Source organism: Esox lucius, chromosome 2, assembly GCF_011004845.1.
Source record: "Esox lucius isolate fEsoLuc1 chromosome 2, fEsoLuc1.pri, whole genome shotgun sequence".
NCBI classification, from domain to species: domain Eukaryota; kingdom Metazoa; phylum Chordata; class Actinopteri; order Esociformes; family Esocidae; genus Esox; species Esox lucius.
Window position 1 is genome coordinate 15,862,250 of NC_047570.1, and position 144,179 is coordinate 16,006,428.

General features: G+C 41.7%; 3 protein-coding genes and 3 non-coding genes across 7 annotated transcripts; all 6 read left to right on the forward strand.

Annotated features, from left to right (window-relative positions):
* Nucleotides 1-6,141: 6,141 nt before the first annotated feature.
* On the forward strand, nt 6,142-9,042 carry gcshb (glycine cleavage system protein H (aminomethyl carrier), b). Its single transcript, XM_010903870.5, has 5 exons — nt 6,142-6,352; nt 7,856-7,935; nt 8,095-8,158; nt 8,264-8,395; nt 8,568-9,042. Exons 1-5 carry the CDS (start codon nt 6,202-6,204, stop codon nt 8,660-8,662), a joined length of 522 nt encoding a protein of 173 aa, XP_010902172.1. The 5' UTR covers nt 6,142-6,201; the 3' UTR covers nt 8,663-9,042.
* Nucleotides 9,043-12,746: 3,704 nt separating this feature from the next.
* Nucleotides 12,747-16,878, forward strand: rpl13 (ribosomal protein L13). The gene is made up of 6 exons (XM_010903871.4): nt 12,747-12,844; nt 13,303-13,420; nt 14,225-14,366; nt 14,635-14,808; nt 16,339-16,395; nt 16,660-16,878. The coding sequence occupies exons 2-6, from the start codon at nt 13,317-13,319 to the stop codon at nt 16,816-16,818; spliced, it is 636 nt and encodes a 211-aa protein (XP_010902173.1). The 5' UTR covers nt 12,747-12,844; nt 13,303-13,316; the 3' UTR covers nt 16,819-16,878.
* On the forward strand, nt 14,472-14,549 carry LOC114829550. The gene has a single exon (XR_003777462.1). It is a non-coding gene; the product is annotated as a small nucleolar RNA MBII-202 (small nucleolar RNA).
* On the forward strand, nt 14,985-15,064 carry LOC114829551. Its single transcript, XR_003777463.2, has one exon. It is a non-coding gene; the product is annotated as a small nucleolar RNA MBII-202 (small nucleolar RNA).
* LOC114829549 lies at nt 16,465-16,545 on the forward strand. Its single transcript, XR_003777461.1, has one exon. It is a non-coding gene; the product is annotated as a small nucleolar RNA MBII-202 (small nucleolar RNA).
* A 9,645-nt stretch (nt 16,879-26,523) lies between the features above and the next one.
* On the forward strand, nt 26,524-82,359 carry cpne7 (copine VII). 2 transcript variants are annotated; one of them, XM_020052318.3, is made up of 17 exons: nt 26,524-26,624; nt 28,159-28,749; nt 45,164-45,346; nt 46,769-46,843; nt 48,138-48,209; nt 55,891-55,965; nt 65,733-65,816; nt 65,917-66,006; nt 68,711-68,809; nt 68,937-69,023; nt 69,716-69,775; nt 70,410-70,543; nt 75,495-75,549; nt 77,854-77,905; nt 78,295-78,428; nt 79,976-80,212; nt 80,855-82,359. In XM_020052318.3, the coding sequence occupies exons 2-17, from the start codon at nt 28,576-28,578 to the stop codon at nt 80,999-81,001; spliced, it is 1,758 nt and encodes a 585-aa protein (XP_019907877.2). In that variant the 5' UTR covers nt 26,524-26,624; nt 28,159-28,575; the 3' UTR covers nt 81,002-82,359. The 2 variants fall into 2 exon arrangements, with proteins under 2 accessions (XP_019907877.2, XP_010902178.2); XM_010903876.4 differs by lacking the exon at nt 48,138-48,209.
* Nucleotides 82,360-144,179: the final 61,820 nt, after the last annotated feature.

The following is a 144,179-nucleotide window of genomic DNA, read 5'->3' on the forward strand; positions in this document are numbered from 1 at the left end:
TCCTCTCCGAGACGCCACAACCTTGCCACAAAACTCAGAGAGCTGAGTAAGGATATCAGGGATAAAATTGTAGACCTGCACAAGGCTGGGATGGGCTACAGGACAATAGGCAAGCAGCTTAGTGAGAAGGCAACAACTGTTGGCACAATTATTAGAAAATGGAAGAAGTTCAAGATGACGGTCAATCTCCCTCGGTCTGGGGGTCCATGCAAGATCACACCTCGTGGGCCTCAATGATCATGAGGAAGGTGAGGGATCAGCCCAGAACTACACAGCAGGACCTGGTCAATGACCTAAAGAGAACTGGGACCACAGTCTTAAAGAAAACCATTAGTAACACACTACGCCATCATGTATTAAAATCCTACAGCGCACGCATGGTCCCCCTTCTCAAGCCAGCGCATGTCCAGGCCCGTCTGAAGTTTGCCAATGACCATCTGGATGATCCAGAGGAGGAATGGGAGAAGGTCATGTGGTCTGATGAGACAAAAATAGAGCTTTTTGTTCTAAACTCCACTCGCCGTGTTTGGAGGAAGAAGAAGGATGAGTACAACCCCAAGAACACCATCCCAACCGTGAAGCATGGAGGTGGAAACATAATTCTTTGGGGATGCTTTTCTGCAAAGGGGACAGGATGACTGCACTGTATTGAGGGGAGGATGGATGGGGCCATGTATCGTGAGATCTTGGCCAACAACCTCCTTCCCTCAGTAAGAGCATTGAAGATGGGTCGTGGCTGGGTCTTCCAGCATGACAACGACCCGAAACACACAGCCAGGGCAACTAAGGAGTGGCCCGTAAGAAGCATCTTAAGGTCCTGGAGTGGCCTAGCCAGTCTCCAGACCTGAACCCAATAGAAAATCTTTGGAGGGAGCTGAAAGACCGTATTGCCCAGCGACAGACATGAAACCTGAAGGATCTGGAGAAGGTCTGTATGGAGGAGTGGGCCAAAATCCCTGCTGCAGTGTATGCAAACCTGATCAAGAACTACAGGAAATGTATGATCTCTGTAATTGCAAACAAAGGATTCTATACCAAATATTAAGTTCTGCTTTTCTGATGTATCAAATACTTATGTCATGCAATAAAATGCAAATTAATTACTTAAAAATCATACAATGTGATTTTCTGGATTTTTGTTTTTGATTCTGTCACTCACAATTGAAGAGTACCTATGATAGAAATTACAGACTTCTACATGCTTTTTAAGTAGGAAACACTGCCGATTTAGCAGGTTATCAAATACTTGTTCTCCCCACTGTATTGTCAGTGGCATTTTTATATGTAAAAAAATGGTGGGGCACAAACCATTTCAAAATATAGGATACATACCAGTAAAGCTACAAAACTCCCTCTTGCTACTGATGTTTATTTAACACATCAACAAACAGCATGGCTCCACAAAACACTTTTAAGGATAGAGAGACTTGCTTCGACCAGGTGTTGTAGTACACATACTGGAGAGAGAGAGAAAGAGAGAGAGAAAGACCTTGTGTAATTGCTCTCTTTCTCAAACACATGTAAAATTACCACTGTCACATTTAAAAACCTTAATTAGGAATGCAACCAAGCTCAGAACCAATGTGCCTACAGGGCCCAGGGCCATACGCGAACAGCAATGAGCTCAACACCACTGAAGGCCACAATTAATGAAGGCCGGAATGACAACTTTTTAGAGATACAGATCCATTCAATGACAACAACCTTAATAGATAAGCATGGACACACTGACTCGTCACCATCTAAATCAAACGATCCAGCACAAAAATATGAACAATATCATCCAGCACCACAAAGGCAGGATGATAAAATATGCTTTCACTCTCCAAGGCTGAGGGCTCACTTGTAGAGAAAAGTAGCACGGCGGTTCTTCCTCTGGGCAAAATTTTAAAGACTTTGGGAATGAAGTCATGTAGCTGTTGAATCAGCTGGCTTTCAATGGACAACATGGCAAATGCGTTGAGTCGCGGTTGTCCCATGGTACTGCGAGTGAGGGTTTTTACCCTCTTCAAGGTGGAAAAGTTCCTCTCTGACTCAGATGTCATCATAGGTGTTGTTATGACAAATTTCAGCAGAGTGACGGTCTCAGCAAAAGCCTCCTCTAGGTTGTTCTCATGGATGGATCTTAACAGAGACAGGGCCGTCTTACCAGTGTGAAGCTTAGTGTGGCGTTAAAGAGTGGTCAGCTCAGACTTCAACTTTTCCTCATTTCCTAGAGGCCATAGTTTCACCGCACAATCAAGCTCAAATGTAGGGAATGACAGGACAAATTGTGGGAAGAGCGAGCTGTCAACCAGCTTGGCATCGATCAGGTGGTAACTTTGTGAAAACCACTGCTTCACCTGGGAGATGACTGTGTCACATGCCTCCTTCATCACCGGTGCTGTGTTGGTTACTCGTCGGCCTGGCTCATCTGTTCCATCGTGAACGGTAGCAGCCCATTCATCAGTTTGCTTCCGCATATTCTGGACATTCTCGGACCCAGAGTTTTTTTGACAGACTGTATGCCTCACTTATGGTGGCCTCATCCCATCCTCGTTGTGTGCGTATGTCCTCCATACACCAGAGCAGTGCAGCGCGATTTTCCCAAAATGCATTGACAGTTCTACTGTCAATTCCATTGGAATGCGTCTCTGTGTTGCCTCAGCAAGTGCTGCAACACGTTTTGGAGCTCCAGAGAAAAAGGTGGCAAAAGTTCTGCAAAAAACACCTTCAGGATGCTCATCCTTGCTGAACAAAGTTGCTGCTGGGCATGTGGGTATGTCTCTTTCATTAGCGTCTGTACCCCTCAGACATTTCCACTCATTACAGCCGCACCATCATGTCTGAGCGATCAGCTTTTCTCCCAGCTTCAGTGGTTCCAGCACACCCTTGATGCTATTAGAGAGGCCAAATTCAGTTTTATCTTTGACTCCAAAAACCTCTCTGTCACTGTATTGTCAGGCAACATGTATCGCAACACAACCACCATTTGTGATTTACAGGAGACATCAGTTGTCTCATCTGCCTGTATGGCAACAAATAATTTCTCGTCCACTCCTTGAACACTTCATACATACAGTACAACAGTTTGTTTTGTACAGTGCTAGATGTCCCTTTGAAGATGGGCTGAGCGTCATAGTGCCTCTGAAGTCTTGAATCGCCCTCACACAGTCTCGAAAATGCATCTGAATATTCCAGGATTCAGGGGGTCATGATTCGACAAAGAACGTACCTGTTTCCCTCCACCTGTTTGTTATGCTGCTCAATGGAGCGCCTGTATGCAATTTCAACTTGGGCTGCGACATTTACCCTTCCAAGCAAGCCCAATTTCACAGCATTGTCCAGATGACTCCCGCTTCTCTCATGTTTTGCAGTCCTCTCAGAAAGATGTTTCAAATCTTTGTAACCCGTTCTCGACGAAGTACCATCTCCACCAAAAAGCAGACATGGAAAACATAAGAGTTCCTTCTTTTGTATGCTAACCGTTAGCCACTTTTTCTACAAAAAACACTCCATGTTAAACCCGCGGTTACTTTTACCAGCAGTTTGAGTGATGACAATATCCCGTGGCTGATGGGCAACAAGTCGCTTTACTTCAAGTTTCTCCTCCAAATTAAGGGTTTCAAGTTGGTGCACTGTATGAAATCCACTTTATTCATTTTCTCAAGTTATCTGAAGTTTGTGAAGCTTACAAGCTAGCTAAGACAATCTACCCTCCTCTTCTTGTCGACTAATGTTGGCGCCAGACAGACAGACAGCCAATTAGGTCTGAAATACGAAATGATGCTTCAGTGGGGCTACTGGCTGTCAGCCCCACTTGGCCTCAAATTTGTGTGATCTACATTGATTCTGAGCATGCGTATTCATATTTTCACACGTAAAATGTACATTGCATTGTGAGAGAGGGGCTAGCCCCAGATTCAAACTTAGCCTATGGCCTACTACTGCGATCTTGAATCGGAAGAACGCAGTCTGCATGGAAAAAGTGTATTGCTAAAATCATTAAATGGATTTTCGCGTCCGATCTTTTTTAAAATGTATTTGTTCAAACATGTTTTTTCCACGTTTGCTTCTTCTTACGATTACAATTTCTTCCCAACTTCGTTGGAGTCATGTTTTCTCAAAACCGAGTATTGAGCCTCTATTGGCGTGGAGGCGGGGCTTTATCTGGGCATTGAATTCTCGCACCCGATTAGCCATGAAAAACACCATTATAAGGTGGAAATCATAGCCTTTCCATGCACTGTTTTCCCAATGCAACATGTGGAGAGAATTTTAAGAATTGTATAAACTAAGCTAATAAACTGTTATTCCCAGGTTGCCTCAATGTCACTGTTGCCATGGTCACAGGCACAGATTTCTAGGACAAAGTAGAAGATGTTTACAAAGAAGCAATAAAATTTTGTCAACATCGCTTTTTAACTGGAGCAGTTAAATGAGCGATCTTGACCTGAATTTCCATATTTGAGTGACCACAGTTTAGCCTTATAGCTCAATGGTTACACATTTAGGGGTTTGTTCTATTCAGAAGTTAATTGACAGAACATTAAAAGAGAAATGAGGAATATACAGTATCCCCCTCATTCAAGGGCTTTGGTTACATTTTATTTTTATTAAATTTTTTACTATTGTAGAATAATATGACCAAGTTATCCCAATAATATATATATTCTTCCCTGATGCCATGGGCATATTCCAGGACAACAATTCCAGGATCCATCGGGCTCAAATTATGCGAGAATGGTTCAGGGAGCATGAGGTATCATTTTCACACATTAATTGGCCAAAACAGAGTCCTTACTTTAGCCCCATTGAAAGTCTTTGGAATGTGCTGCAGAAGACTTCATGGAGTGGTTCGACTCTCCCTTCGTCAATACAAGATCTCAAAAATGAATGCATTAAATGTTGTGATGTTGCATAAGGTTGTCGAAACAATGCCACAGCAAATGGGCGCTGTAATCAAAGCTAAATACGGTCCAACAAAATATTGCAACTTGTGCAACTTTTTTTGGGACAGGCAGTGTAACTACACTGCTCAAAAAACATAAGGGAATACGTAACCATCACAGTATAACACCAAGTCAAACCTCTGAGATATCAATCTGTCCAGTTAGGAAGCATAAGCGATTGTGAATCCATGTCACCTGTAAAATGAAATGCAAATGAAAGTTACAACAGCTGCACTGGAAAGGCAACAACAAGACAACCTCCAAAAAAGGGAACTGTTTCGTCTAGAGACAGATGTTGCCTGCAACATCATCCAGCATGACCGGTTTGGCAGTGGGTCAGTGATGGTCTGAGGAGGCATATCCTTGGAGGGTCGCTCAGACCTCCACGTGTTAGCCAATGGTACCTTGACTGCTGTTTGGTACCGGGATTGAAATCCTCAGACCCATCGTCAGACCCGGATTATCCAAAAATATAAAAATATATAACAAATGTTAGCTGTTGAATGCATATAGGGGAAACACTGTATATGGCAACAAATCTTGTCAACATTACTATACACATGTCCACCCTGTTAGGTTGGTGTCCACCCTGTTAGGTTGGTGTCCACCCTGTTAGGTTGGTGTCCACCCTGTTAGGTTGGTGTAAATTAGATGCCCTTATCATTGTATTCATAATAGATGACAATTGACCGTACATGAAAAACTAAATGGAATAAGTATTTGTCCAAACATAGACAAAATATAACATTATTTGTACCAGGGACGCAAAAAGCACATTGACCCGACAACATTCTGAAAATGTTTTGCAACAGAACAAAACGATTTTCTTAATAAAAAAACATCCAAATTCTCTTCAACGTACGTAAAACCTACGTAAAATTATGTTCGGTAGGCCCAGTTGTTCACTTATGTATCCATTATAATGTGCAACTGGAAGAAACCTCGACTTCCCTTGAGATTAACGAACTGTTCCACTGGACCACTGTTCTACAGTGGTCCAGTGGAATTCCTGGTTTCAATCAGAATCTGGGGCACTGTTAAGAAAGTGCCGTCCAACTAACCGCTGGATTAGATTGTACGGTAGGTTTCTTTAATTGCTAATAATTTGCTGTAAATTGTAAAATTACATTAAATTTTATTGCTGCAGAATATGAAGTGCATATAGACTTTCACTCACGAATGTTTTTGTATTTCGGGAGCGCGCAAAGGCTGATGCGCGCTCCTCAGTCAAGTGCCTCTGTGTGTAATCATTTCGGCCGACACTGTGAAGATGGCGATGAGGGTAGCGCTCCGATGCATTACTGCAAACTTTTCCACAATACTGCTTCAGATTTCTCGACCTGTACAGATACCCGCTCATCGGCTGTTATGGAAGGCTAACACCGAACGGACACTGAGCACGGCCTCGCGACTTAACACAGGTAACAATTTGTTAGAATGTTGACACAACTTGGCATTCTTTCAGGATAGATGTACGATTTTCTGAATCCACATTCCAGACCCTTAGGGTGAATCTCGCGCTGTTTTGGGAACTTTCCCACGGTGAATTTCTACACGTCAGCTTGAGAGAGAGTAAACTGCGATTTTTTTTTTTTTTTTCTGATCGGCATGTCCAATTTTCCTCGTAGTTTAGAATCATGCCCTTATACGATTAAGTTTGGTAGATCTGAAAAATAAAAAGTATAAAAAATTACTTTTTATTTTACGTCCGGAACGCTGTTCAAACGTAAACTGCACTCTCCAGATATTCCCAGACGGAAATCAAACTGTTTTTATTTATGGAATGTATGGAATTCCGATTATTTGACCAACTCAACACGATTGAATGACAATAGTTTGGTTTAACCCAACCTGCAATGTATAGCTTCCCAGAAACCGTAAAGCATGGCATTGTTTGACAGGGGTAAACTTTTACTGGGGCTAGCAAATTCATGTTCACCAAATTAGGCTACTGTGCACCGGTCACAGGTCTCATGCCCAAAGTAATTACTGCTGTCACGCTGGAGCAGGGACGCTAGACAGTTATATTTATCATTTTAACTTTAGTTCAGCATCTTGCAAATGTATGTATTTTGTAATATGTGATGGCGTTACGGTCAAAAAAATATAATCTCAAGTATGGTTATGTATGTTTGTGGTCAGCTTCTCCCCCGGAGTCCCCCTGACAATCTAGCCATGCCTCAGCATCTTGCACAGTTCACAATCTGGTTCAAACCTGTATTTTTCTGCATGATCGGCTGCAACTGTTGATGCATTTCATTCCTCCCAGGGTGTATCAGCAATGTGACAAACCACATTTAAATGTGTATTTTTTTGTTGTTGCATAAGTTTGTTTTTATCAATAGGAAATACAATTAGAATATTTTCAAATGTTTTCTGTCAGTGTCAAAATTAAATGAACAGCCCACATAGCAGATAGGACTAAATGTTTTATTTTAATCAGTTTCAACCTATTAATTTGAGTGCTCCCTCCCACCACCATAATGTAACAGACAGAACCGTACTATAAATGTTTAGCAATAGAACGTTTGGTACATTGTATCAACAAGTCACATCTTGTTTGACTTAACAAGGTGGAGCGTAGGACAGTGAATTGCACAGATTTTTCTCACAAGTAGTACACTTTGCCAACTACAGTTTTTCAAATTAGGATTGCAGTGTTGCACAATACTTTTCTCTGGTCCATAGTACATTAAAGTGTCCTTTGGACAGTCAATTACGAGGACAATGTGTGGTTAAAACAGTATTTTGTTTGGTTAAAACCACATACTACTCTTTGTAGTTTGGTGACCCTTCAGTGACGATGTAGTCAAGGAACAAAGGAAACTTCAAATTCTTAAGTTTTTTCAAGAACTGCCTTTAGTCAATGAAGTAATTCAGTGTTAATGCTTCACCTTATCTAATGTGCATGTCTGTCTTTACAGCTCTCAAATTCACAGACAAGCATGAGTGGGTACAAGTAGAGGGTGGAGTTGGCACAGTTGGCATTAGCAATTTTGCTCAGGTAGGCAGTTTTCTTTATAAACACTTCTATTGTTTGTTTTTTTGTCCTGGATTTATTTATTGAAAACTGACATTTATTGGTCTAGTTATTGCTTGTTTTGAGCGGTTTTCGAAATTGGTACATATCTAATAAGTGTGTTAATTTGTGTCCCTCTTGTAGGAAGCATTGGGTGATGTGGTATACTGTGGACTTCCTGAGGTAGGGCAAAAACTTGAACAAATGGGTGAGTTTTTCAGTTATGATTTTTTTTAGCCAGCAAATTACTACTACGACCATATGCTTTGTTAATTGATCAGACATTCATGCATGTCTTTTTGTTGTGTTACAGAGGAGTTTGGTGCTTTGGAAAGTGTAAAGGCTGCTAGTGAGCTATACTCTCCTCTGACTGGAGAGGTAACTGAAATCAACACAAAGCTGGCAGACAACCCTGGACTGGTAAATAAATCCTGCTACGAGGAGGGTGAGTATCTTACACATGCCAGATGTCAAGTTGCATGATAAATCAGCCCAATGTTATAACCATTGTATTTATAATTATTTTTCTGTAATTTCTTGGTTTATATCCATAGAACTCATACAAGACCATCTCTTGACAATGTTACAATTAATTTACTATTTTCTTTGTCTTGCAGGCTGGCTAATAAAGATGACCATTGACAACCCTGTAGAGGTTGATGGCCTGATGGATGAAGACCGCTATGAAACATTTATCAAATCACTTGAGTAGACTGCTTTACTCTTGATGTTCTTTTTTTTTTATTGTTCACGTTAATCATGATTACAGGTTTTTCCACTAATCATGTCTGGGTTGGCTGTTAAATCTCAGCTCAAATGAGCTAATATAACAGCCATATTTATTTTGACTGTATTGATGGTGATTTATTTAATCACCATGATACTCAAAATATTATGCTTTCAAAGTAACAATGATCAGCTGGGTGTTTACTGCTGTTAAAATTAGAGCACCTGAAGGGCTGCTGACATATCCTGTTGGCACATTGTTAAGGGCTTATTTGAGGCTTTGTTTAGACTGAAAATAATACCCAAGTGGCAACTGATTGGAAAGTGATGGTATATAAGCTACAATAAACTCAATACAATACTCAATTTTTTTTCATTATTTTATGATGGAAATATTTTTCAGTTATGTTAACCTGCTTTGCATTAACTTCTTCAAGTCCAACACTTAAGGTTTACAAGCTATCTATCTTAAAAGAAATAAATAAATTAGAAGATGTCATGGGTATGTTAAATAACTAATTTGTAACACGTTATTTGGTTTCTCACAATCACAAAGTAGGTTAAAACTTAACCTTGGCTGTCTGCTTGGCAGCTCCAAAGACTACAGTTGCAAAGATTTAAATAAAAATAAATAGGTTAAAGGCTCCTTCACATAGAGTTGATCAGGCTGTTAACTGTGGCCTATTAAATATTGTCTCCAGTGTATGTGTGTTATTGGAACTGGAATATGCTGCTGTACAATGATCTGGAGCATTCCAAACGTGTAGTGGGTGGCATGTATGAAGGCAATGGAAGAGCTGTGACATTTTCTGCCTCAAGCAATACTTTACAGATATTTGCACTGTTCATTGGGTAGGATTCTGCATTCAAATTGATAAAATGCAATTGTGTTTTCTGTAGCTTAGGCTACTCAGTTCATTACGTTGACATGATCCAACTGCTAGCCCACATGACATGGGCAGCTCTCTGCCATCATCCTAGTGTGATTTATTGGTTAAAAATGATTTCTCCAGAGTACCAGTGGCAATCGAAGGCAAGCTTTTGCCCACTGAAGTCAGTTACTGAAACATTGAGCACATTTACTAGCTTCTATGACACAATGTTTGTCTGGCAGGAATTCTTCTGTTATCTGACAACAGCTCTGGTGGACATTCCTGCACAGTGCCAATTGCAATACTTAAAACATCTGTATCATTGTAGGGGTACATTTGTCAATAAGTTATAGGTGTAAACAGTGTAGATAATATCAATTAAATATAGAAATCATAGCCTACATAATGTGCTATTAAGCTGAATAAAAACCTTCTTAAAGTTAAATGCTTTTGAAACATTTAACACATAACATATTTGAAGGTGCAGCCTGTGTCAAAACATTGAAGTATACTCATTTAGTGCAGTGGCGTTTGCTATGTTTGTGCCGTTGCCATAGCTGGTTAGGCACACTTTCTCAACCCTTGAAGGTTATTTTCTCCCATATTTAGTATGTTTGTAGGCATGTTAAGCCCAAGAGAATCCTACAGATGCCTAAAGAAACCTTTTTCAAGTCATGTGATTCATTTTTGGATATCTGGAATGGGAAACCAATAAATCAGGGTTGTTTACTGAGTCCTTAAATTATTGGAGCCAAAATTGAATTTTTTTTATTAGCTGTTCACCAGAGCAATCTAATGATACATCTTGATCAGTTAATATATAAATTATACAAACTATTGGTACACCAGCATTTAATCCTTTGTGCACCCTCCCCATACAAAGATAATAGCACTGAGTCTTCTATAATGTTAGAAGAGGTGGAGACCACATAGCAAGGGATCTGCAACCATACAGTTTTAACTTCCTGGCAGGCAAACATTTTTTCTTCTGAACTCTCCTAGTTTTTGTGTTAAATGTCATGTGTTAAATGTCAATATTGACTTTAGGCCATAATCACTAATTTCTCCATCAATGCAGTGAAGGTCAGAGAACACAAAATAAATCAGACAAAAGGTTGTTGTCATAATTAAGGCAGTCACTGTAAAAAATAGAAACATTCCCATCTCTACTAATTGGGCAATAATTATGAGGATTAAACCAACTGGAACTGTGATAAACCTCTCTGGAATATGACACAAGTGTATTTTCCCCCTAACATCAGTGAAGAGAATGCTCAAGAGGTAGAACAATTCTTAATGGAGAAAATCTAAAAAAATATATATATATCTTGGGGACATAATATCTCCAAAACCTAAATTAGATGGCTTCTCCATACCAACAAGCTATTTGGATTTAGACATATATGTCAGGACATGGTGTTTGCTTAACATAGTGAAACATTTATTGAATCCAAAAACCTAAGGTGATGAATATGTGATGTTGTGGAGCTGTTGTGGTTCCAAAAACCCTAGGAACCTGGTTAGGATAAATGACATTGTCATTTCAGCTCAAAATGTTTGACGGCTGTGCTGTGTGAAATTCAAGTCAGCTGGGAACAGCTCTTTGAGGTACCAATCTTTTCTGGTTTATTGGTTGCTCAATGGCTGCTATGTTGTAATATCAGGCTGCATTTAAATCTGTTTTGTTGGGGGATCTAGTTGGACCTGCATCAGTCAGTAGGAAACACTTGTGTTTTTTGTGTTCATTTTTGGTGCAGTTTTGAGAGAGATAAAACTACAGAGGCTCAAGACCCTTCAAAGTAATATAAATATGGAAGGATGTATTTAAAGAGTAAATAATATTATCAAATCCTGGGAAAGATGGGCTGATCAGTTGATATTTGAGGGCTGGAGTTGAGATTAGCTATTGACACCATATTGTACCATTGAACGATAGATGGTTAGGATCAATACTTAAATGTTGTGGTCTAAAGTTTTTTTTCTCCCAATTATGGAAGTTGGGATGGGATGAGTGGGAAAGTGTGTTTTTACACCTGTTTGAGTTTTCTTGGGAAAGAAATCTAAAGAAATGAATTAAAGACTGATTAGAAAATGTTGTTGTTTTGTTGTACCGCAAAATGAAACACACACACAGACACTCTCTGTTTGATTACACATTACCTTATACACTTAGGTTATGATTGCTATCTGGTGCATATAAGGGGGTTAGAAGAGCACTGCTGTAACACATGCTGAAGACACAGAGCATGTCTTGTTGCTGTATTTGGAAGTTGGTATGCCTTGACTTTTGCCCTTAGGATAGGGGGTGAGGTGCAGAGGAGGGTTGATATCAATGATTAATGGGAATAGTGTTCAGATAATCAGGGCCGCAAAAAAACTAAGCATATCTTTGACCTGATTATAAAGGGGCATAGGGCTTTGCAACTTTGATAGCAGAACAGAATGCTGCAGTTGGCAAGAAAGGATCATTTGGAATGATCCCTTGAGCGTAGGTGCTGCTGTTGGTATAATTATTGTCAATACAGCAATAAGAGTGGGCAATCGGGTTTGTAGGCTCTTCTACATAAATAATACACTGAAGCAGGTCTACAGTTGAAATTGTTGGTCTTTTAGTGTGGGGCAGTAGTGACACCTTCTGGAAAGTATTCAGACTCCACTTTTATATGTATATATGGGACTTGATTAAGGTGTAAATTGCATGTTTTGCAATATTCTATTTACTAAAAACAAAAAAAATTAAGAAAAAGCTTTGTCGGTGGTTTTGAATGGTTTTTTATTCTGAATGCCTTCCGGACATGGTGACATATTATCTAGGATAGAAATGTAGAATTTTTATACAATAATTAAGTTTTAATGGCAACGTGTTTTATTCACTTTATTTATTTTTTATGACCACGAAAAATATTAGAACTATTGTAAGACATTAACTGCATATATCTATGCTTTATTTATGCTCATACAGTAACACTTCTACATATGGCCCTTTAACTACAAACATGCACCACGTCTTTATAATAACTTACGCATATTAATTCCTGACTAAACCTCTTTAATCGTTTACTTTTCATGAATGTAAATACAACACATTTTACATTTTGCTGTAATGTATGCATATGTGATTGTTAAAAATTCCTGAAGAAAAAAATTATACAAACTCGTCGTAACACGTGAAGAATCTGTAGCACATCCGGTTGATAATCCCTTAGTCTTTACTATGATTGGCTACCATCTATATATCCCACAATTCACTGCTATTGGACTTCCTTTTTCCTTTCGGCCATTTTCCGCCCAAGACGGTATGTGAAAATAAGCTTACTGTCTTTAAGAGTAAATCGTTTGTAATCCTCTAGTTTATCATATTTTTTTTCACTTGTCTTTATATATTGTTCAAGTGTCTGATGTCGTCTTTCCGAAAATATGATTATTGATGCGGAGTGTATTCAGAAAGGCTGGTTAATTGGTATTGTTTAATAGTGATGGCCTACATGGGTTTGCAAGCGCATGCATCTGTTTTGTCAGGGATCTTTAGTGTTGTCACTTAAACTGCTATTGAGTTGTATATGAGGGAATATGAACTCCGTAACGGAGTAGTTTCTGCTTAAATGTCTCTGTCCGTTTTGTGTTTAAGAACACATATCTGCCCTAAGGTTAGCCTTGACTAGAAGCAGCCACTGTGTTCTGGCCGGTGAGTTAGCTCTCCACTGGATGGATAAACGTTGTGGACTCATTCAACTACGTTTGTCAAATTTCTCAGGAAAGTAGGCAACCATGGCACCCAGCCGGAATGGCATGCTTTTGAACCCCCACTTCCACAAAGACTGGCAGAAGAGGGTGCGCACCTGGTTCAATCAGCCCGCAAGGAAGACCCGCAGGTATGAATTTATTGGTTATTTTGGTTCAGAAAACAATGTAATGAGTACTTTTGGTGTTTCTGACGTCTACGGTATTTGCATTGTGGAAACCTGTTTGCATGTCGAAATGGCACTGTATACAACGTAGTTGGCTACTAGTGAGGTGTGAATGATGGCTGAGTTCAGTTGTTGGTCTTACTTTAACCTTACTCATAGCTGGACCCTTTATAGCTATTCGTTTTACCTAGCTTACTCAAAGCACTAGCCTCATGTTTGTGATTAAGCATATTGCTTAGTGGATGTTTTTTTTAAATATGGCTTTTTAAAGTTAAGTGTCTAAATGTTTATAGTGTTGTGCACTGCATTTCAGAACACTTGTGCATCCTCCCTGTTAGCATGCTAGATTATAGGGAATGATCATTTATAGACATATGTTAATGAACTTTTCAAAGGTGTAACCTCTTGCCAAGGAAAATGAATTACTGTTTCCAAAATGTGTGGCTTATTTGTATTTGGAATGAGTTTGTCACAGCATCTATTCACATTATGGGGATGGATATTTCTGAGCATTAACCATGGACATCTACCTCAGGACTATACAACTTACCTTACGAGGGCCAGAGCCTGTTTTCTGTTGTACCTCATTAAACCACTGACGGGTGCATGGAATTAACCTTGAGATTAGAAAGTTGCAATGGAAAAATGGGGTGGAACTGGCTTTCGGGGCTAGAGTTAAATACCCCTGGTCTAGTGGTAGTCAACCTCTTGTATTAACTGCTCATCAACCTCTTATATTAACTGCCCCCCTTTATTTATTTTTTATAGACGAAAGGCCCGTCAGATCAAGGCTCGCCGGATTGCTCCACGTCCTGTGGCTGGACCCCTTAGGCCTCAAGTCAGGTGTCCCACTATCCGGTACCACACCAAAGTGCGTGCTGGACGTGGTTTCACCCTGGAGGAGCTCAAGGTATGTAGTGTTAACAACTAACATTCTAATATTGTCAGGTAGACCTAGTTTTAGGTCATTCATAACGAATCAGTGAAGGGAAAATTACCTTGTATAGCAGTCAAGTGATGACAAATCTCCGGAATCTCTGTACTTCCTTGATGAATCTTTTTGAACCTATTAGCTGATGACTGCTAGATTAATGTATGCTGTGCCAAGGCGTTTCTGGCATACTATAGGCCTCAATAGTCCGGATTTTGTGGTCTCATTGTTGCTCTGCCTTTTCCAGGCTGCCGGCATCCACAAGAAGACAGCCCGGACCATTGGCATCTCTGTTGACCCCCGTCGTCGTAACAGGTCATCAGAGTCCCTGCATGCCAACGTACAGCGTCTGAAAGAGTACCGCTCCAAACTCATCATCTTCCCCAGGAAGGCTTCTGTACCCAAGAAGGGAGACAGCACTGTAAGTGTTAATATGGACACATGATGATGTTGTCCTCGCTCAACATGTTTCAGAACATGGCTAGATTTATGGGTTGTATAACTATATGCGCAGGGGTTAAGCAGTTGCAGGGTTTTTGCTGATACTTGAGGCAATGCGTGATAAACACCAATGTGTTGTGGAAAACGGCGGTCAATTTCAGACATTCTCCAGAGTCTCTGTACTGTTTTGTTGAATATTGTTGAACCTGTATCTGATGACTGCTGTTCAATTCTGCAGGTAAGTAGAAATGGCTTGTTGGAAAGTGTGGAGATGTTTTGATTTGCCTTTGGGAAGTAACATTCCCTGCAGAGTAAAATTGCTCTGCATTGAATTTACTGGTGGATTTAACTCAATTTACATTGGACCTGTGGAAGTGTTGCCAGGCAGGTGCTCTGTCACACTTGTATTTACATATGGTCTGTAAAGGTTTTGGGTGTTGACCCTTATTTTTATGGAAACTTTGATTAAGACATCTGTGCTCTAGTCTGCCCACTCATCACTCCAGGCCCTCACCTAACCAGGCTTGAGCGAGGCAGAAAACACTTATTTACGGTCTTAATTCCTGTGGACCAGTCACAAAATATTTAGCCTGCCATATAGTCCACAAGCAGGAATAGGCAGCTGTAGAAACTTTGTCATGACAAATTGTCTGTGTTATTCCGCTTTTTGTACAATTCTACTTAAAGGGCCAACATGTCTGATTCCAATTATCTACTTGCAGTTGCAATCAGGATTTATTACAGGACTTCTATAGACAAGTACCATCCAGATGTAGAACTACATTTAAAATTGGAGTACACTGCTACAATTCAGCTTTATTTATTAAAGATATCTCCCGTTGATGTCACTGAAAGACATGATCATGATCATTTCCCAAAGCTCATCTGTGGTTAGATTGGTGTGAGCAATATCCCTCTAATTTCCTCATTGCTTTTAATTGAATTTCTGTTTGAGAAAACAAGCACTGGATAGTATAGGGAATCTTTGAGATCAGTGTGATACTGTTAACCAATTCAATAAAATGTAATTATGCAACTTTTAAAGCTGTTCCGCCAAAATAAAATGGATTTGATATTTCACGTTGACCCAGAACATCCTATTTAGTTCATTTACATTTGTAATTAAAATTAGCAAATGCTAAACCAGGAGAAATGCTTGTGAAAATCAAAGAATCTGTGCAGACAGATGCCCTTTATTTTAGTATCCCTTACTTGAGCAGATACAGACAATGCAGTTTCTTGTAGGGTTGACCGGGGGTTTCAAGGGAAACTACGATCTGCCTGAATAATAGCAACAAATTGCCTGTTTTAAAATTGCTCACATCCCTATACACAGGGTGGAGTATGGGCCATAGTGTGAAGTATCGTGAATGAGATTTATCTACTCAGTTGTAATTTCAGGTTCAGTTTATGCATGCATCAAAGGAAATGTTTGGAATGTCTTCATACAGTATACCTGCATATTATAAATGTTAATTCTTTCATGCAATAAATTTTTTTTTTTCTCCAGGAGGAGGAACTGAAGATGGCCACACAACTTTCTGGTGGCGTCATGCCCATTAAGAATGTACGTATTCCCCAAAAACTACTTATGTAGGATAAGTAGTTTTTGCTCCTAGAGCTTTCAACAGTCAAGTGATGACAAATTCTCCGGAATCTCTGTACTACTTTGATGATTTCATTTGAACCTATTATCTGATGACTGCCAGATCTTATTCCCCTGTAAATGAAGGAGCTGCAATTCAGTAATAACAAAATGCATGGTCTGAAATGCCTTAACCCTAAAGATCTTTCCATGAACTATGTATTTTCCCTGCTCCCACTGCTGCAGGTGCACAAAAAGGAGAAGGCCAGGGTGATCTCTGAGGATGAGAAGAACTTCAAAGCCTTTGCCAGCCTGCGTATGGCCCGTGCCAATGCTCGTCTGTTTGGCATTCGTGCCAAGAGGGCAAAGGAAGCAGAAGCAGAGAGTATTGAGAAGAAGAAATAAACAGTTCATTTTTCTGGACCTTGCAAAATAAACAAAAAACAAATGTCTGTTTGCTTTCAAGTGCTTTGTTTTTGGTGTTGAATTATTTTTGCACTCACCCAAAAGCTACACTGAAGAAATGTCTGGTGTTGCGGGTTGAAATAAGACAGCTGCTATACTAGGTTTGAGTGAAATGCGATTGCAGTATAAAAGCTTCACAAACAGGAGGTTCAATTCCCAATGGGTGACATGTGCGTTGAGTTTTGTGAATGGGAAGGCGACTAGTCTTTTGGGGGGGTGGCACAGGCATGTGCTCAGGTAAGACTCAACCTGTGCAGAGCACATACCCCTTAGCTATCTAGTGACCTTTGCAGGGTTGCTGGTAGAATAGCAATACATTTGCTAAAATTTCTTTACGCAGTCACCGAATGCATTTAAATGTTAATTTACAGTTTAATGAAAGCCTGGATCCGTGGGGGTGGCAAAGCCAGGCATTGCCTCCCCAGATAAAATCTGCTCCCAGTTTTGTTTCCCCTAAACACTGCAAATAGTATATGAACTCGATATCCCCCTATTGATAAATTGCCCCCTCGGTCATTTCATCCTGGCGACCGAAGGATGTGCATTTAAGCACAAAAGAACCCTTGATATTTAAGCAATAAGGCATTTCATATAGGAAAAGGTGTCTTAATACGGTCTTACACAACCGGTTTCAGGCCATCAGGATTTAAAACTCTGGTTTATTTAAGCAATAAAGCACAATGGGGGTGTGGTATATAACCAACATACCATGGCTAAGCGCTGTTCTTGGGCACAACACATTGAGTGCCTGTACACCGCATAGTTGTGGTTTACTAGCAACAGACAAAATCAGAGCAGTAAAATGTAATGTGAAGTCATACTCGTGGTATTGGGTCTCTTATAAACTTCGAAACCTCAATATTGATTGATGTGGTATATGAGACCATATACAGCGAGTATGACATAGCAATTCTTACTGCTCTATTAGCCTTGGTAACCGATTTATCAAATATATAAGGCATCAATAGGGTTTGTTGCATTTTGCCAAGCAAAATGTTTCCAGGAACTCCGCGTTGGATCCTGGCTAAGAACAGCTCTTAGACGTAATAAATTCAACATCTACAACTCCACCTCATGCCTTATTTCTTACAGAGATCATGCCAATTAGTTTTCAGCATTTTTACCCAATAGTTTTCTGGATTTTATAGTCCTAAATTGAGTTTTCACGTGACGTCAGGGCATATAGGAACGCCCACTTGGCGGGCAAAACAAACACGCCTTCCGTCGCAAGATAGTTGCAGTTCCATTAGATGCGATAACCGCATATATTGTATTTGCAATCATATCAACGTGTAATCATTGTAATGAATGACATTCTCTGTTCTCGTCTGCACCGACGCTACCAACTCCAATGGCTTAGCTAACGTTAGTGAGGCTATAGCTAAACCTCTCGTTAAACATGTACGGGGTATTTCAAAAGGCAGTATTAGTGAAAACCTACAGTTGGTTGACTCAGAGTTGATGGAAACTGTGTTTACGGTTTCAAAGAGCCAGTTCTGAGTTTCTCTGAGTCAGTTACTACGGCAACATTCTCTGTGAAGCTAACCTGCTCGCTAGCAGGTTTTATCTAACTAACCTTGAATTTGTCCTACTCTTTCAGTAAAACCTGCCATCTGAATGTGTCAGACTGTGCGTGTCCTTTTCTCGAAGAGCCAGTAGAAGCACAAATACTCCGCAGAAAATGTCACTTACTACATAAATATATGTTGCATATAGCCACTGAAAGGTGTTTAATTAGGTAGGTGAGGCTAAACATAATCACAATTGCTTGTACTGATATTATACTTTTCCTGTTTGAAGTATGTTTTTTATTTAATCTTTAGTTTCTGCCAAGTACGTTTTGTGCCTGTTGCGTTGCACCTGCATAAACAGACCTCGGCAGTGAAAACTGCCCAAAACAACTATACAGGTGCTGGTCATAAAATTAGAATATCAGCAAAAAGTTGAAACTTGTATATTATATTCATTCATTACACAGAGACTGATATATTTCAAATGTATATATTTTTTAATTGTGATGATTATAACTGACAACTAATGAAAATCCCAAATTCAGTATCTCCAAAAATTTGAATATTACTTAAGACCAATACAAAAAAATGGTTTTTAGAAATGTTGGCCAACTGAAAAGTATGAACATGTACAGCACTGAATACTTAGTTGGGGCTCCTTTTGCCTGAATTACTGCAGCAATGCGGCGTGGCATGGAGTCGATCAGTCTGTGGCACTGCTCAGGTGTTATGAGAGCCCAGGTTGCCTTCAGCTCTTCTGCATTGTTGGGTCTGGCGTATCGCATCTTCCTCTTCCCAATACCCCATAGATTTTCTATAGGGTTAAAGTCAGGCTAGTTTGCTCGCCAAATAAGAACAGGGGTACCATGGTCCTTAAACCAGGTACTGGTAGTTTTGGCACTGTGTGCAGGTGCCAAGTCCTGTTGGAAAATGAAATCTGCATCTCCATAAAGTTGGTCAGCAACAGGAAGCATGAAGTGCTCTAAAACGTCCTGGTAGATGGCATCATAATACGCACAAAACCGAGCAACAAAATCTGAATTTGTCTTTTTGCATTAAATCATTACTTTATCCCATAAAGGATTTTAGGTACACTACAATTCAGATAAGGTATGTGTTTTGTTCAGGCTTACCCCAGCTCAGCATTTTAAAGTAAATATTGTCAGGGCAAGGTTGCGCGTGTCAACTTATTTGTGTCAATTTGCTCTACAAAAAGATATTAATACAGTCACATTGTCCATAGCTACACATTGTCCTTATGTAAGCTTACATAAAACATCTTATTGGAAGTTGATCAAAAAAAATACCCATGGAGGAAATTAATTGTGTAATAACACATTTAAATGTTGCCGCTAGGTTGTATGGGGATTATGACTCATAGTATTTCAATCAATGACCTTTTGATCTGAGAGGGCCACATTTATTGCCTCCACCCAGAAGGGAATTACCTGCTAATGTTTCCTGGTTGACATTTGGTGATTTCTACTGAACCACCCATAAACAATTCTTGAGTAGACTTTCAAGGATTTTTACTCCAGTTTGGTAGGGGCTTATGATTTTAATAGGATAGTGTCTCACAGCATTCTCCAACCCACAATCTAACTAGTTCCCTAGTGGCCCTTTTCCACTGCATGGTACCGGCTCAACTCTACTCGCCTCGACTCTATTCGCTTTGGGAGCTTGAAGTGGGTTAATTTCAGTGCAAGTGCATAGGACCAGGCTCGTAATTTAAGCAGTCATATTTTCCCTAAAACTCCTTTGGGTTTGGACCTAAGCATTGGCGTTGAAATCAACTCGTTATCCCTGTGAGAGACCTGCAAAGACGTGCCATTTTTTTAGCCTATTCACTCTGACAAAATTACGTTGTTTTCCCTCCTCAAGGTTTTTCTGCAGGCTAACTGGCATACATTGCACTGGTCAAAGAAGCAATATCAAGTCAAACAGAAACAGCCTACCAAGCTTTCTACCCATTTGTGCAGTCTGCATTATAAGATAAAAGTTATTCTTATACTTTTTCATTGTTTTTCAAAAAGGGTCTGTGACCATGTCATCCAGATTTAGCTTACTTTTGATTTGCCACTTTACGTTCAAAGCTTGTCAATTTAAAAGAAAATGTATAGTTCATTTAATAGTTTTTCTGTTCACTCCAAGGTTTACGTTAGTTGGCAAATGCCGTTTTTTCACCATTATCAGGTCTATTTGTACAATATCCTTCATTGTTGATCCTGTGTGTGTCGTGTTGGAGGTGGAGTCACGGTGGTTTTCCTGTAATGTCATTATGGGCAGGTATCGGGTACTCCTATTTGACAATGGCATCAATGATTTGCTAGCTTTATTTTCTATGTCACAACTGATTTTGAATTTGTCACATTAGCTTATATTAAAATGTGCTACCAAAACATGAAATGTTACGTATTTGCTGAAACTTATCATATGATACGAACGCTACTAAAACCTATCACGTTGCAAATTTAATTTGAAATTAGGGTTAAGGTTAGGCATCATAATACTTGGGTTAAAATAAGGTTTGAGGTTACAAAAAGGACAAATTGAACCACGTGGTTCGTAAAGCTTTATGTAATGCCACGTGGGGTAGCATAGCAGATGTCATTTATTTCAAAGGAGGCATTCCTTAACGGTTGATGGCAATCTAATCAGTGGACACATTAGATATGTAAAATAGCACAACTAAGACGTATATAATGTCAACATTATTAACATATTTAATGTTTTAGACTTTGGTTATTTGAGCTTGTGTTGGACTACATCACTGAATAGACAGTGGTAAGCCCCTCCCACCTCTCTGAATTCCTGTCTACTGCATTGGCTATATGAAATGTGCATGCCACCATGAATGGAGTGAACATTTGTCCGTATTAAAAGGGACAATATTAACAGATCTAAATAGGATCAGCTTTTGTGAGGTTACAGGAAATGCGGAGGGTGAGGTAACTGTTGAATAACTCTTTAGCCATCTTATGGCTTGGGGTAGAAGCTTTTCACAATTCGATAGGTTCTAGACTTAATATTCAAGTCCCACCTGCCGCACAGTAACAGGTTAATCAGGATGGCTTGGGTGGTTGGGGTCTTTGACAATATTTCCAGTCTTCTGTGACCAGATTTCAGATTTTTCCACTGTTTCCTGAGCCTCATCTTATTTCAATCCCAGTTTTCTGAATTTGTTCCACTAATGTGGGTTCTAATTAATAACATTATAGTTTTCAATATTAATAAGTCATAAAGACAAACCTTTTTCTTCATAGACTCAACACAGATTTGCAGTGTTGTTTCCTTCCCTAATCACTTACTAGTGGCCCGTCAGGACGTCCAAGATCCATTTACAGAGGGGAAAAGGAAGTGTTTCGATCCAGGGTCCCAAGCTATGTGTTGAGCTTGGAGTGTATTCGTTGAATGCTGAGCTCTAGTCAATGAATAGCATTGCCAAATAGGAATTCATCTTATGGGTGGGTGAGAGCAGTGAGGAGGGCAATAACAATTGTCATCTGTGGATGAGTCTGAGAGTTTATTTGAGTGCAGGATATCCAGGCTGATGGTGTTGATGTGATCCATGATCATTATGGAAGATTCTAGAATCAATATTAGTCTGTATTATAAATCTATACACATTTGGAGTTAGCCGAAACACCTACATGTAAGTCAAGGTGTCTAAGAATATCCTACAAAAGAGGAACTGCTGAGTTGAGGATTACATATGAGGTTACACAAACTGCTTACCACTGCCTACACAAATTCCATTTTTATTTTATTCTCAGTTCCATGTTTTAACTGAATGGCAGATATTGGTATATTTATCTTTCTCAATAGTTTTTTCTTTATGTTATAAACCCAGAACTTAAGTGTAGCACAATTGATCAGCTTCCTTTGATGTTTTAGGTCAGTACGTGTTAAGTCAAAGTCACCATTTATGTTTATGTCTGTCCAAAATAATTCAATATATTTACGAGAAGGCATTTCAACTTCAGCAAGGCATGTCTCTTAGGCATGTGCCTAAGAGCTAGAATGATGAAATCAGCTAGATGCCTCCAGATGAATAAAGGACTCCAGAGAGAGAGGAAGAGAGAGAGGTCTTTATTGTTGGCACAGTAGAAGCAGATGGTTGTGGTTCAGAGCCACTTTATAATGGAGCTCAGGTGTGTGACCTAGAGCACTGTTAGTTCCTACTTTTTGAATTCCTGTAGCGTGACCATAGAGATACCAGAGCTAAGAACAGCAAGCCACACTAGATCTAAGATAAAAGATAGGGGAAACGTTTAAAAAAGAATAATGTAGGCCATGTGGTATCAAAACCCAGTTTATTCTGGTAATCATGTCAGTTAAAGGATAAGTTGGTAAGTTCTTACCCTGTTGTTCACAAGGGGAATAGCAGAAACATATAGCAGAAACTGTATTTTCAACACTAGATATAGCTTTAGCAGTGCACTAAAGAATAACTATATTTGTGTGTCTAGGGTAGTGGTACAGCTTCTTATGTTTAGCCAAGGAGCCAGGGACATATATTAAGGGGAAGAAAGGGAGTCATGACCCACCCAATATTACAGACAGGTCAACTTGACCACCCCAAAAATAAAAAAAATCCCAGGAACCATTTACCCTGACTCCCCCTCTATGAAACATAACATTTCTCCCTTGCTAGGAGCTAACAAGATGACAGCTTACTAGCTTGGCATGTTAGCCAACCACATACAACATGTGGCTCGGAATACCCATTTTATTGCCTGGAATATAACTATAAACGAGCAAACCATTTTTGTAAACTTTGCCCAGACTATTGCGGCGGAGGACGGAGATACATTATGGGTAGCTAACATGTTGCTATTGCGGCGGTGGACAGAGATACATTATGGGTAGCTAATTACTATTAGTATTACTACATAACAAGTTTGCTATTTATTAGCCTGTGTGTTCCTCTATTGCGTGAAACCCATCGCTATGTTTGAGTTCTCTCCAGTCCCCAAATTTCTTTGAGACTGGTAACGCAAAAAGACTGTACTAATACAAACAACATAATTTGCTGAAATAAGTAGATCAGTTGAGCACCATCAGAGGGCCACAGGCAATTGAAATAGTACTGTTAAGTTACTATTTCAAGTAACTTAACGGGGAAAAATATAAAAGATTCCACACTGCACTTCCTGGTTGAACAATGAGCATAATAACAATCAGAACGGCATTGGATGTGCTTAGGTGGACACATCTCGACTCCACCTAAGTTACAGTCCCAAGTTCTCTGGAAAATGCTGGAATGAGCCAGGACCTTAATCTGGCCCCTAAATGTTGACATTCCACCCAGTTGACAGCATTAAAATAGTGGATACCTTACATGCAGATGTCCATGTTAAAACATATTTTCTCAGTTAAGTGCTCTAAACATTTCAATGAAAGATGCAGAAAGCCTTTTAGCAGAGGATGTCTACTTCAGCAGTGCTTGTTGGCGAGATCATGATGAGAACAAACAATTCAGTAAAGCGAGTAATGAAAAAAACGTAAAACGTTTAGAGTGTATTTCTCTCTGCTTAATTTTGATTGGCCTCCTTGTTTGCTGCCAATAGCTTTTTACGTAGGCACTGTTTCCCTTTAGAGAACTTGTTGACTGGCCACCACTAGTGGAAGGACTCAATAAATTAAGCAAAGCATCCACTGAAATAAAAGATTAGGTTAAAAAATCTAAGCAACAGAGCCACAAAAGCAGAACGGCACAAATTATGTTTTTTCCTTTTTTAACAGAACACTTGGAGAGAAATCACTAATTGAGACATTTCCACTGCTTCCCAAAATAAGTTATCCCTTGAAAGCTTGGGAGTAGGCACCTTCATTTGTTCACACAGCCTATTGTCATCCATGTATGTGCTGTAGGTGGGACCCCAACCAGATATTATTGGTATAGCCGCTTTGAGTGGAAAATATATGACTATGCACTTGGCATATGAAAAGCTATCAAGTCATACACTATTATCTTTCACTAGTTTTAGAGAGTTCACAGCAATTATATAGGTCTTGTGGGTGGGCAGATAAAGGCTTCATAGGAATAATACAGAGAGAGTAAAATATATGTGTAGGTTTCTGATTTGAAAACCTACTCAACATTTGTGTTGTAAATATTGTAAAGTATATTGTAGATGTGGTAAAGTATGTGTTTTGTAAGCTATAGGTCTGAGCAACTATTTTATATAATGTTGTTACGACCAGAATGCAGTTCCAAAAATGTCTAAATAATATTATTCAAGCAACCAAAGAAATATCTTCCCTGGAAAGGGAATTGCTAATAACATTCTTAACTGTTATACTCAGGCCTTCTAAACTCGCTACACTACATAGTGAGCTACCCCGAACTCAACCCAACTCACAGCACCAGTAAGACATCAATGACATCCAACATAAAAAAAACAACTGTTAACAGCAAGACATCAAACCGACATAAATATCTTGCTGTTAACAGTTTAGCTTCCTCATCTGTCAGCTTCCATTGCCCCACACTAGGCGTGCCACAGGGATCTGCTTGGCAACACATGGCTGTTCTCCTTGAATACTCACCAACCGTTATGAGCTATACAAGAGGTATGAATTGGTTATCTCTATTTGTTACATTTCTAGCTAGCAGTTAATAGGGTTTATTGTGGCTCACATATTCTTGCAAAGTGAAAGTGCAACCACAGCCAAGAACAACTATACAGCAGGTCTTTGTCAGCAATGCCAAGTGTTTTATTGGCACTACAAAATGGATTAACATATGGGGCATCTACAGCAATAAAAAATAAATTTCCACTAAAGAAAGTTGGCCTATTCAGGGAATGGAGACACCCTAGGGAAGACCAGGGCTGGCTGGGACACTTTTCACTTTTTGTCAGTTTCTCAGTGTTATTGTTTATAGAGTATTCAAAATCTGAGTAATAGTACATCTCTCCTTTTATAAACTGGTGTAGTTAATGTATATAAATCAAACTGCAAATGCATGGTGTTGCTTTAAATACACGGAGTGAATGTTGACAATTTACCCAATGGTCTGAATGTAATAGTGCTTAGGGTGAATTGTTACAGACTGAAAAAGAACATAAACCTTGAGACAATGAGAGGAACACTGCCATGTTTGACAGAAGTAATAATAAACATAAATATTTTTTTTATTATTATTTTACCCTCTGCTAAATGGTCTTTGTCAACCAAACGACAATTAGGCTCAAATAAATACCTGAATGTTTGTGTTGTGTGTGTGTCTGTGTGTCTGTGTGTCTGTGTGTGTGCGTGCAAGCCATGTTCACTTAATCAGAGTAATTCTTGTGAAAGTGGTATGGCTGTCCTGGGGTACAGCCAGGGGTTAAAGTGGGCGGGACCCAACAGCATGAGCTGAGCTGCTGCAGAAATGGTTGAAATGAGACCTAGAAGGACCTGAGCTCCTGTACTTCGTCCTGTACTTCTAGGGATCCCCCACTTCCCAAATCACAATATAACACCTGGATACAGGCTTGGTGGGCTCATAATTTACAATTCCCAGCACCACACCAGACCTCCTTGGACATGGAATTGTGCTCCATGAATGCAAAACATGAAACAAAAACATTCAGTTTTACTCAGGGCTGAAGGACCTCAACCATCAGGAAAGATAAGCTGTTGTATGGAGGAATTAAAATAGTCTAAGATCCTGACAAATATGGTGGAGAAATGGGAAAATGTAAGCCACATTTACTTTATATAATTTGAAAGAGTGCATCAGATCATTATAAAATTCAATAATTGTAACTATTCTTGTATTGTTCATTTTGAAAGACTTACGTCATTATGATATGCTACAGTAATATTTCAGCTTACATTTTTCAAAAAGATTAATCAACATATATTTTACAATATATTTCAGTGAAGTGCTGTCGTAACATAAATTGCTCCCTTACAAAACTGGACATGCTATTAATTAGACACACATGAAAATTAGCAGAAACGGGCGATCATTTTAGTGTTAATCAACGAAAGGAGATTTTCCTATATTTATCATTACTTTTAAGTTTAATTAACAGCTGTCGCGCATTTACGGCTCCCTCCAGCGGATCATGGTGACATTGCAGCTTTATTGGTGCTGTTCGGGCGATTTAACTCTGTCGCTCCACTATCACACACCCCTTGCGTCTTTCCCCACCGGTCCACTGTTTCTGAGTTTCGGAAAATCAAGCAGTGTGCTGAAGGAAAGGTTTAAACAACAAGAGTATATCCAGAGGACCATGAGAGGTAGGAACAAGCTTCAATAGTTTGGATAGATTATTTTCATCCATAATAAAGGTTGCAATTAGTATCTTCAGTGATTAATGATTAAACATTTGCAGAGCATTTTTGTAATTGGTATTCGTTTTTTGTATGATCATTCTTTGTGAAATTATAGGAAATATTTAGTCTTCAGAGTAGCATTAACAAACGAACAGTTATGCATGTAATTAAATATATTTATGTGCTGAAAATGCAGTCTTACTCTCTACGAATCATGCTAGGAAATGATTTTGTCTATTACCAAAGTAGGCTAAGTTGAGAACAAGCGTTATTAATCGTTTAGTTGGGTAGTAATGCCAATTATAATTTGACATTACAGTATTGAGTTATCATTTGTAAATGGCAGCTGTCTATGGCGGACCGTCTACTACCAATAAAATAGACAGTGTAGTAATGAATTGCATGTTCTACGCATTGTTTAACATGACCTACGGTGTGTGCTTAGGCACTTGTTGGTTCTTTTGCCATAAAACAGGCATTAGACGCGTAAACTCTAAACAGTGACGATGTCCTGTTCACATTTTCTTTTATGTAACACTGATTCACCAATCAAACATTAATTGATTAACACTGTAACTATTATATCTTCCACCATATTATATAAATGCAATATCTAAAATAATTAAAGTTATTTTACCAGATTTTCTAGAACTAGGACAAAAAGTAATTACTGTCCATAGAAGAACATAGAACTGAACATTACAAGACATCCCAGAGTGTCAAACTAATTACAGCTCATTGGGTTATTGATTTATAGTATAGAAGCCAATAATCCACAATGTTAATGGCTTATCAATTTGATGTGTCATACTTTTAAGGTTGAGGCTGCCTGACTTCATATAACATAATTGTTTTAACTGAGCCTGAAAAAACACATTCTTGCAAAGAACATTGCCATTGAAAGCATATGCCATTTAAATGAAGTCAAATGGGTGAAATCCACTGATTCCTTTCTGATGAGCCAGTCAGTTGGTCATTAGCTGATGCCTCCTAATGACCTGATGGGTCATGTGATCCCAATGTGTCATCAGGAGGGATCAGCCGAGGATTATACATACAGTAAATTCACCACTTCAACATGGAAATGGCCAGAAGGGCACTGCCCTTGTTTCAACACTGGTAGCGATACACAGAGGATACCTCTTTATATCTCTATGGCCTCAAACCCACTGGAGTGCAGAAGCCGAGTGACATTGTTGTCCATTAGGGTGGTGCTGAAATTGCAAACTAGGTGTTGAACAATATCCATGGCAGTGTTTCTGAAATAGGGCAATGTGGATTTTTAAACCTGTCCTTCAACATCAGTATTTTAATATTATCTCTGTGGATATATTATATTCAATCATTTTGGCATCTTATTGCTGTCATAAGTCGATTTCCAGAACAATTAGAACAGTAAAAACAAATATTTAGTTACACCCATGGGACACAGTCACATATACAATCGCTTCCACACAGAGATTTGCAGATATTTAATGAGTTTTGTTTTGTCACGTAGATACCTGTGTATACTTTGAAGAGAAGGACAATTTGGAGGCTATTTTCTAACCCTGTGATGCTCACTGACAACGTTTCCATGAAGAACACATGAAAACGCACTGGCTGAACCCGACCCTTAAGTGACTCCACAGCTCTCTGGTCATCTTCAAGACTACCCTGCCTCCTTCCAGCTTTGCACCCATTCCAGCGGCTGTTCAGAGATGAAATGAAACTCGTCTCCTTCTCAAAGATAGACTTCTGAGAGAGCTCTTTTGTCATTTTCGAACATTCATTAACCAAGTCCAAGGATTCATTTTTTCTGTGTTTATGGCTCTGTGAGATTTCAGCCATCCCCAGTAGTTCACATCACTCTGAGCTCCCTGCAGCACCCTCCATCTGCTACTGGTCGTTTTTTCTTTTTGGTTCCTGAGCCAGGATGAATGACGTCCAGGATGGCACCTCCCCAGGGGCAGCCCTTGGTGGTCCTGCTGCCTGCGTGTCCAAAGTGGAGCTGCGTGTTGCCTGCAAGGCCCTGCTGGACAGAGACACACTGAACAAGTCTGATCCATGCGTCATACTCATGGTGCAAGCCCAGGGACAGTGGACAGAGGTGAGTCCCGCTTTCCCCTGTATAGGTTCTTTAACTCATTGGGCTGGTAAAACCGTAACTAACCAGTAATTCCAAATAAAATGATCTCAACGCTTTTTTGACAGTTGTAGTTATGTGGAGACTGGGGAAGTGTAGACATAGTGGTGAAGGATGGAGACAGTTGTTAAACCCTGGACTCTAGCGTATGTGCATGAAGCCTGGAGTAGTACTGCTGGACACCACAGCTCAGTACTGATGCAATATTGTTCTCTTGGTATAAATAATAAGCTTTGAATGGCATGAGATGTACCAGAGGGCTTGTTTCTACTGAAAGGAAGCCATTGTTACTCGGCCCTATGGCACAGTGAGGTCCTTCGCCATATTAAATTGGAGTCACATTTAGAAAAAATAACAAGTAGTATCTGACTGCTGCTCTCTTTTCTTTTGAGATGTATTCTTATTTATATAGTAGCTACCTCAGCCTGGGTATCAATTTCTTTAGCTGGTAGTCCACTCCCAGTACTTCATGTAATTTGTCAAAGACACATTGGGAATGTCAAGGCGTGGCAGGGATCGAAATGTTAGCCAAGAACACTGGTAGTTAGACTATAGCTACCTGAAACTGAATTACAATAATAATATCACTGTAAATGTGGTTCACAGCAAGAGATAGGATCAGATAATTCTCTGTTCTTTTTCACAGCTCTTCATTTATTCTTTTCCTTTTTCACTCTCTCTCTACTTTGCAGATCATAGTTTATTAAATTACTTCAAATTACACAGGTACACTATCCGCAATATGAGCAGGTGTGTGTTATAGCATATTTCCCAAAATGAAGAAGTCCACAATGTGACTGCTATTCTGTATATCTATATGCCTATTTGAAGCTTGCCATAGCCCATTGTAAAATATATACATATCTGTATTATCTGTTGTTCCTCCAGCCCATTGTCTTCCCACATGAGATTAGATGATTAGAGGTTACTCTCCTGTTAATATGAGTCTGTGGTAGGAAGCAGTAGCCTACCCGTTCCATATCCTTGTTAATTAAGCCATATATTAGATTGGCTTATGTTAACAAAGGGAGTAGAGCATGAGGGTGTGTGATGGTATGCTGCAACGCTTGTTGTAAACTAATGGTGCAATTTTGCAGCTAATGAAGTCTCTTCTTTTTTTTTTTTATATTGCCACATAATGATAAATTGTGATAATGTCTTTTGAGATAGGAAGCATTTACTGAATGAGGCAAGGTGAGAAATGATAACAAGGACAACAATAAAGCGTAGCTGATTGGGTGTAAGCATACACTAATTCGTTGTAGTGGTAGTACCACAATACAACATTGCAGGAAGAAAATTGACCTGCAGCTGAGCTTTTGAGAAGTTTATATAACTCCCCTTAATGCAGCTATAGTGGAGATTATATAATTCAGACTACCTAATAATAGGTACATAATACTTATAATAACCATATTGCCAGTGTCAGTAGAAGACACAGTTTGTTATAATAGAAGAAATTGTTCTAGCCGAAGAATTAGAAATTGTATGTCAAACCCAGTCATTATGAATGTTAATGTACAATTGTACAATCATAATGCAGATAATGTACTGTTTGTGTATTTCAGAAACATGCTATTGAACATCCCTTCCCGTTACGAATGGGATGTTTTCTGACAGCTAACATATCAAATGGATAATGCCACACAATGCTAGTAATGATCCCAGGAGCCTTTATATTAGACTCAACATTTAGACCCTTCATCAGGCAGTCACTGCAATGGGATCTAAAGCCTAGTCTGAGGGTGTACAGAGAGCATGCAATACATGCTTTTAAAAAAGTATTATTGTTATATTCTTGGAAGACAAATAATGTCTGACACCCTGAATGATGACCCAGAGATGGAGAGATTCCTAGTTATCCAGAATGAGAGAGAGAGGGAGATGGAGTGAGATGGAGTGAGATGGAGTGAGATGGAGTGAGATGGAGTGAGAAATAGCTAGGAAGAGAAAGAGTGGAAGGGTGGAGGTAGAAGGTTTGACTGACTGAGTGAGGGAAAAGGCGAGGGAACAATCTGAGTGAAAGAAATAGAATCTACAGTCTGTTTAACCCTTTGACCTTACCATTTTTCTAATCAGTATTTTTGACAGCTACCTACTGAATATACCTTTAGTTTCAAACACGGCAGTCAGGTACATTTGATGCGCACACAAACACACACATACACACACACACACACACACACACACCCAGTACTTTACATATACACACACACAGTACTATACACACACACCCACACATAGTACTATACATGTAGACACACACTCCATTCAGTACTTGTATCTGTCCATCAGATTAATTGAGGGAATTGGGGAAGATGAACAAGACGCTGTTGTGTTTTATTGTCAGTGATCTAAGGGGTGATTAATCATTATAGTCCATGTTATGCATTAATGTATGTGCCTGCATCCAGCCTGCAACCTGGCAGCATTACACTCACTATCCTACAGTTTCTTTTACTACCCCATTTTCAAAAAAGTTGACTGTGTAAAGCTGTGTAAAATGAAATAAAAAAACAGAATGCAGAGATGTGCAAATCATTTAAACCCTATATTCAATAGGAAATAGTACAAGGGCAACATATCAAATGTTGAAACTGATTATTTTAATTGTTCCTTGAAAAAGATATGCCCACTTGAATTGTATGCCAGCAACATGTTTAAAAAACGATAGGGCAGGGGCTACAAAAGTCTACAAAATTGTGTAATGTAAAAAAAAATAACCTGGTGGAACATCTCACAACTAATTAGGTTAATTGGCTGCAGGTCAGTGACATGATTAGGTATAAAAAGAGCATCCCACAGAGGACGAGTGTTTCAGAAGTAAAAATGGGGAGGGGTTCACTACTCTGGGAAAGACTGTGTGGGCAAATAGTGCAACAATTTAAGAATAATGTTTCTCAACGTGAAATTGCTAAGATTTTGGGGATCTCATTACCTACAGTACATAATATAATAAAAAAATTCTGAGAATCTGAAGAAATCTGAAGAAAACCAATATAGAATTGCTGGGATCTTCGGCACTCAGGCTGTACTACATTAAAAACAGTCACGATTCTGTAGTGGAAATCACTGCATGGACTCAGAAACACTTCTGAAAACCATTGTCTGTGAACACAATACATTGCTGCATCCACAAATACAAATTACAACTCTACCATGCAAAGAAGAAACCATATACAGTGGATATAAAAAGTCTACACACCCCTGTTAAAAGATAAATCATGTCAGAAAGTTTTCCACCTTTAATGTGACCTATAACGTGAACAATTCAATTGAAAAACAAACTGAGGGGGAAAAAATAAAAATAAAAAAGTAACCTGGTTGCATAAGTTTAACCTGGTTGCATTATCAGTATAAGTTTATTAGCATGGCACATCTTGCCCACTCTTCTTTGCAAAAGCGCTCCAAATTGCAAGGACATCTCCTGTTCACAGCCCTTTTCAGATCACCCCACAGATGTTCAGTTGGATTCAGGTCTGGGCTCTGGCTGGGCCACTCCAATATATTAATCTTCCTCTGGTGAAGCCATGCATTTGTGAATTTGGATGTGTGCTTTGTGTCATTGTTGTGCTGAAAGGTAAACTTAATCTTCAGCTTTCTAACGGACCCCTGAAGGTTTTGTGCCAAAATTGCCTGGTATTTGGAACTGTTCATAATTTCCACCACCCTGAGTAAGGCCCCGGTTCCAGCTTAAGATAAACAGCCCCAAAGCATGATGCTGCCACCACCTTGCTTCACTGTGGTTATGGTGTTCTTTGGGTGATGTGCAGTGTTGTTTTTGCTGCCCATATCTTTTGGAATTATGGCCAAAAAGTTCAACCTTGGTTTCATCTTTCTACAATGAAATCCCTCTGATGCTTTGGAAGCTCTCTGCGGACCATTAACTTTATTTGTGATTAATCAGAGTCACTTTAAATGATGGCAGGTGTGTAATGACTTCTATTTAACATGAATTTGAATGTGATTGGTTAATTCTGAACACACACACATCCCCAGTTATAAGAGGGTGTGCACACGTATGCATCCAGGTTATTGTAAGGGTTTTATTTAAAATGTTTCCCCCTTAAAGATTTCAGTTTGTTTTTCATTTGAATTGTTCAAATTATAGGTCACATTAAAAGTGGAAAAGGTTCTGACATGATATATCTCTGTCTTATTCTTTTACATCACTAAAACATGGCATTTTAACAGGGGTGTGTAGACTTTTTATATCCACTGTATAAACAAGATCCAGAAACGTTGCCGCGTTCTCTGAGCCCAAGTTTATTTAGGATGGACTAAGGTGAAGTGGAAAACTGTCCTTTGGTCTGACAAATCAAAATGTTATATTCTTTTTGGGAATCATGGATGCTGCATCCTCCGTACTAAAAAGGAAAGGGACCATCCAGCTTGTTATCAGTGCACAGTTCAAAAGCCAACATCTGTAATAGTATGGGGGTGCATTAATGCATGTCTGTGAAGGCACCATTAATGCTGAACAATATATACTGGTTTTGGAGCAACATATGCTGTCATCCAGACAATGTATTTTTCCTGGAAAGCCTTGCTTATTTCAGCAAGACAATGCCAAACCACATTCTGCACGTATTACCACAGCATAGCTTCGTAGTAAAAGAGTCTGGCTGCTAAACTGGCTGCAGTCCAGACCTTTCATTGAAAACATTTGCCGAAAAATACGACAAAGGAGACCTCGAACTCTCGAGCCTCGGAAATCCTATACCAAGCAAGAATGTGAAAACTTGCACTTTCAAAACTACAGCAATTGGTCTCTTCAGTTCCCAAATGCGTACAGAGTATTGTTAAAAGAAGAAGAGATGCAACACAGTAATAAACATGCCCCTGTCCCAACTTTTTTTAAATGTGTTGCTGGCATCAAATTAAAAAATGAGCATGTATTTTTCCAAAAACAGTAACATGTCTCTGGTTCAACATTAGATATTTTGTCTTTATACTATTTTCTATGAAATATAAGGATTATATGAATTGCCAATCATTGCATTCTGTTTTTATTTGCATTTTACGCATTTTCCAAACTAAATATACTTAATCCAAAACTCCAAACAGATCATACTTGTAAACCATAAAATTTAGCATTCAAATTAACTGATTTTGCTTTCATTTGGTTTGTCAAGTTTTTGGTGAAATACAACAAGTCATTAAAACATAATATAGTGCAATTATTTCAGTTAAGTCATTGTAACAATCAGTCCAAGAGCAAATCATATACAAACCCAATTCCAAAAAAGTTGGGACACTGTACAAATTGTGAGTAAAAAAGGAATGGAATAATTCACAAATCTCATAAACGTATATTTAATTAAAGTGAGACATTTTGTAATGTCATGCCAATTATTGGCTCACTTTGGATTTCATGAGAGCTACACATTCCAAAAAAGTTGGGACAGGTAGCAATAAGAGGCCGGAAAAGTTAAATGTACAGATAAGGAACAGCTGGAGGACCAATTCGCAACTTCTGTCAATTGGTAACATGATTGGGTATAAAAAGAGCCTCTCAGAGTGGCAGTGTCTCTCATAAGTCAAGATGGGCAGAGGATCAATATCAGAAAGGAGTTTCTCAGAGAAAAATTGCAAAGAGTTTGAAGTTATCATCATCTACAGTACATAATATCATCCAAAGATTCAGAGAATCTGGAACAATCTCTGTGCGTAAGGGTCAAGGCCGGAAAACCATACTGGAGGCCTGTGATCTTCGGGCCCTCAGATGGCACTGCATCACATACAGGAATGATACTGTAATGGAAATCACAACATGGGCTCAGGAATACTTCCAGAAAACATTGTCGGTGAACACAATCCACCATGCCATTCGCCGTTGCCGGCTAAAACTCTATAGGTCAAAAAAGAAGCCGTATCTAAACAGGATCCAGAAGTGCAGGCGTTTTCTCTGGGCCAAGGATCATTTAAAATGGACTGTGGCAAAGTGGAAAAGTGTTCTGTGGTCAGAAGAATCAAAATTTGCTTGTGCTAATCTTCTCACAATTATACAAATTATCTTGCAAATTATCCCCCTCAGATTGTAAAAATGTAACAACAGCCTCAGGGCATTGGGCTTAAAATAACAATACAGGTGTAGCCCTGTTGAGACCCTGGCTCCCCTAAAATACTATAGGAGGCATGACAACATATTTAGAAGTATGGCAGCAAGACTAATACAAATTTAACAATGAACAATTGAGTGTATTAATTGATTGGCACTGGTGCCCCAGAGTAGAAATTCCATGTGCTTTCCACATGTGATGTTTTTAACAAACTGTTCCAATAATGCATCAAGTTTAGGAGAAGTTTGGCAAAACACCTAAGAGTTCCTCAAGCCACAACAGTGCAGAACCAACACACTGGCTGAAAACCACTGATGTGGCAGTCACTTTGCTGTTTTTGCTTTCTAAAGATAGAATTGAGCTAAACAGAGAGCTGTGTCAAGATAGCTGGGCTGGGGAAGAGGCCCTTGAATGAACACTCTACTGTGAAATGATGTTTTGTACTGCTCTGTTTTTGAGTCTTTGGTTGCCCACTCCTTTGCTCTCAAATCCATCTGAACGGGGAAGTAACATTGTCATGCAAATTGTTTGCTCGTCATACCAAAGGCTGAGTGAGAGTATCTGAACCCACACACATTTCTCTCTCATCTGCCTAGGCTCTGTTTCCCATCACTCTTATAGGGTAATGAGTTTACTGTGAGATGTCTAGTTAAGTACCTGTACCCCCAGTCCACATTACTAGCTTCTAGTACTACAAAGTTGAGTGGCAAAATTTGTATGTGGGTTGGAGCTCTGACTCCGAGTCGCTTTCAAATGATACCTGATAAAATGTCTGTTTGAAACTTCGGCCTTTTTCCTTGGTTCTGTTGCTGAAATATGGCAACTCAGCCTGAATGCACGTGAAAATGTAATCCCAGCCTACTTAGGGTAATAGATGTCATTGAGCAGCAAATAAATTAGAGAAATGGTCCATGGTTGTATTTCACGTTTATAAAAATATATTTTTCAGCAAACAAAGATGGGCCTGACTTTAAACATGGAAAGCAATGTATGTGGTCAGTGTACGTGGCTTTTTATTTGTTCAAATATCAACGGAAAGAAACACAATGTAGTTGGATCTCAAGCAGGCCTTCACATCACTAATGTGTTCGTTGAACTGTGGACTGGAAGTTGAGGAATTCAGAGCCCAAGACTGAAAATGCTGTACCCACCACTGGCGTAGCGTGGTGATGCCGAGGTCCAAGCTGTTGTAAAGGTATGCGGTATATACACTTTGTACAACATTCTGGCGATCCTGCCATACATTAACAGCACAGCTGACGTTGCATTGTGCTCGTCCCACTGAAACACATTATAAAAGTGAAAATACAAACAATAACGAATAACAAAGGCAGAGCGCGGGCCCACTCGTCACCAAACACAGGCCCTCTACACACTGTGGGGCCCTGGTGCAACCGCAACCCCCGCACCCCACATAGCTACGCTAGTGGTACCCACCCTTTCATTATAAAATGAGGACGCTTAAAATAAACACATGGATTGGTTCCAACAAACCTATTTCTGGTGTAAAGGAAACAAGTTTGAAGTTAACTACATCCCTGAAAACCGAATGTTCCCTCCAGGGACACTGAGTTGCCACATTTAATTGCCAGTATACTGCGCAATCACAGCCTAAATCCTCCCGACTCAACTAAAAACCCACCCAATTCCATTTTTACACTGACATGAACTATTCCTGGATTGAGGTACGTTTTCCAAACAATATCTGATGCCACATCCACACTGTTGCAACATTCTTTTTATAGGTGGGCAACAGTTTATGAGAGCAATAAGGTGGCAAACACAGTGTTAACCTGGGACAGTAGTCGTGACACAGCACCGCCTCTTGGTTGTTTTGCCTCATCATGACATTTAGCAGTATGTTGCAGTATCTACTGCATTAATTATGTAAATTCATGGTGAAACCAAACAAACTACTTTTGTATTTGAAGATGTCATGCAATGACTTCCTGGGACCTCAGTGATCCCTACCTACATCACAAGGTCAACTCACTGTTGACTGTGCCTGGCAAACGAGACAATCACAGGGTTAAGCATCACACAGGTTTTTCCTCTGCGGCTCTGTTCAGCTTTCATCATGCCAGATGCAAGGATTCTAATAATGTCCACAGGCTCTGATGGAGCCAACATTGACTAGAGAAATGTCAGCCCCTCCTGGGACTGTTCCTAATGGCCAAATGTAAAATGATCCCACCATCCCCCCTGTCTGGACTGTCTATATGATAATGTACACTTGGGCAAAGAGGATGCAGCACACTGCAAGATGTTTCAATGGCCGGCCAGCCCACCTCACAGGAGCCGCAGAGCAGCCACCATCTCAGTGAGACTGGATAGCAACAAGAGCAGTCTGGAAAACAGTTGTTTTAGCCTAACTTTCCCTGAAGGGATGTGCTAAATCCTTTTCTTTTTAAAGGTTATTGCTGTCCATTGTTAACCTACTTATTCTGGTGATTTTGACAGTAGGAACTATCGGAATGTCAACTCATACAGTTATCTGCAACCCTCTTTCCTGAAAAAGTTGGGACGCTGCGTAAAATGCAAATAAAAACAGAATGCAAAGATGTGAAAATAATTGATCCCTATATTTAATTGATTAGTACACAGACAACAGATCAAATACTGAAACTGAGAAATGTTATTGTTTTTAGGAAAATACATTCCCATTTTTTATTTGATACCAGCAACACGTTTTAAAAAGGTTGGGACAGAGGCATGTTTACCATTGTGTTCCATCACCTCTTCTCTTAACAACACTCTGCAAGTCTCGGAGGAGACCAAATGCTGTTTTCACATTATTGCTTGATATAGGATTTCAGCTGCTCAACAGTTCGAGGTCTGCTTTGTCGTATTTTTGTTTCATAATGTGCCAAATATTTTCAATGGGTAACATGTCTGGACTGCAGACAGATCAGTTTAGCACCCAGATTATTTTACTGCAGAGCCATGCTGTTGTAATACGTGCAGAATGGGGTTTGGTATCGTCTTGCTGAAAAAAGCAAGGCCTTCCCTGAAAAAGAAGTTGTCTGGATGGCAGCATGTGTTGCTCCATAACCTGTTTATATTGTTCAGCATTTATGGTGCCTTAACAGATGTGCAAGTCACCCATTCCATGTGCACTAATGCACCCCCATACCATCACGGATGCATCATGGAGCTGGATGGTCGCTCTCCTTAGTCCGGAGGACGCGGCATCCATGATTCCCAAAAATTATTTTCCACTTTGCCTCAGTCCATCTTAAATGCACTCAGGCCTGGAGAAAGTGGCAGTGGTTCTAGATCTTGTTTATGTATGGTTTCTTTGCATGGTAGAGTTTTAACTTGCATTTGTGGATGCAGCCACCTACTGTGTTCACAGACAATGGGTTTTGGAAGTGTTCATGAGCCCATGCAGTGATGTCCACTACAGAATCGTGTCTGGTTTTAATGCAGTGCAGTCGGAGTGCTCCAAAATCACAACCATCCAGTATTGGTTTTCGGACTTGTCCCTTGCATACAGAGATTTTTCCAAATTCTCTGAATCTTTTAATGATGTTATGTCCCATGGATGATGAGATCCCCAAATTCTTTGCAATTTTACATTGAGAAACATTATTCTTCAGTTGCTGCAGGATTTGCCTGTGCAGTCTTTCACAGAGTGGTGAACCCCTCCCCATCCTCACTTCTGATAGACCCATCCTCTCTGGAATGATCTTTTAATACTAATTAGTTGTGATAATCCACCAGGTTTAGTTCCCTCTGTCTCAACTTTTTTGAAACGTGTTGCTGGCATCAAATTCAAAGTGGGCATAGATTTTTCAAGAAACAAAAACATTTCTCAGTTTCAACATTTGACATGTTATCTTTGTACTATTTTCTATTGAATATAGGGTTTAAATGATTTGCACATCATTGCATTCTGTTTTTACTTCCATTTCACGCAGCGTCCCTACTTTGGTAACAGGGTTGTACCTCTGAATACTCATACAAAGAGACAACCCAACACCCTACACAACCAAACACAGAGTTTCTAACTCAACTGATCTCATCACCATTGCTCAGCCTTGCTGTTATTGATACAACATACACACTCATTTTGACAATGCCACAGATATGCTCTGCTTGACTCTCTTGGCTTTACACAGCTTGTTGACTTGGCCAAACACAGTCATTATTGCAGACTATATCTGGTGTGCTCTCTGGTATTACCATTGGCAACCTGACTGGGTCTGATTTGAGCCTCTCTGACAGCAAGGTAATATCTATGGATTTAAAGCTCCCCTCCCTACTGACACCTGCTAGCAACACTACTGGACCCATCACAAGAGAGCAATTCATAGTATTTGTTCAACATGAAATGTACATGTACTTCAATGCTTTATTCCTGTCCTCACCTGACCAGTCATTCTTTACCCCAAGAATGCTTGCTTGCACTGTTCACACAAGTAAATGAGGCCTTCGACACTAACCTGGAATGCACCACACCACCTGCAGCCTTGACCCAATGTCCCCACATCACTGAACAGCAATTCCATTACCAATGTCCTTCTACCGGCTGCTGACTCATGAGCATCCCATCCATCTGATTGGTCATCTGCGCAAAAGTTTGCTCTGAATTCCTACTGGAAAGACTGGGGCAGCTCATTGGTCTTGACCACACAAACAAACAACGATTTGTCACCACTGACGGTCTCAGATCCACCACCAATTACTGTTCTGTGTGGGCCCAGTGCTCTATCCTTTGCTTTCTGCTGTTCTTCTATATGCTCCCCTTCAGGCTTATTATTTAAGGCAATGGACTTAACTACCACCAGTACACTAACGACACTGGGATACACATCAGAAGAAAACCTGACACCTTTTATATGATCCAACTACATGGTTCCCTTTAAACAGTTAGAGCCTGGATGCACAATTTTCTCAATCATAAACCATCCTCAAGAAAACACTTGAGCTCTGCCTAACTTGTTCTATTAATTGAATCACACAGTTAAAACAACAGATGTCTATCCTTATTCCACCTAAAAACCTTTGTAGGGTATTTTTTCCCTGGACATTTTTAGCCCTTAAAATGCTCACTCTGATTGTGTGGGTGTTTGGAAACCAAACACACACCAAAACCAGGTTTTCAAAGTGTGAGGCGTGCTTCCATGTTATGCTTACATTGATGTGTTACATCATTATTATCTTTAAAGCATTATCAATATTAAAATATATTAATAAGATTACTATATTTATGTCTTTTGACCAAACACATCAGGTTAAATCCTACATTTGATCAAAAGTACCATCCTATCCAAAAAGTCTTACATTCCAACATTCCAATGCTTATTTCACAAAAAGTACATACATACTTCACCACGACAGACCGATACATCGACCGCATTACTGCAGAAGCTGCACCGATCCGTCTGTCAATCTCCCGTTCCATCCTTCCCTCACTCGTGAACAAGACCCCTAGATACTTAAACTCCTCCACTTGAGGCAGGCACTCTCCACCAACCTGAAGTGGGCAAGCCACCCTTTTCCGACTGAGGACCATGGCCTCGGATTTGGAGGTACTGATTCTCATCCCCATCGCTTCACACTCGGCTGCAAACCGTCCCAGTGCATGCTGAAGGTCCTGGTTTGAAGGGGCCAACACGACAACATCATCCGCAAAGAGCAGAGACGAAATCATGTGGTCCCCAAACCTGACACCCTCCGGCCCCGGGCTGCGCCTAGAAATTCTGTCCATAAAAATTATGAACAGAAAAAAGTACACAATTAAAATTGCACTTTTTTCTTACATGGTGGAAATATCATCCAATACATTTGAGAATAAGGTTTAAGACTACAATGGGCCATTAAAAAATAAATCAACTTCTTTAGTAAGTGTATAATGCTGTGCATTTCATTGTTTGATTTCCTTCAGGCAAAAACATACAAAAAGTAATGTCAACGTTTTTGTGCATATTCCGTGCAATATTTGTGAATTTTTGTAAGAACCGAATTATGCACAAATGCGAGGTTGTTGCTGTCGATGCCCAAATGTGGAAGTATACCACGGATGGAATTGCTGCGCTTTGTAATACTCCTCCAGTAAGGTTATCGACAACAAAAACAGGGTTGCCAGATTTCATTGACTGTAAACCACCTGCGGACTCCATAAAAAAACGATATTTCTACTATACAAGCCTATCAGTAAATCGATCTGCACACTGTCATTAAAAATAGCCCAATTGGGCAGGACACTGCCCCATCTGGCAACACTGAACAAATAGCAGGTTAGGGATAAGGATGCACAACAAAATGTTCTACGGTTAGATAACTACTCCTGTGTGGTTAAGGTTAGGGGTTTGACAACCTAAATGTCATGCCTCTTTCCGATTTCAATTTGCAAGCAATGGGGTTTGAGTCGTTTGTGTTTATTAACTATGTCCACCATCCCCGACCACAGCGCCCTAGCAAAAATGAAACACAACAAAAAACACAGAATTCGTACAACTTCGCAAAAATCAGGTCTCCCTAAAAGCACAAAAACATACTTATGGGTTATTATTACTGTTATTATTATACTCACCCTCAACTGTGTTCACAAATCTATCCTACCAGATGGCACAGAGATATGTAGACAGAATGAGATATGTAGACAGAATGAGATATGTAGATGGAATGAGATATGTAGACAGAATGAGATATGTAGACAGAATGAGAAAAAGAGCAAAAGGAGGTTGGATTGGGGGCCAAATTAAAGCATGTCTTAGCTGTTATCTCCTGAGAAATTAACCACTTTTGTCATGTTTGCCAGGTCAATAATGAATAACAAGAAACCCAATCTCATTCTTGAGGTCAACTGTATCCATATAATTAATAACACTCTTGAGAAGGTGTCCCTGATTAGGACTGACAGGCACGCTAGGCACTTTATTGCACAGTGAGAAAAGATACATATTTGCGCTGTTGCTTTTCTTCAACCATTGTAGGATTAATGCATGTATATCTGAATGTTAATGTGGAAGCAATTGTGTGCTGTTTGGCATGTTTGTTCAGTGTGTGCAGTCTGATCCATGGCATGTGGTGTGTGGGGGCCATATTGACTTTGGAGAGCTATGACAGAGTTTACTATCAGTGAGCTTTATTCATCCTGAATGGTGCTCTATGAAGACAGGATGGCTTTGGCTTTGCTGTGGTAACATTGTTACTCCATAAGTCCTAAGGACATGCCAACGTGTCCAGGACTTACAGTAAAATTTTTAACACTTCACTGTGAGGTTAAATATAGCAGTAGACCATAGGGTAGTGATGGCAAACCATTATGAAAAATGTATTTTCCAGAACAACTATATAACCACTTATTAGTTCCCAAACGTGCCTGGTTCAATGGCAAAACACAGGTCAAAAGACTAGAAAAGAGATTGTCCTGCTCCAAGTTAGACGGAATGACCACTTTCAAAAGAAATCGCAAATCAAGGTAAAATATTATAGAAATCTCCTCACAGAGCAAGGCTCAATGGAATGCATGCCGCTTTTATTGGACAAGCTTTAAATTAATAATTAACTATAAACACTCAATTATTAGAGAAAACAACTATTCAAAATTTGGAGGATAAAGAAATGACCAACTTTAAAATGATTTGACTGGAAATGTTTGAAAAAATTAATATTATAATATCAATAATTTAAATAAGAGAGCATCACAAGAAAGAACATGACAATATATTATAAATTCTAAAACACATCAGCAGGGTTTGAAAATAATTGCAACCTTGACATTGGGCAGGAATCACCTACCAAAAAAGTAACAGCATAGAAAATAGATTTGTGTGTGTCTGTGTGTGTGTTTGTGTTTGTTCAGGAAAATATGCACTTGGGATAGGAAAGGTTGTGGCCAGACAACTGTGAGAAACCGTCTGAATTAAGCCATGAAAAAAGAGAGTGGGGGAAGATAGTACTATAGCTGGGAATGTCTGCAAATCTGAGCTTTATCATTTAGAGTAAAATGCCTGTATGTTTTGATGTGCCAGGAAATTCAACTGCCTGGAACACCTCCCTAGGGGGCATCCTTACCAGATGCCCGAACCACCTCAACTGGCTCCTTTCGATGCAAAGGAGCAGCGGCTCTACTCCGAGTTCCTCACGGATGGCTGAGCTTCTCACCCTATTCCTAAGGGAGAAGCCAGCCACCCTTCTGAGAAAACCCATTTCAGCCGCTTGTACTCGCGATCTTATTCTTTCGTTCATGACCCAGCCTTCATGACCTGGGTCATGCCTTCCGGCTCAGCTCTCTTTTCGTCACAACGGTGCGGTAAAACGAATGCAATACCGCCCCCGCTGCTCCGATTCTCTGGCCAATCTCCCGCTCCATTGACCCCTCACTCGTGAAACAAGACCCTGAGATACTTGGACTCCTTTACTTGGGGTAACGCCTCATTCCCTACCCGGAGGAGGCACTCCATCGGTTTCCTGCTGAGAACCATGGCCTCAGATTTAGAGGTGCTAATCCTCATCCCAACCGCTTCGCACTCGGCTGCGAACCGGTCCAGTGAGTGCAGAAGGTCACAGACCGATGATGCCATCAGGACCACATCATCCGCAAATAGCCGCTATGAGATCCCCAGCCCTCTGAACTGCAACCCCTCCCCACCCTGACTATGCCTCGATATCCTGTCCATAAAAGTTACAAACAGGATTGGTGACAAAGCGATGCCCTGGCAGAGGCCAACCCCCACCTGGAACGAGTCCGACTTACTACCGAGAACCTGAACACAGCTCTCACTTTGGACGTACAGGGATTGGATAGCTCTCAAAAGGGACCTACTCACCCCATACTCCCGCAGCACCTCCCACAGTATCTCCCGGGGGACCCGGTCATACGCCTTCTCCAGATCCACAAAACACAAAAAACGGTCATCCAAGACATCCCCTCCACACCCATAGTTCCCAGTTTTCCCCTCCTGAGGTGGCGGACAGTTTTCCAGAAACACCATGGTGCCGACCGAAAGTCGATCTGTTATTTTCCATAACTTATTCTAACTTATTATCCATGTTGGGTATTGTAGCCTTGTTTTGTTTTGGAACTCTAATGCATTGAACTTTCATAGGATCTCTGTAGGATTCGGACGTAAGGTTTAATGACTTGACTATGGTACTGTTTTGATCTGAAGAATTACAAGATTCACTGACCTTTGACTTTGAATCTTCTCTTCCCCACAAGTCTGTGCACAATGTCTTATGGTCAGCAATGGTTTATCTCTTCACTCCACAAGGCAGAGAAACACATGGAACGGCTGACTGCTGGCGATAACACCATACATAGACCGTGCATCAGATTAAGACCAATCTTAATTTTCTTTTTGTACTTATTGTTGAACAGATTGCAAGCTACCAGTGACAATAGTGTTCTGTATTGCTCTGAGTGTTGGACCCTTGCATTTTGTTGGGAAAATTCTCCAAAATGTTCTATCCATCTAAGCATTCAAGAAAAATCATAGAATCACTCATCATGCCCGACATGACTCCTAACTAATGCAAGACGATCAATTCTTTTGAATGACTTGCTATATGAATCAAACTGGGGTTTGCCAGAGTTTGGAAGCACATTGGAGTTGGAGTGCAGCAAGGGACAGAGCCATCTGTCCCACCGTTTCGCTCTGGTACCACTCAACTACATAATATCATGATATAGCACCTTTTCTTAGAACCTAAAGCTGTTGTAATGTTCAGTTCTTCTTAGATAGCCTACTGTATATTTTTGTGATTTTTGTAAATAACAAATATGAATCGGGAAAGCTCAAGCTCTTTTTGAACATTAATTCACTTTTAAAGCCTCAATAACACAGACATTGCATATAAATCTAAACAATTTTTATAGCAGAGTAAATTGGAGAGCATTTTTCCATTGTGTACCTTTTCATGCACAAATAATTCATGGAATTGTATGCTTGATTAGCTGATTGGGCTGAACTTATAATACCTTGCTTGTAATTAAACTGTGAGAAACAATTTATCTGATAGTGTACATAAACTGCAATGAAAAGCATGTGGAAATGTGAGCTCTGGCATGAATCAGATGTGCAAGATAAAATTGATGTATGGGCCACTAAACTCTCTGCTGTCACTCTGAAGAAGATGTGGGTTCAATCATTAGGAAGAGCAGCGATCCCGGTGCAGTTGGTTCTTCTGCTCTAGTTCCTGCCCTGCCATGTACCATCCATTATTTATAGCATGGCAAATTTACTCATATGATGTATAGTGCGTATAAAATGACACTTTTTAATTGATGTTGATTGACGGGAAATTAATTATAGAGACCAGGGAGGCCTAAGTATTTACCGTAAGTATTTCTCCCCTCTTGCCAGTTTGACCGGACAGAGGTGATCAAGAGCAACCTCCACCCGGTCTTTGCCAAGGTCTTCACCCTTGACTACTACTTTGAGGAGGTGCAGAAGCTGCGGTTTGAGGTTTACGACATCCATGGCACCCACAGTATTGGCACCCGAGATGACGACTTCCTCGGTGGTGTGGAGTGTACACTTGGCCAGGTATGGTACTGACCCACCACTCATTCGGTGTACTATTTTGTTACTAACGGTCGCCAAAATGTCTAAAAGTTCCAAAATAAAGTTTGAATTAATGCAACATCTGCATAATGAAGTGCAACTCAACTCAATCTAATGTCAAATAGCAAATTTGCTATTTGAATCTATTAATGCCAACATTTTCAACTAAATGTGGTTATTTTAAATGTTTTCTTATTATTGTGAAAGAAAAAAATGACTACATTTTCATTACACGTATATATTTAATTATTCTTTCATAACAGGTCTGAAATTGATTCATTAAGATTTTTGAAATATATCCACAGCATATATATATGGGCCCACAGGCCAGTGTAGGCTTTTGTCTTATCTTCTTCTCAAGTCAATGGTAAATGAAGTACACCACAGGATTGAATTCTTAGTGTACATTTTAGATATCAAACATGTATCATAATTGGATGAGGGCTGTTAATCGGATATAACCAAATAACAGCCCTCATCCAAACCACAATTTAGTCCAATGCCCTCTCTCTCGCCCTCATTTAGAGAATGGATGCCTGTCTGTTGTTTTTTCTCTCATCTGTGTTCCTGATTGTTGTCCTTATTTAAGTTCCTTCTTCCCTCTTGTATCTTCGGTCATTGTTTTGATTTTAATGTATTTTTGTAATGTTGTTCTGTTTTTTTGGTTTGATACGTTTTAGTTATTTTCTAAAAAGTTCTCCCTGCATCTGTGTCCTGCCTCCTACCTATAATGTTACACATACTGTTCTATAATACACACATGAATGTGCTATGAAGGAATTATATGCCCCCAAGGTGAAGAACTTAGAATAGATGCATGGTACTGCAGCATGCTAATATGCATTGTGGATTGTGTCAGGATCTGTACAATTTAATTACTACAGTAGGCAGCCAGAATACTTTAGAGAGCTTATAAAAAACTGTCTAGTTAACTATTTTAGTCACTTGTGGGGCTAAATATTGCACCTGAATTCACTTATTCATACTATAGTTTGCTAACGCATCCAGCAAACAAATGCCCAGCGCTGGCCTAAAATATGTTATTGTATTTTCATACAGTGCATTCTGAAATTATTCAGAACCTTCAGTCACTTTTTCTAGAATGTTTTATGTTACAACCTTATTAAAAATAGAGTGAACTGATAATTTCCTCATCAATGTACACACAATACCCCATAAAAAAAAATCTGGTTTGTATATGTTTTTGCAATTATATACAACAAAAAAACTGAAATATCACATTTAAAGCATTTTAGAATAGGGCTGTAATGTAACAAAATGTGGAAAAAGTGAAATGGTCAGAATACTCTCCAAATGCACTGTTATACTCTTATACTTTTGTACCGTTATACTGTTATACTTCATATTGTCAATGTTCATTCATAGTTGTCCTGTGATCCACAGATCGTGGCCCAGAAGAAGATCATAAAGCCTTTATTCCTGAAGTATGGGAAGTATGCTGGGAAATCCACAATCACAGTAGGCTTTAACTATTCATCATCCTTCTCATTTTGTTTTTAAGCTAGTCTGTTTTCAAATTAGATATATATGTCTGTTTCAATATTGTTATAATAATTAATGGATTGCATTATGCACATCTCGCCTGCTTCCCCTAAGTAGAATAGGTTTGACTACTAATGGGTTACTTTGGTACAACACACAAAAAAAAGAATTGATTACTCTATCTGGAAAATGTAGGGAAATTGTTCATCAGTTTTTTTCTGTTGCTGTTAAATATTGGTGTTTCATGTCCCTTTTGTTTAGGGTGATGTCACATAATAATTTAAATTGTGAAAAATATTTGAAACCGTCAGCTTGTCTGATTAGGTATTGCTTTGCATGCAGACTTTGAGCACCCTATAGCTGCCTTTAAAAAGGTTGCACCCAGTCAATTACCAGAATAAGACAATCTAGAAATCTGCATTTCGCTGGATCAGTGTTTTCCAAACTAGGGGTTGTGACTTTATGTGGGGTTGCCTTTTGTGAAAACTGGGTCACAAGAACCACTGGGGGAAAAAACTGGTTGGTACATAGAACCAGGATTACGTCAGTAACATCTAGAAGCCGTGAAATGTATTAAAGGGGATAGTCATAATTTGCTCCCACCTTGTGGAAGTCCAACTCTCCCCTCCTCTCCTAGAGCACCTAGTTGAATCCTAGCAACTCACTTTTGGCTATCTTACTTGTTTGTTAACTATTGTAGTTTGAAATGGATGTATACATTTAGCAACAGGCAAGGATTAAGCAAGCATTCAATTCTCCTCCAATTTGTAAGGGTTACTTACGTTTTTGGTCAACAAGTTTACAAAAGCTGTGCATTTATACTCAGTGATATTTCAAATATTTCGATTGCAGAATGATTCCCTACACTATTCAGTACTTCTCTCACTCGAATAGCAAGGAAATGACTAAAGAATTTTGCTTGCCCCTGTTTGCCACTGATGTTTGGAGAGATGATTAGTTGTCCCAGTGACACAGATGGAAGAATGGGTGTTTGCACCTTTTCTACTTGACACCAGAGTGCGCCTTCTGTTGACCCATAGAAATCTAAAATTTCAGGAGCTTTTGTTTGCACCCAAAATAATGTGAAATATGAAACACATTCTACTATTACAGCAGATATTATTTGTATTGCATTATAGAAATTATACATAATGCCTTTTTAAACAGAGTGGTTTCTTTTTTTTCTACAAATGTTGCTCTACCATTTGTAGAAAATATGATAATAGATAAGACTGTCATGAACACCTGTGTGTCTTCTTGTTTCCTTCAGAAACCTTTAGAACAGAGTGGACAAGACCAGGCAGTAATTCAGACTGGGGACGAAAGAACATCATCAATTACTGTATGTTCTTTTCTACACAGAAGATCATACCCAATTATTGCCTGATTTAAACCTTACTTCCTTTAGTTTAAAATATTATTACATTTCAAACATATTTTTACTCTCATAGTTCAAATTAAAAGTTTGGGGTAATATCAAAATAGGTTTACAAATGAATAAAATTGGGAACTTCATCTATCTGTGCTTCATCTATCTGGGATTCCCATATTCGCGGCTGCAGTTTATAGATATTTATTGCTGACAAAACCAAATATATGTTAAAATGTCAAAAAGTATTATCCTATAAATATGAATATTTATCATTAGCACTGAACCGATGTGTAGCAGGAACTTAGTGTAACTGAATACTAGTAATGTAATATTTTATTTTTGCAAAGGTAAACATGGTTTCCCATTTTTTGGAAACATTACTCAGCATTATAAACTGGGTGGTTAGAATTCTAAATACTGATTATCTTATAGCCATTGTATGAGATAGTATACCACAGGTACATCACATCACTTTTTACCACTTTGTGGTTTGTGGTATATTGCCACTACATCACATCTATGCGCTGTGTCCAGGCACTCCACTATGCATTACACCAATGAACAACTCTTAGCCATGGTATTTTGGCCATATACCACACCCCCCATGCCTTATTTATCCAATGCTGAGGTATATGACACATACACCACAAATCTGACATCACATACATTTTAAATAGTCTGTGTTGGTAACTGGTTTATTGCAATAAGGCATCTTATGGGTTTGTGGTACCAATATACTACTGCTGAGGAATATAAGCTGTGGACCTCCAATTTTTTGAAACTATTTTATGAAGATTATGAAGAGTGCCATGGTTTGGGGCTCTGCTGTCCAAGCTTCAAGAAGAAGCACGTGAAAATCTGATGAAACCAAGTCACTTGGCGTATTGTGAGAAGAGGAAAGGGCATAGCACAGAGCAATGGAGGGCACCAGTAATTAAAGCCTGCAAAGCAGACATGTATCTTCTTGTCACTTAGTAGAATCATTCTGCAAGGAAGAATGCATTTGAAGAGTATGCTGAGCTTGAAACACCAGCCCTAGAGTGTTGAGGATCTGATGGTTCACAGTATCAAAGGCAGCATATAGATCTAGGAGAATGAGAAAACCATAGAAAGAGTCAGCTTGGCAGTGTGAAGAGCTTCTGTGACACCGAGTAGACCGGTCCTGGTTGAGTGACCTGTCTTGAAGCCTGACTTGTCAGAGTCGAGGAGATCGTTCTAAAGTAGAATACAGGAGAGTGGGTCAGAGACAGCACACGCAAGTGTTTTTGAAAGGAAGGGGATACAGGTCTCTAGTTTTTGATGTCAGTAATGTCAAGTGTCTGCAGTATCTTGAGGCGGACAGTGACTCTGGACATCTTCCATTCAGAGGGGATGTAGCCAACGGTCAGGGATGAATTAAAGAGGTGAGAGAGGAATGGGAGTTCTCCAAAGATGGGCGGAGGAGATGGGGATGAGCGAGAAGGTTGTCAGTCAACCGGACATTACTAGTTGCAGGATTTCATCTGGATAAAGAGGTTCATTCATTGGTGACTTTGGTGTGTGAGGGACCAGTTGACTCAATATAGTGAATGAGGTGTGATGTTATCAATCTTCTGCTGTCACTTATTAATCACTTACTTGTAATTAACTTTACACTTTGCCCCTCTGATCTATGTAACAAAATATTTAAGGTTGATGTATGAATTCTACATTATGCAGTACAGGTAAAGTTGGTGGTAATCTGACTACACTGTATATTAATAAAGCATTTATTACACATCTGTAAGCATTTCATGACCATGTAAGGCCTGCTCTGTACCCTCCACTGACCAGAAGAGTCCTGGGACTTACCTTCTCCTTAATACAGTGGTGCATGAAGATTGAGGAAATCATAATGTATTGTCGTAACCCCCAAACAGCCCTAACCCACACCTAAATTAAGTTGATATGCCCTGAAACTGGTCCCTAAAGCACGTATGAAATATCTATTCATAAATTCTATATAGTGAATGTGAATCAAATACCTTTTTGTCATGCATGAAGTTTTTATGGTTAAGCACTTCATGGCAATAAACTGTGATGTTAGCCTTTAATCTGTAGTACAACACCTCACTAAAGGCTTTGTTCATGCATTCTATGCATACAAGGTGAAGTCATTTATATTTTCACATAGATAAGGCAAACATGCCTCACTTATCAAAAAGAAACTGTCACAATGTTTAAGAATATATAAATATTTAATTGACATTTTCCAGATCAAACGTTTGAGCAAAGGAAAATGACTTAGGACATCCTAGAAGAAACCTACTATAGTGACATTTGTTGTGTGAATAAATGTTAAAATAATTCTATAAGAACAACAACAATAACAACTAAAGGTGCCTATTGCCAAACCCGGCACTAATGTAACATAAATGAGCTTGCTAAGCTAGTCAACTTAAACAAACTAGATAACGTTAGAGGATGAAGAACACCTTACAACAAACAATTAACAATAGGGCATATTAAGAGGAACATCAGGACGAAGTTCTTTCAATTATACCTGTACATTCAAAAGGATAGACTGTAGCGAGAAGTCAGTTAAATGTCACAGCTGTAGATATGCTATGGACATATTTAATGAACCTTTAATAATGTGGTTTGGACCTGTTATAAGACATTTATGAAATGCTTATAAATGTGTAATAAGGAGCGGAGTGTATTACTGTCAAGAAGCATAATGACCACCAAAATCATATGAACTACATAGGGCTATGAATTACTATTTTTGCTCATGTTAGCCATTAGCCACAGAGGGTATGTTGTCCAGATCCTGGAAGGGTTAAGAAATAAGGGGCAGGAATTATGGCATGGTCGTGCTATACAGTCTAGTTTCATAGGTAACTGTATCTGTAGTAATTAAGACAGGGAGGTAATAAAATGAAAGAGAGCAATTTCTCTGTTGATTGGGCTTAGCATCATCCAGGCTGATGTTTTAGTGCCATTAAAAATGGAACAACATAGAAAACTGGTTAACAAGTCTGTGGAGTAGGAGGAAGAGTCACTTTGTTCATCAGTGCTCCTGTTCACTCAGAAGTCTCTTTCTCTCCCTTTCACTGTGTGTTTTGGCTAACGGCAGAGATGAAAAAATAAGTATCTTTACCCAAGTAGTTTTCTCCAATGAAACCTTAAAAATGATTTTCACCCTTGATGAAGGTTAGCAAACTGAGTGGTATAAAATAAACAACACAGGTAGTGAGCTGTATTTAAATTTTACAACATCATGTGCATATTGTACTTCATTAATGATTCAGGAGAATCAACCATGATAACATATATATTTTTTTTTTATTAATGTATTTCCCCAAAAAGTAAGTGCCAAAATGATTAGCACATTTTTTCTGATGTTGGTGGACTGTTAATGATTTGGGGTTACTGGGCTTCCACTGATCATGGGGCCCTTATTATCCTAAACAGCATTATGAACTTTACCAAGTACGAGGATATTTTGGCAAAATCCCCGTATGCATCTAACATTTGGCTGAACCTTGTACACAAGTGGATATTACTACTAGTTGACCCCAAGCACACATTTAAATCTATAATGTTAGTTGTTTATTTTATTCAGTTTTTTTGCTAAACTTTATCAGGGGTGTCAATCAATTTGGTATAGACATTATTTGGGGATGAGTTAACATAATACAATATTTTAGATTTTCAATAGGCAGTTATATTAACAAACTATGCACGTATTGTCCTTTAAGAGGATACAGAACTTGAATGACCAGAATGACTTGCTTGTGTAAAGATGATATTTGAGGATAATGTCCTTCCGCTATTGTACTCAATGTGACTATTGATTGGATGAGATTACATGATAGCCGCATGCTGTTGGGCAGTTACGAGTGTATAATGTGTTTGTTTAAGCAAATTCCTTTTGCAGTGTAGGCTCAATGAATTGGAAGGAATTAAAATGAGCAACCTTTGTCGTAGCACTGCTGGGAATGGGTTATACTGATATGATAATAGACCTGGGCTTTGTCAAGTCTGTCCGTGAGATGGATCTCAATGACATGGCATTAGTATGTGATGTATCTGCTGGCTAACTTGGAAGGTGCCAGGACAAGAGACAACAAACAACTGTTGTGTTTTGTGTAAAATAATAATAATAGATCCAGTGTTTGTAATATATTTCTTAGATTTTTATCATATGGGGACATGGGATGTGGAGGAATGTTAATAAAGTTTTTGTGATTTCGTTGTACTGCAAACATAGAATGACTGACAACACCACAACTTTATAATGAAACCATGAAAAGTATTGCATCTAAGCTGAGATCTGGTGTTGTACTGCAACCTAATATAGGTAATTTGATAGGAAATGTTTTAAAACAGAAATACTTTGTGACACACAAACTGTTTCTTAATATGTTACTGTCCAGCTCCAAGGCATTAAATTCCATTAGTGCAAATTTAACACTTGCAATTGTATTAAGATGAATTTTCATACATCATTTTGTATTTTGATATAGAGTTGTAGGAGCTACTAGAGGTAGCTTTCTTGAAAAAAATATGGAAAATTATTTGATATGAATAAAAGCAGTTATTTTGTGAATAAAAGTTTGGTAAAAGTATTTTTTTTACTCTCAATGGCCATTTTCCTACAGTATACTGTGCTTACCCTTACCATTGTAGATCAGCCTGTGGGTGTCCTAGAGCCAAACCAATACCACCTCCTTGTTCCAGAGACTGTACTGTATATAAAACATCCTTTTATAATTTGTATTTGTTATTTATAAGAGCACCTAATGAGTGTGATCTTCCACTGACTCCTTGGTTTAGCTTTTGGTTAATAGTATGTGATGCTTGTGGGCATCTTCCAGCAAAACTGAACACATCCACATGTTCCAGAGACTCTCCTGATGGGTTTGTAGCTCCAAACATTTGGTCATGGGGATTTTCCATGTGACAAGACAACTGCCAATGACAACTAGATAAGTGACCGTATATCCTCATTTCCCCTAGGTTTAATATGCAAATGTATCAATGTCCCTCTTAGCATAAACTCCCTATGGATTTGGGTGAGTTGAAAATCATGGCAAGCTATTCCCTCAAAGGAATCCATGCCAAGTAATTTAGCTTTTTCCACACAGCACTTTCAACCAGAATGCTCACTGACCATGACAACCTCAGATAGCTTTGTGGGCTCCCGAGCCAACGGAGGGAGATGCAAGAACACAATTTATTCAGGAAATCCCTGCTGATGATGCTTCCTCCTTCCAGACAGTGCTGGCGTATTTGCATCAGCCAAAACTGTTATTATGTCTTACCTGCCTTGGAAATTGTTCTAATTGGTGAATTTCTACCCCAGGCTCCTAATCACTTGTCAGCTGGCAGGGCAGTCAAGACCCTAACTTAGACTGTGGTAGTCAGCTTGGTGCTACATAAGAGCGTCTTATACCGCTGTTCAACCTGTGAGTTCTGTTGCTCAGTTTCTGACCAGCAAATCCTCTAAAACCACAATTTGTGGGATCTCTTTGTTAGCTTGGTTTGTTCTATTATTGTAAGTATCATTCCTGCAACAAAATGTTGCATGGCTAGTAATAAATAATTAACTTGGATTGTTTGTGTGTGTCTGAAATACTCACTGCAATACTGATATTTTTAGGCAGATAAAAAATGGAAATTAAACTGTTTGACTGTTATTAGTAGTGTGATGGAAATTGAACATAAATACATGAAAGAGTTACTGCTAAAATTGCTTATGAAATGATCGCATTAGAGCATGTTTTTGTGGATTCATATGATCTGTACATAAAAGGAGACTTCATTTGAACTACTGAGGGTAAAATATAACTTTGCCAGAAATGTTAAGATACCTACAGATTAGAAACTATGTTTAAAAAACAAACATCTTTCAGCATTTGAAAATGCCATATCCTCTTTTTGATGGGTACTTAAAACATGCCCCACATCCACCAAACCAGATATGTTGTTTGTATGACAGATATCCGTCTGTCAAAAAACCTTAAGCAAATGCCATCATGTTAAGATGGGACGAAGATCCAGGCACTGAAATCTCCATAGCAGAATGGAAGGATAACATTGATAAACATACCTTTTTAAACAACTCCAGACATTGGTTTGACAAAGTTTATGCTATTGCAAAACCAAATTACAAAGGAGTTTCCTGGACACTGCTTCCCTGCTTTGCCCTGTGCATTAACATGCCCAGCTATTGGTCTGAAGTCTGAGATCCTCTCGGATGTCATTGAGACTACACTTGAGTCAGTCCTGCTATTAATTATCATGCGAGTTTTAGGGCCTGCACAGACTACCTAGATCCAAGCAACATCCACTGACCAGTAATGTCTTATATTTGGTAAAAAAAAATGACAAAGAAAGATCCAAGAAACCACACTATGCCTTAGCAAAACTAGCTTGGCAAACACACTACATATAAAGAGAATTCAATATTCTGACTATCTACAGTATGTACGTGTAATAAGTTCTGGCAACCTCTCCTCACCCACTTACAACACTCACCACTATAATATGTCACATTCTGTGCTGTGCCTTTAATGGGTTCATGTTTTTCCATCTAGTTTGAAGCTTTGTGTGCTGGTTCCTTTGTCCGAATCGTATAAATTTTTCATTATTTAGTATTGGCAGAGGTGAGTGGGTAATGGGACACTTTTTTCCCCACATCTTTCATTATTTTCTGTTTATATCATGTGTGTACATATGCATTTTTTAATTCCTCAAATTCACTTCTGTTTGTGTTAAAAAATAAATGTTTTAGAAAGAAGACGTAATTATGTGCCTCCATAAATGTATTTAGGTTAAAGAGATATCTTAATTCAGTAAATATTCATCTTACAATATTTTCAATTGTTCCAGCAAAAGAAAGCTTGACAAATTAGATGCTGATGCATCACTTAGAACAGGTGTTTGAGCTTTTCTGTGCTGTATTATTGATAAGCTTTTATGAGAACGATACAGTCTGTTTCTGGACCATTGCCACTCCATGCTTTACAGGAGACCCTTTCTGGGTGATTTGAGTCAACAGGTATATTCAGGCATTATGTCATTATTGTAACAGTTATGCATTTTAACACACACAAAGTCCAGTTAGATCAATAGCGGTTAAATTACTGCATTAGCAATGTACAATTACATAGATTTTGCAGGTGTGAGGCAAAATACAGCGTGTCCAAATGTGCTCACATGGCATTAAACTTCTGTATAGTTCAAATATAGTGGCTCTGAAGGTGAGCAGTAAGGCATTTTCAATGGAGCTGTAATGTATCTCAGACTCTCTAAACCCTGACCACACAATTAGCCCACTTTTAGTGTCTGCAATAGAGTGGTGCCTCTGTCCTTTTTTACTTTCTTTCTCTCTCCCTGTATTCCTTTTTGGGGCCAACCAAACAGTTTTGTGGACTAATTTTAGCCCCAGTCCCTAGACAGTAGTTCTCCATTACAATAATACAACCACCTCTTTTTTCTGGGTTTGTGGGAGCTTTCTATTGAACTTCAGAAGTAACTCAGCAACATTTTCAGGGACATTTCTCTATAGATTGGCTTCTAAGTTCTCTCCGCATGTTGAATGCTGTTTGCCTGCCGAAAAGAAAATATTGTCATTAGACAAAACTGCAACTTATTGAAATCATTGTAATACATCTGTTTTCAGGTACATGCTGAGGAAATTTCTGGCAACAATGGATATGTTGAACTGTTCTTCTGTGCAAAGAAACTGGATGATAAGGTAAGGGATTTTAATCTCTTAATGTAAATACTGATATAGTTCATGAGTCAATGTGTGTGTATTTTTGGGAACTGTGAATGTGAAATGTTCAGTACTGGACTATGAATGAGAATAATCAGGAGCAAGACATACAGTGAGAACAAGTATTTGAAATACTGCCGATTTTGCAGGTTTTCCCACTTACAAAGCATGTAGATGTCTGTCATTTTTATCATAGGTACACTTCAACTGTGAGTGACGGAATCTAAAACAAAAATCCAGAAAATCACATTGTATGATTTTTAAGTAATTAATTAGCATTTTATTGTATGACAATTATTTGATACATCAGAAAAGCAGAACTTAATATTTGGTACAGAAGCCTTTGTTTGCAATTACAGAGATCATACGTTTCCTGTAGTTCTTGACCAGGTTTGCACACACTGCAGCAGGGATTTTGGCCCACTCCTCCAAAAGATTTTCTATTGGATTCAGGTCTGGAGACTGGCTAGGCCACTCCAGGACCTTGAGATGCCACCAGCCATCTTCAGTGCTCTTACTGAGGGAAGGAGGTTGTTGGCCAAGATCTCACGATACATGGCCCCATCCATCCTCCCCTCAATACGGTGCAGTCTTCCTGTCCCCTTTGCTAAAAAGAATTCCCAAAGAATGATGTTTCCACCTCCATGCTTCACGGTTGGGATGGTGTTCTTGGGGTTGTACTCATCCTTCTTCTTCCTCCAAACACGGCGAGTGGAGTTTAGACCAAAAAGCTCTATTTTTGTCTCATCAGACCACATGACCTTCTCCCATTCCTCCTCTGGATCATCCAGATGGTCATTGGCAAACAGACGGGCCTGTACATGCGCTGGCTTGTGTGCGCTGCAGGATTTTAATCCATGACGGCGTGGTGTGTCACTAATGGTTTTCTTTGAGACTGTGGTCCCAGCTCTCTTCAGGTCATTGACCAGGTCCTGCCGTGTAGTTCTGGGCTGATCCCTCACCTTCCTCATGATCATTGATGCCCCACGAGGTGAGATCTTGCATGGAGACCCAGGCCGAGGGAGATTGACCGTCATCTTGAACTTCTTCCATATTCTAATAATTGCGCCAACAGTTGTTGCCTTCTCACCAAGCTGCTTCCCTATTGTCCTGTAGCCCATCCCAGCCTTGTGCAGGTCTACAATTTTATCCCTGATGTCCTTACACAGCTCTCTGGTCTTGGCCATTGTGGAGAGGTTGGAGTCTGTTTGATTGAGTGTGTGGAAAGGTGTCTTTTATACAGGTAACGGGTTCAAATAGGTGCAGTTAATATAGGTAATGAGTGGAGAACAGGAGGGCTTCTTAAAGAAAAACTAACAGGTCTGTGAGAGCTGGAATTCTTACTGGTTGGTAGGTGATCAAATACTTATGTCATGTAATAAAATGCAAATTAATTATTTAAAAATCATACAATGTGATTTTCTGGATTTTTGTTACAGACCTCTACATGCTTTGTAAGTAGGAAAACCTGCAAAATCGGCAGTGTATCAAATACTTGCTCTCCCCTAAATATCCTTATCAAAGCAGACTTGTGATTTTTTTTCATTGCCAACGATTTTAAGTAGACTCTATTGGTGATCATGTTTTGCCATTGTCATGGCACTACATGTCGATTTGTGACATTTCACGCCAAGCTTTGCTACAGGCATGATACATTCCCATCGCATATGTGAATAGAAAAGTACATCTACATATTATATGAATGTCATCCCATGAACGCTTTAATGTAAATAGGTCCTCTGTCTGTGCATGAATGTTGGGGATGTTACAGTATGGTTCTCTATTTGTGAATAGTCCCTCCACACAAAGCATCCCAAAATGCACCACTGTGGCCCTGAAGCTCTGCAGGTGTCTGTCTGTTCTTCCTACGACAGCAACAAGCCGTTCCAACCGCCTCTGCGCTCCTCCTCCTCCTCCCACTCTCTTGCTCTCTTTATCTCTCAACTAATATCCCCCCATTCTTCCTTCTCTCCCACCTTTTTTCAACATATCTCTCCGGCTCTTTCTCCCTTCTCACTGCCACAGGCTAAAAAATACTCTAAAATGATTATAATTTTTTCCCCCTACCATTACATTTTTCATTTGCCATTTATGAATTTATGCATTTTAAATAGCATGGCTCTGAAAGGCTGCCGTGCAATATCCAAAGGACATGATCGACATGTCCTTTTTAACTCCTTCGCCCTCACACAAAATGAGGAAATCAATCCAGCATGGGTCTCTTTGAGCAAAAATGGCACAGACAGAGATAGATTTGTAAATGTACACAAGGCTGCAATAGCTTTGTGAGATCAATGACTATGGAAGTTCTTCCTGCCTCTCTTTGCTCTCAGAATAAGACAAAACACATAATGCAATTGACCTTTACAATGTGACAGAAAGTAAAATGCTGGTGGAGGTAAAGTTCTCCTTGGTCTGTAGATTCTCAAACATCTCCACGTGATATAATAATTAGGGATGCACCAATAAGACAATAATTGGTCAATACCGGTGGCTGATATTCATAATACAATTGTCCGACGTAGATGCTGATGTTTTGTCATTTCTGTACTTACAGTGGGGAGAACAAGTATTTGATACACTGCCGATTTTGCAGGTTTTCCAATTACAAAGCATGTAGTGGTCTGTAACAAAAATCCAGAAAATCTCATTGTATGATTTTTAAATAATTAATTTGCATTTTATTGCATGACGTAAGTATTTGATCACCTACCAACCGGTAAGAATTCCGGCTCTCACAGACCTGTTAGTTTTTCTTTAAGAAGCCCTCCTGTTCTCCACTCATTACCTATATTAACTGCACCTGTTTGAACTCGTTACCTGTATAATAGACACCTGTCAACACACTCAATCAAACAGACTCCAACCTCTCTACAATGGCCAAGACCAGAGAGCTGTGTAAGGACATCAGGGATAAAATTGTAGACCTACAGGACCTACAGGACAATAGGTAAGTAGTTTGGTGAGAAGGCAACAACTGTTGGCGCAATTATTAGAAAATGGAAGAAGTTCAAGATGACGGTCAATCTCCCTCGGTCTGGGGCTCCATGCAAGATCTCACCTCGTGGGGGTCAATGATCATGAGAAAGGTGAGGGATCAGCCCAGAACTACACGGCAGGACCTGGTCAATGACCTGAAGAGAGCTGGGACCTCAGTCTCAAAGAAAACCATTAGTAACACACTGCACCGTATTGAGGGGAGGATGGATGGGGCCATGTATCGCGAGATCTTGGCCAACAACCTCCTTCCCTCAGTAAGAGCATTGAAGATGGAACGAGGCTTGGTCTTCCAGCATGACAACGACCCGAAACACACAGCCAGGGCAACTAAGGAGTGGCTCCGTAAGAAGCATCTCAAGGTCCTGGAGTGGCCTAGCCAGTCTCCAGACCTGAACCCAATAGAAAATCTTTGGAGGGAGCTGAAAGTCCGTATTGCCCAGTGACAGCCCCAAAACCTGAAGGATCTGGAGAAGGTCTGTATGAAGGAGTGGGCCAAAATCCCTGTTGCAGTGTGTGCAAACCTGGTCAAGAACTATGATCTCTGTAATTGCAAAGGTTTCTGTACCAAATATTAAGTTCTGCTTTTCTGATGTATCAAATACTTATGTCATGCAATAAAATGCAAATTAATTACTTAAAAATCATACAATGTGATTTTCTGGATTTTTGTTGTAGATTCTGTCGCTCACAGTTGAAGAATACCTATGATAAAGATTACAGACCTTTACATGCTTTGTAAGTGGGAAATATTGCTGATTTTGCATGTTATCAAATACTTGTTCTTCCCACTGTATGTACCCTCGCACAACATAGCCAAAAATGACATTCCCTTCTTCTAAACAGCACTATTTTTTTAAAACTTTGGAAAGGGTAGCCCTAAGATGTCTAGCACAATTATCTACTATGTTTGTAACATAAAACTATTGAGATCAGATTTGTTTAATCAATGAGAAGAACTGCATAATGTTGCCTTGGTTCCATCCTGCTCCCCTGCCTGGCCACTGGGCTTCCTTGATCCTTTGGAGAGTGAAATCTGACACCGTGATTTAGCTAATACTCTTATCCATTCCCACCTTTTTGCTTTCAGCCTGCTAAGAGATGTGAAATATTGGAAAGTGGTCAGAAATGTCAATATAAAGTATGCTTTAGGACACAAACGTGTTCATATGTCCAAAAAACATGACACAGTTGTGTACCATGTTTACAGCACTATTAACGTGACCAACCACAGTGCTATCCACATCCTCTGAAAATGGAGGAAATCAGACCATGACGCTTCATCACATCTCTATAACATACAGTGCAGAAATGCACCAACCGGGCCATTGGGGAATTAAAGGACATATTAATTTCCAAAATGTTTTATCATGAATTAGGGCAGACATAACCTTTTGACTTGTATGATCCCGTGATCATTGCTGAATGGTCTGTGTAGTGTACTATAGCAGCCAGTGTTAAGAAGAGCAGTAATGTCTATATACAGTATAATGCATCAGATGAGTTTAAATAGCATTATTGTCTGAACAGGATGTCTATGTACAGTATGATGCATCAGATGAGTTTAAATAGCATTATTGTATGAACAGGATGTCTATATACAGTATGATGCAACAGATGAGTTTAAATAGCATTATTGTCTAATAAAAAATAAGCAATAACTAGAGTGGTTTACAACTTAACACAATGCTGGTGAGCACTTTAGAGCAAAGAAATATTGTTTTAAAAATAAATCCTGTAACACCTGAGCAAAAAGTAGCAGTGTATATTTTATAACCAAAAAATCAAAGAGGATGAATAAAAAAAATTCAGACAATTAATTCAGTTCTGTCTTAGGGTTGATCTACACCACAACATCAAGCTAGGTCTGATTTATTTAATTACTGTTCTTACTTAATTTATTTGGTATATAACATCTTTGGTTTGACAGACATTTACGTTACATACAGAATGCTTTGATTTATGACACTGACAACAAACATGGCTGCCTATATAGAGTAGCTGGTCAAAGTTGTTTTGCACAATCAGTATAGCCTTTAAAAAGTATTTTATAATCATCATGTCTCTATTACAATCTAAACCACAATCACCGGCATGATTTGTCTCAAGTAACAAACTGTCCCACATCACTCACATCTTTGGGGAGATGACTGTGGAGCAGAGAGCAGCAGTCATCGAACGCTTCAGGGAAGGCAAAGAGAAAGTCCTGGTGACAACCAACGTATGCTCCCGAGGCACTGATGTTGAGCAAGTTTCCGTGGTGATCAACTTTGACCTGTCTATGGACAAAGATGGAAACGCTGACAACGAGACGTACCTTCACCGGATTGGGTGAACAGGATGCTTTGGCAAAAGGGGGCTTGGTGTCTTTATGATGCTTCTAATATGTATGCATTTGGGACAGTTACTTTACATTTGGACTTAAGTCACTTTTTAAGGATGTTTTTGAATGTTAACATTTAATGACAGTGTGTTAGCCACAACTAAATAATATACAAAGCATTTTAGATTTCAGGATGATAGTCATGCTCTAGTCTGCTCTTTGAGACTATTAGGATAACAGCTGGTTTTCATTTTCTAAATGTGTAATAACTAATATCTTGCCCTCTAGATCAGGTGCTCTCTTCAGAGGAATAGGTTGACAGCAATATAGAGAATATTGAATTTTAACAAAGAATACTTTGCAAAAGTTAGAATAATTGGGAAGGTTTGCTGTGTTGACTTGTCTTAAAGATTTTTGTTTTCATAGAATAAGAGTGGAAGATAATTTGACTTGAAGTTGAGACAATGAGTAGTCACCAAACTAGATGTCCATTCTTAATAAGGCACTTTACAGTCTTTTCCGTTTGGACCAACAATCCTTAGGTGATACATCAATACAGGATCACAACACTAAACAGATTTTTGATTGTTTGGATGTGTGTTTCATGATAATCCATAGATTTGACTATATTAATACTGTATTAGAATGGTTGCTCCATCTTTTATTTAATTTGTTTAAAATAGTGCTCTTAAAGATTTTTATAGTAGATTTCTCCTTCAGTGGAAACTAATGCATTTTGTTAAGTCACATTCTATTAGCTTGAATTTGACATTAAGTTCGAAGTAAAAATTCGACTCTATGTAAAAAAAAAAAAAATCACATCTCTCATTCCCACAAACATGGGAGGCCTTCCATGTAAACCAACAACATTAAGTCACATATCATTTGGTCTTGATTCAATGTAAAAAAAAACATAACATTAAAGGCAATTTCATTTTTAGTATACTAAAATGTATTGTTTCTGTCTATGTTAAATATATATTTTTTGTCTCTATTTTTGTGTCCGCCCAAACCCTATTAATAACTTCTAGCTCTTAGTCATTCTGATCAGCTTGCAAATCTGCTATTTCTCCCTGAGTGCTGGAGCACTGCAAGAATGCATGCTCTCACCCCTTCTCTACTCACTGTACACCAACGACTGTACCTCCAGCAATGCATCTATGTAAGTTTCAGATGACACAACTCTGTCCGATCGCTGAAGGGTGATGTGTCTTTGTACCGTGAAGAGGTCAACCAGCTGGCAGCCAAATGAACCCGACCCAGACAATACCACGGCAGTTGTAACTGACTTAAGAAAATGCCCCCCAACTCTCCCTTGAGATTGAGGGCTCAGCTGTTAGTTTGTCTGAATAATAAGCATTCCTAATGACCATCTCCCACAACCTCACCTGGGTGGACAAAATTACTACCATCACCAAAAAAGCGGAAAAGCCTACAAATCTCCCAGTCAAACCAGCTTCATGCATTCATTGTGGAATCCATCTTCATCTCTTCTATCACCTGGTTTGCGTCTGCCCACTACAGTGGTAGCAACTACGATTCGTTGTATGTCCCAAAGAGTCACTGGCTGCCACCTCCATCTAAATAAAACCTGAATCTAGGGCAAGGAGGAGTGCAAGAAAGATCATGGCTGACGACTACCGACCCGGTCACCCACTGTTCCAAATGTTTGCCCCCGGCAGGCCATGGGCAGGTGAGCAGGTCAGTGGCCAGAAGAATTAGGCAACCGGAACAGCTTCTTTCCCAGTATGGTGGCTTTCAGCAACAAGACGTCTCATTCAAAGAGATAACACTATACTTACCATATCAAACAGCCGTAAATGTAAAAAATATGGCAATGCTTCCCGACACACCTTCTCTCCTCAAATATTGTGATGAAATCTTGAAGACAGCACCATGTTACAGCTAACTAACAGATAGTTGCCTAAAATTCGAAACAATTCCTGTCTGAAACTATAACACCAGGTAGGCCTATCGCCTATCACTGTTCTGAGAAAGATGCGTCGATAGTAGATTAATAACATTCTATGTGGATTGGCTAACATTATCAAAGACTCTTTACCAGCCAACCAACTAACCAAAACTGGAGAGAATTAAACCAGTGAACTAAAACTAATCTGGTTATGCTCGCACAACTTTGCATGCATGATGATCACACACACACAACAATTGATCCGCGCAGTTGTAATTTGGGTTCAAATAACAATGTTTTTAAAACATTAAATTAAAAGAATAAACATGCAATGTGTCATAATTATTTCTCGCTGAAGTAATCCAAGAAGTAATCATCCATTTTGAAAAGTATCTGTAATTCGATTACAATATTTTTATTGGTAACGTAATGGATTACAGTTACTGTTTTTTGTAATGCATTACACCCCAATTCTGAGTATAAGGTACAAAAAAACTCAGATGTTAGTAAGTGGGTCTCACTTTTTAATTAAATTAATGTAATAGTCAAACAATAGGAAATTACCAATACCAGTATTGGTTGGCAATGAACCACAACCAATTGCCACCAAAAGGTTTCTATGACTTGATTCAGTGTTTTCAGATGATACTAAAGGATAGACCTCTTGCCCTACAGTGGTGAACAGCATCATGAGGAGACATTATAAATATAGTGGCGAACAGCATCATAAGGAGACATTAGAAATATTTGATTTTGATTCAATTAATCATGTTTCCAAAGAGGCAATAATAGAATATTAATGGTTCAGAGAAGACATATAATGAACAAAGTGATCATTTGATTTTAGGATGGATGGGATAAACTTGGAATTGGATACCTATGAAATAGTTTGACATTATTATAGTCATATTTGATTTCCTTTAGAGTTTCAAAATATTTTTATCTAGAATATGGATGAACTTATTCTGTATATTTATTAGGCTCAATTGGATTACAAACCCGGTTATTAGGGTTGACCTTCCTACCCACATAAGAAAGGTACACAGAATCAGGAAGAGACTGAAATACATGCCTAGCACGTTCAATGTAACCTTTTCCTGTGGAAAAAAAATATTTAAATTGCAATGTTTGTGATTTTTGACCTATACAATATTCATCATCTAATCATCAGTGTATTATGAAGCCAGAAAAAAAAAATCTATAGTGTTATTATGTTGTTTAAAACGTTGTCTTTATTATTATCTTTTGGATGCCTGAACTTGTCAACAAACAACTTTAACTCCATCAACTAAAGTTAGGTTGTATGAAAAGACAGACAGTAAGCAGATAATTTGAAGTGGGAGAGAGGAGGAAAGAGTAAGATAGAAGGCAAGAACTGGGGCATTGCCACATGTTTAGGCAGATTAATTGCCTGGCTACTATCTTTTCATGGAATCTGTCTATTCTAATGACTTTGAGGAGCTCATTACACTGAAAAATATGACTCTAATAAAGACTATTCTCATTATCTACACCATACATGCTATTAATACTGTAGACTTCACAAAGAAGATCAGCTGTGATGAGGCACTTGAATATTGCAGTTGATTTACCAGCACAATGGTTGATGGCTCAGACAAAGAGCACCTTTTCAAAGGTTTCCATTAAAACATCTTGAATGAGATGTTTATCCTTTTGTTTTTAATGCAGGTGAAGAAATAATAATACGTAACTGTCAAACCTACTGTATGCCCATCATGGCTCAAGCAATGACATCTAATTTCATTTCATTTCTAGTACTGTCGTGCTGCCTGAAACGCAAGGTACTGGACTAACTGTTTTCAAGGACATCATAGAACTTGAATCATTATATAATTCACTATTACTGCACATGCTGGTCAGTGGTTGGTAACCAAATGACGGGTGCTGTTTGTATAAGCGGTGAAAGCTGTTACCGCGACAGAGACTCAATGTTGACAGATGAATGCACTTGTAACGCACGTCAGTCCACAGTGACGCCACTGCTCAGGGGTTGCCGTGACAACAAGATACAGGGCTATCTCCCTCTTTTCATCCCTGGCTGTCCCTGTAGAGATCAGGCTAATGCAGGAAAAAATTTAGCATTATATATTTTGTTTTGTGTCCCCCCTGTCACTCTCTCTCTTTACCTTTCTGAAACATGAACTTGAACACGCACACACTGGACAATGTGCAGAAATACTCTCTGTCGAGCCCTGAAGAATCAGTTGACCCAGACACGCTGTAGCTGCTCTCAGCCTTGACTTGAGACTCAATGTTAAATGACTGTTTCACATCTTTTTTCTTGATTTGATTTCTCACAGAAGTGAACAAAGCACCACTAGTGCTGGCATGGCACAGGCTGGGTCAAATTTAGCCCCAGGATTTACAGGACATTTCATTTCCCTTTGTGTGGGTGATTTCAGGTACCTGATTGTTGATTTGATGGTTGGAGATAACATCAAAGTCTAAACCAGGATTATTGAAATATGTCTGACTAGTTTGTCTATTTGGCAGGATCTCTTCAGTAAGTCAGACCCGTTTTTGGAAATATATCGAATCAACGATGATGGGACTGAGCAGCTTGTTCACAGAACTGAGGTAAAGTATACTGTATGTTAATTCCTGCCATATGTATCTACCGCCCCTACATTTGCAGTGAAAGTTATTCACGTCTCATCATGTACTCTTGCTGTTGCAGGTGATCAAAAACAACCTGAACCCTGTGTGGGAGCCTTTTAAAGTATCTCTCATCTCTTTGTGCAGCTGTGACGAGGACAGAAAGCTCAAGGTAGGAAACAAAGGAAGGGATGTTGGGATGGTTTTGAATTGCTGTTATGGTATTGATTAATTAATTATTCATTTTATTGTCAACTTTATGTCAATGACAACTTTATTTATAAAGCACATTTAAAACAATTGTCGTTGACCAAAGTGCTGTACAGGACAAAATATCAAAGTATACAAAATGTATGAAATTTACATGTAAAAAACTACGTAGATACGCATAACAAGACAGACAAAATAGCAGCACAGACATTTAATGCCCACTCAGCTAAGATTAAAAACCAGAGTAAAAAGGTGCGTCTTTAGCAATGACTGAAAGAGGGTATAGTTTGGGAATTTCGAGTATGCAGTGGTAGTCTATTCCAGAGGATGCGACCACCCACCGCGAAAGCTTGATCCCCTCTAGTTTTTAGCCTGGCTTTTGGGACAACTAGAAGTAACTGGTTAGCTGACTTGGGCTGGAGAATGACGATGTAAAAGTTCAGACAGATATTAAGGGGCCAATGCATTTAATGCCATTGGAGAGAGGCCAAAATTGGTGTTATATGCTCCCGTTTTCCTATACCGATTAAAAGTCGAGCGGCGGCATTTTGTACTACCTGGAGCCAATTTAGGGTTTTCTGATCCACCCCAAGGTACAAGGAATTACAGTAATCCAGTCAAGACGTAATAAATGCATGGATAACTTTCTCAAAATCCCTCAGAGGAAGATAGACCTTAACCGTGGCCAAAAGTCTTAGCTGAAAGAAGCTAGATTTCACTACTAGACTAATTTGCTTATCAAGTTTGAAGGAGCTATCAAAGATAAAACCAAGATTCTTAACAAACGGTCTACTACAAGGGGCTAGAGGGCCTAAGTGACCAAGAGGATCAACCAGCAAGTTACCTCGTCCACACATAAGAATCTCTGTCTTACATTCATTTAAAGTAAGAAAGTTTAGCGCCAACCAGATTTTTATGTCCTTTAAACAATCTAAGATAGGCTGCACAGAGTCTTTAGATGTTGTTTTTATCGGCATATAATTTTGTACATCGTCAGCAAAGCAATGAAAGGAGATATTGTGTTTCTTAAAAATGGACTCCAAGTGCAAAAAGGATGGGACCAAAACGGAGCCTTGGGGAACCCCACAAGTGAGAGGTGCCGTGGTTGATGAAACTTTGGCTAGATTGACTCAAAAACTCCTATAAGTCAGGTATGACTCGAACCGTTTTCAGGACAGTTCCTTTGATGCCAATGGACTGTTCAAGGCATGTCAAGAGAATCCTATGATCCACCATGTCAAAGGCTGCAGACAGGTCCAGAAGCACCAGAATAGCGGGGGTCCCTGAGTCAACAGTTTCAAGGAGATCATTAAAAACTCTTAAGAGTGCCATTTCAGTATTATGACATGGTTTGAAGCCAGACTGAAACATTTCCTGAATATCATGATTTTCTAAAAACATTGTCAATTGGTTTAGGACTACTCTCTCTAGTACTTTAGAGAGAAAAGGTAGCTTAGATATGGGCCTAAAATTTTTTTTTTACTAAGAGCCTGTGCTACAGCATGTTTAAAAGTAGCTGGAACACACCCAGAAATAAGGCAATTACTAATCAGAATAAGAATACTGGGCCCAACCGTATTAAAAATATATTTTAAAAGACGAGAGAGATTGGAATCCAGGGGACAGTTTGTGGGGTGCATGGTACAAACTACCATTGTTAATAATGAGAGTGATACAGACTCAAACTGATCGAAGACAGCTGAGATAGTAGAAGGAGTAGAAGGGTCTAAGGCGGAGGAAGTCGGTCATTTTTTTAGAGCAGCAATCCAATACATTTATTTTTTAAATCCTCACACAGTTTGGCTGATGGAACAATACAAGCCGCGCTACTGGGGTTTATCAGAGAGTTAAGACAGTTGAAGAGAACCTGAGGCCTATGATTATTGTTGAAAACAAGGTTTGATATAAATTGTGCTTTTGCAGCTTTAATAGTTTTGCAGCTGATAGTTAGTACAGCAGTAACGTAGCATTCCTAGGGAAACCTGGAGTTTATCCATTTCCATTTTCTTTCAGCTCGTCTGAGAGAACATCTGAGAGTGCGGGTACTGTCGTTTAGCCAAGGCTCTAAAGATGGCTTTTTGCGTTTAGATTTCAATGGCGCAACAGAGTCCAAGATATCAGTGCTAGTAGAATGCATGAGAGTAGTAAAATCATCAGCGCTAGGAGCACAGCTGTCATCTAGATTACACAACATAGACTCATTAAAAGCATTAGAAAAATGCAACAAGGGGTTAATCGCATGCAATTCATCCTTAGAGCAGGGAATTGTGACAGTAAACAAAACAGGCAGGTGATCTGATTTACAAATATCACACATTTTATCGACATGGATACATAAACCGTAAGACAACACAAGATCCAGTGTGTGCCCTTTATCATGTGTCCGACTGGTCACTGACTGAACGAGATTGAAGGAGTCTATAAGACTCGAAAAGTCCTTGACCAAAGGCCTATTTTTATTTATATTAAAATCACCAACAATTAAAAAACAATCGTAATCCAACATAATCGCAGCTAAAAAGTCATTGAAGTCTGTCAAAAAACCCTTATTGACTTTAGGTGGACGATAAACCACCGCGCACAAAACGGGAAAAGGATGGTTGAACTCAAACGGTCAAATGGTGAATGAACAGCAACTATTTTAGGGTTTTTTCTGTGTATCACAGTGCCTAGTCTGGGACTATGACTCCAGGGGAAAACATGACTTCATCGGAGAGTTCTATGCCACCTTCAGAGAAATGCAAAAAATTGGCAGTGGAAGCAAGGTTAGTCAAAAGGAAAGCGGGTGCTGTCCAGTCACATGACTGTTTCTTGTGTCAGATTTAACCCTGACAAAGACATAAACGGATGAAAGAAGACAGTGTTCTAACTATATTTCTGTATGTTCTGAAGGTCACATGGGATTGCATGAATCCAAAGTACAAACTAAGGAAGAAGAACTACAAAAACTCTGGGGTGGTCATCCTCAGTGAACTTAAGGTTAGCCATCCATGTCCTCAATGTCATCCATGTCCTCTATTCAACTCCCGAAAAACATGGAATAGTTACCAACTGCTCGTTTTAGAAATGTGATCATCTTCAGATTAATGTCCACCAACATTACCCACCTGTGTAAGATATTACATCTGTGGGTAGCTATCATTGCTTTTACTGCGATTTTAGTTCACATGTCTTTTAAAAAGTAAATGGTTTTAAATTGATATATTGGTTTTGTTTTCTCTCAGGCCCTTTATTAAGGCAGCCTATTTTATTGGAATTATTTAATTTGCACCATTATGTTTACTGCAGCCCACCTCATTCGATTGCTGCCAGTTGTCAATTCAAATCTCCTGCCAACACCAATGGGAGTGGGATCTCTAAATGGAATACAAATCACAGCTACCTGCTACACTCAGATTAAATTAAACCATCCTTAGTCTTAATTGTCATGCTTACTACATAGTACCTGTTTTCTAAACCGTAATTGCTAATTCATTGTTGTTACGTAATAGATTAAATTGACATTTCTTGTAGTTTTGCAACCTTTTTTAGTAATTGGTACATCCAATGGTTAAAACTGCAATACAATTTCTTTGACAAGATTAATCTAAAAACATTGCAGGGTGTCCCACCAAGTCTGATTCCCAACATCTGGGGTTTCATTAAAACCCAACATTCTCTCTGTTCTGCAGCTTCACAGAGTGTATTCCTTTCTGGACTACATCATGGGAGGATGCCAAATTCACTTTACAGTAAGTTGAGGAGACAGTGTCATGTGTCATTATCACTTAGCAGCAAGGTGCAGTGCTATGCTAACTTTCAAATGATGTATGATCGATTGACTGCCTGACAGTTCTGTTCATATTAATTACTACTTGACTTCAGAATGTTTCAACATGTTAGTATAATTATACTGGTGTCATCGAGAACCGTTTTGATACTGTTTGAACTGTTATATTGTCGAAGAGTGAAAGCTTACATTGCATTCTGCATTTTTAAACTAGTGACATTTTACCCTTGAAAACATTTGCATTTGCTTTGGGTAAAATACCGTTGGTTAAGGGGAACTGTGATGTTAGGAGATCGCACTGCTTAATGGTTTTAATTACTTTACACTTAAATGGTATTACATTACTTTACACTGATATAGAACACTATAGAAGTTGGTTGACAATGTAGTAATGATTGGGAAGGTCTCCAGTTTTCTCTGTACTTATATTTTCAACACGGCTGACTTAATAAAGTCCTTTCACCTCCTTAAATTCCCAGAATTTATTCTGTTCATTATGCTGCAACAAAACATTGATAATGAGGCCCTAGCCTAGTATGGTGTTTGGTTTTACCTTGCATTCTTTACAGTACTCTGTACATTTGTAATTGCACTAGGTAGCCATTGACTTCACAGCGTCCAACGGGGACCCTCGGAACAGCTGCTCCCTACACTACATCAACCCATACCAGCCCAATGAGTATCTGAAGGCTTTGATAGCGGTGGGGGAGATCTGTCAGGATTATGACAGGTTAGTCAGCAACCCGTGTCTTAGCCTAGCCCCAGCCTGATCTCGGTGCTGCTGTCTGAATGTCGTTCTTTTTGCATACCATTTGTCTCATAATGTACTTAGCCAGTGGCTCTAATTCATCTGATTCCCAGCTATCAGCCTATAATGGAAATTGTCAAGCACTGACATAGTATGTAATAGAATTCTAAGAGGAATCTAACAAAGTGTGTGGCTCACAGATGCGTGGCGTGGAAAATAAATGATAGAGTTGAACAATTGTCAGCCATTTCATAACATACGTTTCCACTATGAACTTGAATATTTTGCAAGGACATTTTAAAACGGATGCCTAGTAATTTGATTGTCTGTCTAAGCTGAAAAACTGTCTGAAAGTTCACCAAATTATTACAGTACAGTTTTCTTCAGAACAGACTATAATAGGATAGTATTAAACTATTGTAAGACAAAGACACCACCTAATCTTTCCACATGCATGACATTAACATTATGAGCTCTAAAATGTGTTCACTATACCTTACATAAAATACCACTGAATTACTGTGAATAACTGTAAAAGATGTAACTGCATATCTCAATTAATCTGATTGATTTCAAATGTTCACTATGCAGAATATTGCTGGATGGATTTTTCACTGGTAAACCTTGGGGGCTTATACCATTATGGACTACTATGCTATTATATGCAGAGTGCTTTGGCCATTGTGTGATCTGTATGCTGATAGTGGGCCTGTGTTGTTGGTAAAGCATAGCTCTTGCAACACCAGAGTGGGTTTAATTCCCACATGGAGCCAGAATGTAAAAAGTATGAAAATGTATACACTTAAGTTGCTTTCAGTAAAAGTGTCTTAAATGTAAAATCTTTCAGACATTCTTTCAGCTTTAAGGTTGAGTCTGTTATCTACAAGGAGAGCAGAATAAACACATGCGCAGACCAAAATCTACACTTTTGTTCCAACACACTAAATAGCCAATGGTGTGATCTACATCACTATCCCAATAACAAACTCAATCTCAGAAACTGTATAATCAATAAACACTTTTATAAATGCCCCATAGTTTCTTCTAAATGGGAAGAAACTTTCCTGGGTACAAATACATGTGTATTTCAGTATTTTGTATATTTGAGTATTTTTAAATACACATACCAAAACATGTTAGAATTTGATTGGTTATTTGTCAATAGATAACCACATTGTAGGTAACAGGATTTTTGTAATACTTTTTTCAAATCATATTTAAAAAAGACCTCATTTAAATGCATAGGAGCATACAAACATCTCAGTCAATGCGTTTACATTTTTCAAATATTTTTAATTGTATTTCCAATTAAGTTGCAATATTAAACTACAGGCTTTCAAATAAATGTATCTGAATATATTAAATGTATGTGAAAGCCAGGTCTGAGGCATTAACCAAATCTAATGCAGAATAATTAACTGATCTGGCTGGTCTGCTGAGATTTTCTGCTGCTATCATTTCTGTGTTTGGCTCAAGGCAGGATGGTGCAGAGGGCTGTAGACAGCACATCTTGTCCCACCTTTGGCGGTGGACGCCGCATGTCCTCTGTCCCTTGGTGCTCTCTGCCCTCTGTGATATCCTGTCTCTGAGCCTGCAGTCTCTGTCTGTGTCCCACAGAGTGGCCAAATTCTCCATGAAGGGTGCTGTGTGTGTGTGTGTGTGGGGGGGGGGGGTTGGGGGGACCGTTACCCGGAGCCAGAGGAGAGGAACCCCCACAACGACCCAGCAGAATGGGCTGTGAGGAAGGGATAGGACGGGACAGTGTAGAGGACGGATGTGAGTCACTAGTTGATCCATGGGCAACAGTGCAACACGGCAGAATAAGGATGTGCAGGGCTCTCAGGGGTTTTCGGTAATGGTTTTAATGGTTTTAATGGCTGGGGAGAGTTGGAGAGACTGGATGCATATTATCTGTGTGGGCGGTGATTTCTGTTTAGTAAATCTATTCTGGAAGTTATCTTGTGAGGACAAAAGAGAAGTTATGGAGGGCAACAGAGGAAATGCCAACATATGCCCTGTCATAATTAAACCACCTATTCTGATATTTTGTTTAGGAAATCCGGTGATATACAAGATGAAAATGAACCACTTTCAGGATATGTAATTGTACTATATAATAGTAATTGACTACTATGAATATTATATTTTTTATTTCTTAATGAGTAATTTAGTATTTGTTAAAGATGCACATGGGTTATAAGAGGCAGCATACAGGAACATCTTAATTAGTGACACATTCTATTTTATCTGGTCTATTTTTGAGGAAATAATATTAATGTCTGTCAGCTCAGAGCCAAATGAGGATTTCTACTATGAGTCACACCAGGGTCCGCTCCTACTGTTGAAAGTGTGGGGAACGCTGGCTGACTGCTTAAAGATCACAAGAGATAAACTGTTCTAAAGTGACAAACTCTAGCTACCTGGAAGAGAAATGTGTGGGTGGTTAACAGCATGGTGTGTACATACATGGTGCATACATGCCTTTAGGTGTTGCTCCTTCTTTATATAGCATGGTCTTCACACGTCACACCTCTGTTATTCAGGTTCACAATGTTGGCACGCAAGTCTGTGGTAGGCGTCTGGTGACGTGTGGTGAAGCCCTCACATTCACAGAGTGCCCTGACATTCATAGAGTAAGAGTTGGATTCGGAGAGTGATACCTTTTTGTTCTGAGATGGAAGTGGCTGGTTCTCCTGCTGAGAGGAAACGTGTATTCAGTGAAGACCTCCCTTGATGCAGGATCCACTCTCACATCCTGTCATGGGGAATTGAGAAAGAGGTGCTACCATGTGTCAGACATCACTAAGCCCACACGTTGGTTCCATCCTCATTAACAGATCTGGGAACAGTGTCACATCTGGCTTAAATCTCTCATTTTTGGTGTAACTGCCGATGTGGCAATCCACCAGAGATGTATGCTGACATTCTGTTAAGCATAATTAGTTTTGTACCTGGGTCTTACCCATAAGTACAGACATGAACTGCATAAGAAAACCCTTGAGAAAACTAGACACAGAATCAGACCACCACTCCACACACTAACTGAATAAACATTGATATTCTAATACTATAGGTAGATATGATGTTTGATCCATGCTCAGTTGGAAAAGATACCAAATAATCCTATAATGTTTCGCACAATCAAAGAGAATGTCTTCAGAGAGAACATATTTTTTGTCTGAGGAATCCCTTGCCAGATTTGAAAGCTGGTCTCTTTCACACTGTCAGTGCTTCATACCTGTGGCATCTCCACGTCCCTTATTTCTACTGAAATAAAAATTAGTTGTTTTGGGAATCCCATATCTCCACTGGAAGTATTTTTGCAGCCTTTTCTTTTGATGTTATAGGACCTTCAACAAAGAGAAAATATGCATTGGCAAGACTTGGAAACTTTGAGAAGTCATTTAGGTTTTAATTGTTTAGTCTAATGGGTTGTGATTAATTTCCTGTTTGGACAAAACACCACAGACAAGAAAGAATAAAAAGATAACTGACAAATAAACAACTAGCACCAAAAGCACAATGCAACACTTAGCTATTCTATTGGAAAACTGTCAACTTTTGACTTCTTTTCAGCCTAGTTGAATATGTGGAAGACCCATTCCTTCCCAGCTCTTCATGAAATAAGTGACAATAATTAACAAAAAACTCCGCCCAACCAGACCCTGCTTGCACTTCATCTACTAATTTGTTAGGATTTGCTGTCAGAGAAAATTAGTTTTCGCCATGTTGTGTCTCAGACAATTTTGCAACCTCTGTTGCTCCCACAGGTTATTCCGGTCCTTTCTGCCCTGAGGGATTAATTAAAAGCAGGATTAGCCATTTACAGCATCTCTGTAATTCTCCCCATGCCGGGAGGTGGAAGAGAGGTGTGCTCTTCCCTCTTTCTTCAGCTGATGAAGATGGAGTTGTCCTCCCCCTCAAAGAATAGCCAAAGTGTTGAAGGGAAGAAAAATATATTGAGTTAGCTGGTGGTACAGAGAAAGATGCCTTCTTCGGCATTCCTTAATTGATCCAGGCTGTGATAATGAACATTATAAAGGATGGTTTTGGGGAATGACGTTATACATGTATTGTAGTGTACCAAGCCCAGTATTAATAAAGAATATACATATCATTTTGATGGACTTGCTTTTTAGGTGCTTCACTGTCAATCTTTAGATAAAGGAGTATGAGTACGTAAACAAGCTGTGTGTATGGGAGATGTTAGCATTCTTTACGCATTAGGAAAGCAGTTAACATTTTCTGTGATTTTGGTTCTGGGCACAGCTTCTCTCTCACAGCAGTGATGTATTTTGCTATTTCATAGGTGCCATGCTCGAGAGTGGCAACCAGAGAGACCAGACGGAGCAAGCCCAATCAAAGATTATTAAAAGCACAGTGTTCATCATTCTTAAGTTTTCCATTATATTGTGCTGGAGAGTATGTACCAGTGATGGGTAATAAAGTTTAAAGTAAAGGGAATGCTTTAGTTGTTCCTAATAAGGGTTTACAGGTAATCCTTATTTTAATGCTGATTGCTTCCTGCTTTAGGATTCCTAGCCCATGTCATCAATCTTTCCCTGCTGCAGTAAATAAATAAATCAAATTTAAAATGTTAACAGCTGAAACCAAGTTGTTATTATGGAGATAGCTCAGAGTACTATGGTGCTCAATGCATCTTGATTTCTGTATATTAGTCATTTTGTGCTGGAGAATAAAATGATCTAACCTCATAGGTACAAATAGACAGGATCATAGAAGCAATTATTCAACTGGAATTTCTTTGGCCTGACGGGTTGAATTGTAAACTGGTCTTAAAAATAAGGTATTTGCAGTTTAGATGCTAATTTCTCAACAGTTATTTTCCGTTTGATAAGTGACAGTATATTGTTCATTGTAATAGCGACAACTGTTATTATATGTTATTGATTTACAATACTTTAAATTTCAGTGACAAAAGATTTTCTGCCTTGGGATTTGGTGCCAGAATTCCACCCAATTATGAGGTGAGTTTAATTGTTAATATGCCCCCAACCCCATTTCTTATTTTCCCCTGTGAGCATCTGTTATTTTCAACACATATGCTTGTGTTCTTATCTAGCATTGGTTTTTGCCCTTTTGTCTATATATTGAACAGTCTGATGACCTATTTCCTGACACCATTCATCACTGTCAAAATCTCACATTTCAAATTCATAATTGAGTTTATTTTTACTCCCTTATCAGAAAATACCAACCTGTCTGTGAGATAATAACATTTTCTGAGGAAATTCTAATAATTGCCAGCAGGCTGTCTGGAGCCAGGCTCCTTGGTGTTAAAGGCCAGTTGTCAGAAGGTTTCAGAAGTGAGAAAGGAGCATTTGTTCAAGCAGATTTGACCTGGAGAAAACAGACAAGTCGTGGTTTTAACTAGCAACCTGGAAAGTGCTACGTGCACACAACAGACACACATACAGGCACTCTCCGCATCCAGAGATGGAGAGAACTAACAGAAAGCAGGGCTACCATGATCATCCTGTGTTCTTTTCTGATGGTGTAATAGTCTTGACGACAGTGTGTTCGGTATTTCTGTTTTAAAAACATCAATCTGACTTTGCAAATGTAAAAAACTTGACAGAAAAGTTATTTTGATAGGAACATGCCACTTCTAATGTAATTCTGTACCCCACACTAGGAAATTCTGTGTTGTTCAGCACTGCCTTAGAATAGACCAAGAGTGTAAAGCTGATGTATTTACCACAAATTAGTAAAAGCTCACAAAGGCTGTTTGTTTGTGGTTTTGTTTAATATCGATGGAATATGTCTTATCTAGGTAAATACTCAAAGTAAGCCTTATTTGGACTTTAATTTAGTTAGTTGAATATCACAATACCTCACCTATTTAAATGTACTAATTAAAAATGTTAGCAAGGACAATTATTTTCATAAAAATATGAGTGAAGTTGAATTTTCGCAGTAGAATCCTGAACTATATACTTCCTCTGTATTTTTCTGTTCATAAAATACCACAAATGGAAATATAACCTGTGTCTGTGTCTGGTTGTACTAATTACAATCAAGCATATATGCTCTTTTGCGTTTCGTTTGCATGGCGGAGATGTACCCCAATGCACCCCTATTAGGCTAGAACAGACCTCTCGGATACACACCAAGTTCTGGATATTACAGACTTCATCCCTGGTGTTCATCCTCCAGACGTATTCATACCCCATGTTGCACTATTTGGCCTAGTTCTAGAGTAAAAATAACTGTCAATGAAGAATCTCCAAGAGTCTACCACTAGACTAAATCCCTGTCAAGGATACGCACAAAGATTAAAATGGTGCTGTCGCTTCTAAACCTAGTAATTAATTCCCACAGCCATTGTTTGTTTAGCAATAAGCAATGCACAATTGAATAGAATGAACATACTTATTTGCTCTCTTGGTCCTGATAAAACTGTTGTTATCCAAATGCAATTAGTAAATATATTTAATCTAGGGTATCGGCAGAAGAAAGCTGCTGATGCAGTTAGAATACCCAGGTCCCACTGTTTCTCAAATCCTATTTGTTAGTTACGTTTCAAACATTTATGGTTTAATCTTACAATTTAATATAGGTAAAATCACTTAAACCAAAAAATATTACACCAATCTCAGTCTTGATGTTAGACCATTGTGTTGCATCAAGTTACTTAGCTAGCTAGACATCTGTTGAGGATAAAAACGAATGATCAAAAAATAGGAAATTAGACTGGGCCAGAGCCAAAAGTAGAACTCCTCCAGAGTTGTAGTAATTTTAGATTATGGAAAACATTTGACACCTTGTACATTTATCAATATATCTGCTGACAGGAAAATCTATGAAAGACACCAAATAGCTCTATCAAGTAAGGCATCGAATAGCTCCATCTTAAACCGTGACTACACACAAAACAACGTAGAACATGGAGGCCTTGCCCTACGAAACAAAACGTGACTACTAGTCTTTTCCGTATCATGCTCACCCTTACCACTATACAACCTCTAACATCCTGGAGTATGTGGTGAAGTGTGCAAAGCCCGTTTCTGCACTCCATTCGGCCCATTATATGTGAAACAAATCTCAGTAACCTAGAAATCTCTCAAACATGATATAAACTGCCTAAGTGTCCTCCAGGGTGAAATGCCCCTGTAAGGTCATATACTTTATTATTATTCCGCAGCTAGTCAGACATTTAAAAGATTGTAAAATGTGAAACATAGTCTATTTAGTGTCCTTGAGGACCCCAGAATTCCAAATGAGGCATTAAAATTCCAATAATTTACCATATTTTATTTTCCGTGAAACAGGTATCTCATGACTTTGCCATCAATTTCAACCCAGAGGACGATGAATGTGAAGGTAAGAGAGACGAGGCCTTGTCAGAGTTTCTCTTGGAATACCACAGCTGCTCGGCCCAACCCTTTATGTGTCTTTACCACTGATATTTCACAATGAAAAACAAGCACACCAGAGAAATGTGGGCTTTTTCTCCTCTGAATCCAACTAGAATGAACACAGAGACCTACAGATTTCCATTTCCAGTAAAATATTGATCCCTACTTCTCTTGCTCTCTGTGTCCCTACATCCAAGTGCTGCTTGATGGTGCATACTCACAATAGAATGTGTGTGTGTGCGTGTCTGTGTGTGTGCACGCGTGTGCATGTTGCGTTTGTGTGTGTGTGCCTGCGTGTTTGTCTGTGTGTGTGTGTGTGTGTGTGTGTGAATGTTTGTGTGCATGCTTGATCAGAAATCCAGGGGGTGGTGGAGGCCTACCAGAACTGCCTGCCTAAGATTCAGCTGTATGGCCCCACCAACGTCTCTCCCATCATCAGCAGGATAGCCAAGCTTTCAGCAGGAGAAGCCACCGTAAAAGAAGCCTCGGTTAGTGTCTCTTTTCTTCTTTTGGAAATGGTAGATATTTTTTTCAATCTGTCTCTATAAAATCTACCTTTTAAAAGCCACATGGGGTGAGGGCATGGGGTGGGAACATGGGGTGGGGACGGCATGGGGTGGGGTCAAAGGGTTGAGACATGGTGTGGGAAAATGGTTGGGGATGGCATGGGATGGGGACAGCATGGGGTGAGAACATGGGGTGGGGACATGGGGTGGGAACTTGGGATGGGAACATGGGGTAACACGACTTAGACAGCTAGTCAGCACCCATAAAAGTGTTAGGGACAGGATATCCCTGTAGAAAGAGGGGAACCTGCCAGCAAGGATGGTTCATGAATACAGTACCTTCAAGCCCCAGGGCCAGACAATTCTTTATCACTGACCCTGCTAAAGACATGAGTCTTCAGTAAAGGCTTAAAGGTTGAGACTGCGTCTCTCATATGAATTGACAGATCATTCCACATAAATGGAGCTGTGTGGCAGAAAGTCCTGCCTTCCGCTGTTTGTTTTTATTTTAGTACTTATTAAGTAAGGAGTCCGTCTTGTGACCGTAGCGTGTGTATAGGTACTGTACTGTATGTATGACTGGACCAATTCAGAGAGAAAAGATCCATGTAATGCTTTTTGGTGTAAAGAGACTAGTAAGGGAGTAATGTGATTTAAAAAAAAATACATCAAGATTGTATTGAGCACTAATTAAAGTGTTTTATCGGTGTAGCCATGGAGAAAAGTCTTGCAATAGTCTATTCTCCAAAACAATAAAATCATGGATTAGCTTTTCTACATATTTCTGGACTTCCATTTTTGCAAAATATAGGATATGTAAAAAAGCTGCTCTTCAAATATCTTTTATATGTTCATTAATAAAAAAAGGTTTGGGATGTCCAGTATAGGCATGTATGACATAGAAATGTCCAGTAGAGGCATGCATGATGTAAAGATGTCCAGTAGAGGCATGTATGATACAGAGATGTCCAGTAGAGGCATGTATGATGTAAAGATGTCCAGTAGAGGCATGTATGATACAGAGATGTCCAGTAAATGCATGTATGATATAGAAATGTCCAGTAGATGCATGTATGATATAGAGATGTCCAGTAGAGGCATGTATGATATAGAAATGTCCAGTAAAGGCATGTATGATATAGAGATGTCCAGTAAAGGAATGTATGATATATAGATGTCCAGTAGAGGCATGTATGATATAGAGATGTCCAGTAAAGGCATGTATGATATGGAAATGTTCAGATTTAGTGCTCTACATCAGTGGTTACCAACCAGGGGTACTTGGCCTCTCCACAGGGGGTACTTGAAAACACTCATGACACCATAGGCTTACTAGTGAAATTAACGTGAGGGGGTACTTCAGGGATACTCCAAGCAGAGCAAAATTCTATCCGTGGTACAATAAATGAAAAAGGTTGAGAACCACTGCTCTACATAACACAGGCCTGTATTATGCCATGTGAAATTCTGAATGTGCATCTGTGTGTTTTAAATAGCAGCCCTGTTGTCTTTTCTGTCCCCCTATTCAGCGCTACCACATCCTGCTGATCCTTACGGACGGCGTGGTGACAGACATGGCAGATACACGTGAGGCCATTGTACGCGCCTCCTACCAGCCTCTGTCCATCATCATTGTTGGCGTGGGCAACGCAGACTTCACCGACATGCAGATCCTGGATGGGGATGATGGGGTGCTCCGCTCACCCAAAGGAGAGCCAGTTCTCAGGGACATCGTGCAGTTTGTGCCCTTCAGAGACTTTAAAACGGTCAGTATTCCAATCCTTGTATCTATCTTCTTATCCATCTCACCCTCCCCGTCTCCTTCACCCTCCTCCTCTTCACACATGCCGCTGTCATGCTCCAACCAAGTCAATGGAATAGAGGTGTGGGTCTCCAAGGTCTTACAGCATTACGTTTTATAGGGATTCTAGAGGCCATTACATTTCATACTGTGACCTCCAAAACCTATTCAGTTAGACCATAATCCTCAATGGGGCATTGGTGACACACTAGGAGGAAGGCTGCCTCTTCTCTGTTGGGTGAGGCTGGAGGAGCTTCACAAATGCCTCAAATTCCTTTACTCACCAGCCAAGGAAATACATTAATATGAAAATGTGATGTGGAAAAATGCAAAAATTCCTCCAAAATGTTCATGTGGTATGTCTTTGTGCTCTCCAACATCCTCTTTCCACTTGGCCACTGACCCCATACAACACACAACAAACGACACGTGTTTTCCCCGTCTTTCCATTTTGCCAAAGGTTTAATTGGATTTGGGTGCCAGGTTGGCCTATGGAAATGCTAGCAGCTTGCTGTGTTAGACTACAAGCATAAACCTTGGGTCTAAGTAACATTTTCTGTCTTGTGCCAGACTTGTCCAGATTACAGCTGTGTTGTATTTGTCGCAGGCCTCACCCGCAGCCTTGGCCAAGTGTGTCCTGGCGGAGGTGCCAAAACAGGTGGTGGAGTACTACAGCCACAAGGCCATCTGCCCCATGCCTCCCCTCCCGTCATGTGACTTCCCTGCCTCCCTTGCCAACACCCCTACGGAATAGCTGCCAGCAGTGGGAACCACCGCCTGACCATGTCCCAGTCCAGCAGAGAGAGATGGTGTGGATGGCTGCTCCGGACTAAGGGCCACAGTCATGTTGTGATGATTCCTTTTTCATTCACACAGTGTTTACACTCCGACTGGAAACGTATGACTTCGGATTGTTTTTTGTTCTCTCCTTTGGAATCATGTCCCTCTGCACTGTATCTGTCTGACTGTTCAGCATCCTTATCCTTTGTGTTCAGCGCGACACTGGCGCCTTCCTCATCTTCCTCTCTGTTCAGCACAATGCTGGAGCCTTCATCCTTTTCATTGCTGTTCAGCACGATGCTGGAGCCTTCATCCTTTTTTTCCTGTTTTGTGGAATCCCTCTCAGAGTTTATCACCTATTGATCACAACGCCCTTTGTTCCCCATTGCAGTGAAACTGGCACCTCAGCAGTTTTTCTGTGCCTGCTATGTCTCTCTAAGTTGCTTACTGTCTGAAGAGACTGCCAATGGAAGGGATGATTGGAGGGGGATGTTAACATATCAAACCACATGCGTCTTTGAATGTTGAGGAAAGAGATTCAGGTAACACTTGATTTGAGCATTCTGACACGATACCGACATAGATAACAAAGTCACAAATAGTAAATGCAATCCTTTTGTAATATATATCTTACTTAACAAAGTGTCATTGCTTAGTGGTTTATTCCAGATTTAGATGAAGTGGTTTATTCCAGATGTGACATAAATCTATGTTATGCAAATCTCAACATCAGGTTTATAATAACATTATACTGGCATTGTGACAGATAATTCAAATAAAATATTACAGAGGAGTATACAGAAGTATACAAAGGTCTACATTAAGATTACTCAGCTTGTTGCCTCCTTATGAAGCATTACATAGAGATTTCACTTTTTCCAAATCCTCCCCAGGTTACTTCTATTTATTTCATCTGAGTCAAATTATAAATAGGGCTATTCCCTGTGTTGTTGTATCACAAGGCTGTGTTATATTGTCTCAGTAACTTATTAGTTAACCATCCATCGTACTGTATTTCTCACGTGAAAAACCTCACTGCACTCTCTGGTAATTTGAATACTATATGGCGAAATTAAATGTTTTATACTGTATGAACTGCAAATATTAAGAGAGTTTTGGTCTGTGCAATTTGACATTAATAATGGTCAGAGAGGTGGGAAAATGGCCGTGTATTGTTTTTCCTCTATTGACATTTCTTTGTTAATTAACACTTTGACTTAATGATTGTACAAATCAAGGGTAAGAAGCATGGCACACAATGCCATACACTTAAAGGGTTTGGCCCAGATTCATATTTGGGTAAAAGTTCTCTTATCCTGAGTTGTTCCTGAAGACACCCAGTCATTTTCAAAACAATCCATTATTCAGCTCTGTCACAGTCTGTAATTAGCATTATTAGCATTGTCCAAATTTATGAATGGAAACAGTGCGTCCCAATTTTCAAAAACTGCATTGCAAGCGGAAAACTTTGATATCCACACTGGGGCTGGAATGGGTGACATGGATGGGGAAATGAATGAAGAACATTTATTAATTACAACATCAGTAGTCATTTATTAAAGTGCATCAATTATCTTATTTATTTGTTTTATATTTTATACTTTATTTTGAGGAATACAACATTGTCAGGTTCTTTGAGATAAACAACACTACTAGTCTTAGGAGTGTTTTGTATGAAGGTAAAACAGCGACACAGGTTTCTTTGTTTTAAAAATGTGTTCACACTTTACATTACTTTTGTAGTTGGAAAATGTTTTGTACACTTGTAAATAAATATTAGCAAACTTGGAATTGCTTTTGTAGTTGTATAAAATCTGCACAACAGTAACTAACTTGATATTTGGAATCATGCAACTCATTAAAAACACTTGTCAACATGAAATACGAACGCTCAGAGTTTTGTCACAAAAATTTCACTGGAACTGTGACAAAAGGATTTTTATTTGTAAATCACAGTCTGCGGTAGTATGTTTCACAGCGTTTGCAAGCAGAGATACCCATGAGGACACTGACTGGCATGGCATAGCTTTTTCTTATGGGTATCTCTGCTTGCAAACGCTGTGAAACGTACTACCGCAGACTCTGATTTACAAAAATAAATTATTTTATCACAGTTCTAGCTTTTTGTGACAAAACTCTGAGCGTCAGTATATTACATTGGCAATTGTTATTAATGAGTTGCATGATTCCAAATATCAAGTTAGTTACAATTGTGCACATTTCTATACTTTTTTACAAGTTTGAAAAACGAAAAGTAATTACAAGTTTGCAAATTTATTTTACAAGTGTACAAAACCTTTTTACAATTAAAATAGTAATTCCAAGTAAGCACATTTTTTTAGTGTGCAACCTTATTTACAATTATAAAAAATGTATGTCGCTGTTTTACCTTCATAATTTTGGAGTAGTTTTCTGCTTGCAATGCAGCCTTTGTAAATTGGGATGGACCGTTTCCATTCATGAATTTGGACAAAGCTCATAATTCTAATTACAGACTGGGACAGAGATGAATAATGGATAGTTTTGAAAAATTATGTGCCTTCAGGAACAACTCAAGGTAAGTGGATTTTTACCCAAATATGAATCTGGGATGAACTATCCCTTTAAAATAAGCTAAAGACCCTACTGACATAGTTGAGGTGCATCAAGTATTTACGTTAGATGCAAACAGAGGTTACCTGAATCACTAAAAATGTTTTCTTTATTTTGCCCATATTGTTACAAATACTATATGTGTTACAACTAAAACTTCAACGTATGTTGTTTTTCAGTACATTGCTCCAGAGTACATCATTGTCATGCCATTTCAATTATCATAATATGGCTACAGTGGATATAAAAAGTCTACACACCCCTGTTAAGATGCCAGGTTTTTTTGATGTAAAAGAATGAGACAAAGATAAATCATGTCACAACTTTTTCCACCATTAATGTGACCCCGTTCATGATATTGCCTTTCTACCCTTTGTTGGTGTGACTTTGTAGTTATGAGGCTAACTTTAACTTGTGACTATTAGCATCTCTCCTATATGGCCCATTTGCTCTAATGTACTGTACAGTAACTGTGGCTCAACTACCATGGTGCTCCTGTGCCCCGAACTCTTGAACAGAGTGTTTTATTCATCACTAAGAACCAGAAGCTGGGGGCCAAGTTCTGGATGTCTACACATCAGCTGATTGCAAATGATCTTTGATGGACTTTGATAGCCACACTGGGGCTGGAATGTGTGACATGTAGGATAGGAAAATGGATGAAGAACGTTTGTTAATCTTCTGTTGGGCTGAGTTACGACATCAGTAGTAATTTATTGAAGTGCTCTCCTTTATATCAATTATTTATTAGTTTTAGTATTTATATCATAACATAAATGTGTTTGTTTGAATATGATTACATGATGATTTCATGATAGCATATTTTATGTCTTGGATATATTTATCACATCAATGGATATCTCCTTTTAGGATTACTGTTCTGTGCAATGGCAGGAAACCATATCTAGCAGATCGATTTTGGGAAATGTATGCATCAGTGGCAAGATGATATGATGACACTTATCAGTTACAGCCCCTTCTTCAATGTCTTTGTCACCAAGTGAACAATGTGTATTTTCAGAAAATGATCTTGTCTGTGCACTCGCACACATCATACACATATACACACATACACATATACACACATACACATTTACACACGTACACATATACACATACACATATACACACATACACATCATACACACATACACATCATACACACATATACACATATACACACGTACACATTTACACACGTACACATTTACACACGTACACATATACACATACACATCATACACACATACACACATACAAACATACAAACATACACACATACAAACATATACATCATACACATATACACACATACACACATTCACATATACACACATACAAACATACAGTTGTGAGCCTTCGGGTCGGGTCTCACACTTCGCGGGACAGGTGTTAGGACTAACAAGTTGAGAATCCCAGTATGGGGTACAAATGGAAAGGGCCCGTAGCATTAATCATCAACAAAACAATAGCTTCCTGCTTACCTCGGAGCAAAACAAACAAAATGACCCTATAGGCTAAACAGGAAGAAACATGCACTTTCTTGCACCTTGGTGGGCATACATTCGTCGTACCTCCTTTTATTCTCTCTTGACTGGTTGTCTGCTCCCTTTCCAGTCTTTCCCTGACGTGCGGCACCTGTTTCCCCTCTCACCCAGGGCAGGGTGTTGTTCCTTGGCCACCCCTGGGTCCTTGTGCCCCTTTGGTAGGAGTCGGCTCACACAGTAAATAAATATTTATATAGTGCACACATACACTAAATTCCTTTTCCTATAGTAGAAGCGGATTTGAATCTCATATTTATTGCTCAAGACATAGTTATCGAAATCTTTCTTAATTCTGTTCTCTTTCACCTACAGCATTCAGCTGCACACTTGGAGTTTTCAGCTGTGCTAACATAGTTGAATATGGGTTTTGTAATGATCAGTTATTATTTTAAAATGATCATTTTGGATTAGCAAACACAACGTGCCACTGGAACGCAGGACTGATGGTTGCTGATAATGAGCCTCTGTACACCTATCTAGATATTCCATTAAAAAAATCAGCTTTTTCCAATTATAATACTCCTTTACAACACTAACAATGTCTTCACTTCATTTGTGATCAATTTGAGGTTATTTTAATGGACAAAACATTTCCTTTCCTTTCGACAACAGTGACATTTCTAAGTGACCCCAACCTTTTGAGCAGTAGTGTATTTTTTTAATCCAATTTGCAAAAACTAAGTTATGCAATAGATATCATGTTTGTATATAGTAAACTGGTTTATATATGTATTAACCCATCTAGAATATGTTGACTATGAGCACAACTGACTCTTTAAATTGGGCTGAATACTAATACGGCAGGTTACTTGGAGAGTACAATACACAACCATCATGAAGTTGTTCCTAATTACCATCCAGCCTTATTTAAGTATAGATGCCATTAGTATTTTTCTATTGACAAAAACCCAACTAATGTAGTAATAATTAATGACAGTGTCTAGCGAGAACAACTTTTTGGAGAATTAATGCTATCTTGCTATTTAAAATTTGCAATGACTAGGGCAGTCATTTTTCTCCAAACGAACATGAGCCTGTAACTTCCTAGGTAAAGTGATAAAACAACATATTGCTGCTGTAGCTAATTGGACAACTTTACAGCTGAAGTCTAACCAGATAACTTAAGAACTAACAACATTATTGACTATCTAGCCATTGCCAGCTATCTTGACCGCTGAAAATTACTATCCTTTTGAGACTGACATCAGTACGTCAACAGAAATCTAATCATTTTCTTAGCAATGACATGGCTCACTTACATATTTATGGTTACTTCCAGTTTCTGCTTTACACACTTAAAACAAGGAAATTATGTCATTGGGTGAAACGGAAGTATTGCTTTTAGCCAGCGATGATTTTTGTGACAGGTAGTTTTTAGTGAGAAGATGGTCCGCAGGGCTGCAGCTTGATGCCTCTGCTTTTTTGATGCACAGTAAGTAGTTTCATTGCATCACCTTTCAACAGGCTCAGGTTGCACAGATCAGATTTGGAGGCGCTAGAGCGTGATGAGACAAGTAATGATTTGCCAGTCCCCACCTCCCTTAGTGCAGAGCAATGCAGGGCCAACATGCACAGCCATAGAGCCTCCCAGTCACGACACCCTGGCATGGAACCCAGGGTGTAGTGGCGCTTCAACACTAGAAAGTAGTGTATTAGACAGCTGTGCTGCTCACACCTTTGTTGACATTTTATTGTTGTAATGTATTATGTTCCCACCAGTCCCAACCTTAGCAACATGGCTCACCATTTATGCTTGCCCGTAGGCACAAGCCAAGGCACATTATGTTCAAGGTAAGACTGGCCTGGCCTGGCTGATTCCCTTTCTATCTACACAAACCATCTTGCTTAGTTCAGGTTAAGAAAAAATGCTTTAGAGCAAATAGCACAGGTCTGTTGCAGGTCAGACTAACCCTGATGTATACTGTGTCTAGCAGTATTGATTTGGACTCTTTTAAATATTTACGGAGGGAGAACTGCTGTCTTTGATGCCTGCAAACATTATTGCATATGCACTGCAGAGTGCATAATCAGTATTGACAAACACAGGCTGTGAAAGCGACTTTACAGTGGATTGACAACAATACAGCGTAGTCTGATGCCTTGCTGTGTATTCTCTAAACCACTGGATGATTTGGGGGTCATAGAATATATTTTATATTGAAAAAATTATTTATTGCATGCTGACTTCTGTGTAATACATTTCTTTTGAGTATGATATGTTAATATGTGAGCCTACATTTGCACAAACATCTGTTCATATAGCAGATACTCTATCTTGCATATTGGCCAATAAACCCAGTGATATTACTGCATGTTAGTGTCTGTGATGTTTCATGCTTGTTCAAAAAAGTGGATATATTTGCCTCTATCTCGTCTATGGTTTTTAAGTGTAACATCTGAATAAAGTATTTATTGTCATTTGATTGGATCATTTTTTTTCTCTCATTAGGTGATCAGGTTGTGTAGATTTACTGGCTTTAAAGGTTGATATGAGAACTGGTGTAATGCAATGGTTTCCAACTGGTATGGTGAGGCAGACAAAAAACAAATTCAGTATCACTTGTACATTCAGTGCACCATTTGGAATGCATTTGGCATTTTGCCATCTGATCACCATTGCATGCCACATGATTACATTTGTAATCAGCTCTACCTCCAAAAGCGTTGTTGCCGCATTTTGTTCCTTGTTTGTTTGAGGTAAACCTGGTTGATCGATTAAGTTATTTCAACCTCAGTGTGCTCAAAATTGTTGTTAAATGTTATATGATTACTTGAAGGGTGGTCATCATAAGCAATGTAATTTGTCCCTTCCCCCCTGATATTCATACTTTTTACATCCTCCCCCTGCCATGATAACAGCACTACGAATTCTCTGATAATGTTTGATGAGGTGGGAGAACACATAGGAAATGATCTGAAACCATTTATTAATCATCTGGATCTGGAATGGTTAATTGTTTTTATGGAAGACAACGACTCAGTGTTAGCCTTTGAGCAGAGGTAGACAGATTTGCTTTTAAAATCTCTTGGACCTTCCAGTCCATGTTGCTATGTGTACTAACAAGTTTCCCAGAGCTGTTGATGGCAAAACATCATCACATTTCCAACACCATATTGGGCATTTCTTCTGCATTTGTATGCATTTTACATTAAACCCTCCTCTGGAATTTGTAGTCAAAAACGTATATATAATATTTTGGACCCATGTAACCCTAAAACCTTAAAATTCCAATCAAAGATCCAATATCATTTTACAAAATCAATGTGTTTATGTTTATGTCTTGAGTAAAAGCTTTCTATTTATTTTCTAACAAGTGTCCAAATAGATTGTTGGCTGGGTTTTGGAGACTTTGTTGCCCCAATATTTAACTAACTTGTGCATTTCTCCATCTCCGATACTTATAATAATTTGTGCAGGGAAGGCAAGGCAACTTGAGTTGATTTAAACTCCTTAATGATTCCCCTGATAGTGGAGATGGGTATTGTCAGACCTGTAGCTATTTTCATATAGCCATTGCCTAATCTATGAAGGTCAACTAACTTTTGTCAGATTTTGTTTGTGTGTTCTCTAACCTTCCCCAGGGGGATAAATGACTAAGAGAGTTGGGCATATGTTTAATTATACCTCAGTGAGGCAGGAGGTAATGGATGACCAATTAAAAGTTCCTAATGATTCAGATGAACGTGAATAAAATAAATATGAAAAGGTTTGGGTTAGATTTGTTTCATTAGAATTTCTACAGATGGCAATATTTGTGACACGATTTTGAGAAAAATATTTTAGTTTATTAATTAGGAATTAGTTTTACTTTGAACACTATGTTCTGTTAAAGACTGAGGATTTCATTCATATTTTGAATGTAACATCAAGGTGATAAACAATCAAATTTTTTCATAGCCTTTTTTGCAATACTATACACTCACCTAAAGGATTATTAGGAACACCTGTTAAATTTCACATTAATGCAATTATTTAATCAACCAATCACATGGCAGTTGCTTAAATGCATTTAGGGGTGTGGTCCTGGTCAAGGCAATCTCCTGAACTCCAAACTGAATGTCAGAATGGGAAAGGAAGGTGATTTAAGCAATTCTGAGCGTGGCATGGTTGTTGGTGCCAGACGGGCCGGGCTGAGTATTTCACAATCTGCTCAATTACTGGGATTTTCACGCACAACCATTTCTAGGGTTTACAAAGAATGGTGTGAAAAGGGAAAAACATTCAGTATGCGGCAGTCCTGTGGGTGAAAATGACTTGTCGATGCTAGAGGTCAGAGGAGAATGGGCGACTGATTCAAGCTGATAGAAGAGCAACTTTGACTGAAATAACCACTCGTTACAACCGAGGTATGCAGCAAAGCATTTGTGAAGCCACAACACGCACAACCTTGAGGCAGATGGGCTACAACAACAGAAGACCCTACCGGGTACCACTCATCTCCACTACAAATAGGAAAAAGAGGCTACAATTTGCACGAGCTCACCAAAATTGGACAGACTGGAAGAATGTTGCCTGGTCTGATGAGTCTCGATTTCTGTTGAGACATTCAGATGGTAGAGTCAGAATTTGGCGTAAACAGAATTAGAACGTGGATCCATCATGCCTTGTTACCACTGTGCAGGCTGGTGGTGGTGGTGTAATGGTGTGGGGGATGTTTTCTTGGCACACTTTAGGCCCCTTAGTGCCAATTGGGCATTGTTTAAATGCCACGGCCTACCTGAGCATTGTTTCTGACCATGTCCATCCCTTTATGACCACCATGTACCCATCCTCTGATGGCTACTTCCAGCAGGATAATGCACCATGTCACAAAGCTCAAATCATTTCAAATTGGTTTCTTGAACATGACAATGAGTTCACTGTACTGAAATGGCCCCCACAGTCACCAGATCTCAACCCAATAGAGCATCTTTGGGATGTGGTGGAACGGGAGCTTCGTGCCCTGGATGTGCATCCCACAAATCTCCATCAACTGCAAGATGCTATCCTATCAATATGGGCCAACATTTCTAAAGAATGCTTTCAGCACCTTGTTGAATCAATGCCATGTAGAATTAAGGCAGTTCTGAAGGCGAAAGGGGGTCAAACACAGTATTAGTATGGTGTTCCTAATAATCCTTTAGGTGAGTGTATTAACCCTTTGAAGCGTACGATCACACCAGTGTGATTAGAACGTATTGTTTAGAACGCACTATAAGAACGCCTAGGTACAAGTAACGTAACAATGGCTGATCAGACCGCGCTGTTATTTACATTTAGCTCAAACAGTGTTTGTAATTATTTCAAGACCACACTATTATATTAACCAGGTAGCAAGCATTCAAATCGGGACAAGAAGTGTTACTTACATACCAACCGACAGCCAACACTAATACACAAAAACGAATGATATTAGCGACTACTATAGAGCACCTTAACCTGGAAGAGCTGACAACCGATCAAAACCATTGTAAAAAACTTCTAGAAGTTACGTTACCCGTTGTGGGCGCCACTAAGTTTTTTATATACAGTGGGGAGAACAAGTATTTGATACACTGCCGATTTTGCAGGTTTTCCCACCTACAAAGCATGTAGATGTCTGTCATTTTTATTATAGGTACTCTTCAACTGTGAGTGATGGAATAAAAAATCCATAAAATCACATTGTATGATTTTTAAGTAAATAATTAGCATTTAGTTGCATGACATAAGTATTTGATACATCAGAAAACCAGAACTTAATATTTGGTACAGAAACCTTTGAATATGTTAATCCGGAGGACTCCAGAGACGGTTGCAGTGTACCGATAGACCCGAAGGGCTGCGACCTCTGCTGTGAAAGAGACAAAACAGCGGGTGTGGGAGGAGTTTGGGGAAGCCATAGAGAAGGACTTTCGGTCGGCACCAAGGTGCTTCTGGAAAACCGTCCGCCACCTCAGGAGGGGAAAACGAGGAACTATCCAAGCTGTGTACAGTAAGGATGGGACACTGTTGACCTCAACTGAGGAGGTAATTGAGCGATGGAAGGAACACTTTGAGGAACTCCTAAATCCCACTAACACGCCCTCTATAGTGGAGGCAGAGCTGGAGGCTGATGGGGAAGCATCATCAATCTCCATGGCAGTAGTCACTGAGGTAGTCAAACAACTCCACAGTGGCAAAGCTCCGGGGATTGACGAGATCCGTCCTGAAATGTTGAAAGCTTTGGGTGTGGATGTCTTGGATGACACGCCTCTTTAACATTGCGTGGGAGTCGGGGAAAATGCCTAAGGAGTGGTGGACCGGGGTGGTGGTTCCCCTGTTCAAAAAGGGGGACCAGAGGGTGTGTGCCAATTACAGGGGTAGCACACTTCTCAGCCTCCCTGAGAAAGACTACTCAAAGGTACTGGAAAGGAGGATTAGGCAGATAGTCGAACCTCAGATTGAAAAGGAACAATGCGGATTCCGTCCTGGTCGCGGAACAACCGACCAGCTCTTTACTCTTGCAAGGATCCTGGAGGGGGCCTGGAAATATGCCTATCCAGTCTTCATGTGTTTTGTGGATCTAGAGAAGGCATGTGACCGTGTCCTCCAGGAGATACTGTGGGAGGTGCTGTGGGAGTATGGGGTGTGGAGGTCCCTTCTGAGGGCTATCCAATCCCTGTACGTCCAAAGTGAGAGCTGTGTTGGGGTTCTCGTAGTCGGACTCGTTCCAGGTGGGAGTTGGCCTCCGCCAGGGCTTTGCCACCAATCCTGTTTGTAACTTTTATGGACAGGATATCGAGGCGTAGTCGGGGTGGGGAGGGGTTGCAGTTTGGTGGGCTGGGGATATCATCGCTGCTTTTTGCAGATGATATGGTCCTGATGGCATCATCGGTCTTTGACCTTCAGCACTCACTGGACTGGTTCGCAGCCATGGCCTCTAAATCTGAGGCCATGGTTCTCAGCAGGAAACCGATAGAGTGCCTCCTCCGGGTAGGGAATGAGGCGTTACCCGAAGTAAAGGAGTTCAAGTATCTCAGGGTCTTGTTCGCGAGTGAGGGGACAACGGAGCGGGAGATTGGCCGGAGAATCGTAGCAATGGGGGCGGTATTGCATTCGCTTTACCGTACCGTTGTGACTAAAAGAGAGCTGAGCCGGAAGGCAAAGCTCTCGATATACCGGTCAATTTTCGTTCCTACCCTCACGTCATGAAGGCTGGGTCATGACCAAAAGAACTAGATCGTGAGTACAAGCGGCTGAAATGGGTTTTCTCAGAAGGGTGGCTGGCTTCTCTCTTAGGGATAGGGTGAGAAGCTCAGCCATCCGTGAGGAACTCGGAGTAGAGCCGCTGCTCCTTTGCATTGAAAGGAGCCAGTTGAGGTGGTTCGGGCATCTGGTAAGGATGCCCCCAGGACGTCTCCCTAGGGAGGTGTTCCAGGCACGTCCAGCTGGGAGGAGACCTCAGGGTAGGTACAGGACTAGGTGGAGAGATTATATTTCGACACTGGCCTGGGAACACCTCGGGATCCCCCAGTCAGAGCTAGCAAATGTGGCTCGTGGAAAGGGAAGTTTGGGGTCCCCTGCTGGAGCTGTTGTCTCCGCGACCCGAAACTGGATAAACGGATGAAGATGAGATGAGAAACCTTTGTTTGCAATTACAGAGATCACACGTTTCCTGTAGTTCTTGACCAGGTGTGCACACACTGCAGCAGGGATTTTGGCCCACTCCTCCATACAGACCTTCTCCAGATCCTTCAGGTTTCGGGGTTGTCGCTGGGCAATACAGACTTTCAGCTCCCTCTAAAGATTTTCTAGTGGGTTCAGGTCTGGAGACTGGCTAGGCCACTCCAGGACCTTGAGATGCTTCTTACGGAGCCACTCCTTGTTGCCCTGGCTGTGTGTTTCGGGTCGTTGTCATACTGGAAGACCCAGCCACGACCCATCTTTAATGCTCTTACTGAGGGAAGGAGGTTGTTGGCCAAGATCTGGCGATACATGGCCCCATCCATCCTCCCTTCAATACGGTGCAGTCATCCTGTCCCCTTTGCAGAAAAGCATCCCCAAAGAATGATGTTTCCACCTCCATGCTTCACGGTTGGGATGGTGTTCTTGGGGTTGTACTCATCCTTCTTCTTCCTCCAAACACGGCGAGTAGAGTTTAGACCGAATATCTCTATTGGCAAACTTCAGACGGGCCTGGACATGCGCTGGCTTGAGCAGGGGGACCTTGCGTGCGCTGCAGGATTTTAATCCATGACAGCGTAGTGTGTTATTAATGGTTTTCTTTGAGAATGTGGTCGCAGCTCTCTTCAGGTCATTGACCAGGTCCTGCTGTGTAGTTCTGGGCTGATCCCTCACCTTCCTCATGATCATTGATGCCCCACGAGGTGAGATCTTGCATGGAGCCCCAGACCGAGGGAACTTCTTCCATTTTCTAACACTTGTTGCCTTCTCACCAAGCTGCTTGCCTATTGTCCTGTAGCCCATCCCAACCTTGTGCAGGTCTACAATTTTATCCCTGATGTCCTCACACAGCTCTCTGGTCTTGGCCATTGTGGAGAGGTTGGAGTATGTTTGATTGAGCGTGTGGACAGGTGTCTTTTATACAGGTAACAAGTTCAAACAGGTGCAGTTAATACGGTAATGAGTGGAGAACAGGAGGGCTTCTTGAAGAAAAACGTACAGGTCTGTGAGACCCAGAATTCTTACTGGTTGGTAGGTGATCAAATACTTATGTCATGCAATAAAAAGCAAATTAATTATAAAAAAATACAATTTGATTTTCTGGATTTTTGTTTTAGATTCCGTCTCTCATAGTTGAAGAGTACCTATGATAACATTTACAGACTTCTACATGCTTTGTAAGTAGGAAAACATGCAAAATCATCAGTGTATCAAATACTTTTTCTCCCCACTGTAGTTTATTCATTTTCACTGCATTGAATTACAGGTCATGCTTTGTTAGCTAGCGGTTAACTGACGTTTGCTAGCTAGCTACAGTTACACATCAACCAGCTTTTGCAGCTCTTTGAATTCGAGTCAATGAGAGAAGCTTGCAATGCAATGTATGTAGTGTTCCTTACCTGGCAAGGTGACTGTTCAAATGCTGGAACACTGAGTGAGTACTGAACTCACGCGCAAAGAAATTCACGCTGGGGTGCCGTTAAGGAATATTTGAAAAGGTTAAAGCAGCTAATAATTTTGGAGGGCACTGTATATCCATAGCCTTTGTCAACATTGCTTAGTAAATGTGGTTGGGAATCATAAAAGGATTTCAAATGTTTCAGATGTTCCAGGGATTTTCTGTCTCAGATGTTTCAGGAACACTCATGACCATTTGAAATGCTATTATGTTGTCTATTTAGCCTTAACATTTGAGAAATTTTCTCACAGAAGAAAAAAATTAGATTTCTCAAGGCTGGGTTTTCATTAGGCAGAGACAGGTTTTCTTGTTACATGGGCTTTGGTCCTATATATTTTTTCTGACCTCTCCAGTCACAGCTGGAGACAAGCACTCCAATAACATGGGCATGCCACCACAACACTTGCATTTGCTCCTCATTACTGGACTTGTATGACAAAGTGAGAAGGAGGAAGCTCATATTTAGAAATCCACTCCAAATCGTCCACTATCCATCCATGTCATTAATTAACACCACAAGACAACAGAGTAATACTGTAAATGTTATGAACAATGTTTTTGAACTACACAGGTTCTAGGTCAAATCCAATGCCACACAACAGAGTAAACTCTACCGTTAAGTGTTATGGTAGCAGCAGCATTGGTTTGTTTTTCATCAGCAGAGACATGGGCGATAGAATCAAAATATGTAATTATAAAAAAGGAGTTAATGAGCAAGTGGAATATAATTGGGGGAATGCATAGTAGTTTGAGAAATTGAATCACTGCTATTCTATTATATGCTAGTGTAGTGTACCTGAAGATTTGGGCTTGATACTCTAGTGACCAGGTCAGCGATGATGACGCATTATACCATGTAATTGGGTTTAGACCACTCCTTCAGACAGTTCCTTTCATTTTTACACTGATTGTGCAATAATGTGGAATAGCATCTGTTTCCATGGTTACGGTGACCTGCAAGGACGTTTATGTTTTGAAAAACCTAGCGACAGAGGTGTGTGTGTTGAACAGGGGAGGATTCTTGAAAAACCTAGCGACAGAGGTGTGTGTGTTGAACAGGAGGGCTTCTTAAAGAAAAACTTACAGGTCTGTGAGAGCCGAAATTCTTACTATATAGCATCTGTTAACAGGGGAGTGGTGGAGTGCTCTGTACTGAATAGATTATAGTTAGGTTTTTTTATATGATTTTTTAGAAATGTTTTTGTCTTGTTCAGTACCTCACAAGGCAAATGAAATCCACAAGCCTTCCTAGCTGAACACTGCGCTCAAGGCAAAAGCTATGCTGGATAAAGATGCTTAAGTCTTGCACTAAAATCCCTTCTGCATCAATGGTTGTAAAGAAGTGAATTGGCACACCTAATAATAGTAGGTCAGAGGGGTGCTAACGTAATGTTGGAATTTACGTGAAAGTCTATATTACCATGAATAATGAAGTTGAGTAGAACCCTTGATCTTGTACTATCTCTCCACTCTGCAGTGGCCTGGACTCACCCAGACACAATTAAAGAGCACTCAGAACAGCCACCCAGTGATACAATGTGGCATTTAATGGGAAATAGCACATCAATGTAGTGTATATGATTGGATTTATGCAAGTAGGCCCAGCTAGGGCAGCTAGACAGCCATAGAGGCAGAGCAGAGGCAAGCAGGATAGGGCAAGTTATTTATTGGTGTGGATTACAGTGCCTGGAAGCAGGCTCTAACAAGAAAATGAATGATTGGAGATGGAGGCAGGGAGTTGCTTAGGAGTAATTAGCTGTCTCCTCCTCCCCCTAGGGAAGGTGATCTACCTTTTATATCCTTCCAGCAACTTCATTTGATGTTCTCTAATGTACTTACAGAGAAAGTATTTTATCATATCTCTAGATCTCTCCCTCCCTCTCTTCACTGTTCTTTCTTTCATGCACTTGTTTTTCTGTCCTTGTGGAAACCTATATTCACTGTTCCCTAAACCAAACCTTAGCCCTTACCTAAACTGTAAACTTAACCTACCTTTCATGACTAAATATAACCTAACCCTAATTCTAACACCTAAACCTAACACTAACCCCAAATGTAAGTTTTACTCTAAACCTAACCCCTAAGCTATAAGTAGACTAAACTTTGGAGACCAAATGTTTTGGTTTAATTGTCTTTGTGGGGACTTTTGGTATAGTAACAACAATAATCTAACTGATAACCAGGATCACACAGACATTTTAGGAAACTCTATTCTATGAAGACATAAAAGGTTATTCCTATTAAAAATTATATCTTCCATATCCTTAACCTAACCATAAAAACATAGCCCTAAACCTAACCCCTTGCTCCATTTTAGAATTTATAGTAACACTGGATTCTGGTACTAGGTGTAAATTGAACATCCTGTAGTAATTTGGCCACACAACTTTGGTTTTAAGCAGCACATCCATCGCAGTGTCCTTTGGCATGGACCAAGCAGTGCCCAAAGTAGTATTAAATGGTGAAGGTGCATTAACGTAAGCCTTCAGATATGATTTCATCACTTTCGCACTAGTCAGTTTTGGTACTAAACATTTTCCAAATTTGATTTCCAAGCATAAATTGCCAAGAGAAAGTGACAGAGATTGCTCTCTGGCCTTCATCAGAAAAATGGAGAGAAAGTAATCCGATCTGTTAAACCGAAGTGGTCTAAAGGAGAATATTGAATGTACAGTGATGACATGAGCAGATTCATTCTTAATGAAAAGACAAATTGATTCATTTACATTAGAGGTAGGCTAGAATGATGCATTTTCTTTGCAACCATGTGGACTCAGACTACTGTGGAATGAATACTAGACTGGTGTTGTTGTCCTTTCCCCACAGAGATGGGCTATAATCGGTTCCATGTGTGCCAGTTACAACAGGTGTATTATTTTCAGTGAAATGCTTACTCAATGGCTCTTTCCAATATTGCAAAATGAAACATAATGAATAAACAAATCCATTTAAAAAATACATGTGAATAGCATTAATTAGCCATCAAGCAGTATTATGGCTTGAGGGTAGAATTTATCTCTGAGCTTCCAAAAGCCATTGCTTTGGTATCATTTTTTCTGATGGTAGCAGAGTGATCAACCTATGGCTCGGGTAGTTGTAGATTCTCTGGGTCTTTCAACGTTTTGAGGATTTAACATGTAGTACAATACAATTGGGTATGAGGTACATGATTGCATGGGTCCATGTCCCCTTTTACTGCAGTAAGCATTTGAGTAACAAGTTGATGCTGCAGTTGGTTCCAGATTAGCCAAATGACAAGTGGTGCTTTGCACATGGACAGAATCCATGGACCCACACCTGTTAATGATAATGAAGTTTGACCCAAATAGGGCATTTTGTTCCAAGAAAACATAATCTTTCTGTCCAACACGGATAAAGATAAAGGACCATGGACAGGGCTGTCCACAACAGTAGATCTGGAAGATAAAGGACTACAGACAGGGATGTCCACCACAGTAGACCTGGAAGATTAAGGACCATGGACAGGGGTGTCTAAAAGAACAGAGCTGGAAGATTAAGGACCATGGACAAGGCTGTCTAACACAGCAGATCTGGGAGATAAAAGACCGTGGACAGGGCTGTTCACCGCAGTAGACCTGGAAGATAAAGGACCACGGACAGGGCTTTCTAACACAGCAGAACTGGAAGATACAGGACCACACACAGGGCTATCTAACACAGTGGAAAGTGCAGTCAAGAGGGGAGAATGCTAAATGTAGCTCGGCTAACAAACCCTGATGAGACATACCTGCAACCACTTCACCCTCATCAGGGTGAGTATAAAAGGATCCCTGAGGAGCACAACAGGGAGAGAATGATAGGAGTGTTCTTGAGTATGTTCACATGGCTAGGCTTGGCACAACTGGTTTTGTTGTACCCAACTCCCAGTGAAGCCGATTCCTTTTGTAACTCTATCTTCTGTAGAATGCTTTTAGGTCTACATTTTCCTTGTTATTCACAGCCTGACCAATCATCCATAAAATGTGGATTGTTTTATCCAGACAATGTTGCAGCAAATGTAATAGTTCAAAGGTATAGGGCAATGGTAAGGTAATTATATCCTCATTAGGAATATTTCTTTAGTCTGTGTACACTTGGCACTTCTACAGTGAAATGGGTTAAAAAAATCTTAACAAAACCAATGTCACTATAGAATATTTAATTTTGAGTGTCAGTGTCTTCAAATAAAATATCAAACAAAACAAATTGTCAATATGCCATTTGTAATTCACTAATGGGAGAATTGATCAGGTGTCTTAAGTTTTACAACACACCATATATGAAAACTACAGATTGGGGTTTTAAAACACTGACATTGCCATTGAGGAATACAGAATGGCCTTTTCTCTAAACATCTGTTCTGACGCCTGTTCGGATCAGTTCTGTACCTAGCCAGTTGCTTTACTTTAGTCTTAGGCAGGCATATGCAATTTTAGCCTATTTATGTTGCGGACACCACCAAATATTAATCTATAAGCTTGAACTGAAAGTGCACTGAAAGTGGGATATCAAGACTTGCTTAGATTGCTCTCAGTGATCTCAGTGAAATCCAAGCATGTTTCCAGTTCTTCTTCCATACTGCAGCCATTTTACACTGTAGTGAGAAATGGTACTAACATGATTATCACGTATCTTTTGCTTTCATCTAAAAGGGGCAAGAACTGCCAGCCTTATAACTTTGGATGACCCCAGTTCTTGACAGAGTGTTGCTGTTAGTCAGCTGACACAGTCTTCAAAACAAAGGGTTAATCTTGTCTAATGAATACATTTTCAGTGCTTATGGTTCCAGGGGACTCATATATACTATCTGTGGGAAGACCTGAAGATCGCAGTGTACCAACAATGGAGCTTAAGAGGATCTACCAGGCAACATGGGCTAAACTGCAGGGGTGCAAATCCAGGCATGCAGAGCTGGTTGAACATACTCAAGAAGACTCAAAGTTATGATTGTTGCCAAATACTTTCAACAAAGTACTGAAAAAGGCATGTAAATACTTATGTACATAAATAATCTTTAAGAATTGGCATACATTCCTATCAGTTCCTTTTCACTTTGTCATTGTGTGAATACTGATGGCAAGTGTATAACACAACTAAATGTGGAGAAAGTGAAAATTAATTGAGAGCAGATCATTGTCTGCAGCCAGCTCATATAGTAATGAGTGAGCTCATAAATTAATTTCATGAAGGAGAATGTACCGTTGTTTGCATAGTACTGGGAAAGATATTTAAAAAGTCAGGGATGGGGTGAGTTGTATGATTCCCCCCCTAAATCCTGCTAACTACCCCTGAAAGAGACAGTAACGGGTTAAAAGAATGTGTTGAACCACATCCACTCTCTAGCTGTCTTTATGTGAAGAATAAAATCGAAGTACCAATTAAAATCTTCCTCCAATGGTTTTCTATCTTTGTGATAAATGGTCTTAATTTCTTTTTAAATCCCAGGTTCAATTCCCTCACTAAGATGAATAAAACAAATGGATGGGAAACATGGATAGACATAACATAGGGAGGTGTTCCAGACAGTATTTGGTGTGTAATTCACAGTCTCTGCATAAGTATCCTGTGACAGCATTTTGAGTTTCTGTTGGTGGAGACTTGTAGCATGGTAAGCAATTTACTTTCAGAAAAATAAATCCTCTAGAGTGTGTACATACTCTGTGTAAGGGACAGACGTGTGTCTCTCTAAGCCACTCCTGGAACTAATCTTACTAGTAAAACTATATTAGTTGACCTTGAAGTATTTTTTATATGAATAGTTCTTAAAATATGCTAGAGTAAGAGCAGTCTGCAGTAATAAACCCACAATGCTTAGTAGGAAGGTTATTGTAAGGTTTTATTTTTCATTTTTCACCCTAGAATATATCAGTTTGTTTTTCAATTGAATTGTTCACATTATAAGTTCGGGCATGATTTAACTTTGTCTCGTTTTACATCACAAGAACCTGGCATTTGAACAGGGGTGTGTAGAATTTTTATATCCACTGTACAGTGACCTAGGTGGTGATCTTTCCTGCATGTTTCTTTGCCGTGGAGTAATAAATGAGAAGGCCAGGATTAAGTAATTGAGATAACACCATTACAGGGGGTCACTGGGGCGGAGCCTAAAGCCTATGAGGGTTACAGCCTGCTGCTTTATGTGCTTTTGGCACAATACATATCTGACTCAAGAAAATAAGGACATTGAATGTTAGTGCTACCTACCTTTGCTCAGTATTCTTGTCAGTTTTCATAATAGAACAAACAGTAAGAATTAGAGAATCAAAATCTGGTCTGAATGGTATCCACCTGAATTGCTTGGTATCCTATGGGACATTGTTGGTTCTGTGTTTCTGGACTAAATAAATAAATAGTTGAAGTGGGAACTTATTGCAGAGGTCAACTTTACTTATTTTCTTTTAAGAAGTATCAATTCTTCGGAATGTTCCACCTACAGCCCCTTGTCAAATTGGAACAATGATTTTAAAATAATGTGTATTTCACCCCTAGTAAATCCGGACCAGGCAGGCATTATAAGGTTGCCTGGCTTAATCCAAAATATTCAGAGTACTATATTTTATAGATGCTGCCTTTGCTCAGCAGCAGCCGTGTGAAGTATTTTCTTTTTGATACAGTGACGGCATTTGATCGCATGGAGTGCGAATATTTATGGGTGGTGTTTGGCTTCAGACCCTCATTTGTCCTATGTTTCACACCCTCTGCATTGGTCTCACTGCATCCATTCAGACAACACAGCGTGGTTGTCTGGTCCCTCTGTATTAAACAAAACAGGGTTGGAATCTCTAGAACATTTAACTCCAACCAGAAATAACCAAATATTGCATATTTGGCGAACTCAGCAGCAACTCTACATTTCTGTCTGTGTCCCTCGTCTGCTCCTGTTTCACACAGGCTCGAGCCATGGTGAGGGCAGCAGCGCTTTGTGCTGCCATCAGCTCCTTTTTTTTCTCTTCAACTCCTTGATTTTCTCCCAATGGCCTTTCATGGCTTCTGTTCTGGCTCTTCTGACTCTCCTCTCCATCTGCTCACTGGAAGACCTCTTATGTGGGATGAGTAGGATGAAGTATCAATGGATTCCAGCCAGGCAAGGGCGCGTCTGGACCTACTGGCTACCCCTTAAACATTTTAGAACCTAACAGCGTTCTTCCTTAGGGGCCTTGGTGTGATGCTGATCTTAGCAAGCAGGGGTGCGTTGGTTCCACATTACTTCCTACTAAGCATTGTGGATTTATTACTGCAGACTGCTCTTACTCTTGCATATTTTAAGAACTATTTATATAAAAAATACTTAAAGGTCAACTAATACAGTTTACTAGTAAGATTAGTTCCAGGAGTGGCTTACACAGAGACGTCTGTCCCTTACACAGAGTATGTAAGTTGAGAATTTATTTTTCTGAAAGTAAATTGCTTACCATACTACAAGTCTCTACCAACAGAAACTCAAAAAGCTGTCACAGAATACTTATGCAGAGACTGTGAATTACACACCAAATACTGTTTGGAACACCTCCCTATGTTATGTCTATCCATATTCCAAAAAGTCTACTCTGGCTGTCGAAGGGTAGGCAGGTAGTTACTGGTAAAAAAAATGGTCATCTGAAACGTGTGTTTCCCCATACTGTGAATCTTGAGCTTTAAATCTCTATATCTAGTCTAACATTAGCAGCACCATTTCACCAAGTAATGAGTCTGCGTGATTTTACTTAGCGAATAAAGGTGATTTTGTTTCCTCTCCTTCCCTTATTATCAACATTAATTGGAGCAGAGGTCAGAGGAGAGGGACCTCTGGCACTGTTTGGAGAAAATGAGGACAGAGCAAGCGAGGAGCATGCTATTTAGAAAATGACATTCTCAAATTTTTTGACAGCATTATTCCGGGGAAAATTTTGTCTTGACTAGGATCCTCTTTTGTTTGAACACCTAGTTCGAATTGGTCACTTGTGTTTTTGGACTTTGGGAAGAGATTTTCTTTTGATGGATTATCTACTCCATATTATGTTTTGGGAGTTTTGGAAGGCTAATACTACGGTCATCTTTACCCATTTAGTTTTTTGCTTTCTGGATTTCTTTAGGATAATATTTACTGAACTGTTATGTCACATTGGGTCAACTCAATCTTTTAAATTTTTACGTTATTCCTTGGAATTTCATGGACATATACTGTAGGAAATGCAATTTAAGTTATATTAAGTGTGACGGACTTGGAATTGGAGAGCAGTGCCCAAGAAAGTATTAAAACCTATTATTTGATGTTACCCTATCCCCCTTACAATGGATTCCCCAGCTATGCACGAACACTGCAAAAGTTCATCATGGATTTCAATGCTCGGGCCTTGCACATACGTTCTGGTTCCTATCCGCAGCAGCATGCTGCCAAATTGTGAGTCAGATTGGCTAGACAAACTGACAAGTGCGCAAAGAGCTAAGTTCTTCTTTACTGGAGCTGACACCCAATTTATTTTGAGGTCACAGCTGTTTTCCATACTAAAAGAGAAGTTCTACAAACCCGATTCCAAAAAAGTTGGGACACTCTACAACTGTGAATAAAAACAGAATGCAATGATGCGGAAGTTTCAAATTTCAATATTTTATTCAGAATACAACATAGATGACATATCAAATGTTTAAACTGAGAAAATGTATCACTTCAAGGGAAAAATAAGTTGATTTTCAATTTCATGGCATCAACACATCTCAAATAAGTTGGGACAAGGCCATGTTTACCACTGTGTGGCATCCCCTCTTCTTTTTATAAGACTGCAAACGTCTGGGGACTGAGGAGACACGTTGCTCAAGTTTATGAATAGGAATGTTGTCCCATTCTTGTCCAATACAGGCTTCTAGTTGCTCAACTGTCTTAGGTCTTCTTTGTCGCACCTTCCTCTTTATGATGCGCCAAATGTTTTCTATGGGTGAAAGATCTGGACTGCTGGCTGGCTATTTCAGTACCCGGATCCTTCTTCTATGCAGCCATGACATTGTAATTGATGCAGTATGTGGTCTGGCATTGTCATGTTGGAAAATGCAAGGTCTTCCCTGAAAGAGACAACGTCTGGATGGGAGCATATGTTGTTCTAGAACTTGGATATAACTGTCAGCATTGTTGGTGCCTTTCCAGATGTTTAGGCTGCCCATGCCACACGCACTCATGCAACCCCATACCATCAGAGATGCAGGCTTCTGAACTGAGCGCTGATAACAACTTGGGTTGTCCTTGTCCTCTTTAGTCCGGATGACATGGCATCCCAGTTTTCCAAAATGAACTTCAAATTTTGATTTGTCTGACCACAGAACACTTTTCCACTTTGCCACAGTCCATTTTAAATTATCCTTGGCCCAGAGAAAATGCCTGCGCTTCTGGATCCTGTTTAGATGCGGCTTCTTTTTTGACCTATTGTGACGACTACGACCTCTGCTGGTTCACCTCCCCCTGCAGCGGGCGGGCCCCGGCGGTCGACGTCACCGGCTTTCTGACACCACCGTCTCATCATGCATTTCACCTGTGTCTCGTTTAGTGCACCTGTTCATCATCGCTGTTTCCCCCGGTATATATGTTCCCTCTGCTCCCCCTGTCTTTGTGTGTGATTGTTCTCTGCCACTGTGTTTATGTATGCGTTTATGTAAGACGCTCATGCAGTTTATTTTGTTCTATTCTTATATAAAACCTTCATCCGCCACGCCTTCTCCGGTTCCTCCTTGCTTCCTCAACCTCAGCCGTGACAGAATCACACACCTTTCAAGAAGAACAGCAAGGATATGGAGCCCGAAGGAGCTACAGGCGAGGTCGGTGTTGCGGAGGCGGTCAAGGTGCATTCAACAATGCTGGCCAGCCTAGGCGCCGCGATGGACAATGTTCTGAAAGCGGTGCAGCGCCTAGAGCTGAGCCAGCAGCACCCCGCAACACCGGCCGTCTCTCCGCCGGCCCCAGCCTCGCCACCAGCCATGGGGCCGTTGCATCTCCCTTTGCCTAGGGATTACAACGGGGCGGCGGACCGCTGCCAGGGATTCCTATTGCAACTGGACATCGCGCTCCAGGCGATGCACCCTGCGCCGACCGAGGCACAGAAGATCACCTCGCTCGTCTCCTGCCTTTCCGGGAAAGCCCTGGAGTGGGCCACCGCCGTCTGGAACACCGAGCAGCCCACCCAGGGCAGCTACGCCGAGTTCACCCGCCGCTTCCGAGCCGTGTTTGACCACCCGCACGAAGGAAGAGAGGCGGGTGAACGGCTGTTCCACCTTCGGCAGGGGACGAGGTCGGCGCAGGAGTTCGCACTGGAGTTCCGGACCCTGGCAGCGGGATCGGGGTGGAACGAACGGGCTCTGATCGACCACTACCGCTGTAGCCTTCGCGAGGACGTCCGGAGGGAGCTAGCTTGTCGAGACGTGTCCCTCTCCCTCGATCAGCTGGTTGACATGTCCATCCGTCTCGACAACCTGCTGGCTGCCCGAGGACGTCCCGGAAGAGGCCCGTCCGTTCCACCCTATCAACCATACCAACCCGACACCGCCGTCCCCATGGAATTGGGAGCGGCTGCACTGCCGGGCAGACGTCGGGGAGGACAGGTGCGGAGTGCCTCCAGGGGGCAACGAGGCCGTCTTACTGCACCACACCGCACCTCCCTCCCTGAGTCAAGAGGCGACAGGCAGGGCACTTCCGCATCACCCCAGGTAGCACATGCACATTCGCCACTAACCTCTTCCCTCTCTATGTGCACTGTCCCTGTTAGGTTCCCCGGATTTTCGCTGCTTGCCCGGTGTAAGGCGCTGGTAGACTCAGGCGCAGCCGGGAATTTCATGGATAGGTCTTTTGCCCTACGGTCACACATACCCCTCCAGGCCCTCGACACCCCCCTGCCCGTGAGAGCTCTAGACAGCCGGCCACTAGGGTCAGGGCTGGTCACTAGTTGCACTGTTCCTCTCCTCCTTGTTACCGACAACCGACACAGTGAAACCATTTCATTTCACGTGATCGACTCACCCACGTTCCCCGTCGTTTTAGGTTTCCCCTGGTTGTCCCTACATGACCCTGTCATCTCTTGGTCTAGTCGACGTCTGTCGGGGTGGTCGCGGAAGTGTCAGGGTAGGTGTTTGGGTGTTTCCGTTGGCTCGACCTCGGTGGAGAGTCCAGACAGTGCGCCTGCCGTGCCCATTCCCCCCGAATACAGGGACTTGGCTACGGTTTTCTCCAAGGCCAAGGCTGCTGTGTTGCCACCACACCGGCTGGGGGATTGTGCGATAGACCTCATTGATGGAGCCGCACTCCCGAAGGGTCACGTGTATCCACTGTCCCGCACCGAAACGGAGACTATGAACGCCTACGTTGCGGAAGCGTTGGAACAGGGATACATTAGGCCCTCCAAGTCACAGGTCTCCTCGAGTTTCTTCACAGGTCTCCTCGAGACGGTGGTTTGCGCCCGTGCATCGATTACCGGGCGCTGAACAAGATCACCATTCCGTTCCGCTACCCTCTCCCTTTGATCTCTGCGGAGGTGGAGAGGATGCACGGGGCCCGCTTTTTCACTAAATTAGACCTCAGGAGTGCCTATAACCTGGTGCGTATCCGGGAAGGAGACGAGTGGAAAACTGCTTTTAGTACCACGTCTGGCCATTACGAGTATTTAGTGATGCCGTACGGGTTGATGAATGCTCCTTCAGTCTTCCAGTCCTTCGTAAACGACGTATTCCGGGACTTGTTGTGCGAGGGAGTGGTAGTGTATATTGATGACATCTTGATATTCACTGCCACCCGCGCTAAACATGTCTCGTTAGTGCGCAGAGTGCTGGCTCGACTGCTGGAGCATGACCTGTACGTGAAAGCCGAGAAGTGTCTGTTTTTCCAGTCGTCTGTGTCCTTCCTGGGATATCACTTTTCCAGCGCAGGTGTGGCTATGGAGGAGCCTCACATTGATGCCGTGCGTAATTGGCCGACCCCGACCACGGTTAAGGACGTGCAACGTTTCTTGGGCTTCTCTAACTATTACAGGAGGTTTATCCGGGGCTTTAGCCAGGTCGCGGCTCCGATCACCTCCCTTCTGAAGGGGGGGGCGACCCGGTTGCGGTGGACCGTGGACGCGGAGCGGGCGTTTGTGGAACTGAAACACCGTTTCACCACCGCTCCGGTCCTGGCCCATCCCGACCCGTCGCTCCAGTTCATTGTGGAGGTGGACGCGTCCGATTGTGGGCTCGGTGCCATCCTCTCCCAACGGACGGGGTGTCGTAACACGCTCCGTCCCTGTGCCTTCTTCTCCCAGAAGCTCAGTGCGGCGGAGCGGAACTACGACATAGGTGATCGTGAGCTGCTGGCCGTGGTTCGAGCTCTGTCGGCGTGGAGGCACTGGTTAGAGGGGGCTAAACACCCTTTCCTCGTCTGGACTGACCACCGGAACCTGGAGTACATGCGGGCAGCGAGGAGGCTGACCCCTCGCCAGGCAAGGTGGGCTATGTTCTTCACCCGGTTTGTGTTTACTCTCACCTACAGGCCGGGGAGTAAGAACGTCGGGGCTGACGCGCTGTCCCGCCAGCATGACACGGAGGAGAGGCCAGTGGATGATGCTCCCGTGCTCCCGGAGTCATGCATCGTGGCACCGGTGGTATGGGAACTGGACGCGGACATCGCCGAAGCGCAGCGCGACGAGCCCTCTCCGCCCACATGCCCTGAGGGCCGTACGTATGTGCCGGCGTCTGTCCGCGACCGCCTCATCTACTGGGCGCATACATCTCCCTCCTCCGGTCATCCTGGCATCGGGCCAACAGTGCGCGCCCTGGCCGGTAAGTACTGGTGGCCCACTTTAGCCAAGGACGTGAGGGTATACGTCTCTTCCTGCTCGGTGTGCGCCCAGAGTAAGGCACCCCGGCACCTACCTGTGGGCAAGTTGCACCCCTTGCCCATTCCACAACGACCATGGTCCCACATTTCTGTTGATTTTTTGACGGATCTCCCCCCTTCCCAGGGCCATACCACCATCCTGGTCGTTGTGGATCGGTTCTCGAAGTCCTGCCGCCTCTTGCCTCTGCCCGGCCTTCCTACTGCCCTACAGACCGCGGAGGCCCTGTTTACACACGTCTTCCGGCACTATGGGGTGCCCGAGGACATCGTGTCTGACCGGGGTCCCCAATTCACGTCTAGGGTGTGGAAAGCATTCATGCAGCACCTGGGGATCTCGGTCAGCCTGACCTCGGGCTACCATCCCCAGTCCAACGGGCAGGTGGAACGGGTAAACCAAGAAGTGGGTAGGTTCCTCCGGTCCTACTGCCAGGACCGGCCGGGGGAGTGGGCAGAGTTTCTGCCGTGGGCAGAATATGCACTGAATTCTCTGCACCACTCCTCCACGGGCGTGACGCCTTTCCAGTGCGTCCTGGGCTACCAGCCGGTCCTGGCGCCCTGGACGCCGAGCCAGACCGGTACCCCTGCGGTGGACGACTGGTTCCGGCGGGCAGCGGGCACATGGGAGGCAGTACAATCCCGTCTCCGGCTCGCTGTCCGCCGCCAAAATGCCTCTGCGGACCGCCACCGCGGGGAGGCCCCGGTGTATCGGCCGGGCGACCGGGTCTGGCTCTCGTCCAGGGACCTGCCCCTCCGCCTGCCCTGCCGGAAGCTGGCCCCGCGGTTCGTGGGGCCCTTTAAAGTCCTGAGGAGGGTCAACGAGGTAACATATCGGTTACGACTTCCCCCCGACTACCGTATTAACCCCTCGTTCCATGTGTCTCTCCTCAGGCCGGTGGTGGATGGTCCCCTTCAGGGGTGTGAGGTGCGGGAGGTTCCCCCTCCCCCTCTGGACATCGAGGGGGCCCCGGCGTACTCGGTCCGCTCCATCATCGACTCGAGGCGCCGGGCGGGGGGCCTCCAATACCTCGTGGAGTGGGAGGGGTACGGCCCGGAGGAGCGGAGCTGGGTTCCGGTGAAGGACGTCCTGGCTCCCGTCCTTGTCCGCGAATTCCACCAGCGTCGGCCGGATCGCCCTGCTCCGCGCCCCCCGGGTCGGCCCCGAGGCCGGTGCCGTCGCGCGGCTGGGGTCGCGCGTCAGGGGGGGGGGTACTGTGACGACTACGACCTCTGCTGGTTCACCTCCCCCTGCAGCGGGCGGGCCCCGGCGGTCGACGTCACTGGCTTTCTGACACCACCGTCTCATCATGCATTTCACCTGTGTCTCGTTTAGTGCACCTGTTCATCATCGCTGTTTCCCCCGGTATATATGTTCCCTCTGCTCCCCCTGTCTTTGTGTGTGATTGTTCTCTGCCACTGTGTTTATGTATGCGTTTATGTAAGACGCTCATGCAGTTTATTTTGTTCTATTCTTATATAAAACCTTCATCCGCCACGCCTTCTCCGGTTCCTCCTTGCTTCCTCAACCTCAGCCGTGACACCTATAGAGTTTTAGCCGGCAACGGCGAATGGCATGGTGGATTGTGTTCACCGACAATGTTTTCTGGAAGTATTCCTGAGCCCATGTTGTGATTTCCATTACAGTATCATTCCTGTATGTGATGCAGTGCCGTCTGAGGGCCCGAAGATCACAGGCCTCCGGTATGGTTTTCCGGCCTTGACCCTTACGCACAGAGATTGTTCCAGATTCTCTGAATCTTTGGATGATATTGTGCTGTAACCGGTGTAGGTGTGTGAAACAAGGAGCCAACGCAGGGAGGTAGTTTCAAATAGCAATAGATATATTAACAAAAGCACGCGTAACTCTCAGGCGCACAGGCGCAAAACAAGCGTGCAGACAGCTCAGATACAAACGTCCACCGCACATAGAACAATACCACACAAAGACAGCCAGAAACACAGGAACTTATATATGCGATCTAATGAGGGAATGGACACCAGGTGTGTGCAATAACAAGACAGGACAGTGCCGTGGGAGGAGGAGCGGCGTGGCTAGAAGGCCGGCGATGACGCGCGCCGAACACCATGTCGGGAGGGGTGGCGCGCGTCCTCCATGCGCGTCCTCGTTACAGTACCCCCCCCTCGACGCGCGGCTCCGGCAGCGCGCCCCCGCCGGCCCCGGGGCCGACCCGGAGGACGCCGCGCAGGACGATCAGGGCGCCGACGATGGAAGTCGGCGAGGAGCTCCGGATCAAGAACATCCACCGCCGGCACCCAGCAACGCTCCTCCGGGCCGTACCCCTCCCACTCCACCAGGTACTGCAGGCCCCCCCCCCGGCGCCTCGAGTCGAGGATGGAACGGACAGAGTACGCCGGGCCCCCCTCGATGTCCAGAGGGGGCGGAGGGACCTCCCGCACCTCAGGTTGCTGGAGGGGACCAGCCACCACCGGCCTGAGGAGAGACACATGGAACGAGGCATTAATCCTGTAATCAGGGGGAAGTTGTAACTTGTAGGTTACCTCGTTCACTCTCCTCAGGACTTTGAACGGCCCCACAAACCGCGGGCCCAGCTTCCGGCAGGGCAGGCGGAGAGGGAGGTTCCGGGTCGAGAGCCAGACCCGGTCGCCCACTGTGTAGACCGGGGCGTCGCTGCGCCGGCGGTCGGCAGCAGACTTCTGGCGAGCACCGGCGCGCCGGATGTGCCGATGAGCTACGGACCAGGTGTCCTCGGCGCACCGGAACCAGTCGTCCACCACCGGAGCCCCGGTCTCGGGCTGGCTCTGCCATGGTGCCAAGACCGGCTGGTACCCCAGGACGCACTGGAAAGGGGTCAAGGAAGTGGAGGAGTGGCGGAGTGAATTCTGAGCATACTCTGCCCAGGGCAGGAACTCCGCCCACTCCCCCGGCTGGTCCTGGCAATAAGACCGTAGGAACCTCCCCAGGTCTTGGTTCACACGCTCCACCTGCCCATTAGCTTCGGGGTGGAACCCGGAGGTGAGGCTGACCGAGACCCCCAACCGGCCCATAAAGGCCTTCCAGACCCGAAACGTGAACTGAGGGCCCCGGTCAGAAACAATGTCCTCCGGCACCCCGTAGTGCCGGAAGACATGGGTGAAAAGAGCCTCCGCGGTCTGCAGGGCCGTCGGGAGACCAGGGAGAGGAAGGAACCGGCAGGCCTTTGAGAACCGGTCCACAACAACCAGGATCGTGGTGTTGCCTAGTGAGGGGGGTAGATCAGTCAAAAAGTCAATGGACAGGTGAGACCATGGGCGTTGTGGAACGGGCAAAGGATGTAACTTACCTGCCGGAAGGTGTCTAGGTGCCTTACACTGAGCGCACACCGAACAGGAGGACACGTACACTCTCACATCCTTAGCCAGGCCAGGCCACCAGTACTTGTCGGTAAGGCAGCGCACCGTACGGTCTATGCCTGGGTGACCCGTGGAAGGGGACGTGTGGGCCCAGTAAATGAGACGGTCACGGACATCCAGCGGGACGTACTGACGACCCGCAGGACACCCAGGAGGCCCAGGATCGCCACGCAACGCCCGCTGAAGGTCCGCGTCCACGTCCCACAGAACCGGCGCCACAATGCACGAGGTGGGCAGAATCGGTGTCTCAACTACCCGCCTCACACCCGCGTCACACAACCGAGACAGTGCGTCTGCCTTGGCGTTTTTCGTACCCGGCACATATGACAGCGTGAAATCAAACCGGGTGAAAAACAACGCCCACCTGGCCTGACGAGGGTTCAGTCTCCTCGCCGCCCGGATATACTCCAGGTTTCGGTGGTCGGTCCAGACTACAAACGGGTGTCTCGCTCCTTCGAGCCAATGTCTCCAAACAGTCAAGGCGCTAAACACAGCCAACAGCTCCCTATCACCGACGCCATAGTTGCGCTCTGCCTCACTGAGCTTCCGCGAGTAAAAAGCGCAGGGGCGACGCTTAGGAGGGGTACCTGATAGTTGGGACAACACAGCACCTATCCCAACCTCAGAGGCATCCACCTCCACTATGAACGGCAGTGACGGGTCGGGGTGAGCCAAAACCGGGGCAGAGGTGAACATTCTCTTAAGGGTGCGAAATGCCTCGTCTGCCTCGGCCGTCCAGGTGATCTGGCTCGGCCCACCCTTCAATAAGGAAGTGATAGGAGCTGCTACCTTGCCGAAGCCCCGTATAAACCTACGGTAGAAATTGGCAAACCCAATAAACCGCTGCACCGCCTTAACCGTGGTAGGAACGGGCCAATTACGCACGGCTGACACACGATCAACTTCCATTTCCACCCCATCGGCGGAAATTCAAAACCCGAGGAAGGAGACGGCTCGCTGGAAGAACGCGCACTTCTCTGCTTTAGCGTACAAGCCATGCTCCAACAGCCGCCTCAGCACCCTGCGAACGAGAGACACATGCTCAGCACGCGTAGCGGAATACACGAGGATGTCGTCAATGTAAACCACAACTCCGCGCCCCAGCATGTCCCTAAACACATCGTTCACAAAGGACTGAAACACTGCCGGGGCATTCATTAACCCATACGGCATCACCAGGTATTCGTAGTGACCCGTGGTGGTGCTGAAGGCGGTTTTCCACTCGTCTCCCTCTCGGATTCTCACCAAATTGTACGCACTCCGGAGGTCCAGTTTCGTGAAGAAGCGCGCCCCATGCATTGACTCAATATATTGGGAAATCAGGGGGATAGGATATGAGTACCGGATCGTCAGTTTGTTTAACGCCCTGTAGTCAATGCACGGACGCAAACCCCCATCCTTCTTCCTCACGAAAAAGAAACTCGAGGAGGCGGGCGAGGTGGAACGGCGGATCTGCCCCTGCCGCAGGGATTCGGCTACATAGGTCTCCATCGCTGCCGTCTCAGCCTGCGACAGGGGATACACATGACAATAAGGCGGCACAGCGTCCCCCTTTAGATTTATAGCACAATCCCCGGGCCGATGTGGTGGCAAACGACTTGCCATGGCCTTAGAAAAGACCAGCGCTAAATCGGCATATTCCGGGGGTATGCGCACTGTGGAGACATTGTCTGGACTTTCCACCGAGGTCGCACCTACGGAAACACCTAGGCACCTCTCCTGACACCCCTGAGACCACCCCGTCAATACTCTCTGCGACCAGGAAATAGTCGGGTTGTGTACCGACAACCAGGGAAGACCCAGCACCACAGGGAAAGCAGGTGAGTGGATAACATGGAATTCGATGAGTTCAGTGTGGGCGTGCTGTACGGTCATCATGATAGGGACCGTGACGTGCTTAACGAGACCAGTGCCTAGTGGTTTGCTGTCTAAGCCCGTAATGGACCTAGGTTGAGACAATGGCACCAGCGGAATGCGCAGTTTCCGTGCGTAACCGCTGTCCATAAAATTCCCAGCTGCGCCTGAGTCTACGAGCGCCTTACACTGAGAGTTAGCAGGAAAATCAGGGAAGGCCACCAAAAGTGTCATGTGCATCGCAGAGAGCCCTGACAGTGTGTGTGGTCTACTCACCTGACTCAGTGTAGGGGTGTCAGGCTTCCTCTGCTCGACCCTCTCTCGTTGGAAACAGTAGGAGGCAGAGTGTCCCTTCCTCCCACAAAAGGAACACTCCCTAGACCGCACCGTCTCCCTACGTGCGGCGCCTCCCACTTCCATGGGTTCAGGTCCGGCGACGGGGTGTGCCGGAGGAGGCTGATCATTCCCGGTGCGTCCGCGGGTGGCTAGCAGATTGTCTAGCCGGATCGCCATGTCGACGAGCTGGTCGAATGTCAACATGGCGTCCCGGCATGCCAGCTCCCTACGGACATCAGACCGTAAGTGGCACCGGAAATGATCAATAAGTGCCCTGTCGTTCCAGCCCGACCCCGCCGCCAGGGTCCTGAACTCCAGGGCGAAGGCCTGTACGCTCCTTGTCCCCTGCCTCAGGTGCACGAGACGCTCGCCGACCTCCCTGCCGTCGGGCGGGTGATCGAACACGGCCCGGAAGAGGCCGACGAACGCCCCGTAATGGGCCAACTCCGGCCCGTTAGTGGACCAAACGGAGTTGGCCCAGTCCAACGCCTTGCCCCTCAGGCAGGAGACAAGGGCCGAGACCTTCTCCCTATCCCCCGGGTGAGGGCTGAGGGAGGCAAAGTAGAGCTCCAACTGGAGCAGGAACCCGGAGCACTGGGCAGCGTCCCCGCCGAATCCCTGGGGAAGGCTCAGCTGTATGGTCCTCCTCGGCGACGGTGGAGACGATGGCAGGGGCACTCCAGCCGGGTCTTGTGTCGGGGGTTGCTGCTCAGATGGCAGCCTCGCCTCCAACCGCCGCATAGCGTGGACCATCTCCGTCACGGCCTCCCCCAGGGACGCGATCATGGTCCCATGCTGCAGAATCAGGTCGCTCCCCGCTGACTCCATTCGACGGTGTGGTATTCTGTAACCGGTGTAGGTGCGTGAAACAAGGAGCCAACGCAGGGAGGTAGTTTCAAATAGCAATAGATATATTAACAAAAGCACGCGTAACTCTCAGGCGCACAGGCGCAAAACAAGCGTGCAGACAGCTCAGATACAAACGTACACCGCACATAGAACAATACCACACAAAGACAGCCAGAAACACAGGAACTTATATATGCGATCTAATGAGGGAATGGACACCAGTTGTGTGCAATAACAAGACAGGACAGTGCCGTGGGAGGAGGAGCGGCGTGGCTAGAAGGCCGGCGATGACGCGCGCCGAACACCATGTCGGGAGGGGTGGCGCGCGTCCTCCATGCGCGTCCTCGTTACATATGCACTGTAGATGATGATAACTTCAAACTCTTTGCAATTTTTCTCTGAGAAACTCCTTTCTGATTTTGCTCCACTATTTTTCGCCGCAACATTGGGGGAATTGGTGACCCATCTTGACTTCTGAGAGACACTGCCACTCTGAGGCTCTTTTTATACCCAATCATGTTGCCAATTGACATAATAAGTTGCAAATTGGCCCTCCAGCGGTTCCTTATCTGTACATTTAACTTTTCCGGCCTCTTATTGCTACCTGTCCAAACTTTTTTGGAATGTGTAGCTCTCATTAAATCCAATATGGGCCAATATTTGGCATGACATTACAAAATGTCTCACTTTCAACATTCGATATGTTATCTATATTCTATTGTGAATTAAATATAAGTTTATGAGATTTGTAAATTATTCCATTCCTTTTTTACTCACAATTTGTCCCAACTTTTTTGGAATCGGGTTTGTAGTTGATTCAACAATTTTCCATCTACACACTTGATTACAAATGTACAGCATGTTGCTCAAATTAAAAAAAAAATATTCTGGCATCTGGCAAGTTTTCAGGGAGGGCTTAACTTCGACAATTGACAAGAAACCCAATTTATTAAGTTAGAACATACAACATACATACCTCACAGGGGACCATTAACTGGTCAGATATTAAGCCCTAGCAATCTGTATAACGTACTCCCAAGCTGGCCCTTATTTTCATGTTCGATGCCTCGGCAGGGTGCTATAGAGGGAGGTGATTGACTAACTGAGACTCTGGAGGAAATTCGGCACCGTAAGCACTGGAAAAGAAAACCATGTTCTCCAGACTGAGCAATAAGACCAATGCTGCCGATCTGAATCACCTGTTTAGGAGCTTGTTACCATCATGAAGCTGTATGACCTGCGGACTGTCTCGCCGGTACATTGGAGTCGCAATCATTCGCTTTACCTCTGTGCTGAATATTCCCATCAGACCAGATAGTACTTAGACATATTGTTTTCATCATTGGCTGTTGGACGGCTTTTCTTCACCATCAGTCTCTTTCTCATTCTCTGCCAGTGGATATATTGCACAAATCCATTTGTGGCTATGTGCGGATGCTTCATGCTTCTCATTTAAATTGCATCCCCTCCCACTCCCTCTTATGTGACATTGTGTTCAGTAATATAGTTGGGGGGGGGGGGGGTGTTATTTAAGATACTCTTTGAAGAAGTTTCAGGTAATTTCATGAAGATGGGCAGCTAGAGAAGGGTGAATTGTGCTACTGAAGATGCACTATATGGGTTATGTTTAATCGTTTACTGGGATGTTGTGTAGAATTGTATGCCTGATGGCAAGGCCTTTTAAAATAACCAAATGCCTGCTCATAATATTTAATTGTTTCAAATATTTTGTCTCTCGTGTGTTTTTTGTGTCTGGGTAGGATAAATAGAAAGGGAGATTTCAGTTAATTGAAAAAAATTTAACACGATTATCCTGGCAAATGGTACTGAATATATATCCCTCCAAGAAAACCATTAGCTGACGATCTAGAATGAGAAGGGACATTTTCACCCATGCTTCAGTTATCATGTAATGGAAACATTTTATGATATGCAGTGTATTATATTCTATTTTAATAACTTCTCTAAGCAGTGTATTTTATTTGACTGGGATGTGGGGAGCTGGCCTTGCTTAGGGATGGGAGTGCCAATACAGGAGGCAGAGTACTCAGGTTGGAATGTAGGGTTTGGCAGGGTTAGGCGATACGGAGGGGCAGTTCCATGTTCTTTTGCAGACATTACACAGCACCATAGTTTTATAGTGTATGTGAACTGATTGTAATTTAGTGATATTCAGAGTGGGGTGTAATGGGAGTGGGGAGGGTGGGTTGCAACATTATCATAACTGCAGGAATGGACTATTAGATCTACAAATACTTGTAAAACATCACAATAAGGACTGTATTTCCCAGCTAACAAGGAACGTAAATGAGACATTTGTGACTTTCCCTTAAGGTCTTATAGAGGTACTGATGGTTACAGCCTGTTCCGGACGTTCTTGGTACATTCATAACGTTCCCTGAAGGTCTTTCAGAGGTACTGAATGTCACAGCCTTTTCAGGATGTTACAGGTACATTCATAACGTTCCCTTAAGGTATTTCAGAGGTACTGAATGTCACAGCCTTTTCTGGATGTTACAGGTACATTCATAGTGTTCCCTTAAGGTCTTATAGAGGTACTGAAGGTCACAGCTTGTTCCAGACGTTCTAGATACATTCATGACGTTCCCCTAAGGTCTTTCAGAGGTACTGAATGTCACAGCCTTTTCAGCACGTTACAGGTACATTCATAACGTTCCCTTAAGGTATTTCAGAGGTACTGAATGTCACAGCCTTTTCAGGATGTTACAGGTACATTCATAACGTTCCCTTAAGGTATTTCAGAGGTACTGAATGTCACAGCCTTTTCTGGATGTTACAGGTACATTCATAGTGTTCCCTTAAGGTCTTTCAGAGGTACTGAAGGTCACAGCTTGTTCCAGACGTTCTAGATACATTCATGACGTTCCCCTAAGGTCTTTCAGAGGTACTGAATGTCACAGCCTTTTCAGCACGTTACAGGTACATTCATAACGTTCCCTTAAGGTCTTATAGAGGTACTGAAGGTCACAGCCTGTTCCGGACGTTCTTGGTACATTCATAACGTTCCCTGAAGGTCTTTCAGAGGTACTGAATGTCACAGCCTTTTCAGGACGTTACAGGTACATTCATAACGTTCCCTTAAGGTATTTCAGAGGTACTGAATGTCACAGCCTTTTCTGGATGTTACAGGTACATTCATAGTGTTCCCTTAAGGTCTTATAGAGGTACTGAAGGTCACAGCTTGTTCCGGACGTTCTAGGTACATTCATAACGTTCCCTTAAGGTCTTTCAGAGGTACTGAAGGTCACAGCCTGTTCCAGACGTTCTAGATACATTCATGACGTTCCCCTAAGGTCTTTCAGAGGTACTGAATGTCACAGCCTTTTCAGCACGTTACAGGTACATTCATAACATTCCCTTAAGGTCTTTCAGAGGTGCTGAATGTCACAGCCTTTTCGGGACATTACAGGTACATTCATAACGTTCCCCTAAGGTCTTTGAGAGGTACTGAATGTCACAGCCTTTTCAGGACGTTACAGGTACATTCATAACGTTCCCCTAAGGTCTTTCAGAGGTACTGAATGTCACAGCCTTTTCTGGATGTTACAGGTACATTCATAGTGTTCCCTTAAGGTCTTATAGAGGTACTGAAGGTCACAGCTTGTTCCGGACGTTCTAGGTACATTCATAACGTTCCCTTAAGGTCTTTCAGAGGTACTGAAGGTCACAGCCTGTTCCGGACGTTCTAGATACATTCATGACGTTCCCCTAAGGTCTTTCAGAGGTACTGAATGTCACAGCCTTTTCAGCACGTTACAGGTACATTCATAACGTTCCCTTAAGGTATTTCAGAGGTACTGAATGTCACAGCCTTTTCTGGATGTTACAGGTACATTCATAGTGTTCCCTTAAGGTCTTATAGAGGTACTGAAGGTCACAGCCTGTTCCGGACGTTCTAGGTACATTCATAACGTTCCCCTAAGGTCTTTCAGAGGTACTGAATGTCACAGCCTTTTCAGGATGTTACAGGTACATTCATAACATTCCCTTAAGGTATTTCAGAGGTACTGAATGTCACAGCCTTTTCTGGATGTTACAGGTACATTCATAGTGTTCCCTTAAGGTCTTATAGAGGTACTGAAGGTCACAGCCTGTTCCGGACGTTCTTGGTACATTCATAACGTTCCCTGAAGGTCTTTCAGAGGTACTGAATGTCACAGCCTTTTCAGGACATTACAGGTACATTCATAACGTTCCCTTAAGGTATTTCAGAGGTACTGAATGTCACAGCCTTTTCTGGATGTTACAGGTACATTCATAGTGTTCCCTTAAGGTCTTATAGAGGTACTGAAGGTCACAGCCTGTTCCGGACGTTCTTGGTACATTCATAACGTTCCCCTTAGGTCTTTCAGAGGTACTGAATGTCACAGCCTTTTCAGGATGTTACAGGTACATTCATAACGTTCCCTTAAGGTATTTCAGAGGTACTGAATGTCACAGCCTTTTCTGGATGTTACAGGTACATTCATAGTGTTCCCTTAAGGTCTTATAGAGGTACTGAAGGTCACAGCTTGTTCCGGACGTTCTAGGTACATTCATAACGTTCCCTTAAGGTCTTTCAGAGGTACTGAAGGTCACAGCCTGTTCCAGACGTTCTAGATACATTCATGACGTTCCCCTAAGGTCTTTCAGAGGTACTGAATGTCACAGCCTTTTCAGCACGTTACAGGTACATTCATAACATTCCCTTAAGGTCTTTCAGAGGTGCTGAATGTCACAGCCTTTTCGGGACATTACAAGTACATTCATAACGTTCCCCTAAGGTCTTTGAGAGGTACTGAATATCACAGCCATTTTGGGATGAAAATGTAGAACAACTTATTTTTACTGAGAGCACTTCCCTACAGATTTAGTTTTCAGAAGGGCAGTAGTTCCGCTATATCAAAATGTATTTCAAAAATCAAAATGTATTTATAAAGCGCTTTTTACAACAGCAGTTGTCACAAAGTGCTTTACAGAGACACCCGGCCTTAAACCCCAAGGTGCAAAGAACAGTAGTGTTGAATTTCAGTGGCTAGGAAAAACTCCCTAAGGAGGTCGAATTTTAGGAAAAAACCTAGAGAGGACCCAGGCTCAGAGGGGTGACCAGTCCTCTTCTGGCTGTGCCGGGTGAGATATTAAGAGTCCAATTGGAATAATAAATACATTTCTCTGGGCTAAATCCAGAGTCTATTTGATTTTAGACTAGGTCAGAAGTATGACCAGGTGGACAAGGACAGGGACAGCAACGGGCCCCCCAAACCAGGTAATCCGCAGGTGTGGACCAGGACCTCATCTCCTTCTAAAATTTAAAACTGGAGGAAACTGAGAAAAGTTAGTAGTACATCCCTCATGTCCCCCAGCACAATAATATAGCAGCGTAACACCTTGGAAACTGAGACGGGGGGGGGGGGGGGGTCCCCCGTCTCATATATGCTGCCAAAATGTCTGGTGTCATGGTAATTTGTCAGACATTTCAGTTCCAGACATGCATTAAGTGCAAAATATTTTTTTTAATAGCAATGCCTATATTGGATATCCACTAAGAACAGGCCTTGCCATGGTTGACCAAAGAAGATGAGTGCACGTGCCCAGCGTCATATCCAGAGGTGGTCTTTTAGAAATAGATGTATGAGTGCTGCCAGCATTGCTGCAGAGGTTGAAGGGCTGGGGGGTCAGCCTGTCAGTGCTCAGACCATACGCCACACACTACATCAAATTGGTCTGCATGGCTGTCGTCTCAGAAGGAAGCCTCTTCTAAAGATGATGCATAAGAAAGCCCGCAAACAGTTTGCTGAAGACAAACAGACTAAGGACATGGATTACTGGAACCATGTCCTGATGTCTGATGAGACCAAGATAAATGTATTTGGTTCAGATGGTGGGTGGTAGCAACCAGGTGAGGAGTACAAAGACAAGTGTGTCTTGCCTACAGTCAAGCATGGTGGTGGGAGTGTCATGGTCTGGGGCTGCATGAGTGCTGCTCGCACTGGGGAGCTTCAGTTCATTGAGGGAACCATGAATGCCAAAATGTACTGTGACATACTGAAGCAGAGCATGATCCACTCCCTTCTGAGACTGGGCCGCAGGGCAAGATGACCACTGCCTTGCTAAAGAAGCTGAGGGTAAAGGTGATGGACAGGCTCATGTCTCCAGACCTAAACCCTATTGAGCATCTGTGGGGCATCCTCAAACAGAAGGTGAAAGAGCGCAAGGTCTCTAACATCCACCAGCTCTGTGATGTCATCAGAAGTGGAAGAGGACTCCAGTGGCAACCTGTGAAGCTCTGGTGAACTCCATGCCCAAGAGAGTTAAGGCGGTGCTGGTAAATAATGGTGGCCACACAAAATATTGACACTTTGTGCCCAATTTGGAGATTTTCACTTTGTTGCCAGCGGTTTCGACATTAATGGCTGTGTGTTGTGTAATTTTGAGGGGACCGCAAATTTACACTGTTATACAAGCTGTACACTCACTACTTTACATTGTAGCAAAGTGTCCTTTCTTCAGTTTTGTCATATGAAAACATATAATCAAATATTTACAAAAATGTAAGGGGTGTACTCACTTTTGTGAGATACTGTATATTAGGTTTATGTTCATCATGGACTAAGCTTTTTTCTATTAGTCCTAATTTGACATATAATACATTAAGTGCAAAATCATTGTTTTAAAAGCAATAACTACAAAGTAAATTATTTTATGTATTTAAAATCGATGCTTTCTTTTGTTTTAGATGCAGGTTAGTTAACTTCACAAAAGAAAATGTGAATAAGCTTACAACGTGATTTTCTAACAGCCTTGCGTCTTCACCATTGATATTACAAGTTATAAATGCCATAACTTTGACAACTTCAAAAAAAATTTGGGAGTAGCTAAACTTCTGCCCTGTAGACTTAATTAAGTGGAAAAAGTGGAAAAAAGGAGAACGACCCTGGACGCTGGGGGCCAAAGACAGCTGGTGAGTTATTCTATCCAGGCGATGCTCCACTATTTTTTATTTATTTTTTATTGACTTTTAGAGAATACAACTGCAGTCAGGGGGTACAATAAGTAAAGCAAATAAATAAGCATAAAAATACATATACATATTCAGTAACATGTTTAAAAGTTAAACAAAAACGTTAAAATGTTTACAGATTTAAACACATTTTGCAGCTTTCCTATTTTTCAACCCCAATATTGTATTCATGTATTGCAAAATTTCTGCTCGTAAAATCAAAAATAAAGGCTTGTTTCCTCCAAATATCGCTCCACTCATAGAACTGGGGTTACGAAAGTAACCATCGATCGATAACTGGGCGTGGCTAGAACCATTCTGCGCAGTGCTGCACGATGGAAAGGTTTCCCGCCTAAGAAAGTCTTGTGAAAATAATGTGATTATATTCAAGGTAAAGTGTTCTGCTTTTAGCAAAAAATGTATGCTACTATTTTTCCACGTGGTTTTGCTCAGAAACAATGGTGTTGCATATACTAGTTTGAAATGAGGTGGGGACAGTTAGACAAAAAAATTCTGATTAGAGCGGGAGAACATCTGGAGGAAACATCTGGATGTTTCAGAATTTTGTTTAAATGATATACGTGACTAACAATTTGCAAAGATGTTCAGGCAAGAAACAAATTCATTTTTACCAGAAATAAAGAAAAATTATCTCAGGTAAAATATGATGTATTTGCTAGCAAAATGGCAGGCCAAAGCTAACGACATGCTACCCTATACTTTCCACACAGCCAATTGTATTCTTTCTATATAGACAATTTTGGTATTTCATAGGATTTAATTGAGTGCGAAGTAGTTTTTATTTTGAATGGCACATTTTACATGCTGACTTAATTACAGTTATGAGAGAATGTGGTCGGTGATAATATCTAGGTAATATGTGTTGGAGGTCGATACTTTTACTACTTCACAGCTGTAAACGCGCGCAGGCCATCTATTTCATAAATTGCATGAACCGCTATTCTACGTGTGATGGGTGACCTATTTTTCTTTGGGGTTTTAGGCGCTCATGACCATAGAACTTTGGGTCATGACCGAAAGGACAAGATCCCGGATATAGGCAGCCGTAATGAGCTTTCTCCGCAGGGTGGCTGGGCGATCCCTTAGAGATCGAGCTTTTCTGTGATGAGAAGCTCGGTCACCCGGGAGGATCTCAGAGTAGAGCCGCTGGCCTGGGAACGCCTCGGTGTCCCCCCGGAAGAGCTGGAGAAAGTGTCTGGGGAGAGGGAAGTCTGGGCATCCCTGCTTAGACTGCTGCCCCCGCGACCCGGCCCCGGATAAGCGGAAGATGATGGATGGATGGTTTTAGGCGCAAGTATCACCAGAGTTAGTTAACCACGCGCAGTGTAAAAGAGTGGGCCTTGAAACGGAGAGCGTTGGGGAAGTGCGGGGAGATGTGAGGGTTAGTTGTCAGCTTCGTTCATGTTTTGGAGATAAAATTAGAGAAGACGTTTTGGTCAAAAGTAGTAGGGGTGAAACGGTACGCGTATCCGTAACGTTTGGTACAGGACGTTCGGTTTGCTATGCGATCACACAACAGATGAAAGTCAAAGGCTTTTATTATTTCACGTTTATTTTGAAAATTTCAGTTCACGTATGAATCCGGTAATGCTGCCTTTATGTTTTATGCTGCTTGGTTGTCTAGTCACTTAAAGCTCATAATAGTTTGTTGAAAATTCTTGCATTTTAATTAAATTAAAGTTCTGATAGAAGATGGATATTATGGATAACATATTCTTTCCATTTCATTACTTAGGGTCTGAAGATGTCATCAAAAAAGGTAAATCCATATCTTTAATACAATTGCATGTGTGCTAAAGTTTTCATTATAGCCAATTATTTTTCTGACAGCTATGTATATTGGTGTAACAAAGATGTCTGGTACTTCAAGAAAGAGAGAGTACAACAGAATATGGACTAAATTGTCATGGGAGAAAATAAAGAAAACTATGGTAGAATGAAAATGGTAGTGGATCTAGTCTCATCAGCCAATCAGATGTTTTTGACCCAAATGAAGATACTGCTGCTATTGAATCTGAAAGTGAATATGAAGTCAGATAGTGAATTTGAACCCTTGGGGGCTACTCCAATGATGCACACATTCACCAATGAAGAGTCAGATAGTGAACTTGAGGCTGTAGGAAGTACTTCTCCAATGATGCACACATTCACCAATGAAGAGTCAGATAGTGAACTTGAGGCTGTAGGAAGTACTTCTCCAAGGATGCACACACACACCAATGAAGAGTCAGATGGTGAACTTCAGGTTGTAGGATGTACTGCTCCAAGGATGCACACACACACCAATGAAGAGTCAGACACTGAAGGCAATGCTGGTTGCGCAATTCAGGAGACAACTGACTCAGATGATGAAGACGGTGAAAAAGACTCAACTTTACGAGACGACCTGACAACCTGGATAAGTGACTTCCAAGTGAAGCACAATGCAGTTGATTCACTTCTCAAGATACTTCAGTCCAATGGTCACCCAAATTGGCCTTCCACAGCTAGAACGCTTCTAGAAAAGACCAGTGTTTGTGTTGAAGTCATGTCTGATGTAGAGTTTGTCAGATTTAATGTGAAAGTGGAGTTAGAAAAACATCTAAGGATCTATCCTCAATCTGTGGTTGGAGCGCTAAATGTTTTAGAAATATCCCTTAATCTGGACGGTCTCCCTTTGTTCAAAAGTATCAAAATGTCATTATGGCTTTTGTGCTCCATTAGTCTGTCACCACCCACTGTGTTTCCTCTGTCACTTGCAATGGCATCATCCAAACCAAGATCCCTGGACTTTCTTTAACTTACTCTGCTGGAGCTTAAAGAGATGATGTAGACTGGATTGAAATGTGGAGACAAAACACTGCAAATAAAAGTTAATTCTGTAACATGTGATGCACCTGCAAAGGCCATGGTAAAATGCATAAAAATGTATTCTGGCTACTATGGCTGTGACAGGTGCACACAGAAAGGCATTTATTTTCAGAGGATGACATACCCACAGGTAAAAAACTTGACTCTCAGAACTGACAAATCCTTCAGGGAATTTGCACAGCCAGAACATCACCATGAAGGTAAAACCTCTCCTTTTTGCCTCCTCCCCATTGATATGAAGTCATTCCCCATTGACTATATGCATCTTTGTTGCCTTGGAGTAACCAGAAAGCTCTTGATGATGTGGACAAGGGGAAAGACTGGGGCGAGATTATCAACAGTGCAAGTCAAAGTGGTCAGTCAACGGCTAAACAGACTCAAGGATTCAATTCCAGACTGCTTCGCTCGCAAGCCACGAGGACTGGATGAACTTGAACGTTGGAAGGCAACAGAGTTCAGACCGTTCCTACTCTACACTGGGAAAATTATTCTGAGAAGAATCCTGCCTAAAGAAAAGTACACACACTTCATGGCCTTCAGTGTTGCTATGTGCATTTTGGTTTCTCCGGAACTTTCTTCAGTCCACAGCACATATGCTCATGCTTTACTCAGCTTCTTTGTGGAGCAGGGAAGGGTTCTGTATGGGGATACATTTCTTGTGTATAATGTTCACTCCCTCCTACACCTCACCGCTGATGCTGAACAACACGGCTGCCTTGACAACTGTAGTGCTTTTAAGTTTGAGAACTACTTACAACAACTAAAGAAGATGGTGCGTTCAGGGAGGCGTCCACTTGTGCAAATAGCAAAAAGAGTCCAAGAACGCACCATTAGAGCTGCTCCCTGCCAGCAGATCATTAAAATGAGAAGGCCCAGCAATGCCTTCATACTTGGTGATCGGACATGCTGTGAAGTAGTTAGCAAAGATGATGCCTCTGACAGTTATCTATGCAGGGTGTTTCAGCATCTGGAGCCTTATACTCAGAGTCCTTGTGACTCCAGATTGTATGGGACTTTTCGCACCTCTATAAGGAGTGCAAGAATGCGTACCATCACAAAGAGCAGTCTTGTTAAGAGAGCAATCATAATTGAAGAGGACTATGGCAATAGTGTTGTTCTTCCTATCTTGCTCAGCCTATAGTAAGTATACACAGCCAATGTTCACTGTACTATTACAAGCTCTGTCTGATCTACATTGCCTCAGTCATCTGGGGGAGAGTAACTCAAGACACTGAATAGTGTCAATGTTTAAATTTTTTTTAATTTACAGGACTCACAGCGTTATTATGTTGTTAAGTTTTTGAAAGATAACACTGTCGAAGTCGCACCGGAGCAGTGGGTGGAGAAGAGAGATGGGGTGAGATTATCAGTTAAATTGCTTAACCTTTATAAACAGATGGATAAATATTTTGGTTTAACTGTGTGTCATATCTTGCAGGTTCTGTATTGCTACTGGCCAAAGTATGTGAGCGCAGGAATGATTAAGAAAGGAGACAGGCCTGACAAAATGTCATGGACAAAGTACAAGATTACAATCTTCTCATCCACTGGTAAAATATTTCATCACTCTATCCCGCCTCTTGAGTATTTGGTTATTATGAGGCTCTGGTCAATATTATGAAAGCTCCTCTTCCAACTGTATGTACTTGTTTACCCATGGAAGTATTCCTAGCTGAATTAATACTTACACCGATCAGCCATAACATTATGACCAATATGCCTAATATTGTGTAGGTCCCCCTTTTTCTGCCAAGACAGCCCTGACCCGTCGAGGCATGGACTCCACTAGACCTTTATGTCAGCACTAGCATTAACCTTTCAGCAATTGGAGCTACAGTAGCTCGTCTGTTGTATCGGACCACAAGGCCCAGTCTTCGCTCCCCACGTACATCAATGAGCCTTTGCCACCCATTACTTTGTCGTCGGTTCACAGTTTTTCTTTTGATAAGTACTGACCACTGCAGACTGGGAACACCCAACAAGGGCTGCAGTTTTGGAGATGATCTTATCCAGTTGTCTAGTCATCACAACTTGGCCCTATTCAATGTCGCTCAGATCCTTACGCTTGCCCATTTTTCTAACACATCAACTTTGAGGACAGAATGTTCACTTGCTGCCTAATATATCCCACCCACTGACAGATGCCATGATAATGTGATTATCAGTGTTATTCACTTCACCTGTTAGTGGTCATAATGTTATGGCCGATTGGTGTATAATCAGTTGACACAGTTGTGTTGCCAGTGTTCAAAGGAATGTAATTATGACAATGTTTTTAATTACTCTTACAGACAATTACTCTCTGGCAGTACAACAAGCAAAAAGAGGCCTGGACACGTCCAATGTTGAATCTGACAAAGAACTGGAGAAAAGGCTAGTAACAAAACCAGTCAGATTCCGTGTAGAGCCAGATGGTGAGGAATTCTAAACTTTTCTTAACCCCTTGTTTACCTTATGTAGGTAGATGGAAGGATAATATGAGAATGAACTTTTTTTGCTATTGTCCTTTGCAAGACGATAATGGATATGAAGCACTCCAGAAAAGAAAAAAGAACCCAAGCAGTCCCAGCCTGAATTGCCCCAGCTTCCCACAGCCCCTATTGGTAAGCTTCTTTTATTGGCCAATAGATCATTTAATTAGTAATCAGCTGGTGAATGTCAGTTTGACACAAATTCTAGAATGTTGTTGGAAAAAAAGCTTACAGAAAATACAAGAACTGTAGAAATAGTAACAGATATTTATCTAAACAGTAAGGTAATTCTTTAATTTTTTTCTCCTAATAGTAAATTCATATGCCTGTGCTTTGGATAAAACCCCACAAGGTATGCCCAACCTTTCAACATATCTAGCTTGGTTAACAAGCCTAGTTGCAAGTTTCAATAACTTTTAAATGGTTAGGTTGGGCCAGCTGCTGTACCAACTGTATTGAATGGGCAAAGTAGGAAAAGTAGATTGTATTTTCTGCCATTGTGGTCTCAAAGTCACATTCATCTGTGGTATTTTCTGAAGTTCCAGATGCAGAGGGCTTAAGTCCATGTTCCACCTCAAGCCCTGGAGACAGTAAGTATGTGGTGGCAGCTTTATTGGGTAAACAAGTTAATGAAATGAGGAAATGTATTATAGCTTTCCAAACATTTCAAACAGACACAAGAGAGTATGCATCGGTTTCCGAAAGTATTGACCTCCTCACATTCTCCACAATAGTTTATTCGCAATCTGTCTGCACACAAGACCTCAGTAAAAACATATATATTTTTTAACTCTGGTCAATGAAAGGAGTACCTGTCAGAAGGACAACTGCTTGATTGAACACAGGGAGTTTAATAGGGGAGTGATCAGGGAACACAGGTGTCTCAGCCTATAATTATTATAACATATAGCCATTTCTTATTTGTCATTGTTTTTTACTTGTGTTTTCTCAGTTATTCCAACTGTCACACATGGAGATGACCAAGATTGTGCATCAGAATCAGGTAACTTCAGCCATCACGATATTGATCTGGAAATAAAATTGAGTGTTTTTTGGTAGATTGTATATAATTCCATATTTTTGCCACAGAGCTCCCAACGCTGCCCAATGGGTCCTCTAATGAAACTCCCACTGGTCACATTCAAGGTATATCTGTCACGTCCCGTCTCCTGTTTTGTTCTATGTGTGGTATTTCTAGTTTGGGGTTTTCAACTTCTTTCATCTGCGCTATTTGCATGGATCAACAACTGTCTCACAGATGCTACATGGTTAGCAAATACTCATTTGTTACATATCAGGGCTTTGATACACCTAATTCCTGCTTATCACAATGTTGTATGACAGCACCTCTTGCAGCTAAACAGTTTATTTGGTCTTTATTTTTGAGGTCTTCAAGCGATGGAGATGAGAATCATGTTGCAACTGGAGATGATCCGTACAGAGTTCAGGACTGCTCTGAGCCAGATGATGAATGCCATAGAGGCTCGAATGCCGAAGGAGTCAGAATCCCTGGAACAGACTGAAATGCTGCAAAACCCTGCAAGGACTCCTGAGGAATTGAACAAAGTCTGTGAAAGACTGAAAGACGCCCACTTTCGAAAGAAAATGGTAAAGATGGATATATATATAATTGAAACTATTATAAAAGATATATAAAGTGCCAGTCAGAAGTTTGGACACTCACCCTCTCACTTGATGTCAGAGTCATGTCTCCGCAAATGTGTGATGTCCGATGTATCGCCAGCAGAATGCCCTGTTTGACTATGACAATGGCGATACGCTGTAGCGTTTCGGTTTGCGACTTTGTTGTCTTTAGGCAACTTTTTCACAGAGTTTGGAGACACCTCATGCCGTACCATGTATGACTAGCTCTTTTAGCTGAAGACCAAATAAATGAATGTCCATCTGCTTTATCAGATCAGACATATGACCCTCTGCTGTGGTCATGACTTGGGGTCGGGGATTAGGAGAATGCTAAGGAACATTGGAACCGAGGAGCTGTGGGCAGGCTACTCGTTGAAGGGCAGGAAGCAGAAGAGGGCCTTTACTGACCTCCCAATATATGATGTTGTCGCACGTAATTAAATGCTCAAATGTAGAGATGTATAATTTAATCAGTTTATATTATTTTGTTGGAATATCAACAATGAGACATTCCTAGAGGGGGAGCCTCAATCTAGAAATTTGTAGCCGCAACCTTCCATGTTTTTTGAAATAGTTGCCAGACTCTTCAACCTTTTCTTGTCCAGGGACCCCCACCCGATTATTCACTCCATATAACTTTCAAGGCAGTATTATGTTTTTTTGTTTTTTTACTATTTACAGTTTACTATAGCAGTCACATTTGAAGTTACTCTTTTGCATTGAAATTGTTACATTATATTGACAGATTTTGTAATTTGACTTCCAAAAATAACACCCTTTTCTCTCCCCAAATTAGTCCCCACATGCATTTATCTCTGAACAAACCTTTATTCCTCCCTAGCCATTTATTTAAGCTCAGTTTTGCAAAAGAGTGGCAGGGAAGCAACCTGAGAATATAATGTACCACACAGATTTAAGATGGCACTTTTATTTTTACAATAAACAATATGTGTGTTTACTGTAGGATAATTAATATTAATGTGAGAGCAAGACATGGAGTATTTACACATTATACTTCTTGATATCAAATCATGTTCATAGCACACAATATTCCTGTTTTCTGTAATTGTGTGTAATGGGCATGTATTGTGTTGGATGACACGGGTACAAGGTGGTACTATGCCTAGGTTAATTCACTGTACATGGTTTAGCTAATATTTTGTGTAGCCTAAGATCCTCAAATTGATATACTGTTAAGCAATACCTCTGCTCCATTTCCTGGAAGAATGTTGCCTGGTCTCGATTTCTGTTGAGACATTCAAATGGTAGAGTCAGAATTTGGTGTAAACAGAATGAGAACATGGATCCATCATGCCTTGTTACCACTGTGCAGGCTGGTGGTGGTGGTGTAATGGTGTGGGGGATGTTTTCTTGGCACACTTTAGGCCCTTTAGTGCCAATTGGGCATTGTTTAAATGCCACGGCCTACCTGAGGTTTCTTGAACATGACAATGAGTTCATTGTACTGAAATGGCCCCCACAGTCACCAGATCTCAACCCAATAGAGCATCTTTGGGATGTGGTGGAACGGGAGCTTCGTGCCCTGGATGTGCATCCCACAAATCTCCATCAACTGCAAGATGCTATCCTATCAATATGGGCCAACATTTCGAAAAAACGCTTTCAGCACCTTGTTGAATCAATGCCATGTAGAATTAAGGCAGTTCTGAGGGCGAAAGGGGGTCAAACACAGTATTAGTATGGTGTTCCTAATAATCCTTTAGGTGAGTGTATATATTTGTATTACCCAAATTGGTAAGTTTAATTGGCTTTCCATTGTTATTTTGCACCATAAGTTACGTTTCTAATCTTGAACAGGTTGTGACATTCAGTACCTTTGTAAGACCTTAAAGGAATGTTACAAAATGTCTCAGTTACGTTTCTTGTACCTATTTTAGGTCATCCTCATAACGTTATTTACAGTACCAATATGTTCAGGCAACTATTATAACGTTACTAAATAACGCCATTAGGCCTTTCAGAGTCCCCCTCATTTCTACGTCCTGAATAGACATGGGACGTAACTTTCGTCAGTTGACACCATAGGTACGAACAGACGACGTTTCACAAATACGTAACCATTACTTTTTGGAGACTACAAAACCGTTGAGGTCACGTCAAGGAACGTAATTGACAACATCATTTTAAGTAATCCTCATAACATTACTTACAGTACCAATAAGGAACGTAATCATGGGCACGTTCAGGCACCTTTTATAACGTTAATAAATAACGTCATTAGGCCATTCAGAGGCCCCCACATTTCTACATCCTGGACAGACTTGGGACGTAACTTTCGTCAGCTGACACCACAGATACGTACAGACGACGTTTCACGAATACTTTTTGGAGACTACAAAGCCGTTGAGGTCACCTCGAGGAACGTAATTGACAACATAATTTTAAGTAATCACATAACGTTACAACTTTTATAACGTTACTATAACGTTATTAGGCCTTTCAGAGGCCCCCACATTTCTACGTCCTGGACAGACTTGGGACGTAACTTTCGTCAGCTGACTACGTTTCACAAGTACGTAACCGTGACTTCGTGGAGACTAAAATAACTTTGAGGTCACGTCCTGGAACGTAATTTTGTTAGCTGGGTTGTATCTATCCCCTTTCGAGGAAACCCTGAATTGAACATACATTGTGAGAATGAAAATGTGTACTCATGCTTTTACCCTTGTTTAATGCAATAATTTTTTTCTTTAAATAACTTTTCATGAAAGCATGTCATACGTTGTCCTGAAATGATGGGGATATTACAGTCTGAACAATGACCCAAATTTCATAGTTGTATAAAGGAATTACAATGAGGGAAAAAAATATTTGATTCCCTGCTGATTTTGTACGTTTGCCCACTGACAAAGAAATTATCTGTCTATAATTTTAATGGTAGGTTAATTTGAACAGTGAGGGACAGAATAAAAAAAAAAAACATGTAAAAAGGAAAACACGTCAAAAATGTTATAAATTGATTTGGACTGAAATCCTGCAGCACCCACAAGGTCCCCCTGCTCAAGAAAGCACATGTATTGGCCCATCTGAAGTTTGCCAATGAACATTTGAATGATTCAGAGGAGAACTAGGGGAAAGTGAAACAAAACACATGGCCAAGGCAACAAAGGAGTGGCTCACGTAGCACATTAAGGTCCTGGAGTGGCCTAGCCAGTCTCCAGACCTAGCCAGTCTCCAGACCTTATTTGGACATATCGTTTGGCGTTGAGGCCAAATAATTCAATTTTAGTCTCATCAGACCATAACACCCTTTTCCATGTGGCCTTAGAATCTTCAAGGTGCATTTTGGCAAAGCTCAGTCATGACTGCATGTGACCTTTTTTGAGGAGTGGCTGTTTTCTTGCAATCCTCCCATACAAGCCACATTTGTGGAGAATTTGTGATATTGTTGTCACATGCACACAATGACCACTCTTTGTCATGCTTCAGAGTTGCTGTAGGCCTCTTGGTAGCCACTCTGAGCAGTTTCTTCCTGGTTTGGAGCAACGTCCTGACCGAGGGAGGGTCTGTGTTGAACCAAATACCTTCCACTTCTTAATAATAGACTTCACTGTGCTTCTAGGCACTGATAAAGCCTTTGAATTTTTTTTGTATTCATCTCCTGACTTGTGCCTGTCCACAACTTTATCCCGGAGATCTTTTGACAATGCCTTGCCACCCATAGTTGATTACTTTCTTCAGTTGTACTACCAAGGACTGAAATGCTTCAAGAAAAGCTTGTTTCATGCTGAGCTATTCAAAATGACCACAGCTGATCACAGTTGAAAGTCAATTGGCTTTGTGTGCTATTGAGAAGGTGATTAACTACACCTGGTTGGGTTTACAAGTAATTTTTTGGAGGGGGGTGATCCTTTTTCCAACTCAGTGATTCTGTTTTTAAATTTTTTTCTTATTTTTTTCTGTCCGAAAGATCTTCAACTCACACCTCCGGCGGAGCTTTTCTGGCATCCCTGTGGAGGTTGGGGGCATTGAACCTGAGTGGTCGATGTTCAAAACCTCTATTGCCAAAGCTGCGGCGGGGAGCCTTGAACACCCTGGTGGATACCGGTGGTCAGGGAAGCCGTCCGACTGAAAAAGGAGGCCTTCCGGGACATGTTATCCCGGAGGACTCCGGAGATGGTTGCAGTGTCCCGACAGACCCGAAGGGCTGCGACCTCTGCTGTGAAAGACGCAAAACAGCAGGTGTGGGAGGAGTTTGGGGAAGCCATGGAGAAGGACTTTCGGTCGGCACCAAGGTGTTTCTGGAAAACCGTCTGCCACCTCAGGAGGGGAAAACTGGGAACTATCCAAGCTGTGTACAGTAAAGATGGGACACTGTTGACCTAACTGAGGAGGTAATTGGGCGATGGAAGGAACACTTTGAGGAACTCCTAAATCCCACTAACACGCCCTCTATAGTGTAGGCAGAGCTGGAGGCTGATGGGGTAGCATCGTCAATCTCCATGTCAGGAAGTCAGGGAAAGTGCCTAAGAGGTGGCAGACCGGGGTGGTGGTTTCCCTGTTCAAAAAGGGGGACCAGAAGGTGTGTGCCAATTACAGGGGTATCACATTTCTCAGCTTCCCTGGGAAAGTCTACTAAAAGGTACTGGAAAGGAGGGTTCGGCAGATAGTCGAACCTCAGATTGAAGAGGAACAATGCATATTCCGTCCTGTGGATCTGGACAAGGCGTATGGCCGGGTCCCCCAAGAGATACTGTGGGAGGTGCTGCGGGAGTATGGGGTGAGGAGGTCCCTTTTGAGGGCTATCCAATCCCTGTACATCCAAAGTGAGAGCTGTGTTCGGGTTCTTGGTAGTAAGTCGGACTCGTTCCAGGTGGGGGTTGGCCTCCAACAGGGCTGCGCTTTGTCACCAATCCTGTTTGTAACTTTTATGGACAGGATATCGAGGCGTAGTTGGGGTGGGGAGGGGTTGCAGTTCAGTGTCCTGGGGATCTCGTCGCTGCTTTTTGCGGATGATGTGGTCCTGATGGCATCAACAATCTGTGACCTTCAGCACTCACTGGACCGGTTCGCAGCCGAGTGCGAAGCGGTTGGGATGAGAATTAGCACCTCTAAATCTGAGGCCATTGTTCTCAGCAGGAAACCGATGGAATGCCTTCTCCGGGTAGGGAATGAGGTGTTACCCCAAGTAAAGGATTTAAAGTATCTCGGGGTCTTGTTCGCGAGTGAGGGGACAATGGAGCGGGAGATTGGCCGGAGAATCGGAGCAGCAGGGGCGGTATTGCATTTGCTTTACCGCACCGTTGTGACGAAAAGAGAGCTGAGCTGGAAGGCAAAGCTCTCGATATACCGGCCAATTTTCCTTTCTACCCTCACCTATGGACATGAAGGCTGGGTCATGACCGAAAGAACAAGATCGCGAATACAAGCAGCTGAAATGGGTTTTCTCAGAAGGGTGGCTGGCTTCTCCCTTAGGGATAGGGTGCGAAGCTCAGCCATCCGTGAGGAACTCAGAGTAGAGCCGCTGCTCCTTTGCATCTGGTAAGGATGCCCCCAGGACGTTTCCCTAGGGAGGTGTTCCAGGCACGTCCAGCTGGGAGGAGACCTCGGGGTAGGCCCAGGACTAGGTGGAGCGATTATATTTCAACACTGGCCTGGGAACGCCTCGGGATCCTCCAGTCAGAGCTGGCAAATGTGGCTCGGGGAAGGGAAGTTTGCTGCCCCCACGACCTGATACGGATAAGCGGATGAAGATTCAATTATTTTTTTCTGACAAGTTGGTATTATATCTTTCACTTGCATGTTATAAGTTGTAAATACTGCTGAATAATTTTTTTGTCCGTTTTCATTTCAGGCTGCAAAGCAACAACATTTGATTATTTTACATGGCGTAAAAACACATCGTATCACCTTTTTTGGTGTAGACTGCCTGTTGGCCCATTTCTTTGTTGTCCACTTTTAGTTCTCCAAAATGTAAAAGGTTTAATTTGAGTCAACCTCCCATTACAATGCTGTTCCACCAGAGACCCTGTACCATAAAACCGAAAGGAACCCTTGTTCTCATGTTTTGGTTATAGTACTTCAGCTGCCTGGAGTGAGACTTTGAAAATTACCATTACGTGAAAACACTGAGCTTAGGTTGCAATTTGCAATACATCACATATGCAGAACCAGCCATTAGATAGTAAATTATTCTATTCCCTAATCTGATATTTGTAGACATCAAGTTTATTTGTCATTAGAATTGTGTATGTTGTACATGTAGAATCTTAAACAGTTTCCTCAACATCACATTGAAAAATATGAATTGAAACCATCCTGTATTCAATTCAGTGTGTGGGCAATTCTTTCTTTATAAAACTTTAGCATGTGATAGATTACGTCATTTGAATAAGACAACAGGGAAAAGGCCTGCCTACAATGTGATCAGTTGATTTTGATGTAACAAAATTTTAATGACAGGACTATGATCAACTACGGCCAGGTAATTAAGCATTAGATTCAATAGGTTCTGTTTTCCAACCAGCATCCCTGAACAGTTCAATCTGTCATGTAGTTCACCAATCTCATCTCCCCCTATGGACTTTCTTCCTGGCCTGTTCAGTACTCTCACTAAGTGAATAACGCTGGAACACAAGGTGTTGTGACTATATGGACCGTCATTCATTTGAGTTTGGAGATGTCCATATTATCATACAAATACTTACCTGTTGCTTCTATCTCAAGTAAAGCTACATACAGCTTTGTCTGCATTTAAATCTGTATTTTGACTGTTTGTTCTGTGTGTGATATGTGAGCTACCATATAAACAGAAACAATAATGTCCTCAAACTTTGGTTAAATCGGAAAAAGGTGGCTTATGGGGTCATTGTTTTGATTTGTATGTCTAGGGTTTAGGGGAAACTTCAACATTGGGGTTAGGATTAGAATTAGGGTTACAAATTCCAAGTTAATTTTAGGGTCAGAAGTTAGATTTTGGGGTTTAGGTTATGTTGAGGTTAAGGATAGGGTAAGGATTAAGGTTAGGATTCAAACAAATCTTTTTTGTAACTTTTTAGATTTAGATTTAGTGTTTGAGCGTGTTTTCCCTCCTGGCAGGATTAACTGACACCTCTGGTAGCAACAGAACATCGATAATAATTACACAATAAGCTTCATGGCAGAGAAGTAATGAGAAAAGTAGTACTGCTGCCCAGCACACAGCACAGCTAGGAGGTTAGCACTGTCATTGACATTAAATGTTCCATATAAAATCAAGGGCATTATTTCCTATTTGATAAAACGGATAAGTTGACAACGTTAGCAAGGCAATCAGATGGCCAATAGCCCAGCAACTGAAGACAGATTGGTCAGTGGGCAACAGGGTTATTGAATCAAAGTTGGCAGCTAGCTCATCTGAAGCGGAAACAAAGTAAAATAAACAACACATTGTGCCCAGGGCTGTAGGGAAGATGGGGCTTTACAGGACTCTTAACAGACCAAAACCTCTCCATTACACACAGAACACACCATGAACACACAGCACACGTCACCATATTCCATTGTCCTTACTCCATCGCAACTCTTTCCCAGGTTGTTGGTAAAAATGTCCACTCAATCAATCAGCGTTTTTTAAAACACTCTAAATAAAGTCATTAAAAGCAATGAAATATAATCACTGATGTTGCACTGTGTCACTGACACAGTTTTCTTGTGTTTCGGGGCTGGGTGTTGCTGGGCTGGGTGTTTTGTAAAAGCACTTTGCGACAACTGCTGATGTAAAAATGTCTTTATAAAAAAATGGAATTGATTGATGCTCTGTCTGTGATTGGAGATTCCTTTAGGTCTGATTGACTAAGTGGAGAGACAAGATAGAAAAAGGATCTCTAGGATGACATTTAACAATACCTCAACAATATCAAACAATCAATCAAATGTATTTATAAAGCACTTTTTACATCAGCAGATGTCACAAAGTGCTTTTCCAAATCACCTGGCCTTAAACCCCAAGGAGCAAACAACAGTTGCATTGCATTTCAGTGGCTAGGAAAAACTCCCTAAGAATGCCAACATTTTGGAAGAAACCCAGGCTCAATACTACTCAGAAAATCTTAGACATGCTCTAACACTGACAACTCATAAATCTAGACCTTTGTGCTTTTTATTAATCTTTTAGCCAATTGTAGCCATCTTTAATGTGATGTTTTAATTTGTTTGCTTTGTATTTGATGCTAAATTTATTTAAATCGCTTCTAATATAAAGCACTTTGAATTGCCCTGTGTATGAAATGTGTTATACAAATAAACTTTCCTTGTCTCAGTGAAGCAGGGGATAATCAGGTCGTCATGTTACGCATTCAGTGAAAAAACATAATGGCACGTTTCCTTCACATTTCACATGCAGCTTTTAAGATCACAAATCATCCACAAAAGAACTTGAGATTGTTTGAACGTGAGAAAATAATTATCTTCAGCCCAAACAAAAAAACAGAGAAATCTTGAACAGAACTATTGATTGAAACAAAACCAATGTTTGGCTTTGTTGAAGTGAATAAAGAAGATAGTTTCTCAATGCGGACCTACTGTGTCTAGATGAGTAACTTGAGATGTGAACCTTCTTCAGGATTCCAACAAGTGTTCTGCTGCTTCAGTTTCCAAGCCAGACATGCCTGCCAGGGATCGTTGTGTACTTGGAGATCTGGATCGTGGAAAGGGATTGTAGGGAGCCTTTCTTGGCAATGTTAAGGTTCCATCTGGGCTTTTCTTCCCAGTTGGAGAGCAGGTTCTTCTGGGTGAGGATTGATCTGGCATTTTGCTGTACCGTTGTTGCCTTGGTGTTTATACCTTAAGCCATCAGTTGGGAAAGTACACCAGTTTTTGTATAATACTTAATCTACAACCCAGTTTCCAAAAATGTTGAGATGTGCCAATCATTTAAACCCTACGTTCAATAGAAAATAGTACAAAGACAACATATCAAATGTCAAAACTGAGACACTTGAAAAATATATGCCCCCTTTGAATTTGATCATTGTCATCGTTAGGCATATGCGTCCAAGGCAATAACCCCGGATCTTTTATGAATTGCCTCGGATCTCAAATTATCTATGTATATATTTATTTCTACAAATAAGTAAAAATAAAAAAAAACCTTGATCTATTCATCTGTAATTCTAGGCATACATTAAAGCCCAAGAAATAGGATATTGTTGAATAAAAAAAAAATATTTGGGTCATTCAAGCAGCAGATTTACTTCCATTGGCTAGCCCCTCTCTCACAATGCAATGTACATTGAACATGTGAAAATATTAATATGCATGCTCAGAATGTTACTGTGATCAGTGTAGATCACACAAATTTGATGCCAAGTGGGGCAGACAGCCAGTAGCCCCACTAAAGTGTCATTTTGTATGACCTGATTGGCGCCAACATCAGTCAGCAAGAAAAGCGAGGAGGGTAGATTGTCATAGCTAGCTTGTAAGCTTCACAAACGCCAGATAACTTGAGAAAATTAATAAAGTGGATGTAATACTCGAGCACCAGTTTAAAAACCTTAATTTGGAGGAGAAACTTGAAGTAAAGCGACTTGGTGCCCATCAGCCACAGGATATTTTCATCACTCAAACCGCTGGTAAAAGTAACCGCGGGTTTAACGTGGAGTGGTTTTTGAAGAAAAAGTGGTTATCATACAAAAGAAGGCACTCTTCTGTTTTCCATGTCTGCAATTTGGTGGGGATGGTACTTGGTCGAGGACGGGTTACAAGTTAACAGTGCATACAGGCGCTCCAGTGAGCGGCATAACAAACAGGTGGAGGAAAACAGGTACATTCTCAGTCGGATCATAACATGTATTAAACTGTGTGGGAAATGTGAAACCGCACTGCAGGGGTACGACAAGTCGGTGGACTCCCTGAATCCTGGAATATTCAGATGCATTTTCGAGACTGTGTGAGGGTGATTCAAGATTTCAGAGGCACTATGATGCTCAGCCCATCTTCAAAGGGACATCTAGCACTGTACAAAACAACCTGTTAGACTGTACGTATAAAGTGTACAGGGAGGAGATAGCCAAGCAAGTGGACGAGACATTATTTGTTGCCATACAGGCAGATGAGACAACTGATGTCTCCTGTAAAACTGGACTTGGCCTCTCTAATAGCATCAAGGGTGTGCTGGAACCACTGAAGCTGGGGGAAAGCTGATCGTTTAGACTTGTGATGGTGCGACTGTAATGACTGGAAACGTCCGAGGGGTACAGACGCTAATGAAAGAGACATACCCACATGCCCAGTTTGTTCACTGCTATGGTCACCAGCTGAACCTGATCTTGCAGCAACTTTGTTCAGCAAGGATGAGCATCCTGAAGGTGTTTTTTTCAGATTTAACTGCTTTTGCCACCTTTTTCTCTGGCGTTCCAAAACGTGTTGCGGCACATGCTGAGGTAACACAGAGACGCATTCCTAGGCCACTCACTGTACGATGGAACTTTAAAAGTAGAACTGTCAATGCAGTTTGGGAAAACCGCACTGCGCTGCTCCTGTGTATGGAGGACATAAGCACACAACCAGGATGGGATGAGGCCACCATAAGTGAGGTACGGCCTGTAAAAAAAACTCAGGGACTGAGCCTTTCTGCAGCTGCTCGATTTTTTTTTCTTCCTTATGCCAGAAGTTTGTATTCAACAGGTGCCATGAACAAACGAATGTGTTTGTATTCAGTGTGTGACTGTCAAACCTCAGATGGACAAAAAAACAATGGGCATGATCAAATATGTGCGAGGTCAAACGTTTCACTACGCCCACATTGATCCTCGCCCCAAACTGCACACTGCAGTCAGGGGTACTTGGGTTAAGATGGACTAACGAGTGGTCCAGAGCGCTCGTTAATTAACAAGTGATGTTACGTGCCACTTCAATAACAATGCTTTCCGGAAATGCACAAATAAAATAACGAGGCACTTATGTGCATCTCACGATTATATTAGTTCTTTGGGATCCTAGGCCTAGATCAATTGGCAACAGGGCAGTAACATAATTGGGTATTCAAAGATAATTCCAGAGAGGATGGGTCTGTCAGAAGTGACAGACCCATCCAACGTCAAATTGCAAAGAGTTTGGGGTTCTCATAATCTACAGTACATAATATCATTAAAAGATTCAGAAAATCTGGAGAAATCTCTGCACAAAAAGGACAAGGCCAAAAGCAAACTGGATGTCCATAATCATCTGGCTCTCAGACGGACCAGCATAGTGGACTGCACAAGCTCATGAACACTTCCGAAAACCATTGACTGTGAACACAGTAAGTCGCTGCATCCACAAATGCAAGTTAAAACTCTACCTAACAAACAGCTGGAAACCTATAACAAGCAAAAATGAGAATACATTTCACTTTCAAGACTACAGAAATTGGTCTCCTCAGTTCACAAAAGCTTACAGAGTATTGTTAAAAGAAAAGGTGATGCAACACAGTGGTAAACATGCCCCTGTCCCAACTTTTTTGAAACGTGTTGCTGACATCAAATTCAAAAGGGGCATGTATTTTTCCCCCAAAAAAACATTTCTCAGTTTAAACAGTTGATATATTGTCTTTGTACTATTTTCAATTAAACATAGGGATAAATGATTTGCACATCATTGCATTCTGTTTTTATTTTCATTTTACATAGCGTCCCAAATGTATCGGGAACCGGGTTGTACCTATGGACTATGTAATTTAGTATTTTGCATTTTGTACCCATCATGCAAATTGGTGTACCCAAGATTTTGGTTTCATCTTTAATTTTCCAGCAAAAGAACACCCGAGAGCACAGGAGCTCAAACTAGGACAAAGATGCATCTTTCAGCATGAAAACAACCTGAAGAACACAGTCAAGCAACACTGGAGTGGCTTTGGGACAAGTCTGATATTCCACATCCAATCTTATGGATCTGAAGAGGATTTAATGATGAATGGCCAAATTATGAAAATCTGCCCAAATCCAGGTTTGCATAGCTGGTATAAACATACTCAATTTGAATTGAAGATGTGATCATCACCAAAGCCACTTCTACAAAATACTAAATAATGAGTCTGTACATGAGATACGTGATGTACAGTGGGGAGAACAAGTATTTGATACACAGCCAATTTTGCAGGTTTTCCCACTTACAAAGCATGTAGAAGTCTGCAATTTTTATCATAGATACTCTTCAACTGTGCAGAAAATCACATTGTATTAATCACAAGTAATTAATTTGCATTTTATTGCATGACATACACTCACCTAAAGGATTATTAGTAACACCTGTTCAATTTCTCATTGATGAAATAATCTAATCAACCAATCACATGGCAGTTGCTTCAGTGCATTTAGGGGTGTGGTCCTGGTCAAGACAATCTCCTGAACTCCAAACTGAATGTCTGAATGGGAAAGAAAGGTGATTTAAGCAATTTAGAGCGTGGCATGATTGTTGGTGCCAGACGGGCCGGTCTGAGTATTTCACAATCTGTTCAGTTACTGGGATTTTCACGCACAACCATTTCTAGGGTTTACAAAGAATGGTGTGAAAAGGGAAAAACATCCAGTATGCTGCAGTCCTGTGGGTGAAAATGCCTTGTCGATGCTAGAGGTCAGAGGAGAATGGGCCGACTGATTCAAGCTGATAGAAGAGAAACTTTGACTGAAATAACCACTCGTTACAACCGAGGTATGCAGCAAAGCATTTGTGAAGCCACAACACGCACAACCTTGAGGCGGATGGGCTACAACAGCAGAAGACCCCACCGGGTACCACTCATCTCCACTACAAATAGGAAAAAGAGGCTACAATTTGCACAAGCTCACCAAAATTAGACAGTTGAAGACAAGAACAATGTTGGCTGGTCTGATGAGTCTCGATTTCTGTTGAGACATTCAGATGGTAGAGTCAGAATTTGGCGTAAACAGAATGAGAACATGGATCCATCATGCCTTGTTACCACTGTGCAGGCTGGTAGTGGTGGTGTAATGGTGTGGGGGACGTTTTCTTGGCACACTTTAGGCCCCTTAGTTCCAATTGGGCATTGTTTAAATGCCACGGCCTACCTGAGCATTGTTTCTGACCATGTCCATCCCTTTATGAACACCATGTACCCATCCTCTGATGATTACTTCCAGCAGGATAATGCACCATGTCACAAAGCTCGAATCATTTCAAATTGGTTTCTTGAACATGACAATTAGTTCACTGTACTGAAATGGCCCGCACAGTCACCAGATTTAAACCCAATAGAGCATCTTTGGGATGTGGTGGAACGAGAGCTTCGTGCCCTGGATGTGCATCCCACAAATCTCCATCAACTGCAAGATGCTATCCTATCAATATGGGCCAACAATTCTAAAGAATGCTTTCAGCACCTTGTTGAATCAATGCCATGTAGAATTAAGGCAGTTCTGAAGGCGAAAGGGGGTCAAACACAGTATTAGTATGGTGTTTCTAATAATCCTTTAGGTGAGTGTAAGTATTTGATACATCAGAAAAGCAGAACTGCAGAACTCCCCTCCAAGAACTGCCAACTTAACGTGGTGGAGGGGTTTGAGTACCCGAGTGACCCTAGGAGCTATGTTGTCTGGGGCTATATGCCCCTGGTAGGGTCTCCCAAGGCAACGGGTCTTAGGCGACGGGTCAGACTAAGAGCGGTTCAAAACCCCCTTAATGATGCATAAGATTTTGAGTACCGTGACGTCGCCCGGTATGGCGCAGCCGGGGCCCCACCCTGGAGCCACGCCCGGGGTTGGGGCTCGTATGCGAGCGCCTGGTGGTCGGGCCTTCCCCCATGGGGCCCGGCCGGGCTCAGCCCAAACAGGCGGCGTGGGGCCGCCTTCCCGTGGGCTCACCACCCACAGGAGGGACCATAAGGGGCCGATGCGAAGAAGATCGGGCGGCAGTCGAAGGCAGGAGCCTAGACAACCCGATCTCTGGACACAGAAACTAGCTCTAGGGACGTGGAATGTCACCTCGCTGGCGGGGAAGGAGCCTGAGATCGTGCGTGAGGTTGAGAGGTTCCGATTAGAGGTAGTGGGGATCACCTCTACGCACGGCTTGGGCTCTGGAACCACACTCCTTGAGAGAGGATGGACTCTTCACCACTCTGGAGTTGCCCATGGTGAGAGGCGGCGGGCTGGTGTGGGTTTGCTTATAGCTCCCCAGCTCTGCCGCCATGTGTTGGAATTTACCCTGGTGAACGAGAGGGTCGTTTCCCTGCACCTACGGGTCGGGGATAGGTCTCTCACTGTTGTTTGTGCCTACGGGCCGAACGGCAGAGCAGAGTACCCGACCTTCTTGGAGTCTCTGGGAGGGGTGCTGGAAAGTGCTCCGACTGGGGACTCTATCGTTCTACTGGGGGACTTCAACTCCCACATGGGCAACGAAAGTGATACCTGGAGGGGCGTGATTGGGAGGAACGGCCCCCCTGATCTGAACCCGAGCGGTGTTCAATTATTGGACTTCTGTGCTAGTCACAGTTTGTCCATAACGAACACCATGTTCAAGCATAAGGGTGTCCATCAGTGCACGTGGCACCAGGACACCCTAGGCTGCAGGTTGATGATCGACTTTGTTGTCAAGCTGAAGAAGGAGTCCTATCAGGCCTGGTTGGCTTGTGGGACTCCTGAGGCAGCTGACGGGTACCGGCAGGCCAAGCGGACTGCAGCCCGGGTGGTTGTGGAGGCAAAAACTTGGGCCTGGGAGGAGTTCGGTGAGGCCATGGAGAAGGACTATCGGCTGGCCTTGAAGAGATTCTGGCAAACCGTCCTGCGCCTCAGAAGAGGGAAACAGTACCCTACCAATGCTGTTTACAGTAGAGGTGGGCAGCTGTTGACCTCAACTGGGGATGTCATTGGGCGGTGGAAGGAGTACTTCGAGGATCTCCTCAATCCCACCGTCACGTCTTCCATTGAGGAAGCAGAGGATGAGGGCTCAGAGGTGGACTCGTCCATCACCCGGGCTGAAGTCACAGGGGTAGTCAAGAAACTCCTTGTTGGCAAGGCACCGGGGGTGGATGAGATCCGCCCTGAGTACCTCAAGTCTCTGGATGTTGTTTGGCTGTCTTGGTTGACACACCTGTGCAACATTGTGTGGCGGTCGGGGACAGTGCCTCTGGGATGGCAGACCGGGGTGGTGGTCCCTCTTTTTAAGAAGGGGGACCGGAGGGTGTGTTCCAACTATAGGGGGATCACACTTCTCAGCCTCCCCGGGAAAGTCTATGCCAGGGTTCTGGAGAGGAGAATACGGCTGATAGTAGAACCTCGGATTCAGGGGGAACAGTATGGTTTTCGTCCGGGCCGTGGAACACTGGACCAGCTCTAAACCCTCTGCGGGGTGTTGGAGGGTTCATGGGAGTTTGACCAACCAATCCACATGTGTTTTGTGGATTTGGAGAAGGCATTCGACTGTGTCCCTCGCGGCATCTTGTGGAAGGTGCTTTGGGAATATGGGGTCCTGGGTCCTTTGCTAAGGGCTGTCAGGTCCCTATACAACCGAAGCAGGAGCTTGGTCCGCATTGCCGGCAGTAAGTCAGACTTGTTCCCAGTGCATGTTGGACTCCGGCAGGGCTGCCCTTTGTCACCGGTTCTGTTCGTAATTTTTATGGACAGAATTTCTAGGCGCAGCCAGGGGCTGGAGGGTGTCAGGTTTGGGGACCACACAATTTCGTCTCTTCTCTTTGCAGATGATGTTGTCGTGTTGGCCCCTTCTAACCAGGACCTTCAGCATGCTCTGGGATGGTTTGCAGCCGAGTGTGAAGCGGTGGGGATGAAAATCAGTACCTCAAAATCCGATGCCATGGTCCTCAGTCGGAAAAGGGTGGCTTGCCCACTTCAGGTTGGTGGAGAGTGCCTGCCTCAAGTGGAGGAGTTTAAGTATCTAGGGGTCTTGTTCACGAGTGAGGGAAGGATGGAACGGGAGATTGACAGACGGATCGGTGCAGCTTCTGCAGTAATGCAGTCGATGTATCGGTCTGTCGTGGTGAAGAAAGAGCTGAGCCGCAAGGCGAAGCTCTCGATTTACCAGTCAATCTACGTTCCTACTCTCACCTATGGTCATGAGCTTTGGGTCATGACCGAAAGGACAAGATCCCAGATACAGGCGGCCGAAATGAGCTTTCTCCCAGGGTGGCCGGGCGATCCCTTAGAGATAGGGTGAGAAGCTCGGTCACCCGGGAGGAGCTCAGCGTAGAGCCGCTGCTCCTCCACATCAAGAGGGGTCAGCTGACGTGGCTTGGGCATCTGTTTCGGATGCCTCCGGAACGCCTTCCTGGGAAGATGTTCCGGGCCCGTCCCACCGGGAGGGACTATGTCTCCCGGCTGGCCTGGGAACGCCTCGGTGTCCCCCCGGAAGAGCTAGAGGAAGTGTCTGGGGAGAGGGAAGTCTGGGCATCCCTGCTTAGACTGCTGCCCCCGCGACCCGGCCCCGGATAAGCGGAAGATGATGGATGAGAAAAGCAGAACTTAATATTTGGTACAGAAACCTTTGTTTGCAATTACAGAGATCATACGTTTCCTGTAGTTCTTGACCAGGTTTGCACACACTGCAGCAGGGATTTTGGCCCACTCTTCCATACAGACCTTCTCCAGATCCTTCAGGTTTGGGGCTGCCGCTGGGCAATACAGACTTTCAGCTCCCTCCAAAGATTTTCTATTGGGTTCAGGTCTGGAGACTGGCTAGTCCACTCCAGGACCTTGAGATGCTTCTTACGGAGCCACTCCTTAGATGCCCTGGCTGTGTGTTTCGGGTCGTTGTCATGCTGGA

Coding starts and splice junctions, on each gene's coding strand:
- gcshb (XM_010903870.5), top strand. CDS start 6,202: ATGGCGATGAGGGTAGCGCTCCGATGCATTACTGCAAACTTTTCCACA. Junction 6,353..7,855: donor GGCCTCGCGACTTAACACAG/GTAACAATTTGT, acceptor CTGTCTTTACAG/CTCTCAAATTCACAGACAAG. Junction 8,396..8,567: donor TAAATCCTGCTACGAGGAGG/GTGAGTATCTTA, acceptor TTTGTCTTGCAG/GCTGGCTAATAAAGATGACC.
- rpl13 (XM_010903871.4), top strand. CDS start 13,317: ATGGCACCCAGCCGGAATGGCATGCTTTTGAACCCCCACTTCCACAAA. Junction 13,421..14,224: donor CCCGCAAGGAAGACCCGCAG/GTATGAATTTAT, acceptor TATTTTTTATAG/ACGAAAGGCCCGTCAGATCA. Junction 14,367..14,634: donor TCACCCTGGAGGAGCTCAAG/GTATGTAGTGTT, acceptor TGCCTTTTCCAG/GCTGCCGGCATCCACAAGAA.
- cpne7 (XM_020052318.3), top strand. CDS start 28,576: ATGAATGACGTCCAGGATGGCACCTCCCCAGGGGCAGCCCTTGGTGGT. Junction 55,966..65,732: donor CAAAGAAACTGGATGATAAG/GTAAGGGATTTT, acceptor TCTATTTGGCAG/GATCTCTTCAGTAAGTCAGA. Junction 70,544..75,494: donor ATCTGTCAGGATTATGACAG/GTTAGTCAGCAA, acceptor TTTAAATTTCAG/TGACAAAAGATTTTCTGCCT.